At 44.0% G+C, this 144,179-nt stretch overlaps 1 protein-coding gene across 2 annotated transcripts; it reads left to right on the top strand.

The window, feature by feature from the left end:
* The first annotated feature begins 35,384 nt into the window (after positions 1–35,384).
* OPHN1 (oligophrenin 1) lies at positions 35,385–143,226 on the top strand. Of its 2 annotated transcripts, XM_083159123.1 has the most exons (26): positions 35,385–35,688; positions 38,985–39,146; positions 70,909–71,004; positions 73,621–73,682; positions 76,292–76,363; positions 85,810–85,911; positions 89,024–89,134; positions 90,510–90,614; positions 98,797–98,926; positions 99,439–99,465; positions 99,677–99,777; positions 100,257–100,348; positions 101,591–101,669; positions 105,442–105,475; positions 106,400–106,462; positions 108,030–108,104; positions 111,479–111,563; positions 112,260–112,318; positions 112,698–112,803; positions 118,009–118,168; positions 124,556–124,697; positions 133,200–133,469; positions 134,507–134,672; positions 134,814–134,864; positions 136,903–136,954; positions 141,123–143,226. In XM_083159123.1, exons 2-25 carry the CDS (start codon positions 38,993–38,995, stop codon positions 136,943–136,945), a joined length of 2,385 nt encoding a protein of 794 aa, XP_083015249.1. In that variant the 5' UTR covers positions 35,385–35,688; positions 38,985–38,992; the 3' UTR covers positions 136,946–136,954; positions 141,123–143,226. The 2 variants fall into 2 exon arrangements, with proteins under 2 accessions (XP_083015249.1, XP_083015250.1); XM_083159124.1 differs by lacking the exon at positions 99,439–99,465.
* The last annotated feature ends 953 nt before the right edge of the window (positions 143,227–144,179 follow it).

The raw sequence follows: 144,179 nt of genomic DNA, 5'->3' as shown, positions 1-144,179 counted from the left end.
GGGGCGGAGCAAAGCACGGAGATGGACACTTAGGTGACCCAGTATATGCCAGGTCAGTTAAAGTATTATAGATAGACCAAATGTATATAAATAATAATAATAATTATAATATATATATATATATATATATACACATACATACATACATATTAATACATACAGGGGTGTCAACAGCCATGTAGACCCCTGGGCATAGCAATGTATTGGGGCACCTACCGATCCTCCAGCGGTAGGGGTGGGGGAAGCTTTGATGTCCCCCAGGTGGTAGGGGGTATTATATCAACCGCTCAGCAAGTAGGGCCTGGATCAGTAATTTCCACTAATTACCCCTTTACTGATGAAGGGGCCCTGATACATAACTTCCAGGGTGGTAGAGGATGTTTAATATGCAGAGGAGGGGTGTATAGTGGAGTGGGCTTATTATTCAGAATTTTCTGGTGGGAGGACATCTTGCTTGACTGCAGATATCTCCAGTTCCCGGAAATACATTTCTTAGATTGTAATGGAATTAAAAACTAGAGAATCCCACCTACCAAATGGTAATGGGGACTAGGGGATAAGAGTTCAGGAGGCAGAGCAATCTGCCAACAAGAATATAAAACTACATACCAGGTGCGTGGAGCTTGAGCAGTAACCAGCTGCTGGAAGGCTGTTAACTCTGGTTCTGGGAACAGTAGAGACAAGCTTCTAGTGTCCTTCAAAGGGGGAGAGTCCCAGATTTTGGAATATACCCTCAGAAAAACTCTAATGCTGGGTACACACCAGGACGACTAGGGCCCAATCCCCACAATCTAGATCCAATTCCGATCAATTGGATGTAGATTGTGTGCTGATTGGGCCCTTTTCTGACCTGGTGTGGACCGATACCGGTCCGATGCGCGGTCCCGCGGGTCGGTCGGTCGTTATTGAGATCCTACCTGCTGCAGGTACTGTAGGATCTCAATGACGACCATACAGCCGGGTGCGGGTCGCCATCGGATCGGACCCGATCACGGTGCACATCGTGAGCGGGTCGTGCCCCCCCGCGTCACCGTGAGCGGGTCGGACGAGACACTGACGACCCGCTCACGATGTGCATCGTGAGCGGGTCGACCTGGTGTGTACCCTACATTAGTCAGAGAGAACCTGAAATATCTGACTGGGAAGAGCAATTAACAGGCTTAGATGGGGACCACTGCTTTGAAGTCAGATATCTCTGGTTTCCAAGGGCCGATTTTTAAAATTCTTGTACCCATGGAAAGAGGGGACCCTCAGCTTTCAGACTAGGGCCCTTAGACTCCTCAGGGGGGTTTCTGAGTACCCAGAAACCCCCCCTGCATGCGCTACTGGGGTGAGTGCTCGCGCTAAATACCTCTTGTGGCGAGGGGGCTGCTGGGCTGGAGTGGTCCAAACTCCCAGAAATACAGTATGATCGCAGGTGGGTAGCCTAGCGCTCACCTCTTGTGTAACACAATGATGTATGCGGCAGGTATGCAATGAAATTAAAGAAACGTATTGTTCCTTTAAGAGGTTTATTATGATATACAAAAGATTATAAAATGTGCAATAGAACCCTGTCTGGCCAACCAAAAGCTGCTGCAGGGTGGTAATAATTGCAGACTGGATGGCAGGAGGGCTGAGATATTGCCGTGAGGGGGGTGATGGGGGGTATTGCCTCTGTGATAATCTCTCACAGGGAGCAGGGTGGGTGAGGGGTGGGAGGCAGTGGTAGAGCCGTACAAGCACACAAAGTACTGGATGGTATGTCCAATGGTGGGTACGGGCTAGCACTGATGATAGGGGAATGCAGGAGACTGGAGTGTAAGTCACTGATAACGTGTCCGGTGACAGCAAGACAGTCTGTGCGTGAGGTCAAGGTGAGAGGGTGAGTGTCGCCGGGTGTTGGCGTCCCAAACCACCCGGTGATACACTCAACTCTTACCCGATACCTGGTCTCGTTGGTATACGGTCCCACGCCGGAGGTCTGTCAGGGTGATGGTGCGGACTTGTGCAGGCGGCAGCAGTAGCACACTGCTCGACGGCGTCTTCCGTCACTTCCGGGTTCAGCTGGTAAGCGTGCGCCCGGAGTGTCAGAGTCAGCCGGAGCTGTGTGGTCTCAACTCCTGTTGTGGAGGAGACTTGGAGATGGAGTTGTAGAGAGTGTGGCTGTGTCCAACGCGTTTCGGACGCTAACGGCCTTTTCATTGCATACCTGCCGCATACATCATTGTGTTACACAAGAGGTGAGCGCTAGGCTACCCACCTGCGATCACACTAGAGGGAGGTATAGCGCGCAGCCCCTGTCCTTGAAAGTACTGCAAGTAGGCTCATCCCCTCCTCATTGCACACCATGCTGTATATGCTGTCTCCTTACTTTCTGTTCTCCTGACAACCCCCCCCCCCCCCCGCCACTCACAGCCTGCATGATGTGAGAGGAGAGCCCCTGCCTGGCTGGAGAGATGACCTGCCTGCTCTCAGATACCCCCAGGTAACTGACCTGGGCATCTCACCAGGGCCGGTGCTAGGGTGTTTGGCCGCCCCCTAAAAAAATATTTTTTTATATAATATATTTGCGCCTTACCTCCCATTTTTCTAAAAATAACAGCATGTTCCAAAGGGATGTGGTCTCACAAGGAAGGTGTGTGGCCACACAATAGTACCCCTAATCAAATTATGCTACACAGCAATGACCCTTAGTCTCATTACACCACACAGTAGCGACTCTTATTCCTGTTACACCACCTGTTACAGCCCTTTATTTCATTATGCCACACAGTAGTATCTCTTATGCCATGCAATAGTAGTGCTTCTTATACATTATACCACACAGACATGTCCCATTTTATTATTCCACACAGAAATTCCCTTTACACTTATCACTCTTGTGCACCAACCTGGAGATTTTTGTCAGTGGTAAAAAAACCTGGGGGGGGGGGGGGGCAAGGCGGGTGTCACACAGAACACATGGGGAGGGGACAATATTTTGGACAGAAACAGAGCAGGGGTGGCACAGTGGCTAGGACACAATACAGAGAGGAGTGTGGCACAGTAACAGAACACAGCGGGGTAAAACTATGGCTGGGACAGAACACAGAGGGGGGGGTCACACAATGATAAAAAACACATGGAGTGTCTTAGGACACAGGGTGGGTGACAGAGTGACAGAACACAGGGGATGATAGTGACAGAACACAGGGGGGCTGACAGGGACAGAACACAGGGGGGGGGGCTGACAGGGACAGAACACAGGGGTGTAAGTGACAGAACATGGGGGGGGACAGAACACAGTGTTATAAAGTGATAGAACACAGGGGGGGAGGTTTCTCCTGTGCCCCCTCCTGCTGACCAGTGTGACCTGAATTGCATCGCAGCCCTCAGAGCACTTACTTCCCACTGGAGGCACTTTGTTTCTGGCACGGGCGCCCATGGCAGCCACGATGCTGCCTTGTGTAGCTGGGAGACAGGAGAGCATTTCCTCGATGACTGCAGCTGTGGGACTGTGGGGGCTTTATGCCAGTCGCGGAAAGGCACAGCACGGCCGACCGTAGCAGCAACATGAGGCGGACAGAACTTGCTGTAATCTCGCGCGGGTCAAGGGGAGGGGGCGCGCTGTGTTCGCTGAGCTGACTGAAGCCTGGCCGTTCTGCACTATAAGTGCAGCGGTGCCTTGTTTTTTGAACACACCGTATTGTCCATACATCTGTCGGCGCCTCTGTCTGACAGGCGCAGTAGCAGCAACAGTTATGTGGGACAACGCCTCTCCAGCCTGGCGCCTCCCTGCTTTGCAGGCTCTGCTGAGCGGGTAGCGCCGGCCCTGCATCTCACTTTCACATCTCTCCTCTTTCTGTACCTCTCTCTCATTCTAGCTATACCCCTTTCTCTTTCTGTATCCCTCTCTATTGCTGTATCTACAGTATCTCTCCCTTTCTCTCTCTTTCTATGTTTCTCTGTCCATCTCTTACTCTACTCCATCTATCTCCATGCACCCCTCTCCATGTTTCTTCACAGTCCCCCTCTCTCTTCATGTCTCCATCTCTCCCCATATGCTTTTATATATATATATATATATACACACACACACACACACACACACAAGGGTGACCCCAAGTGCGCCTGAAACTATCAAGCAGCTACTCTAAAAATCCCCCCAGTTAGTGGGGGATAAAAAGCAGAAGAAAAATGGGATAAGTAGAGAGCGCTAGTACCATCCACCACCTTGTAGGTTTTCACCATAAGTTTGCACAAGTATGAAAAGATGTACACAATTATTAAACATAGAACTTATATTTATTAAAAATTCATTAAAATATCCAAATCCACATCTGTTGGTTCAAGACGATAGACAATAATTCCAACCCTACGCGTTTCGTCTTATACAGACTTCATCAGGGGTTAAGCTGTGGGTGGTAAAAAATGCCAAAATGTATCATAAATTTCACAGAATTTTAAAAATATATTTTTCACAGAATTAAGAGGTCACAGAATGAGATGGAGGGGAGCATGTACATCGATAAATATAGATTTCACATACCGATAATGAGACTGCATCAGTTTAAAAACTCTTTATGGTTTACGGGTGGCTGCTGCCACAAGGTGATCTACCTCTTAGAGGTTTTAAAATGATAAGCCGCTATTGATAGCAACAATTCGATGCCTAAAGAATGAGCTGTACAACAATTTCCAGTACTTATGTAGTAACTGGGCTGCCGATTTTGAAATCGGGTCCATCGCATCGCATCGCACCCGACCAGATCGCATGCGATGCGATGCGATGCGATGGACCCGATTTTTCCATAGGATTCAATGTTAAAATGGACTGAGTCCATTTCAACATGGAATTCAATGGGAAAAGGGGTCCTTTTCATACCCCTACTATCCAAGTGGGCATGGAGTTGGATATAAACCTGTGGCGAGCGTAGCGAGCCACCGAGCCCGAAGCGTGGCGAGCGTAGCGAGCCCCGCGAGGGGACACAGAATACCGTCCCCTCGCGGGGCTCGCTTCGCTCGCCACGCTTCGGGCTCGGTGGCTCGCTACGCTCGCCACAGGTTTATATCCAACTCCATGCCCACTTGGATAGTAGGGGTATGAAAAGGACCCCTTTTTCCCATTGAATTCCATGTTAAAATGGACTCAGTCCATTTTAACATTGAATCCTATGGAAAAATCGGGTCATCGCATCGCATCGCATCGTATGCGATGCGATGCGATATCGCATCGCATCGCATCTGATTGTATGCCTTAACTTAAGGCATACAATCAAAAAATCGGCAGCCCAGATACTACATAAGTACCCAATTTCCTGACGAAGTATAAAATCGCACATTTGAAAATCTTGTGTTTGCCCCTACCCCAGAGTCCCTCTCTCACCAGCCTTTTATATGCTGCATGTTTTCTTTTCTTTTTTTTTTTTGTCATTTATATTATGTTTAAAAAATAAAAAGCAATAGACCTTAACCTGATGCTGGAGTGCACTGTCGCAAACCATTATAGTGCTGCCTTTGCTATATATATATATATATATATATATATATATATATATATATATATATATATATATATATATATATATTTATATATATTATGTGTTCGGGACAGAAAAACAGTGCAAAACCCCATGTCGACCTTTTGACTGTCGCCCTAGACCAGTGGTAGCCAACCCTAGCCCTCGAGAGCTACCAACAGTTCACACATTTCCAGACAACCTAGCTGCACTCATTAATCACTGACACATTTTAAAATATACACAGATGGAGCTAATTAGCTCACTTGTGATTCTGGAGGTTATTCTGGTTGGTGCGTAACTTTCGGAATTCTTTCTGAGCGGACCGCACACCACGCTGTGCGGACATTGTTAGAGGAAACTCCCACAGGTCCTCCGCATTCTAACGGACTCGCTCTCTAAGAAGAGGGTGTGTTTACGGACAACATCCAAACCGCGCGTGTGCGGTGGCCACACAAAGATTCTGCACGGTCTTAGAACAGACGGGAATGGAAGCGGTACATCTGTCAGAACAGACTTAGGTCTACAGTCATTAGGTCGACCCCGGAAGGTCGACTGTCCCCAAGGTCGACAGGGTTAAAGGTCGACATGGCTCAAGGTCGCCATGACTTAAGGTTGACATGGGCCAAGGTCGACATGGTTTTAGATCGACAGTCATTAGGTCGACATGAGTTTTTCACTGTTTTTTTACCCGAATGTCGACACAGTCCACATGGACAAAGTTGGAGTTGAACCGCAGCCCCTCGCATCGCTTGCTTCGCTCGCAATGCTTCGGGCACGGTGCCTCAATGCGCTCGGCACACTATTTTATTCTCCCACCACGCCCTAGTGGATGGTAGGGCATGAAATACTGCCTGTCGGCACATGTCGGCTCAAAAAACAGTGAAAAACTCATGTCGACCTAATGACTGTCCACCTAAAACCATGTCGACATTGGCCCATGTCGACCTTAAGTTATGTCGACCTCTAACCCTGTTGACCTTGGGGACAGTCGACCTTCCGGGGTCGACCTAATGACTGTCGACCTAAGTCTGGTCTGACAGATGACCGTTTCCACGGGAACCTGGCCGTACGCACCAATGCGGTGTATTTCCGCAAAACTCACGACTATTATCTGAACTCATAAATCTGTCACATGACACACTTAGTGATACCAAGTTCTGTCCATTGCTTGCAGTGTAAATGTGTCTAAAAAATGCAGCCGTGCTTTCAGCATATATTTTTGTGTTTTGTAATGGTCCATTTAGGCTGCAATGGTTCCAATTGAAGCAATGAAAAGAGTGTAATTAATGAGTAATTAATAGAGGAGTGGATTGTATTGTGTTCAGCTGACAGTGGTTCAGGTGCGGCAATACTAATTGGGCGATCCGAATGCCTAGCGCATGACCGAGTGGTGTCCGCAAAGCAATACTTGCTTATGAAGACCGCATATTTCCTGGCTGTTGGTTCGTTTGCAGTCGGTGTTCTGTCCGAATGCACGCCTACCAGAGTTAGTGCACTCCCTCGTGTACGCCCATATTTACGCCCAGTTTAGCCCATTTTGAAACTACGCCCTTGTGTAGTTCCGAATAACGCCCATATTATGCCCATATTTCCCGAGTGAATGCGGTGCACATTTCTGTATGGTATTAGTGAGAACGAGTACAGAGACCGTGCGTGGCACATGCGCATAGCGTTGCCTACGCATGCGCAGACGGCTAAAAAACGCCATCCAAAAGAATTCTGAAAATTACGCATCGACCAGAATAAGGCCCTCTGTGAGGAACCTGCAAAACATGCACTGTTGTTAGCTCTCGAGGGCTAGGGTTGGCTACCACTGCCCTAGACCATGTCGACCTAATGCTTGTTTCAACCTAAGGACCTGTCAACCTTGTCCCATGTCGACCTGACACCTGTCAACCTTGCAGTATGTCGACCTAATAACTGTCGACCATCTTTAGGTCGACCAACCGACCGTATCCCTCATGACATATCCCCACTGTTATCCACTCCCCAGTTACTAAGCACTTTAAGTCCTGTTGGCGAAAGTGTGCTATAAAAAAAATAAACTTACTTACTGCCCACAAACACCCATTGTCACTTACCCACCGGTCGCTCCGCCAGAAACATCAACCTGAGCTGCTCTGGCCGTGACTGGGGTTCACTTTGGACACACTGGTCCCCTCTATAAAAGGTATGCCACCACCAATGCAAGATTTGAAGGGTTGCTTGTATTCACCCCAGGCACACAATACAAGGTAAAAAGGTTGTAGCATAAACCGAACTCTAGCATAAGTCCTAAGAACATAGATACAGAACTAGAAATATGAATTATTTATTTCCAAGAACACTTTAGAGCTTAGTTATAAAAATGGTTACAAAGATGATTACAAAGATTTTAAAAGTACACACAGAAGAATACAACTCAAACAAAATAAAAAGGGATGAAAGTCATAAAACTGTATATTACACACAAGTACTGGTTCCGTAGTGGGGGATTTCACATGGAAACCGGGTCGCTTCCAGCCTGCTTGCTGATCCCCAAGAAGTACCACAGGCTATAGTGAGAAGCATGCAATTATACCGGCAGATTCCTCATCCCTCCCACCTTTGGGATTTTGACCATTTCCCTGCTGCATACTAATGAATGTTCCTACATAATTGATCCTCCTACATGAAAGATGAGTCCACTGCTTTTAAGTGACTTGTACAAATTCCTTACACAGAATGCAATAGACAGGATGCCAAGTCTGATAAGAGATCTGTACTGGAAGGGGGGGTGTGGAGGAGGGCACCATTGGCAGCTCCCTGGACCATGTAGCTCTAACCCCAATCTGGTTTATGAGGGGTCTCAGATATTATCCCACATCCCAACATCAGAGAACACTACAGATTTGTCCTGTATTCCCTCAGTTTGACATCCTCCTAGCCTCCCTGGGTTAAGTCCACAGTGCTTACAATCTGCAGAGGGAAAAATGACAGGCAGCCCCCTTTAGCCCTCTTTGGATCACATTAAGTTCACAAGCACAATACAAGAAATACATTGATAGCACACATACAGTAATAAGATTACACAAAAAACGGAGATGTGCCAGTCGCACTGAAGGTGTATTGATAAAATATGATAGGAAACCCCTCTAATAGGATAATCACTGTAATTAATTATGGGAGGGAGTGCTACCACAGACACAATACAAGGCAATTAAAGAGAAAAAAGGAAAGGGTGTCACTGTGTGGCGCACAGGAGGTGAATTTCACATAAAATGTAACCTTTATTGATTTCTTTATAAAATGTCGCGAAATATTGACATAAAATATACACAAATTGACACGGACAAACGTATTAAAAAGGATACTCGATCCTCACACAGGGGTTCCCCCGCTGCACGATCTCCCTGAAATAAGTTGGTTCTTCTTAAACAGCACACGCTACTCAAAGTCTCTAAAACATATATATATATATATATATATATATTTTGGCTGCAGCCTCCTCATAAACAATAATGTTTTGTGGTTTATCATCAGTGGAGATTTAATGAGGGGTTTGCAGTGACGTGAGCAGGCACAATGGATTGGTACAATATCTGGCGGTGTGTACTGTTTCACAGCCCCAATTTGTGGGCGAGGGATGTGTACCGGCTCAGACTACTTCCCCGAGTCAATCAGGTGCAGCATACGGACTGTGTTTCCGATGCTGATCACCTACCACTCAGTGGGAGATCGTCAGCCGCGACCGCTATGCAGTGTTAAGCAGGGATCGTGGTGTACACGTATAACACCTCCGACACCTTGCCGCTCAGGTACCAGAGATCAGACGGTGATAGGCGCCACACACCGCTGCTCTGTCATCATGGGCCCAGTGTCGACTGGCGTCCGTGGGTAGCGCTGCCGTTTTAAGCTAAACAGAAATCAAAATACATTCATAGGGGGAGGGGAGCAGGGGGGATGCACACACTGTGGGTACAATGGTCTGCATACGCTTCGCAAACAGCAAAGTCCTGATATATATATATGTTTTAGAGACTTTGAGTAGCGTGTGCTGTTTAAGAAGAACCAACTTAATTCATGGAGATCGTGCAGCGGGGGAACCCCTGTGTGAGGATCGAGTATCCTTTTTAATACATTTGTCCGTGTCAATTTGTGTATATTTTATGTCAATATTTCACAACATTTTATAAAGAAATCAATAAAGGTTACATTTTATGTGAAATTCACCTCCTGTGCACCACACAGTGACACACTTTCCTTTTTTCTCTTTAACAGTAATAAGATTAGGAGACATAATTTATTCGATCCATCACTTGATATTATTTTGGTGCCTCCATAAATGAGCCCATTTTTAACTTTATGCAATTTCAACCTGCGTCTCCTGGTGGTTAACATCGCAACACATCCCCAGTGTGTTTTGGGGACTATAGGCAACCAATCAGAATCTACTTATTTATTTAGCACCTTCTAGAAGATAATAGATTAAATCTGATTGGTTGTCTATAGCAACATCCTACTGTGGGGGAAATTTACTAAAAAAAAATTCATGGAAAAAAATCGTATTTTCATTTTTTTTTGGTGTATACGTATTTTTGGCACTATGCCAAAAAAACGTATTTTCGTATTCTTAATGATGGGACATTCGTATTTGTAAACAGGCAGGAAAATACACCTTATTTTCCTGTCGTATTTGCTTTAAGCCTGCATGGATCAGTCAGATCCGTGCAGGCTTTAGTGTAAAAAAAATTGAAAAATAAATAAAAAACAGTGTGGGGTCCCCCCACAGTAGTAACCAGCACCAGGCTGAAAGAGCCAGGGCCGCAGGGGCAGATTTAGGGGTGATGGCACCCCTAGGCACAACAATAACGGGTGCCCCCCCCCCCCCCCCGCCTAATTGTATTATTTTTATTGATTACTTATAAGCCCTCATTTGATAATAGCCAATTTAACTGACTTTTTTAAATTATGTATACATATTTACTAAGTAGGACAGTTTACAGGGGCAGTATCAACATGTCTTATCCATTTACACTCTATTCAAGATGGAATATGGTACAGTACAGTGTATATTTTGCACTTACTGGTACAATTCAGGTTGATAGTACTATCACAAGCATCCAAGTGCCGCCCCCAAACATGTGCCGACCTTAAGCACGTGCCTCGCGTGCCTAATGGAAAATTCGGCACTGCAGGGCCAGTAATTAAAAATCAGGGAACCCGACAAATAGGGGTTCCCCGATTTTTAACAACCAGCCCCAGGCTCGCCTCCTGATTGGCCGCTAGGCGGCCAATAGAATCATTTGGATGAGAGGCGCGGAGGATAAAACATCTCTGCGCCTCTCATTCCAAGCGTGTACCGGCGGCGGAGACGGAGAAGATGGAGAAGATGTCGGGATGTTCGCAAGAGGACCTGGGTGAGTAGGATTTCCTTCCACAGGTCCCCCATGGATTTCTTCAGACCCGGATGGATGCCGATAGACGCCGTCGACATGGAGCCCACCGCCGACATGGAGCAGGACAAGGCACCGGATCAAGACCCTGGGACCTACCTACGGGATCAAGGTAGGTAAGTATCAGTATGTGTGTAATGTATGTATTAAAGTTTTATTTTTCTTATGTGTCAGTGTGTGTTTATTTAACTATTTTTTGTAACTATGGAACTACAAGACCCAGCGGGCCCAAATCCCAGCTTGCAGGGTAGGCTTGCTGGGACTCATAGGTCCACAGTTAAAAACAATAGTTTATTCTATTTTTTACACTAGAATCAGCTCGATGCCCACCGCCCAGGGGCATTGAGGACAGCACCAGGCTTCAGCCTGGTCAGGTAAGTCCTGGAGGGGGGGACCCCTTTATTGGGGGGGGTCCCTACTCCCCCAGGGCCCCTGGCTAGGCTGACCGGTCAGAGGGTTAATGCTTTGGCCGGGTGGATTTGTATAAAAAGTCTCCCCCCCAGCTGTGGCATTACCCTGCTGGCTGGTTGAGCCTGGGGCTGGTTCTTAAAATACGGGGGACCCCTACTCATTTTGTCCCCCGTATTTTGGGAACCAGCCCCGGACCTGGAGCCTAGGGCTGGTTGGTAAAAATCAGGGAACCCCTATTTGTCGGGTTCCCTGATTTTTAATTACAGGCATCGTCTCTGTCAGCCTGGTGCTGGCTTCGGCTGTGGGGGGGACCCCACGCTGTTTTTAAAAAATATATATTTAATTTTTTGGTACTTGTTTCCTAGCACGGCCACAATCGTGTGTCATTTTTAGTGGTCTGCGACGCGACCGACGCGATGCCCCTGATTTTGCCATTGAAATGCATTGAAAACAGTCAAAATCGCGTTGTATGCGGCTAAAAATGCTTAAATGGTCCAGACGCGATGCCCGCGATTTCCCCATAGGGAACAATGTTAAATGCCTAAGTTTAGCTGCGATGCCCCCGATTTCCCAAAGGAAACAATGTTAAATGGCTCAATTTACCAAAATCATCATAGGGAACAATGGTAAATGGGCCAGAAACCCCCAAAAACACGCCGGAACATTGAAATGTCCCCCCAAAAGTAGTTTACGCCACCCCGCGATCAACGTGAACCCGAAGCGTGGCGAACGCAGCGGTATGCGTCCTCCGACCTTTTCATACCCCCACTATCCACGTCGGCGTGGAGTTGAGAATAGAATAGTGTGGCGAGCACAGCGAGCCACCGTGCCCGAAGCGTGGCGAGCGCAGCGGATACCTTCACAGGTAAACGCGTCCCTTCGCGGGCTTCACAGGTATCCGCGTCCCCTCGCGGGGCTCGCCACGCTTCGGGCTCGGTGGCTCGCTGCGCTCGCCACACTATTCTATTCTCAACTCCACGCCGACGTGGATAGTGGGGGTATGAAAAGGTCGGAGGATGCGTACCGCCGCCCCTCGCGGGCTCGCTGAGCTTGCCACGCTTCGGGTTCACGTTGATCGCGGGGTGGCGTAAACTACTTTTGGGGGGACATTTAAATGTTCAGGGGTGTTTTTGGGGGTTTCAGGCCCATTTACCATTGTTCCCTATGATGATTTAGGTAAATTGAGCCATTTAACATTGTTTCCTATGGGAAATCGGGTGCATCGCGGGTAAATTGAGGCATTTAACATTGTTCCCTATGGGGAAATCGCGAGCATCGCGTCTGGCCCATCGCACCCGATTTTTTAGTGCATGCGATGGCCGCGATGCCCCCGATTTTTACACCCGATGACCACGATCATGATCGTTGTGGCCGTGCTAGGAAACAAGTACCAATTTTTTTTTTTTATACACACTGCAGCCTGCACGGATCTGACTGATCCGTGCAGACTGCCTACACTAATTCATATTAGCGGCCGTATATACGGCCTCTAATACGAATTAATACGCCATCGGAGGGTTACAAAGCAGTCGTATTTGACTGCTTTGTAAATCCCCCTCTGGAACACGACAAAGCATAAGTGGTATGCTGTTGTATTACAGATGGGGCAGGTCCCATCCTTGCTGGCGGGTCGCCAGAACGTATGCGCTGGCGACCCGCCAGCAGCCTCGCCAGCGAGGAGACTGAGACGCGCGTGCGTCTCACGCGCACGCGCGTCTCAGTCTCCGTCGCTAGCGTGGCGGAAACCCTGTCCGTCTCCGCCTCAGGGAGATGGACGGGGTTAGGGGGGGGTTAGGGGGGATGCGGGCAGGCAGGGGGGACCCCGGGTTACCGCCGGCAAGCCGGCGGGGACCCGGGGAAACGTTTGGAAGCGCCGTCGGAAGGGGGCGCGCGCACCTCTCGTGCGCGCGCGCCCCCTTCTCACGATCGCCATGGCGCTGGCGGGGGATGGCGGCTGGCGACGCCAGCGCCATCCCCTGCAAAGATGGGAACAGACCCATCTGTAATTTGTATTAGTATACTACAGACTGCACTGAAATGCAGTCTAAATTGTGTGCATTAACTTTACAGGTAATGAGGCAAAGAAGCGTTAAAAGTATGTCAGCTAACACATGTTGAATTGAGCACTGGATTCATTTTCTCCTGTTGCTTACAAATATTGCCTACTGTTGTCTTAGCTGCAGTCCAGTCAGGCTATTAAAGGTTATTTGCAGCTGTTACACAATATTTACTTATCTGCTTCCGGAACTTCATTTAAATATAGGGAAGCTCCAGTCCTGTGTAAATACTGTAATCTCTCAGTGCCTCTGTAATAGTGAGCAAATCCTCAGCTCCACATGGTCATATTCTATCTGTGCCTCTGTAATAGTGAGCCAATTCTCAGCTTCACATGGTCACATTCTATCTGTGCCTCTGTAATAGTGAGCCAATTCTCAGCTTCACATGGTCACATTCTAGCTGTGCCTCTGTAATAGTGAGCCAATTCTCAGCTTCACATGGTCACATTCTATCTGTGCCTCTGTAATAGTGAGCCAATTCTCAGCTTCACATGGTCATGGTCACATTCTATCTGTACCTCTGTAATAGTGAACCAATTCTCCGTTTCACATGGTCACATTCTATCTGTGCTTCTGTAATAGTGAGCCAATTCTCCATTTCACATGGTCACATCCTATCTGTGCCTCCGTAATAGTGAGACAATTCTCAGCTTCACATGGTCACATTTCATCTGTGCCTCCGTAATAGTGAGCCAATTCTCAGCTTCACATGGTCACATTCTATCTGTGCCTCCGTAATAGTGAGCCAATTCTCAGCTTCACCATGGTCACATTCTATCTGTGTTTCTGTAATAGTGAGCCAATTCTCAGCTTCACATGGTCACATTCTATCTGTGCCTCCGTAATAGTGAGCCAATTCTCAGCTTCACATGGTCACATTCTATCTGTGTTTCTGTAATAGTGAGCCAATTCTCAGCTTCACGTGGTCACATTCTATCTGTGCCTCCGTAATAGTGAGCCAATTCTCAGCTTCACATGGTCACATTCTATCTGTGCCTCCGTAATAGTGAGCCAATTCTCAGCTTCACATGGTCACATTCTATCTGTGTTTCTGTAATAGTGAGCCAATTCTCAGCTTCACATGGTCACATTCTATCTGTGTTTCTGTAATAGTGAGCCAATTCTCAGCTTCACATGGTCAAATTCTAGCTGTGCCTCTGTAATAGTGAGCCAATTCTCAGCTTCACATGGTCACATTCTATCTGTGCCTCTGTAATAGTGAGCCAATTCTCAGCTTCACATGGTCATGGTCACATTCTATCTGTACCTCTGTAATAGTGAACCAATTCTCCGTTTCACGTGGTCACATTCTATCTGTGCTTCTGTAATAGTGAGCCAATTCTCCATTTCACATGGTCACATCCTATCTGTGCCTCCGTAATAGTGAGCCAATTCTCAGCTTCACATGGTCACATTTCATCTGTGCCTCCGTAATAGTGAGCCAATTCTCAGCTTCACATGGTCACATTCTATCTGTGCCTCCGTAATAGTGAGCCAATTCTCAGCTTCACCATGGTCACATTCTATCTGTGTTTCTGTAATAGTGAGCCAATTCTCAGCTTCACATGGTCACATTCTATCTGTGCCTCCGTAATAGTGAGCCAATTCTCAGCTTCACATGGTCACATTCTATCTGTGCCTCCGTAATAGTGAGCCAATTCTCAGCTTCACATGGTCACATTCTATCTGTGTTTCTGTAATAGTGAGCCAATTCTCAGCTTCACATGGTCACATTCTATCTGTGTTTCTGTAATAGTGAGCCAATTCTCAGCTTGACATGGTCACATTCTATCTGTGCCTCAATAACAGTGAGCAAATCCTCAGGTTCACATGGTCACAAGCTGTATGCTTTCTGGTGAAACTGAAGGGTGACGGACGGGGTCCCGACAGTCATTAACCCGACGTCGGGATCCCGACTGTTAAAACACCGACGGCCGTCGGCTATTTTCCCTCGTGGGAGTCCACGACCCCCATAGAGGGAGAATAGAATAGGCGGCGAGCGTAGCCACCGTGCCGTCAGTGTGGCGAGCGCAGCGAGCCCGCAAGGGTCTTTGTTGCGCTGGCCATGCTGTCTGACTCCGGCCAGTCGGGGTCCCGACGTCGGGATAATGACTGTCGGGATCCCGACATACCACACCCAAACTGAATTCCTGGACATTCTGTTATTCTTGAGAATACTAGACAAAGATTTATGTTTTCCAAAAAAACATTAAGTTAAACATTAAAAATAAGTCACATAATTTATTTATGTATTTATTTACAGTTTCTAATATACAGTACAAGAGACACTGGTAGAGAAGCTACAATTAAATTAACATAGGCTTCTATCTCTTCATCCATCAGACTTTTGGAACCTTCACTTTTGTCCACAGCAAGAAAAAGTGTACCAGCGATGTACATGTATTTACCAGGACAGTACAGCAAGTGTACATCATATTTCTGTAGTCTAATAAACATTCCTTGAATTCTCATGGGACAGTCATGTAATGATCATAGCTACCAATGGCTTGTGGTCAGTTTCCACTGTAAATGTTTGACCATACACAAATTGATGAAATCGCTCACATGCAAATGTGATTGCTAGAAGTTCTTATCCTATCTGAGCATACCTTGTTTCAGCACTTGTCAGTGCTCTTGATGCATAGATTACTGGTTGCCATGTATCCTCATGTTCTTGTAACAACACTGAGCCTAGGCCAAATTGCAAAGAATCTGCTGAAATTTTTATTCTTTTCGCAGGATCAAAAAAGTTGCTGTCACTTGTTGCTCTGTAATGATCTGTTTCAAGTTTTGACAACTTTCTTCTTGTTCATGTGACCACATCCACTCGTTATCTTTGTACAACAACCATCTAAGAGAGGCTGTTCGTTCAGAGTTGAGAAATAAACTTTCCTAAGTAATCATTCCTAGGAATCTTCTGATGTCGTCTTTGTTGTTAGGACGTTCCATGTTCACTATAGCTGATATTTTCCTTCCATCTGGTTTTACACCTTGATCCGAGACCACGTCGCCCATCAAGGTAAGTGTATTCATGCCAAATTCACATTTGTCCTTGTTTAGCTTTAGGGGGGTATTCAATCTAGGATCACGGCTGTCGATCCCTGTTGACAGCCGTGATCCTGGCACGTTTGCGGTCAGCCCGACAGCTGAACGACAGGTGGGATTCAATGTCCCGCCTGCCGATTGGCGCAAAGGGGGCGTGGCCGCGTAAACGGCCATGGATTGTCGATCTGCGCCCGGGATCGCGACAATCCACGCCCATTATCGGCAGAATGGGCCTGACGGCTTCTAAAGTCGGGCCCACTCTGCCGTGATCCCGCTTCAATGCTGTCGCTAAAGACAGCATTTAATAGGGAGCCGCCGCCATTTCCCCCGTCGGAAATAGATGCAACACATTGAATACCCCCCTTAGATTCACTTTCTTGACATGTTCCATTACTTGTCTCAATCTAGAATCATGCTCATCCTTTGTAGATCCCCAGACCATAATGTCATCATCGTTGTTTCAACACCAGGAATATGTTAAAAAATCATGTGTATCTTTTTGTGATATACTTCTGGAGCAGACAAAATTCCATATGGTAGTCGAAGAAATCTGTATCGACTTTCTGGTGTATTAAATGTACAAAGCTTTGAGCTGGCCTCATCTAGCTTCATTTGGCAGATCCCTGAAGAAGCATCCAATTTACTGAACCATTTTGCTCCCACAAATTGCGACATGATTTCATCTCTAGTTGGTAGTTTGAAATGTTCTCATTTAATAGCTTTGTTTAAATCTCTGAGGTCTAGACATATTCTGAGTTGTCCATTTTTCTTTTCAACAATTACTAAGGAGCTTACCCATTCAGTAGGCTCATCAACTTTCTGTATCACACCCAAGGCTTGTATGTGATTTAACTCTTGTTTCAGTCTTTCTCTCAGTGCAAACGTCACTTTTCTACAGGGGTGTATCACGGAAGAAACTTGCGTGTCTATATTTATTTTATGCTCTCCAGGCAAGCAACCTAGACCTTCAAACAAGTCTCTGTATATATATCTCTGTATATGTATGTAAACATCGATTTGCAGTCATCTTCTACTTGTGATGTCACCGTAAAAACTTTCTTTAGCAAGCTTAGTTTCTCACAGGAACTTAATCCTAGAAACGGTTGCACATTTTTATCCACAATCAGTAGAGATGTTCTAAACTGTTGTCCCTTATATTTCAGTGTCACTAAGCATGTACCTTTCACAGGAATTTCCTCCCCAGTGTGCCCTGTAACTTTCACTTTGGCTGGATGAATTTTAGGTTTTACTCTAAAAATCTTATAGTCTTGAAACAATATTAATTTCACCTGTGTGCCAGTATCAAGCTTAAAGGGAATGACAATCTCATTCACAGTTAAAGGGACAATCCATTCTTTCTTATCTGCACTGCAAAGTTCAATGCAATTCACAGAACTCCTCTGTTTGTTTAACAGCATGCACTTCGGTTGTTATACCTCTCTCTATACATGTTACATGTGCCCCACCTGCAGTGCACATGGTTTTGCCCATTTTCCGAACAAATTTGTCCTGAGCTCAGATCTGAATAAGGCCCATAGTCACTGCCTTGTCTAGTATTAGGTCTTGCTCTCTCAGTAGTCTCTCTCTGAGTCCATTGTCAGGTATTCCACAGACAATACGATCTCTAATCAGCAGGCTTGCCTACCCTTTCGCATTTAGCGGCAGGCTCCCGATTTTTACAGGTGCCTCCCACTGCCCCGCATACCCCCCTTTCCTCCCGGTTTTTGGGACTCCTCCACAGAGTTCCATAGTGCGCATGCGCGCGTCTGGAAATGGTGGGGTCGGGGCCTCGCAGCCGGCCACCGCAGAGTAGCGGTGGCTGAGCTGCTGTAACCTGTAACGCTGCCGCTGACAGGAAGTCACTGTGTGTGACTGGGCATCGGAAGGAGCAGAGAGGAGAGAGCTAACAGCTAGAGCTCTGCTCCTTCCCAGAGGCTGGCCCCGCCTACCACACTGACTGAGCTCCGTGAGGCCAGCTCTCCCTGCTCTTCATGGCTACTTCTGACTCTGAGCATGCGGTGAGCTGCCTCCCCTGTATACTGCCTGGTCCCTGCACCTTCCAGGCTGGAGCAACACAGCCAGGTGAGTGCTGTGTATACTGGGGGAGTGGAGTGTGTATATAATGTGGGGGGGGTGTATAATGGGGGGGGGGGGGAGTGGGGTGTGTGTATATAATGTGGGGTGTGTATATAATGTGGGGGAGTGGGGTGTGTATATAAAGTGGGGGTGTATAAAATGTGGGGGGGGTGGATAATGTGGAAGGTGTATATAATGTGGGGGAGTGGGGGGTGTATATAATGTGGGGGTGTATATAATGTGGGAGGTGTATATAATGTGGGGGAGTGGGGTGTGTACATTGGTGGATTCAGGGGGGGGGGACCCGGGCATGTGTCATTATTTTTATAGCTGAGGACCAGGGCTTTCCAATAAGCCCAGCCCCGTGTCTTTAGCCCCCTGGGAACCAGAGATATTCCCTGGCAAAGCTGTAACGGTTTTCCCCATAGGATAATATGGGACACCTTATTTCTGACCCTCACCCTGTTCCGACGGCTGCCAGTTCCTCCCCTGGCATCACATTATTTATTTATTTATTAACAGTTTCTTATATAGCGCATACAAATTCCGCAGCGCTTTACAGAGCATAGTTATGAGCAAACACATAACAAATTACATTACAAGACAGTTTAGGACAAGTACATGGTTAATACGGATAGTTGCATCAGGGGACAGGACACTGAAGCAATTATCAGGGTGGCAGTGGTTTATATATTCCAAGAAAGGCACATGAGGAGAGAGGGCCCTGCCCGTGAGAGCTTACATTCTAAAGGGGAGGGTTAGACACAGGGGTAACACAGAAGGGGGAGAAGTGGGCATAAACAGTAGGTTAGGATGAGAGATGGTCAGGTTTTATGCAGGAGGGTCGGAAGAGGTCAGCTTAGTGTTTGATATTTTAAGTCTAAAAAAGCGCTGGGTCATCCAAGAGTAGACAGCAGAGAGACAGTTGGAGATATGAGTTAGGATGGAAGGAGAGCGATCAGGAAACGAGGGGTAGATTTTAGTATTATCAGCATAGTGGAAGTCGAGTGAACAAATAAGTTCACCCAGAGAGGACATGTAGAGATAGAGAAGAGGGCCAAGAATAAAATAAGCAGGGACACCTACTCTCAATGGAACAGCAAGAGAGGTAAAGTCATTAGAGGTACAGCTGGGCATTTTCAAAACTGACAGTGCAAGTACAAGTGCAAGCATAAAGAGTGATATTCCAAAAGTTTTAGCAGATGGAGAAATGGTGATATCACAGCTGAATAGGCAGATTAAGCAGCCAGGAGTAGTATGATGTGAGAATGAAGTGAGCTCACTCAAAGCAGTCTCTTGGTTTTCTGGGTTGCTGGTGTCTTTCTGAGTCACTTTGATACGAAGATGTTAAGTTGGTTGGCAGTTTCTGTCCAGTTTAAGTCCAGAATAAGTCCAAGCTTTAATCTATGTAACTGTTTTTGCCCCACATAAGCTTGTGTTTGATCTCATTCAATTCCAAATCGCTGGGCCTTCAATATGATAACTGGTCCATATCAGTCAATTGGTTCCAGAGATATTGCGGATAAACTGATTTTATTATTTTTGAACTGTAATTTCATGGCTGTTCATGTTCTTTGAGGGCAGATTACTCTGGAACCAAACACTCCAGTTTCACTGGACCAAAATCATTCAAAGCCCACTCAAAAGTCCTTCAATATGATACTTGTCTCATGTAAATGTGTCAGTTGGTTCCGAAGATATGAATAATTTATTGAGGAAAGAAAAAAAGATGTGTCTATAGTGCGATGCACCTCAAGAAGATTAATTGCACAATAAGATGTAACTTTTAATGTTATTTGTTAAAAAACTTATCGAAAAAAATAAAAAAAACACATACAAACATAAACAGACAAGTGAGACAATGGTGGAAATTTACTAAAGGAAATTTGTAAAAAAAAATAGGTGTATTTGTATCCAGAAATACACTCATTTTTGACATTTACTATCCCGAAAAAACGGCAATTCATATTCATATTGATGTGCTATCAATACGAATACGAATTTTGTATTTTCGGGATAGTAAATGTCAAAAATGAGTGTATTTCTGGATACAAATATACCTATTTTTTACAAATTTCCTTTAGTAAATTTCCCCCAATGTGCGTGTTAAAACAGCATTTGGGGGAGTATCATGTGTGTTTATAAACGTCTCTGATGGTTTTATTTGTCCAGCAACTGTTGCAGGCTTGCAATGTCTCTATAACCAAGGGGATCATTATTTGTTGAATTGTAATTTTTCTTAATGGTGTGGCATAATGCAGACACAATGTTGCGCCGTTAAGAACACACTCTGATTGTCACTAATATTCTGTATCATACATCAAGCAGGCTATTGCTGCATATATAGACAGTCAGGGAATGCGTTCTTCAGCTACCAACTAATACGCAAACAAATAAATCCCTGGTTATTAAAGAGATTTATATTTATTATCTTTAATACACCAAACAAATATTTTTAGCTAGATTGCCTTCAATACTGGCTGTTATCATAATCGAATCCAATCAGTATATGTGATTAGTATTTTAGTATTTCTGTGGTGCGGCCGCAACCACTTCTCATAAGCATCCGGTATTTAGCAATTGTTCAGAGACAAGCCAAGCGGTGTTAGAAATCAGATGCCCATGTCAGCTGGGATTCTCAGTGTAAGTAGTACACGGCACTCTGATTCTAAACCTGCAGTGTGCATTTAAATAAGTACTGTATCAACTAGACAGTGTCAGGCAGCGCATTCATTTATTCCTAAAAAACTAGAAATACAACAGTGATAAACCACCAACCAATCAGCTCCTAAATGTCATTTTTCAAACACAGCCTGTTTGGTTGGTGGTTTATCACTTTCCATTTTATCACTTCTAAAGCTTAGTACCTCTGGCCCTCAGGATGTGGATATCAGATCTGCATCTATGTTGCAAATGTGTACACAATTGCAGGTGGGCATCTCCATACAAATTCTGGTTACATTACCATATTTTTGCACATCCTCATATTTTTGAGTCAAAAATGGCTTTTACAGAAGCATTAATTATGGATCAGGCCCATCGTATAGTTATGTCAATATCTTATAGTATTTTAAAGCAAAGTGTAAAGGTTCTATTTATCTGTTCACAATATTAGCAACAAAAATCACATTGTAGGATGCAATTAGAAGCCCAGATGAATTAAATAGCACATACGAATACGGGCTCTGAAAGGAGCCTGTCCCCGCAATGTGATCACTGTGGTCCCGGGACTTCTGCGCATGTACGGGCAGCTGACCATGCATGTGCAGCCCCCATTGCTGGGTAGGGTTCTAGAGGATTTCTCTGAACTTTTTTAGTTTCACGGCGGCAGCTTACTCTATCAACGTAGCGTAGTCAGTCAGAAGTAGCGTAGTGTTCCAGCGGCCGCTACGTTATTAGCGTAGGCTGCCGCCGTGAAACTACACAAGTAACTACCATACTGTACCGAAATGCATCTCTGTCCCCGGCCTCCCCGGCAAGCATACAGGCGCTCCATCTGTTTGATACACTGGAGCGTCTCAGAGGCTCCATCAATGGCTCCTGCATCTGAGTGGCTATTACAGCGGTGTGCAGCAACCTTGCCTACAGGGTTAGGGGTTCTGTAGCACCTTTACAAACCCCCACTATCCACGGCAGCCTGAAGCGTGGCAAGCGCAGCGAGCCCCGCAAGGGGATGCGTTACACGTCCTCACGACCTTTTCATACCCCCACTATCCACATCGGCATGGAGTTGATATTATATAGTGTGGCGAGCATAGCGCGGTGAGCGGACGCGGATTACCTTACATGTAATACGCATCCCCTCACGGTGCTCGCTGCACTCGCCACACTATATAAATTCAACTCCACGCCAACGTGGATAGTGGGGGGTATGAAAAGGTCGGGAGGCTCACCACGCTTCGGGCTGCCGTGGATAGTGGGGGTTACAAAACTTGCTACAGAACCCCTAACCCTGTAGGCAGGGTTGCTGTACCCTGCCAAGATAGCCACTCAGGCGCAGGAGCGTGTCATTGATGGAGCGTCTGAGATGCTCCAGCGTATCAAACAGATGGAGTGCCTCTCCCCCGGCACCAGCACGATCCCCTCTCCGCCAACCTCAAATGTAGCGTAAGCTGCCACCGTGAAACTAAACAAGTACTGATTTCTCTTCTGGTGGTTTCTGACAAGTGTAGAACATGAGCTACAGCTGGTTATTGCGGTCTTCAGATAGCATCAGTCAAACTCCAGAAATGCTTCGCATTCCAGAGCTGTGTAAATTTGACGACATTATATCCCCATAGAAACCTATAGTGCTGCAGCTGCTGTCAGACATGGAGCTACCTGCAGCTGATATGGAGATATATTTGTCATACATTTGGTGATACTAAATATGGGCTGCTATCCCCTGAAAACAGGTGTTTTCAGGGAATTTGCCACAGGTATGTTGTAAGAAATGGGCACCTCAGTATAGCACTTAATAATAGAAATGGGAAACTTGAAAACTGGTATGTGTAGTCACTTTTAATCTAAACCTATATTCTATACATAGAGGCCCTTATTCTGGTTCACTTGCAAAAGCAAATTCCTTCTCAAATGGTCAAATGGTCAAAAACGACCCCCATAGAGGGAGAATAGAATAGGTGTCGAGCATAGCGAGCCCCCATGCCCACAAGGGGCTTTGTTGCGCTCGCTATGCTGTCTGTCAAAACCATGTGCACTGCAGTGCACATGGTTTTGTCCATTTGAGAAGGAATTTGCATTATTCTGGTTCACTCGCAAAGGCAAATTTCTTCTTAAGTTTACAAAAAAATAAGTAAAACCCCACCCAAATCCAATTCTCTCTGCACATGTTACATCTGACCCCCCCCCCCCCCGCCTGCAGTACACATGGTTTTGTCCATTTGAGAAGGAATTTGCCTTTGCGAGTGAACCAGGATAAGGGTCAAAGAGTAATTCATGGTTGTATGAATTGTTGATGTTCATGCAACAGAGCGAATATCTGCAGACTGTGCCGCAGGATAGCATAGATGCTTTCTGGGGCATGTTTATACCATCAGCTGTGATAATGTATATAGAGAAATATGGCTGCTAGCCTAGCGGTTGATGTTTCTCTTATTTCATATGGGCTGTGTATCTGTATGCCATTGCAAATTAGTGTGATTATTCCATGGACATTTACTGTCTTTTCTGGGTTGATGCTTCACATTCTAAAATGAGCAGTCCCAAATGTTCCCAAATGTGAATGCGAGCAGGGCGCTCCTCCCTCTATATATCGGTTTGTTACAACCCAGTTTGTTTTATAACTGTTGTTTCCAATTGTAAAACACAGCATAATATGCTGCACTATATAAGAAATTAAATGTCAGTAAATAAGTGGGTACAAACATAAATTAGGCCCATATAACACATTTAGGGGTCGATTTATTATAGCGGCACTAAACGCGCCACTATAACAGTACCTGCTTCACCTCATTAGCGAAGCAAAGCAGGAGGGAAGACCGACAAGATGTATCAACATCTTGTCGGCCAAAGCGGGGGAGCGCTAACTACCACCTCTGGAGATGTCCCCTCCTGGAGACAGCGCATCAGTTAATACTGATGCGCTGTCTCCTTGGGTGTGGTATGACACACCGACAGTCGGGATTCCGACAGTCATTACTCCGACATCGGAATCCCGACTGCACAGCGGGGGGGGGGGGCACAATAAAGCCCCTTGCGGGCTCTCTGCGCTCGCCACGCTGCTGGCACGGTGGTGAGCTGCGCTCGCCAGCTATTTTATTCACCCTCTATGGTGGTCGTGGACCCCCACGAGGGAGCAGTCGGGATTCCGATGTCGGAGTAATGACTTCGGGGAGCCGTCCTGCACCCGTCTCCTTCCGCCCCAGTCGGCTCACTGCGCATGCGCAGGATCTCGCTACCCTTGCGAGATCCCCAGCGCAGCTCAGAGCCACCAGCAGGGACAGCGGTGTCCCTGCTGTGGGCATAAGGCATCGCCACCTGCAGCTGTCGAAGTTGATTGCTGCAGGCGGCGGAACGGTCAGCGATGCTGACCATTCATAAATTAGGCAGGTGCGCAGTACAAAATATCATTGCTGCGCTATGCCTCCTGCCCCACACCGCGGCATGTTAGACACCAACTCAGCAGGTGTCATAGATCAGGGGAAGCGCTATCCCCGGCAATAACACATGGGGATAGCATTGGATGCTGGGGGTTGCATACAATACAATACATCTTACATCCTATGCTCACGGACCGGATATGGTGTATTGTATTTGGTCCAGCCGCCAGGGAGCCCGGAGGCTCTTTGGCTGGCAGTTCCTGAAGTATCGCATTCGAGGCTGAATGTGATATATCTGATAAGTGTATGGGGGCCTAAACACTAACCACTTCCAGGCCTATCACCTGTCCTGTCTCTTGTCTCTGAAAGCATTTTAAAACCAACTGACAGGTGTCTGCAGTCAGGTCTGCTTTAGACTTGTCCACCCCTAATACCTGGCCTTTATTCAATGCAACCACACCCTGCTGTTCTATATCCCTGCCAAATATGTTTATGCTGACCCTGTCACACCATGTAGTAGGATATATAGATTGAAACACTGGAGCAGTTACATTAATTACAAAATATAACAGGAGTGACAATAGGTCAGATGTAGGAACTATAATAATGGCATACACAGACAAGGGTGAGGCTGCCGCACAGGTAAATACTTAGATAATGATAAGGGCCCCCTTTATTTACTATCATACGTGTACATTACAGTTTAACTTTTGGGGTGTGCTACCGCCCATGCAGTGATTAAATACAAACAGACAGGACAGAAAAGACTGCTTGGGTGGCGGTGCACTCTGGAGAAGATGATAAATGTATTTTCTTAAAACATAACTTTTATTCAACTTTATTAAAATATATTTACAGCGAATATAGTTGACACATACACATTAAAAATTAGTTAATAACACACACATAAATGTGTATAATGAAATTTAGGATATTAATGTCTCCTAATTCACCCACGGGGAGGGAGGGGTAATAGTAATGTTTAATATAACGGAATGTCTGTGTTTTGACACACGGTACACGTCCTGTATCCACTGTAAAATAATCCTTTAATAAAATGTGGACACAGTGGACACAGGTTAAGTACTCCAAAAAGAAACTGGTGACTGCTGCTACTTGTTGTGAGCTGCGCTGTATCCAGGCACCCAATCATTCCCAGCATAAGTGGCTGAGTAGACTAGGTGTCAGCGGTGCGATTAATAATCCTGGCATGTTGCCAATCGCTATAACCGGTAATCAGCTCCTACTGTAGTAAAGGACTGAACTGTGTGCCAAGGGGCTAGCTATTCCCCGTAATCTCAAGGTCACCCAGCCCAGGTGGATCAATCACCTCTGCTGGTTTGTGATCACTACAGGAATTGCAAGTGCTGTAATGTAATCTCATTAAGGGCTGGACCGGCCACAGTGGTATCTGGTATAAGTCCTATTGAGCTCTGGACTACCTGACCGTGCCAAAGTCCACTGCACCGCTGTGGTGCACTATCTACACTAGTCCTGTACTTAATACCAGTCTACAGCAGTCACTAGAACAAACAATTTAAATAATTTAAACAATCCCCTTCAAACAAGCCCCCCCGCGGCTAGCTACACGCCAACGCGCGTTTCGCTGATCCGCTTTTTCAAGGCTGAAGGTTCAGCCTTGAAAAAGCGGATCAGCGAAACGCGCGTTGGCGTGTAGCTAGCCGCGGGGGGGCTTGTTTGAAGGGGATTGTTTAAATTATTTAAATTGTTTGTTCTAGTGACTGCTGTAGACTGGTATTAAGTACAGGACTAGTGTAGATAGTGCACCACAGCGGTGCAGTGGACTTTGGCACGGTCAGGTAGTCCAGAGCTCAATAGGACTTATACCAGATACCACTGTGGCCGGTCCAGCCCTTAATGAGATTACATTACAGCACTTGCAATTCCTGTAGTGATCACAAACCAGCAGAGGTGATTGATCCACCTGGGCTGGGTGACCTTGAGATTACGGGGAATAGCTAGCCCCTTGGCACACAGTTCAGTCCTTTACTACAGTAGGAGCTGATTACCGGTTATAGCGATTGGCAACATGCCAGGATTATTAATCGCACCGCTGACACCCAGTCTACTCAGCCACTTATGCTGGGAATGATTGGGTGCCTGGATACAGCGCAGCTCACAACAAGTAGCAGCAGTCACCAGTTTCTTTTTGGAGTACTTAACCTGTGTCCACTGTGTCCACATTTTATTAAAGGATTATTTTACAGTGGATACAGGACGTGTACCGTGTGTCAAAACACAGACATTCCGTTATATTAAACATTACTATTACCCCTCCCTCCCCGTGGGTGAATTAGGAGACATTAATATCCTAAATTTCATTATACACATTTATGTGTGTGTTATTAACTAATTTTTAATGTGTATGTGTCAACTATATTCGCTGTAAATATATTTTAATAAAGTTGAATAAAAGTTATGTTTTAAGAAAATACATTTATCATCTTCTCCAGAGTGCACCGCCACCCAAGCAGTCTTTTCTGTCCTGTCTGTTTATAATAATGGCATACTTGCCTACCTGATCTTCTCCATGAGGGAGAAATTGCTCTGTTCCTGGACTTCCCTGGTAATGTAGGATTGCCAGGTAGGCAAGTATGAGTAATAGAACAATTTGCTGAGAGTTATTTTGAGTCACTTTAGAAAGTGAATGTGATGCGACAGGGTGACCTGCTCTCCCAGCATAGGTGCTATTTGAAAATGTAATAGATGTCCCATCGAGCACTGCTGTTTTTTTTAATTTATATCTTTTTTAAAGATACACTGACGACAGTTACAAACGCAGGTAAATTACAGTGTGGCAAAGGTATAGTAAGTAGAAAATAGCATACTAAAAGTCCAGACACAGACCACCATAAAACACTTTTATTAAAATAAAAAGTAGAAGAGTTAGACAACATTGACATATACAGTAGATAAATGAACAGTTTTATGAATATCCTCTTTAGTAGGAGTGCCGGACGCGGTCCCGACAGTTGGGATCTCGACAATCATTTACCCGACAGATGGGTTCCCGACGGCCACCGTCTATTCTCCCTGGTGGAGGTCCACGAATAGGTGTCGAGCATAGCGAGCCCCCGTGCCCACAAGGGGCTTTGTTGCGCTCGCTAATCTGTCTGAGTCCGGCCAGTCGAGATCCCGACGTCAGGCTACTGACGGTCGGAACCCTATACCACACCCCTTTAGTAGTATTTGGTAATATAATGATATAGGGGAGCCAAATATAAAAAAAAAAAATTCAACTTGATCGATAGAACATTTCATCCAATCCATCTAAACCAGATGCGGGAACATTAACTGAAGAGAAATGGGTTCAGACTGGATTCACTTAGACAAAATAGTTTTTTGGGCTGCAGCGGCCACTCGTGCTAATAATAATTGTGTATCTAAAGTTGGTTTATTATGGTCAGATGAATTCTAATAGCTTGATAAGGCCCAAAGTAGATTAATCTTAAAAGGAATATTAAGGGGTATAAATAGATCTCTAAAAATTGTTGAGATCCGGCCTTGATTTCCACAATCCACGGCCGCTTTCGGCAAAACAGGCCCGTCTGCTTTTAAAGTCGAGTCCGTTCTGACGATATGTGGCTTTAATGGTGTCAGGAAAGACAGCATTGAATAGGTGCCTGCCGCTATTTCCTCCATAGGAAATAGCAGCAGGGATTGAATACCCCGCTTAGAGTTAATATACAGTAAGACTGGGTTTCTAACCAAAATCCTTGAACCACTGAACAGGACCACATACAGTGGACTATGTCTGCTTTAGGTAACGGGCATTTAAAACAATTCAAATTTTCCGACGCTCCTGTAAGGAATCGCAAGCACTGCTGTTTTTAAGTCACATGTATGATACTGGTAAGCGATGAGGAACATCTGGCCTAATCTGATATAAAGGTTACAGGAATGTTAACTTTGGTACCTACTATTCACTTCAGTTGGCATCATTGGCGGCTCCAGAGGAGGGCCTGGAGCATAGTTTGAAATTAATATAGGGGAGCCGGCCCAAACCAGCTGCCAATGAGTCAGGTTGGAATGGCAGTTTCTGTATCTCCCCTATTTGAACTGTGCTGCAGCCCCTCCCCTGGATCCTCCCCTGGTTGGCATGCATATTTTTTTTTTTTAAATGACACTGATTAAAAGATAGTGCTGCAACAATAGGGAGACCGCCACACATACACACTACCAAATCTCTCCAGGGCACAGAGTGCGCACTGCACCCATTATAGATACACTATATGCACAAAGGTATTTAGCCACACCTGTTAATTAATGAATTCAGGGCTTTCAATCAGACCCGTTGCCACAGGTGTATAATAGCAAGGACCTAGCCGTGCAGCGGCCATTTGCAACCATTTGTGATATAAATTGGCCCATTCGGAAGAGTTCAGTGACTTCAAGCAGGAAACTTTCCACGAAGATTTTTGCAAGCCATTTGCATCCGTGCACACTCTGGCAGGGCGAAGGGTCTGATAGCAGGGCTCTGCAATTTCACAGAGCAGCGATCAGGTCTGAATAACCCCCATGGTTTAAGGTGTGTGTTGTGGAAGAACTTGACTAGGCACCAATTCCCAGAAACACGCCAAAAGAGTGGAAGCTGTCATAGCTGCAAAAGGAGGACCAACTCCATATTCAAGTATGTGCATCTAACCACAATATCATTACAGTCAGTGGCGTAACTATCGTCCCGCAGCCCCCGCGGTGGCGGGGAGGCGCTGAGGGTATGTGGGCGCCGGGGGGGCTGCGGGATGATAGTTGCCTTCTGCCGCCGTACCGTGCACCACCGGGTCCCAGCTCTCCCGAGTCCCGGCAGCCGCAGCGCTGTTCTAGTACAAAAAGGTGACACTTGGAAAATGGCTGCCCCCATACCGCAGACAGTTTTTCGTCTGCAGTATGGGGGCAGCCATTTTCCAAGTGTCACTTTTTCATTAGCAGCAGTAACGGGAGAGCCGCCCGGGACCCGGCGCAGACGGATGCGGCCAGCCGGCCAGAGGTAACGCGCACACACACAAACACACACACAAACACGTTACACATACATACAAACACACACACACACAGAAACACAACCCCCCCTCCCGACCGCCGTACCACGGCTCCCCTCCGCTCCGTTTTTTTTTACAGGGGGGAACCTCCTGACTTGTCGGCAGGGGGGCGCCGAAAAACTAGTTACGCCGCTGATTACAGTCCCATATGGTGAAATGGTCAGACACCCTAATACTGTATGACTGTCATTTGGGGGCCCATTTACAATTTAATATTTGTGGCTAATTCCCAGAAAAGGTTAGCCATAAATATTATGTAAGCATCTATAATGGAGGGACCACAGCACACAGCATATGCTGTGCTCACAGGCTCCACATGAGCAACTCACGCTGTAACACACTGTAACACACTGACAGCGTGATACTGTAGCTCATGCTGCTGCCCGGGAGAGAGGGGGGTTGGTGGGACCAGAGCTCCCGCCAGACCACTCCAGCAAGCCCAGGCCTGGGAAATTAGTGCCCCCCCCCCCCCCCCCCCCCCACACACACACACACACCTCGGCAACCCTGCCCCTAACTATCATGTTACAGGCTGGGTTTGAAAAATGACAGGTGAGCTGTTTGTTTATCACTCTCCACTTTATCACTTTTTGAAGCTTGATACATCTGACCCTTTGTCTGTTGTGCTCTGGATCTCTGTATTTCTCTACCCTTCTCTATCAGATTCTCCACCTCCTAAAACTTTAACCAGGCTCTCAAGACCCTCTTCTTCATTTAATCGAACCATCTCTCATCCTAACCTGTTTATGCTCACTTCTATCCCTTCTGTGCCATCCCAGTCTGTCAGCCCCTCCCCTCTAGAATGTAAGCTCTCACGAGCAGGGCTCTCTCTCTCCTGCTGTGCTTTTCTTAGTAAATATATCTGCCGCCCCAATTGCATCAGTGCCCTGCCCCCTGCTGCAACTGACTTTTCTTACTATGGGCAGGATGCAGGGCCAGACTGGGACCAGAAATTGGCCCTGACATTTTGAGCGCACAGGCCCACCTCCAGTAGGTGGGACCCTTGCGCGGCTCCGCTGCATGCCGAAAAACCATTGTGGCACCATATGAATGAATTATAATAATCCCATGCCAATGCTCTTCCCTGAGCGGCTCACTGTTATACCACGCCCTCCTGCCAGATTTCCTGCTACCCACTGTGTCCCACTATGCCCTCCGGAACACCCCCCCCCCCCCCTCCATCTAGTAGCACCCCATGAATCCTGTGACACCTGCTGCTGGTACACATTTCATAAAGGGAGCATCACTGAGGGGGGCATATCTCACCCAAATATCCCCAGGTCATCATCATATCAGTTTCCTGCTTAAATCAGAAGCAACTAAGCCTTTTAGTTTATTATATAAATGACGTTGTGTGTGTTGGGAGCAAGTGGCATAAATGCTGCTTTTATCCTTTTTAATCTGCTGATGCTGGAGTCAGTCTGTGGTATTTCGGTTGTTCACACTGATATTTGTAAAGGGTGGAGACTTACATCATTCCCCACTTTATATTTTGGATGCCTGCTGTTTGAATGATTGCAGCTCCCATAATGCTTTTCAGCAGGGTGATAGGAGGGAGTGGCGATCCAGACTGATCCTGAATTCTTTGCTGCTTTCTGTCCATAGATCAGCGATTCAGTGAGTGTAGCCTTTGTGTGCTGCTGCCTGGCACATTTGAAGGCTAATGCTGGAGTAAATGAATTCCTGCATTCTTTACAGCAAACATTAGTCACATACTTTTATCACTATTATGGTGTTTACAGCACCCTATTGACTAGTGCACTGGGTATACCACATGTCAGTAATAACCCGGATTGCAGATTGGTGTGATAGGGTCCCTGGAAAAAAAACCCACTAAGTATCACCTGATGGTAACATGGAGGCACCGCAGCAGGAATCTACGATGCCGCCTGTCCCACCATCACCCGCATTCCCTATAGGTTTCTATGGGGGATGCATACCTCCCAACTTCTGTGATGATGAAATAGGGACACTTGCGAAGCGAAGGGGACGGGGCATATGCAAATGAGGGTGCGGCTTATGCTAATTAGCCGCAACCTCATTTTCATACGAGAATAGACGCTGTGCGCGTGCGCACAGCGACTATTGTATTAGATTGGGGGGTCTCCCAACTGCCACCCCCCGCAGCGGGACAATGCCTGCCGTGGGAGGGACAGCGGGACAGGACCCGAAAATCGGGACTGTCCCGCTGTAATCGTGACAGTTGGGTGGTATGGGGATGCGATGCTGCGATGTATCAACATTGGGCAACATCACATTGGGTCCCGGGGCTACCGCCATTTTGAGATGGTGGTAGCCCATTGTAGCCTGTGGGATGCAGACCACACTGATGGTGGGGAGGTGCAGTCAGTGGGTTGGCCAGGGGTCAACGCTAACCACGCATACGCAATCCCCCGGCACCCGGTGAAGCGCAGGGACAGGCTCATTTTGGAGCCCCTATCCCTGTATCTGCAAAGACATACATACAGGAGGAAGGATTACATATTGCAACACAATCCTGAGTGGTAAATCCAGCCCAGATCGCATTGCAGATGCTTTCCAGTAGTAAATGGGCCCCTTAAGGAGAAGCCCCAGCAATAACCTGGGTCCAGCCTGCCTTGTAAATGGGTTTCAGGCATTTGTGACAAGGCTTAAAACTTGTGTTCTATTGGCCTGGGCTGGCCCTGGGGTTCTGGTAAGAAATGGGTATGATGCTGCTCCCTGCATCAGCCCCGGGGACCTGATTCAGATTTGTTTGAATTCACAGTCCTGTGCTCACAAGAAGCTCACTGATTGACAGCCGGTGGCCATTTGGGGGCGTGCCGCTGGTGTTTTATGGGTGTTCCCCAGAAAAAATAATAAAAGTTTATGTTTTAATGACCTATTGGTGTGCGTCCAACAAGGTAACTCCTTCCTTCTTTTGTATATATCTAATAATGTACCCTGGTTGCCAGGATAGCACCCCGGCCACACTACCAAAATAAAGGCAGTTTAAAAAGTGCCCTGAAATGAAAGGTGCAGGCGTTCCCCGGCCGTGTGTAAGATGTTTCCGAGGTCCATCCCTAGCCCAGCGATGGACAGCAGGTGACAATTCCTGCTTGTTGTGTTATTAGTTTGTTCTAGTTTGTAATGCTTATTTAGAAGGCCTGCACTTACTGTATCTAACATGGACAGGTTTTCACTGACCATCGTTTTAAAAGAATTGCAGCCTAGCGAACAGGTAAGCACTGCCCCGCTGAACGCCCCCCTCCCCCGAATCCCCTCACTAGCATGTAAGAGGATGTGTACGCGAACACATCCCCCCGCATGCTGCCGCCCGGCTGAAAAATTATTTGATGGTCGCTCACCATTGAATGACTTTTCTGCTTTTGTTAATAAAAAGTCAGTTTAAACTGACTTTTATTATGCCCACAGATCGCCAAAAAGGGGGTGGGCGCACCCAGAATAAAACTACCTCAGTAGAAGCTTATGGTTAATGGTTGCATTTCAAATAGTCACAGTAAATGACGGAGGCACTTTTCTGTATACGATGAATAAAAATAATTCTACCTCAGGCGCTGCAAAACTCAAAGCTGCATACAAGACTATAATATGACAATACAATACAATACAATGTATTGACCCTTATGGGCCATTCACTCCCCAATGTACCGAAGCTCTCATCCTTTTGGGGAGAGCTCTGGTCCCTCGATGGCAACCCGAGCTGCAAGGCGGAGGGAAGTCTACTGCAGGTCTTTCCAAACCTTCGGGTGCGGAGGACCCACCGTCCTAACCCTTCCGGGGGTTGAGGAAAGAGGGTCTCTATAAGCTTCGGCGAAGAGGACCCACCGATCCCTTTTTTCCCCTCTTCCGCCTTATGGCTGAGAGGGGTTAGGGGAGTAACCGGGCCCTTCTCCTTTGGGAGAGAGTCCATTCGAACGCACGACCCCCTAAGCACGATTAAGGTCAGTTTCTTGAAACTCAAACCAAGGTGCTGAAAAACAGATGCTCCACACACCGCTGTATTATGATAAAAAGACACTTAGGGGGTTATTCTGGTTCACTCCTTCCAGTTCACTCTTTCTGACAAATTCCTTCATAGATGGACAAAACCATGTGCACTGCAGGTGGGGCAGGTATAACATGTGCAGAGAGAGTTAAGGCCCCCATACACTAGGGCGACTTGTCCTTAGGACAAGTCGCCCCCTACTTCCCCCTGAGCTTCCCCGGCTGCTCCCCGGGGGAGCTTGATTAGATTGGCACTTGATGTGCCATTTTTTACATGTGATAAATCGTCTCGATTTATCACATGTAAAAAACCCGGGGAGCAGGGGGGGGGGGCTACAGAGCAGGGCTGCTGGTGGGAGCAGAGGGGGCTGCGGGGGACACAGGCGGCATAGAGCCGGGCAGAGGGAGCCGGGAGCTGTCAGTGCTAGAAAAAAAGCCTATACAATAAATGGGCAGCCTGTGATTGGCTGAGCGCTCTCTCAGCCAATTGCTGACTGGCTGAGAGAGCGCTCAGCCAATCACAGACCGCCTGCCCGGCTCTATGCCGCCTGTGTCCCCCGCAGCGTCCCCTGCTCCCTCCACCGCTGCGCCGCCCCACTAGGTCCCAAGTCGGGTGGTCGGACGTGGAGCAGGTCCCACCACCCGACGCAGATCCGATGCGCACGGGACCGCACATCGGATCAGAGGGGACATCAAAACTAGCCGATTTTGATCCGATTTCGGCCAGATCCGACTGATCTGGCCGAAATTGGACCAAAATCGGCTAGTGTATGGGGGCCTTTAGATTTGGGTGGGGTTTTACGTCAAATGGATATCTATATTGCAGTGTAAAAATGAAGCAGTCAGTATTTTCCTTGCACAGAAAGAAAATAACTCACCCAAATCTAATTCTCTCTGCACATGTTACATCTGCCCTCCCTGCAGTGCACATGGTTTTGTCCATTTAAGAAGGAATTTGCCAGAAGGAGTGAACCAGAATAATCCCCTTAGTTTGACACGTTTTGGCAAACCTGAGGGTCTGACAAATGCAGAACCCTCCACGTGCGTTATTAGGTCAGAAAAAAAGGCCTATTGTTTATTCTCCCCTTTCTACACATATTTGAACTTTGGAGTCGGAGAGGAAGTGGGAGACTACGTGAAGGAACATCACTCCATTTGGACATTTCTTTTAGCGCATGTGAGATCATTCCTTTTCTTTTACTTCCCTGTATACATTGGATTTTAATGCATTACCAGGGATACAGTCATTGGTCACCAGCAATTTGGTCAACAGTCATTAGGTCGACATGCATTTAGGTCGACGCGCAGGAAGGTCGTCAGGAGTCTAGGTTGACAGGGCCATTAGGTGCCTGAAGCATGGCGAGTGCAGCGAGCAATGCCAGGGGACGCTGTGCTACATTTCAGTGTCTATGTCGACTGTATCGACATTCGGGTCAAATGTTTTTTTTTTTTTTTTTAAACCCATGTCGACCTTTTGACTGTCAACCTAACCCATGTCGACCTAATGACCCTGTCGACCTAGACTCATGCTGACCTAAATGCATGTCGACCTAGACTCCTGTCGACCTAATGACTGTTGACCAACTTACTGGTGACCAACTGATCCACGCCATTACCATGACATTAAGACATGGCAAAATGTATTTAGTCACATACAATTTGTCTTTTATTCACTTATGACAGGCTGACAGCTTCTGCCTATATCCCTAGTACATTCTCAGCACACACAGGTCTGTGCTATGTACCATATACTATGCAGCAGCACTTCCTGGAGGAAGGAGCTAGGAGAGCACAGGCTGCGGGCCTGCTGCCTGTCACTTTAAGAGGAGAGAAAGGCTGGAGAGGAGGAGGCGGCTTCCCAACCAGGGCTGCTCAGCTCAGGAGGAGGCACAGGGACTAGGGAGATCTTCCTGGTGGCCGCTGCTGTTGGAGACGCTGTCACAGTCTCACCTGCTGCACTTACACGCAGTAGCCCTGGCTGCGGAGAAATGAGAGCGATGTATGAGGATCCCCTTCTCTCCTGCATCCCTGCGCTGGTTTCCTGAAACAAAATAGACCCGAGAGACCGACGAGCCCAGCATCCTCCTCCTCTGCAGCGACCTCCTCACTGCACAGCCCCTGGGAAGCAGCAGCCGCAGGTCTGCGTAGCCTTTGTTCCCCATCAGCTTCTCTGCTGATGGTGTATTCTTATTATTCATTGCTCGCTGCCATACAGCACCAGTGTGTACTGGGCGAGCATCAGCAAGGCGCACCATTCATTGTGCAGGCTCGCAATGCATGGCTGCTGGCAGGATGGGTGTTCTCTGATTGCTGGGATCCTCTAGGAATAGCGACATAAGCGCCAAGAACAGATCCCAGCCTTTGTTATGTGGTGCTGAGGGTTGTGTTGTGTTATCTTCAGTAGGTACATGTTTTCTAGGGTCTGGAGAGGAGAATGTATAGGGGTAGTCTGATGCAGGGGACATCCTGGTTTGGAGTATGCATAGAGAATGATTAATGGGTTTGTCACGTTTGCATAGATTTAAACAATGCATATATGATTTTACATCCTATTGGTACATAAATACATGCTAGTGTATAAATACATGCTAGTGTATACGATGTACATACTGGTGATAATACTCTCATCACTTCATTTATTTTTGCACTTAGTTGAAATACTGCATTTCAGATCCCTACTTTAAAAGATTTACAAATCATCTCTGTGTATAAAAAAGGTGCCCATACACAGTGCAATATGCGCTATGTGCGTATTGTCAAATCGCATGCGATACGCTACAACAGCATGCGATGCCATCTAGTATAAAAGTACTGGCTGCACATACTGTTTTGGCTTGCGATATGAACTACGCGAGAGCGCCCATCACAAGCCAAAATATACACGTGCGATGTGGACTAGACGTGATGCTTTTTGAACGAAAGAGTTTAAAACACATCCCAGAATCACACCGTGTGTGGGCGCCATTAGAAACAATTCTTTACATTGTTACATGTATTCCTGTGGTGGAAAAGTGACTTAATAAGCGAATATTTATTGAAGCTATAATATCAGATGTCTTCCTGTGCACCTGCTCCACAGTAAAATGTTTATTATATATAGTGTTTGTTTAAAAGTCTTCTTTAGCCCTTGGTTGTATCTGTGACAAGTTATCACACTTTGGGGGAAATGTATTTACTAATATGGGAGTTCTATTTCAGATTTGATGTTGCTGTGGGCAACCAATCAGAATCTTCTTATTTATTTAGCACCTTCTATAAGATAATAGACAGTACCATAGCAACATCCCATATGAAATAGAACCCCTATCTAAGTAAATTTCCCCATTTGGAGTTGATGTATCAAGCAGTGAAGAGGACTCGCTAAGATGCTGCCCATAGCAACCAGTCTGCTTCCAGGTAGCATTTCTGTAGTACATGGGTTAGGTCGACAGGGTCATTAGGTCAACATGGGTAAGGTTGACAGTGAAAAGGTCAACGTAGGGTTTTTCACTGAATTTTATTTTTACCGAATGTCGACATGGACACAGGTTAAAGTGCACCACGTCCCCTCTCATGGCTCGCTGCGCTCACTATTTTATTCTCCTACCACACCCTGGTGGATGGCAGGGCATGAAATACTGCCTGTCGGCACATGTCGACTCAAAATAACAGTGAAAAACCCCATGTTGACCTAATGACCCTGTCGACCTAGACTCATGTCGACCTAGACACATGTCAACCTAATGGTGTCAACCTAATGACTGTCTAACAACTAGCTACTCTCATCTCCCAGCGCCGGCCAAGGAACCGCCCCCTGGTGATATCACACCCCCAGCGTTACGCCGGGTTGGGAGGCAAGTCTAAAAGAGGTCACAAGCTGGGTCTCTACTGGCTTTTTGGTGTAAAAGAGATATTACTTATCCTTACCACCTTAGAAGGGTTTATATTAAATATACTTCATTGGTTTTAGTTCTTGTATTGTAGTCATATTCTAAAAGTTAATATTTCACCCCAATCAACTTGCTGAACTCAGAGCATGCTGACATATGTAGTTCAACATGTTACCTAGGGGCCTAGTTTTTTTAATGTAAATATTGCTTTAAATCCTCTGAAAAGTACTATTTCTGAGCATTGCTATATTGTATACTGTCAGGGATAATGAACATGGAGCAATGGAAGTCCATTAATTTATCTGCCAAAATGCCCTATTTAGTGAACATTGAAATTTAGCTTTACAGAGCCTTCAGCCATTGGCTAATGCTGTTTTTAAGGTGGCGATACTTATTCTGTCTATGGAGAAAGCAGACTGGCCACTCTTGCACGTGACTGTCTGGCTGAGCATGTGTTGTATGTGCATCCAGGAAATATAGTGATTGCTATCATTATATGAAATGATTCACCTTTGGCAGCATGTTATCAGATAAACTCTCCTGGATACAGTTTTGTCCCTAAACCAGCGGTTCCCAAACTGTGGGTGTTATATTTGGGTGTTTTATTGTTTCTCTACTGGCTGCTTTATTTTTACGCTGCAATATTGATATCAGTTTAGGTGCCCATACACTAGTAAGATTTATCTTCAGATCTGGCTGGTTGGAACAAAAACCTGGTAATGGATGAGTGACAGTTTGTCAGTTTTCCAGCATTTCCAAGCAAATGGTCAACTGTCATTTGCTCTCATCCATAACCAGGTTTTTGTTCCAACCAGACAGATCTACAGATAAATCTGCGTGTGTATGGCCACCTTTTGAAGTACAAATCCCACCCAAATCTAACTCTCTCTGCACGTTACATCAGCCCCACCTGCAGTGCATAGGGTTTTGTCCATAAGAGAGTGATTGTGCCTTTGTGAGTGAACCAGAATAACCCCCAGTGTGCCTAGGCCTAGGCACCTTGGGGAGCCTCAGGACACCGGCATGGCTTGGGTTGGTGGTTCAAGAACAATTCAAATTATTTATGGTCATTGTGATTTGCAGCCACCAGTACTTCCTATCATAACATATGTGGACACATAGAAACAAATCCTGTCCCTCACCACATAACTAAAGATAACCTACAGGTAAAAAAAGAAAAAAACATATTGGGCCCCCATATAAAAAAAACAATCACACTGGTCCCTACAGGTAACAAGAATAAAATACACTGACCCTTTACATAAAAAGGAGAGACCAGTTAATAACAGATGAACTGCTGGTGGCTGTAAACTGGTTTGGGCATCTCTACATCGGGGGGCACACTTGAAAACAGCTCAAGTCACACTAGTGTGCCATGGAACAGTGGTTGAAAAACACTGCTCTAGGGTGGCATGATTTCAAAAAGCATGGGAACCACTGCCCTAAACCAATATCTTGATTCACTAGAAATAGTAGTCAGGACAGATCTGTCTTTTTATTATTATTATTATTATTATTATTATTATTATTATTATTATATATTTCATGTCTTGTTTTTTTTTTAGGAGACATAATGGCTCACCCTCCCCTGGAATTCAGTGATTGCTACCTGGACAGCCCAGTCTTCAGAGAAAGTTTAAAGGGCTATGAGCAAGAGCTGGAGAAGACCAATAAATTCATTAAGGATGTGATAAAAGATGGAAATGCTCTTATTGGTGCCATAAAGGGTAAGAGGAACATTCTCTTCTGCAGAATATCCCTGAATTTACTTGACTGGTTATTGTACATTATGGCAGGTATTCAATGCTGTTTGCGAGTGGTGACAGCGAGCAGGGCTTCCTGCTCGCTGTCACCACTCACCCTGACAGTATTCAACACACCCTCCGCATACGCCAATTCCCCCTCGCTCCGTTTTTTGAGCGAGGGAGAATTGGCGGATGCGGCTCCTGAACCAGCGAGACTCGCAGCTAAAAACAGCGAGTTTTCTGCAGTAGCCGCGGGTCTCGCTGTTTGGGTGAATCCTCGCCGTCCTGTGACGGCGAGGATTTCCCCAGAACATTGAATAGAGCAAGGTTTTCGCTGGTTTTCTGCAATCCTCGCTGTTTAACCCCCTCGCCGGCCGCTCGCTGCAGCATTGAATACCCCCCTATGAGTGAGAAGAGCTGTCCAGCACTGTCATACCAATACAAAACTAGCATTCAAAATCTAAGATCTGATCTGCGGAGATTAAACTCTTCTTGTTGCTTGGTACAGTAGCAAAGTGCATTGTATTCACTATCCAGTAATTACCGCTTAATTATTAATGGTTAATACATACTAACATTCATACTTTCTGTCTCCTAGTTAATAGTATGATTCTTTGAGATTAAGTGGGATTGTTCTATGCTTTTGTTGATTTATGAATACTATCGTCATTTTAAAAGGAGGACCAATTAATCCACAGTTCAAGGTCAGATATGATCTCCCCTTGTGTACTTCCCTGTAACCAAGGGATTATGCCCTGACAGAGTAAAGACTGTAAGGTGTATGCAGTAAATATATTATACAGTATTTACTATTGAAGACATTTATTTTCAGACAGTTAATGTGCCCATACATGGTCCGATTTGGGCCCGATTCTGACTGATCGGGATGATATATTGGTTAAACAGCCCAAATCCGAGGTGTTTGACATTAGATCAGATTTAATTCGCATTCCCATGTGCATCGGATTGGATCCCAGAGATCTTGTGTGCAGCACATAGGATTCATTGGAATCAGACCATCAGCGGCACATCGCGGGTACTTTTTAGCACCCGAAAAGTATTGCACCCAATTTCTGTTGAACTACCCCAACAGCTCCCCGGGAGTTCTCTTACATGCGATAAATTGCAATCATATCAAGTATCAAGTCGGACGGAGCCCTCCTGGAAAGCTGCCAGGGCAGTTCAAAGGAAAACCGGTCCAACTTGTGCATCAGACAAGGCGGACCTGTGTATGGCCACCTTTAAACCCAAGAAGGAAGAGATTGTTACTATTTGGTTGTCATGTTTATTAACCTATGTATTGATGACTACCATGTCTGCTGCACCATTTCCTACCTCCTTTTGTATTCTGGACCTTTAACTGCCCTCCAGTGTTCTTACTGTAACTCAGGGTGTGCCTGGAAGCCTAGCAGGGGAAAGGTGTGTTGCAATACTAAGAAATGACACATGTCTAGGTAAACTAACCATAATGAACATACTACAATGCAAGCTGTTACCTTTTCACATCACGTGCATGATCGAGAATGACATGGGAAAAGCGTGTCCTTTATCTAGCAATCTATGTGCAATGTCATTTTTTATTTTTTATTTTTACCACCAGTGCAGGAGGATTACCTGCAAAGTTTAAGGATTTGTGCGGTTATTATGGTTCACACTCAAAGGCAATTTCTCTCTCAGATGGACAAAACCATGTGCACTTCAGGTGGGGCTGATGTAACGTGCATAGAGAATTAAATTTGGGTGAGTTATTTTGTTTCTGTGCAGGGTAAATTCTGCCCGCTTTATTTTTACACTGCAATATAGAGATCAGTTTGAAGTACACACCCCACCCAAATCTAACTCTCCCTGCACATGTTACATCTGCCCCACCTGCAGTGCACATGGTTTTGTCCATCTGAGAGTGAATTTGCCTTTGAGAGTGAACCAGAATAACCCCCATGGTTACATTCCACTGCTCTTTCAATTGCTGTCCGCAGCATCCCAGTAAAAATTATATATAGACCATCCATCAAGATTATGATGTGGTACATGTGGGCTTGAATCAAAGCTGCAATATGGTGCTGGCTATAGTTTCAGTATGCAGGGTAGTGTGAAATGCTAATAATGAAGGATTTTGCTGTTGCTTTTCTGTGCGTGGGCTGCTGAACAGGTGGAATGAGACTCATTTTCCCATCTGGCATTTGCAAATATTAACTCCTTGTTCTAAATGATTTAATTATGTAACATGATGGCAACTGCACAGCCAATACAAACACATTATATATGTGACATCTGTTATTTTAGATTTTTTAACTGAGTTTTGTTTTGGTCATTTATATACTGACTTAACAATTTTAGTGAGTTTTGTAGCATCAGTGAGGTTGGTACACATTCATGCATGGTCTGGATTTACATAGCTGGTTGGGAACCAAAATCCAAGAGTGCTTTTCGTATGGTTGAAGTTCATTACTGTACTCCAGTGTACACTATGGAGATCCTCTGTTTGCATGATTCATTCTGGGGCCTACTCAGTCTTGCAGAACCCTCTATGAATCATGAACTGAGTCTGACATAATTGTGCATATGAGTAACAAACAAGAATATTTATTTCAATATAATATCTATCCTCTTGATTTGTCTTTTCCTCTGCTTTGTTGATGGTATTGTTTTATTTGGGGGTATATAGTGTATCAATGGCAAAATGAATTGACTTCTCCTTTTGTATATTGGGAAGTCTTTGTTTAAGGTCAATGAGAAGGATGATAGATTACTATAGTGGTTGGTATAAAGCAAACTTACACCATGCATTGTAGGCTGCATTTATGAAGGTGATCGCTTGTGTATATTCTGCTCCTTAAGTCATGCCATCTTCCCACTGCTCGTATGAAATACCCAACATTTTAATGCCGGGGACTCTCGTTCTTACTGCTAGACAAATTCCCGGTTCTACCTGGTAATTTGCATTTTAACACAGGTTTTTTGCAGTGTGAACAGGTCAACCCGTGTCTGCATAGCCGGGTCTCAAACTGGGGTGTAAAAAGCAGGGTTGGAGAGTAAAGAGCAGGAAAGTTCACACTGCAAAAAAAACTGTGTTAAAAGGCAAATTACTGGGTCAACACGCTAGACCCGGGAATTTGCCTTGCAGTGAGAACGGGGTGTAATTAAATCTGCCAAGGTTATTACAAGGGAAAGCAACTAGATTAGGAAACACTCTTACAATGTGTAATTGGTTATGGTATGGGATATTTAACTTTTGCTGCTTGATTCAAGAATGATGTAGCTATGAATTACAATTGGTAAACTCTTCGAGGGTAAGTAATATCTGCAGTCGACATTCGGGACAAAAAAAGTGAAAAGCTCATGTAGACCTTTTGACTGTCATCCTTCCCATTGTTGACCTAATGTTTGTGTCAACCTTCCAACCTTGTTGACCTTAGCCCTGTCCACCTAATGCATGTCGACCTTAACCCCTTCAGTGGTGGGATTTCTTTTAGGGAGCCCTCCCCAGTGGGCTAATTTTTAAAGGGGAGCGCTCCCTCCACCTTCTATGTGCACCCGCTGCCCGAATCAGTTGAAATCTGGCCCAAATCGCATAGTGTATGGGGCCTTAAGACTCTGGTTCTGTCACCATCCTTACTATATTTTATTATTATGCTACCAGCAATACTGTAAAGCCTGTTAGATGTCAGGGTAACAGGTTCATAGAGAATTTGTGGACAGATGCATTCTGAGCATGTTGTAATACAACATAAACCAGAATGCATACACACAGGAAAGCTATTTATTCAAATAAAACAACATGTTTTATAAACTGTTTGTTTTAACACAGAACTGTGTTAATTATTAATGACGGTTGAATCTGGGACAGCGCCTATCTTATTTGTGGAAATTCTAAGGACTAATTACTCTAGAAAGATAAAGCTATCCAGATTTCTACTCTAGAGGCCACCATACACTATGCGATTTGGATTTGAACCGATTTGGAGGAATCGGGCCGTGAAATCGGGCCAAATCGCATGTGCAGACATCCCATCCGACCTGATGCGCGGTCCCGTGCGCATCGGGTCGGATTCGGGAGGTCGGACGAGCTGCACATAAGATTTGTTCAATCTTATGTGCAGCCCAAGGCGGGCAGGGGACGCAGCGTATAGTACGTGCGGTGTAGGGAGCCGAGTGGGGGACTGTAAGCAGGGAGCCGGGCTAGAGAGGCAGTGGGTGCACTATCCTGGGCGGGGGGGAATGCCGCAAATAGATACTTCCAGGCGGAGAACGCCGCAAGGGGATCAGAGACAGAGACCGGGTAGCGTAGGGGAAGCCGGGCACATAGAAATTAATGGACAGCCAGTAATTGGCTGAGAGCTCTCTGACTGAGAGAGCTCTCAGCCAATCACTGACTGTTAATTCATTTCTATGTCCGCCCGCTGCTGCCCGGCTTCCCCTACGCTACCCGGTCTCTGCTCTCTGGTCCCCTCGCGGAGTTCACCGCCTGGACCAGTGCACCCACTGCCTCCCCTGCCTGGCTCCCTGCTTGCAGTCCCCCGCTCGGCATCTGGCTCCCTCCACCGCAGGTACTACAGGCTGCGTCCGCTGCCTGCTTGCAGCCCCCATGCCCTGCTCAGCTCCCGGCTCCCGCTGACAGCAGCTCCCCGGGGGGACTGCATGTGATAAATCGCATGCGATTTATCACATGCAAAACCTGGCACATCAAGTGCCAAATCGTATGTGACCCCCCCCCAGGGGAGTTGTCAGTAGATTAGGTCCGACTTGTCCTTCGGACAAGTCGGCCTAATGTATGGGGGCCTTAGGAGAGCAGGGAGAATATTACACTAATGGGGCCTTGACACATAGCGATTTTTAGCCATTTTCTAAGTGATCTGACAAGATAGTTTAGAAAATGACCCTACATCGCTGTGTGTGTAGGGGCCAGCGGTAGCTGTGAGCGGCCCTGCACATCGCAGTCGCTGGTAGAATGAAGAATGAACAGTGTCCATCAATATCTGCATCACCAGTGTTCTCTCACTGGAGAACACTGGCGCTGTCAGCTCGCTCAGCACACAGCACTGACCGCTCGCACTGTGTGTGGGCTGTCAGCGCTGTGTGCTGAGCGACCGCGCTGGGTGCTCAGCCGAACTAGCACAGCTAGAAAGCCTACACACATCGGCATGTGTATTGGCCCTATAAGGACTAACCAATGCTTGTTAGCACACTTGTGTAGTGGAGGGACTTTTTTACAGTTGCATTACTCTATGCCTACGCTAATGAATGATTATAGTTTCATCATTTTTACAAAGATAGTGTGAATGGGAACTATATAGCCATAGTTGCATCTTAAATGACTGAGCTAAGATACTTTATACTGTCCAGATCTACCATATAGTTTTTACTTAATGTAGATTTTTGGGGGGAATGTTTAGGTATAACATGAATATATGTTAAATATTTAGGGAGACACCCGCACAAGGGCTGATTATCTATGTCATTTATGAAAACGTATATTTCTAGATTATTTTAAAATTACCTTATCTATTTCTTTTTTTTGGGGGGGGGGGGGGGGGGGGGTGCAGCGTCAGACTGATAAACTGGATATATTGGCAAAAAAAGAGGACATGTTTGTGGCGTACTTTTGGACAGCAATTACGAAAATATAACCTTTGTTAATTACATATAAAAAAAGATGCAATTAACTTTTTGTAATGTAATAAATAAAAGTTATATTTTAGTACTTGCTATCCAAAGTGCGCCACAAACAGGCTCTTGTCAATATGTTTGGAATGTTGTAGGATAAAGAGAAATATTAATTAAAAACTCCAGCTCTTCTCCTCTGTAGGTCATGCTGGCAACCATGACACTTACCCAGGCATATGCGGAACATTGATGCCGAGTTCTCTCACCATCTTTAAGGAAATGGGATTTTCCAAAGGATGTGTGTAAAGTTTGCTAAAAGTAATTAATGTCCAGACTCCTTACTCATTTGCATCACAATTATAGAGTATTTGAAATTAAGTTCTCAATGTTTTGGTATGTGTTGCTTCTAAAGGCTAAAATACGTTTTTGTAAAAATTATATTATTTTAACTGAGAGGGTTTATATTGAATAAGTAACCCCCATACTATAAGTAGATTCTTGTTTGGTAGAAGCAATTACCTGTACTGCAACATCTCCATCATTGGGTGAATGATTATGTAACGTTCTGTATTTGGCTGGTCTATACTAATGTACTAAATCAAACAATGGGGGTCTACTAAATGCAGAAGGTGCATTGTGTTGCAAGCTGGTTTCATGCAGAAAATTTGTGCAAAAAAGGAATTTAGAGATCACTGCGCTGCTTATCCTCTCGTAACATGAAGTTCAATAGTGCTGTCTCAGTCAAATGATTCACTGTGTTCACCAAAGGATGCCACTTCTTAGATGTATACTTAGTCTCCACATATGGAACAAAAAAGAGAAACAGCAAGAAAGACTGTCAGACATAATTCTTCATGTATGAAGTGAATGGAATATTAATTCCAGGAGAAGGGATCCCAAACCCCCAATATTGGATGGCTTACACGTGCTTACAAGGTATAATGTGTGTACAATCCTATCTGGGTATCTTTTATGGGGACCACCAACTTGTGCTCAAGACGGTAATATCTTACATGTGCTTACATGTAGGACACTTGGAAAACACATAAAAATGTATCTTTGCTACTCCAAAAAATAATGCTCACACTGTCTTACGTGGTAGAAAGTGAAGCCAATCGTGCAAAGGTATCTTTTCTTTACTCATAACAGATGAGGTACCATATGAAACAAAAAAGACATCTCCTCATGGTGCAGATCAGATAAAAACATGAGGCTTTATTGACAAAACAAAGATAAAAAATGACAGGCCAAGCCTCGTACCGTGGAGATCAGGGATATACAACAGGAAAATGAATAGAACCCAGGTAGCTCCTGCTGCAGTCTCAACCTGGTCCTTGGTACCGTGGGTGGCCTTCTAAAAACACTCCTCCTGCAGAAAATTGCTTGGTTTCCTATGCGGCAGTGAACACTTTTGTGGGAATTCCTTCCACTGTAAAGTGTTATGATGACTCGCACCGGCAAGATTATTGCTGCTAATTGGATCGACCTCAAGCCAGCTATACATAATACTTGGGGTTCCCTTTTTAGAAGAGTTTAACCGTGCTTTAATCAGCAAATAAAACATTTTGAACAAAACAATTAATCTTGTAGCCCATTGTCAAGGGACCTCTGTATTACTGCAAGTCCCTGCAATAGTATCTACAGCATGTCCAGCACAGCATTCCATTGCAGTTCAATGCAGTTTCCTCCTAGACACAAATGATGAGCTCTGTACAAGATCGGCCTGTGAGCCAAACCCAGCTAGGCATTTATAGTCCTAATTACAAGCTGCCATGATGGCACTGTTTGTTTTTAAACAGAAAAGAAATACGCTGGTTCTTGATATTGCCCATATTGTACATGTTATCAGTGGCACCGAGATGGGATGTACAGTAGCTGGAACTCTTTATCTGGCTCTGGTCAGGCTGGAAGCGCCAAGTGGGGGTGTCATTGCATCTCCCCCCCCCCCCCTAGTCCTCCCCCATGCAGACTTCAGTACTTTGAGCATGGAGAGAGGACTGACTGCTGCTGTGCGCTCTCTTGCGAACACTCTCTCGCTCTCTTTTTTTCTATCGAGGGGGTCTGCCCGCACCCCTACATGGTATCGGCTTTGTAACAATATTAATGCTATATACTTTATACCTATACAACATTTACTAAGATGGGAGTTCTATTTCATATGGGATGTTGCTATGGGTAACCAATCAGAATATTCTTCTTTTTAGCACCTTCTAGAACATAATGGATAGTATGTATCAATCATTAATATTGCCACACAGCTGGATTAATGTGGGTGAACATGAGCAAAGACATAGATGTATTTTCTGTTTAGTTGCAGATGCGGTATTTCCTTCCATTTTAGCCCTTTTCAAAATGGGTTGATTTATGGTGAAGTTCTAGGAATGGAAGTTTTTATCCTTGGTCATGGTACTTGTACATGACAGCATGTTGATAAGACAAAACAAAGGTGGTGCAACCAATCAAATCTCTTATTTATTTCTTGGGGAGAAAAAAATCAAAATCAAGGCAAAGCCAGTTGAGTTTCTTTATCACACCTTTACCTTTTATCCTGTTTATTATTTATGTCTTTATAATTGACTCCCATTTTTCTCATGTGAGCTAATTGGTCACTGTAATCCCATAGGGGTTGGTGATGCAGGTCAGCCAAAGGACATGATGTAGGTTAACCGAACAAAGGCAATATGCAGCATAACTGGCAGGACTGCTCCTATTTGCGCTGCATATGTGATACTTCAGTCTGAATCCTATGCCCCACTGAAATTAAACCCTTCTGATCATTCCTCTGCTTTGTTACCTATGACCAGCTAAGTAACTAACACATAATTACAGGTTATTCTCCTAAGTATTATGAAGATCAAGACACATAAGTAGCCAGAAGAGACTCCACCTGAAGATAAATACACAGTCTGTGGTACAGGAGCTAGCTTTTCCCTCTATATACCTTGCCTGCTAAGTACGGGATTTCTTTATTACCCTCGATTCTGGCAGCTATCAGGGATTTTGGGAGGCCAAGCCTATCTGCCCCGTTTTTTTGGTCCAGGAACTTATCCCGCGTCCCATGTGTTTTCGCAAGAAAACTGAAACCTTTCTGCAGGAAAAGTGTGTAATTGAATAACCCTTAGCGAAACACTGGGCAAAAATTGCGATTATACTGTAACTATTTTTTTTTTCCAGCGAGTACAGTAGAAGGTTATTAATGTTTTGTATTTTAAGTTCGTCATTACTACCAAAAGTAATCATTTAAATATATGAAAATAAAAGTTTTCTTCTATTTTGGCCAACACAGGGAATCCCTTGTTCATACATTCCATCACATATGCTCAAACACAACCAGTGTAGTAATACAAACTTGCTAACACACACGATGTCAGCTAAAATTCTTCTGTCTGCTCCAAAAATAATAATACTACAAAAAAGGGAAAACAAAAAAAGAAACATCTGTCAGTAAAATATTACACTTCCTTCTATGGTGTCTCATCTGCTGGTAGGTCATACTGTACATTCTGCATGTTGTCCTAGCTGTTGCAATAGTCTTTCTAACAATAACAGAGACAATTTGTCAATGAGGATATGTTTCTGCCAAGCTGGTTAGGCCTAATGGCCAGTGTTTTACTTGTGTCGTACAAATCATTCCTTCAGCTTGTAAATGACAGTGCCCATATACAAGCACTGGATAAAGCATGATTAACACTGCAGTAAATGAAACCGTATATTAGGGATCCGTATGGGAGCTTGCTTGAGTATTTGTCTGAAACTTCTAAGACTTTTAATATACTTGTTTTATAAACACATTAAAAAGGGGCATTCACATGTTATTTCTGATGTCACATGACTTGGTTGCAGACATTTATGAGACCGGTGTAAAGGGAAAGGAGCTGTGACTCCTAATAAACAACTATCATGACCGAACACTGGCGGAGATTTATTAACCCCTTACCGCCGCAGCCTGTTTTATCCTTCCTGACAGAGCCCTTTTTTTCAAATCTGACATGTATCACTTTATGTAGGGATAACTTTTTATTGCTTTTACTTATCCCAGTGATTTTGAGATTGTTTTCTCGTGACACATTGAACTTTAAGTTAGGGGTAAATTTTGGTCGATACAGTCTGTTTTTTTTGTGTGAAAAATACCAAAATGTCGTAAAAAAATTGAACATTTTGCAAAATGTTAAATTTTCTGCTTGTGAGACAAATAATCATACCACTCAAAATAGTTAATAACTAACATAGACCATATGTATACTTTATGTTTTAATCATTATTTCAACCTCCTTTTATTTTTTTTGGACACTAGGGGGCAGCAGAGTCAAAATTATACACATAACACAGTAAACGCTGCAATTGGCTGTTCACATTTGAACAGCCAATCGCAGCGATCGCCGATGGGGGGGGGGGGGGGCATCGCTGCCCCCCCTGGGCAATGAGGGAAGATGTCTGCTGTCAGGGACAGCAGACATCGTCCCTCTGTCACCGCGTCTATAGACGCGGTGACAGTTTAAACTCATGACGTACATTTATGCCATGTGTCGGGAAGTACATCCCGACCATGACGTAAATGTACGTCAAATGTCGGGAAGGGGTTAAGATGGGAGTTCTATTTCACATGGGATGTTGCTATGGGCAACCAATCAGTTACTATCTATTATCTACATAGGGGGAGGGGCCCTAACCTGCACATGAGGTGCTACCTGTTGAGACTTGTAGTGCAGCAAGCAGGATGAGGAGATTGCAGGAGCACACTAAATATAAATGCTAAACCTATTAATATCTTTGCTATATTGCATTTCTGAGGTTCTTAGCATAATGATGGCCATTATTATGGGCTTGTCCATTTCTTATGCTGCTTTCCCATTTTGTATGTGTTCTATAGTGGAATGCATAGAAAATATTTGTGTGGTATTATAAACCCATTAACAAATGCCAGAAATGTGTGCCAAATGGAAACCTGATAAGTGTTTTTAAATTGTGTTTTTACTCGAGGTCAGGAGGTCATTGATATTTTCTTGGGCTTCTCCAGTGTGCTTATTGTTAGCAAATGTAAGAGTCAGGGACATGCACTGGTGTCTCTACTCTCCTTATAGGGTATGTGGCCGATGGGTGACAGTCAATATGTCGACCACTAGTGGTCAAGAGGCAATAGGTCGACTTTAAACCATTCTAGGGGCTGCGGTACACTAATATGGTGTCCATGATTAAATAGACACCCCAAAACATTAAAAACTTGTGTCAAACATTTCCATGCCGACCTCTCATGTGTTGCGTTATTGACTGTCAACCTATACACTGTCGACCTAATAATCCACCTACCCTGTTAGTGTTGATAGACCACGGTTTTTAGTGACCCTATCTAGTTTTAGACCCACTAATGTTAAATAAATTAATACTTCACACAGAAATTGACACCAATGGTTATATTGGACACTCAACATGTTATTGCTGGGTTAGGGTGCAGTGTGAAAGTACCAAAGTGAATAAACCGGGCCTGGAAACCCAGCATTTCAACCCAAGTTAAAAGAAGTATTAAACACGGGTTGGACGTGGGAAAGCCTCTGACCCGGGATATTCTGCCGGGTCTCAGAAAAAGATGCTGATTGGTTGTTTATGTGTCTCCCTCCATGATGTCACCAGCCTGAGCCCTGCCAACAAGAGGAAGCACACCAGATTACATCCAGGAGAAATATATATATATCCCCCTCGCCCCCTGCCCGCTCTGCTAGTGGCGACTGGGACGGCAAACAAGCAGTCCCTCACCATCGCTCCCCTGTGTGAAGACGAAGGGAATGTGGTGATTAGAATCACCCCCTTGGTGTGGTTGAGAGACAACTATGTACACTTACCAATTTGCTGGAACTGCAAGAGGCATCTTACCATGATATTAAAGTTAGATCTGCATTGCTATCCTTTAGTTGTTACAAGTAAGATATGTAAAATGGTCCGCATGTATTGTAGGCACAGTGGCACTTTAATAACCCATGAATGACATCAGTAATGACGGGATTTTGCTGTGTGAATCGGCAGCATTGCCCTTGCTGGTGGCAGTGCCGCGAAAGAGAGACCCAACTTTTAGATTCACTCTCAGAAGAGTAAGTTCGTATTGAAGTAGCATAAAAAAGGGACTAAACAAAGAGGATGTTGTATGTAGGACAAGCTGCGTCTGCTACTGCTTTCTCTGAACAAGAAGGCCCTTGTTTACCTTCGCCAAAAAAAGAAGTTTTGAGCAGCCAAGGTTACTGGGGAAGCTGCTGACTCCCCATTCACTGCAGGACCAGATGTGTCCTGACATGAACAGGGTCCATGGTGTCACACAGAGGGTGGCTGCAGACTGTCCTGTGTGTTACCCTTCCATTTTGTGCTCAAATTCACAATTCACTTTGTTTCTGGTGGGCAGACTCTATCATTAGGGATATAAATATAACGTTAAATGTAAAATACTAGATGCATTATTTAAAAAAAAAAAAAAAACAACAAAACCCTAATATGTTTCGAGTTTGGAATCACTGGGGCAATGTGTGAATCTACTTGCGGTGCCAATGTGATTGATTACTGTGGATAAAATCTGTATTACTGTGGGGGCCATTGTGTTAGTATTACTGTGGGGGCCAATGTATGCGTTGTATTTTTTCCATTGGGGCTAATGTGTGTGTGTGTGTGTGTGTGTGTGTGTGTGTGTGTGTATTTTTATCTGATGGTGTGCCTTGACAAAGTCTTGTCCCTTGTGCTGCAAGTTTAAAAAGGTTGAAAATCACTTCTACATAGTTCTAGAAAAACAAGAAGTAGAATCTGGTTGCTATAGGCTATATTCCATCTTCAATAGAACTCCCATCTTGGTAAATAAACCCCAGCACTTCAGTGGGGAGGTGCAGCAAACCATTTCCTAATGCCTGATGTTAAAGGTCCATACACACTGGGCGACTATGTCCAGCGTGTATGGACAGCGATGATCGCGTTCATCGCTGCGGGGAAAATCTCTCTGTGCATACACACTGAGCGGCTTTCTCCCTGACCGGCGCCGACGGTGGGGCGGAGGATGGCGTTGCATAGCGAAGTGCTATGCAAAGCCGTCCTGAAAGCCGCTCATCTGCTGGTATAACTAGCAGATGAACAGCTTTCCCCGCGATGTTGCAGGAGTGCGCAGCAGCGCTCCTCAACGGGGCATACACACTGGATGGCTTTGAGCTGAAAACTGCTGTTTTGAGCAACTTTCAGCTCAGTCGCCCAGTGGGCCTTTTAGTCTCTGTAAATAGCATCTTCCAACTTAAGTAATACAGTTACCACATCACACTATCTTTGTCAGATTTCTCCCTCCCCAGTGGAAGCGATTCAACTAATAGTCATATAAATTCCCCATAGACTGTGGGTGTTAACACATCTGATATACTTGCATTAAAGTTAACAGCAAATGTAAATACTGTGATGGACAGATTGGTTTGTCATTAAAGTTGTTCATGATATCAGTAACTAATGTACACTGGTGTTAAGTTTGTGTGTTTTTGTTTATTCTTTAGCAGAGAAAAATGTAAAATGTGACAACACGCACGTTTAATGTTTGAGGTCTTTTGGATTCCCTGTATGTATCCACTGGTGTACTGCAGAATGCATTCAGATGTTTGTCTTTATAGATCTTGGAATGTAACTTTTTGTTGGCTGCAAACGATAAATAAAATGATATAATATGTTTCTGTTCTCTACTAATAAAGTGAGCTAATATTTGGGGTTTATACAGACAATGGGCTTTGCAGTTGTGCTACCTCTGAGCATGGGGTTTTCCATCTGGGTACAGGCCTATTTTAGTAGGCTGAAGTAACCTCTGAATCTGTGTTGGCTCAGTCACATATAAGTTCCTATGCAATTCACAAATCATCAAATGATTTTTCTAATCTGTGCAAATGTGAGTAAGTCTGGTCCTACCGGTCATCTCCGACAAAGACTGGCTGATTGAGGCTGGTACTGATGTCACAGATCCTCCCTTTAAAACCAGTGGCCGAACTTGTGAGTGGTTGGCCCAGGTGCAAAAATATAATTTGGACCCTCCTCCTCCACTCCAACCCAAGTTCACAATATACCACAAGCAATAAGTTGCAGCAGTGGGCCCCTGAGGACTATGCAATGCACCAGCTGCACAAATGGTAGTTCCACCTCCTGCTTAAAATGCTTGGACACGCCTGCGTTTTCTGACACTCCCAGAAAATGTCTGGTTACCACCCCTGAATGCCGGCTTCCTGTCAGTCAGTCAGTCTAGAAGGCTGAAGTGTGTGTGTGTGTGTGTGTGTGTGTGTGTGGGGGGGGGGGGGGGGGGGGGTGGTTAAATGTGTATTTATGCAAAATTGCTCTACTAATGAGCTGCACCTGGGACCATTTTATAGCTAAATGGAAATCTTGCATCTCTTTATGCAAATACAGAACTTTAAAGGGGGATACACACGGGGCGCTTGCAGCCCTATTTCTAAGCGATATAACTAGATTGCTTAGAAATGGAGCACTGATCGCTCCATATGTATAGCCCTGGGTTACATTATGCGTGGTCCTACGCATTGCTATAGCCCGCAGGGATAGCCAGCACTTGCACTGTTTTTCTTTTCTTGCCATATGGCGGGACTTTGACTATGAACAACATAGCAGTGAGCATCGCTCAGCAAGAGAGCCGGGTCAATCTGTGTGTACGGGGCTTAAGAATACATGCAGCATTAATATTTCTCCTTCAGCAGGGAAACCGTCATTCGTTCAACACCATTAGGGTCGATACAGACAAAAGGTGGACATGCTTAAGGTCAATGGAGTCAAAAGGTTGACCTGCACATTATGTCAACATTGTGAAGGTCGACAGTCAAAATGTCGACATGGGTTTTTCACAAAAAATTTTTTAACCCAAAGTGTGCCGACAGGCGGTATTTAACCCCTTCAGTGGTTTTTATTTTTTATGGGGAGCGCTTCCTTAAAAAAAAAAAAAAAACACCACTGCCTCCCTAGGTCCGGGCAGCGCCGCTGCACTGTCAATCAGCGGCTGCCCGGACCTGCATCGCGTCCCTGTCCCCGGCAGCCGACTTGTTGTCATAAGCCGGAGCCGGGGACTTTAATAAAAAAACCCGGAGGGGATGGGAGAGGAGGGAGCGCCGCAGAGGGGATGGAGCCAGGCAGCGCTGAAGCTGCCTTAGTTCAGTGATTGAACTCAGCAGTGCTGCCCGGCTGTAAACTGTGGCAATCCCGAGAATTTTCCGGCCTTGCAAGACTGGGCACTGAGGCATAGCCTGGAAAATTCTCAGGATTGCCACTGAAGGGGTTAATGCCCTACCATCCACTATGGGATGAAGGGACAACATAATAGGGTAGCGAGGCACCGCGCTCGATGCACGGCGATCACAGTGCACCAGTACGGTATCCATGCCGACTATGCCAGCATTTGCGACAAAAACGTGAAAAACCCATGTCGACCTTTTGACTGTTGATCTTCCCAATGTCGCCCTTTTGACCCTGTGGTCCTTAGGCATATCGTCCTTTAGTGGTTGACCCAATATATGTGGACTTTAACTTGGTTGACTTAATGACCCATATCCCTTTAGCTGTATTTCTCCTTTTAGTGGTTTGTTTATTTATTTTATTATTGAACATATTCTAAATCTGGAAATACCTGTTACAACAGTTTATTGTGAGTTGTCATAGCATTACAATGGAATGCTTTAAGACACTCCTAATAGACTGGAGTTCCTTTGGTATAAGTGTTCAGGTAGCCCAATCAGCAGATTAATCATTTTGATTTAGCCTGTAAGTTGTATAATGTTGTTACAAAATCTAAAGTCACACTCCTCATCTCTCACAGGACAGGATGTGTTTGCGTCATACCTCAGAAAACTGCTGTACCCATAGAATGCTACAGAGCTGCTATGTGCCAATAAGCTACAAAAAGCAGAACCTTATGGAGCAATGCCATTTATAGGTGCATATGCTCCAAGTATTGTGGCATATTTACTATTTTTATTCCTGATTATTCTACTTTTTCTTGATATCTATTTTGTCTGTTCTATTTATCATTTGTTGACATGTAGAGGCTGATGTAGAAAGAGTAGTACAGTACTGCAATCTGTGTAGCAAATCCTGTGTGACGTTTCCTTGCTTGCGCACATCTATGTGACTGTACAGAGCTGCATCCATTGTTCCCATATAAAACTTGGGACTAGAGTGGTGTACCGGCGGTGGAAAGGCACACTCCCACCTAGACAAAGTATGGTAGGGAGGTATTTGCACAAATGTGGCCATTGCAGACCAACAAGTAAGCACATGTACAATACGCCTGTGTTTCCTTTTTACACGCTGACGACTTCTTGTGTTGAACACAGTGCATATGCTGCCATTGTAGAGACATGGGGCCAGATGTACTAAACCTTGAAAAGTGATAAAATGGAGAGTGATAAACCACCAACCAATCAGCTCCTACCTGTAATTTTTTTAAACACTGCCTGTGACATGGAAGTTAGGAGCTGATTGGCTGGTGGTTTATCACTCTCCATTTTATCACTTTTTAAGCTTAGTACATCTGGTTCACGGACACGGCGAGTAGTGACTTTGCATACGTGTGGCAATACAAACTGGTCTGAATCAGCCCTTTAGTAGGGCTGCACCAAATATATTGTTCTGGTTCTGCTCTATGTAGTCCTAGTATAGTGATTTGATTTAAAATTGCAAAAGGAGCAAAACAACCTGGGCTCGTGTACATGTAAGGAATCCGCGTGCCTTCCTTGCTATGCTTAGATATGTTTGACTATTATTGTTGCACTACAAAGTGCTTGAATTACGGATGTAACAGAAGGAACCTGATTTTCCTCCCTGGCCAGTTGCAGACCTCTCACGAGGTGTTGCTGGAAAATCTCAGTATCCTGTGTGTGTGCTGTGTGTGCTGATGGTGACAGATCTGAAGACTGTGATATAGATAGTAACACTAGCTGAGGTGGAAAATGCCACGATGGTTGTGCATTCATTGTAAAACACACAGGACTGCGGAAATCCCCAATATTCCTATCAGAAGTCAGATGAGGGGAAATGACAGCAATTCTTTCCTGACCCATACATTTTGCACTTTCCTGCTACTCCTTTCCCCAGTTTTCACAATGGGGGTTATTCTGGTTGATTCGCTCGGATGCATATTTGCATCCTTGCGAGTCAACCTAACCCCGCCTTGAGAATGGTGATAGATTCCCGTGATGTCAGCTGCCCGCCCCTGGCGCCCACATCTCTGCCTTATTAGCATGAGAACGCCCAGTGTTCTTGTGGGAACAACCATGAAACGCTGGGCAGTCCCTTATGCTAATAGAGGCCACCCACCGCCCCACACCCCTCTCCGCCCCTTCTCACTCTACCGGGTGCATGCACCCAGCGACCCGACTATTCGCATTGGGTGCAGGGGGACATCGGTCCCCGTGTGAACGAACACCCTTTGCGAACAGGCCTGAATAAGGTCCAATGTATATAACCGTGCTCTCACCATCAAGCTGCTTTTGGTTTCTTTCCTTGATGTGAATGGTGTGTACGGAAACTTAGAAAATCATATTTGGGGGAAAAAAAACCTATATACTGTATATAGGGGAGAAAAATAACAAAAGCCCAAAATCTATCCCCTCAGTGATTACTCAGTAAAAGGATAACAGAGGTTTTGGTTTGTGTACCTTCCTTCCCGACATTGCTTAACCCCTTAACCACTGAATCTCTTCTCACCCCAGCTGCAGTCCCTTCCTGTTAGATTATGTAAAACAACTTCTCTAGAAATCTAGAAATGCCTCAGGCACCGTGGTTGGTTTGTGCTGGTGCTTAGCAATCTGATAGGAATTGCTGTGCAAGTTCCAGTAATTAGAATCCGTAGGAGCTAGGCTGACCAGTCTCTGTAACCATTGCTGCTTCCTGAAGATGCGTGCAGGACTAGAAGTATAAAGTATTAATCCTGCCGTTTTCTTCAGTAAAGCTGGCCATACCTCAGAGATGGATTGGGGCAATATGAGCATTGTGTGATGATTGCCTGGCCTAAACCATTGCAGATGTATGGGCTTCCTCAATTGACGATTGCAAAGAAAAAGTGATCACGGTCACCATTGCAGCATGTCCAGCAGGTTGGAGAATCTGCAAAGGATTGGACCTGCAATTGCTAATGTATGGTATCAATCGGTCTTTTGGGCCTTTCAGACCTGTTAGCAAGGCTGCGATTTTTGCAGATGGATAAAACCATGCTGCACTGCAGGTGGGGCAAATGTAACCTGTGCATATATAGAGAGAGAGAGAGTAAAGCTGGCCATACATCTACAGATTGGGCTGGTTGGAACAAAAACCTGATAATGAGTGAGTGACAGTTTTTGGCAATTTTCCAGCATTTCAAAGCAAATGGTCAACTGTCATTTACTCTCATCCATTACAAGGTTTTTGTTCCAACCAGCCCAATCTGACAATTGATCTGTAGATGTATGGCCAGCTTTAGATTTGGGTGAGTTATTTTATTTCTGTGCAGGGTAAATACTGGCTGATTCATTCCTACACTAGCTTTTTAGATTTCAGTTTGAACACACCTCAGCCAAATCTAAAGGTGGCCATACATCTACACGTTGATTGTCAGATTGGGCTGGTTGGAACAAAAAACTGGTAATATCTGAGTGACCATTTTTGGCATTTTTCCAGCATTTCAAATCAAATGGTCAACTGTCATTTGCTCTGTCATTCAGACATTTCCAGGTTTTTGCTCCAACAAGTCAGATTTGACAATCAACCTGTAGATGTATGGCCAGCTTTATGCTGGGTACACAGTGAATTTGTCCAATCTATCTGGTGACTAAAAAAATCTGGAAATGTATTTGATCAAATAATAAGCAGCAGTGACATGCGGTGAGGTCAGTGGTTGGTGAGGCACTGACAGTAGCATGACTTGGTACAGCGAGCAGCGAGTCCTACAATCATCAAGGGTGCCATAGCAGCTGCGTCCCCTGCACCTGTGGTAGTTATGCCACTGCGCTCACAGTCGTACGATTATACACAGTACGCAATAATAATACACCTTATACGCAGAATGCCACACTGTGGTGGTTTTTATTCATGGGTAATTTGTGAGGGAGCAGTAAGAGCAGGTGTAGGGAGTATTGAAAGTGAGTGTAGTGAGGGCAAGTGTAGGGAGTAGTTTGTGGGACTGGTTGAAGGAGTGGAGACAAATGTAGGGAATAGGGAGAGTGAGTGAGTGAGTGTAGGGGTAGGTGTATGAAACAGTGAGTGTAAGGAACAGTAAGGGGATTGGTGTGGAGCACAGATTATGGATACCTTTCCGCACGCTTACGTTACTCACCAGACCACTGCTTTACAGCCACGGTCCTCTATGGCTCCAGCCTTTTCCTGGAAAAGGTCATCCGCTTTGCAGCCAGAGGTTGGGTAGAGGAGTACAGAGAGATGCCCACTCTGCAGCTGGAGAGAGGTGTGCAGAGGTCTGTTCTGGTGAAGAGAGAGGAAAGCGAAGGGTTGCCTGCTCTGTAGCAGGCATCTAAGGATTGGAGCGTGGAGGTCCGCCCGCTCTGCAGTCGGTGTGTTGGTAGAAGGGGGACCCACTGTGTAGCTGCCAGGTATTTGTATGAAGGGGGGGGGGGGGGGGGTTGGTGGTGGTGTTGCGGAGATTCCTCCGTCATGCACCCGCCATGGGAGGGGGAGGTGAATCCCCACTGTCGGCTTCCTGAACATGAGTATCCCAGGGATGGTTAGGGTTAGGTAATAGGAGAGGGAGGGTGGAGAATAGGATTAGGCTGTATAGGGCAGGTAAGGAGGGGTTAGGGTTAGTCACTAAGAAGGGAAGGCCAGGTGGTGTGATTAGCTTGCTGCTTATCATTGTCCACCGCCTGCCCCTTGATTCTGTCCTTCAACATTGTCAGCTGGAGGCACATAACCATTAAAGACAAAAATTACCATATATACTTGAGTATAAGCCTACTTTTTCAGAACATTTTTTATGCTGAAAAAGCCCCCCTCAGCTTATACTCGAATGAGGGTCCCGCTTGAGTCAATACGTTTTCCCAGTTTTTTGTTGTAAAATTAGGTGCCTCGGCTTATATTCGGGTCGACTTATACTCAAGTATATACGGTATGTGGTAAAAATTATTAGACTAATATAAAGCATATACTTATGACTTATAATATGTGTCATAAGTATTTTCTTTGTATTTTTTTTTTTTCATTTAAATTTATTAAATCAAACGGTTGATTGTGATTTGCTCAATTACATTTCCACATTTTTGTTTCTACCAAATAGATTGGACAGATAAATCTTTAGTTTTGCACCCAGCATTAAACTGGCCATACATATACAGATTGATTGTCAGATCTGACTTGTTGGAACAAAAATCTGGAAATGTCTGAATGACAGTTTTTGGCAGTTTTCCAGTTTTTTAAAGCAAATGGTCAACTGTCATTTCATCTCTTCCACACCATGTTTTTTTTTTTAACCAGCCAGATCTGAGAATAAGTCTGTAGATATATGTCCACCTTTACTCTCTATGTACACGTAATTACATTAGCCCCACCTTCAGTGCAGCATGGATTTATCAGTCTGCAAAAATTGTAACCTTTCTAACGGGTATTAATTTGGCCCTTTGTTTGACCGTTTTGGCAATCATTCAATTTTTCAATGCTATAGCGATTACAATTAGGTGGCGTATTGACCTTTTTCAGATTTGAAGATCCAATGTGAATATCAAAAATATTTGGAAATCCCTGGTTGATATCTGTTGTGAATGTGCGCAGATTGAAAGATTGGGAATTGTACCATCATGGAAAAAATGGCTAAATCTTCAAATAGATTGCTGATTTATGTCCAGCTTAATGGGGCCTATATACAGGGCGATGTCGGGGCATTTTCTAAGCAAGCTTTTTTTCTAGATCTTTTAGAAAATGTCCATAGGGGCCATAGCAATAGTGATCCGTAGAACACTGGTTCTGACAGATTGCTCAGCTCTAGCATTGCTCAGAACGCTCAGCAATTCTCCCCATGTGTAGGCCCCATACGTCACAGCTGTATTTAAAATACCTCCAGTTCTGGCTAATTACTGGATGTCCTTTGAATCCACCTAAATGTAATGGGTTTATAAGATTTTGCCTTTAACCCATGATATCTCATGACTTGGAGCATTGTTGAAAGGGTTGGGAAGACCCTGCGTGTTCCCTCTCTTCCTGTGTACCTTGGAAGAGCTTTCCGTACAGACCGTAAATGAGAAACAGCTTTTCTAATATTGTTTTTATGATCCTTCTGGAGCACTGTTCAGGGGATTCTGAAGGGAAATCCTTCCCACTATCTGCTGTGTACAAAGATTAATAATCGGAATGACCAACGTCTCGGTAATCGCCAGTTTCCTGTGTTCCACAATGCCTTGCAGGCACTTCTGTCAGGGAAAGTGTTTCAAAATCATAGCCGACTAAATTCACAGTATGAGCACAGCCTCTAAAAAACCACCCGCACTTCTGCTTAGAGGAGCCTGAGAGCTATACACGTGCCTCTAGATCTATCAAGCCTGCGTCATAGCATGTGTTGCCCATATGTAGAAATCCCCATGGTATTCCAAATTGAATGTATTTTGTGTCTTGGCTTTTATGGTAGCACAGATCTGCTTTACTGTGTTAAGAAATTAAATTTTTTGTTCTTAGAAAATCCTCGTCCTCAGTTAACATTAGGATGAGGTTCTGTTTATGCAGATTGTTTATTGAAGTATGACATTGCAACCTCTCCCAGCTCTGTCTTGTGATGTGAAATAAACAAGGCCTTTGTAAATGGTTTGTTGGATGGTGACATAATGGCATACCACTACACCCATTTAGGTAAAGCATACCATGTGTATGTTTAGCACAGTACTACTGACGTTATTCATGTCAACGGTACAGTCCATTCAACAATGTTAACATAAGACTGTTGACATGGTTCAAACTGTTGACACGTTCACAAAGTCAATATCTGAAATGTCTCCAAACTATACCACACACTCGTGACTTATTGAGCCTAATTTTATATACACTGAATGGTACCTAAACAATCTTGCTGGCTATGATAGATGACAAACAAACAGGATATAAAAGAAATTGAGACCCAAAAAGTAAAAAGGAGAGACTCCAGGGCAGGCATCAGATCCACAGAAAACCCCAATGCCAGGCAATGCTGGGGCTAAAAGCTGTAACACTTTTTTTTGGAGTGGTTGCATATGAAATCCCATCAGTCAGGTTCCTGAAAGTCCAGAGCCTGACAGCAGAATCACACTGGTCAGAATGCTGACAGATTCCGGTAAGTATTTCACCTCTAATCCTAAACCTAACTAGAGATGGCCATTGGTGCAGTCGCCATCGATGGTTACCATTGACGGCGATTCTGCAACCAGCTATCGGCAGTCATAAACTATATGATGGATAACGATCTATATAGTTTTAGCTATCGATGGTTATCTATTATCTTTGACAGAATGGCCCGTGAGAAAATCAGATCGTGGGGGTGGGACTTCTGGGTGTCAGGGGCGGAGCTATGCTCAGTGTCTCGGCACATTTAAAAAAAAAAAAAAAAGAAACCTTGTTTCTCCTTTGCCATTGAAGTATGGAAACCATCTGATTCTCCTACATCGATGGCAAAAGTATTCAACATCAGCCATAAACCATCAATGATTTCAAATCATTGATGGCATCCCTAAACCTAACCCACCCCTCCGGCAGCCTAACCCTAACCTCCTCCCACCACTAGTGCTTAACCCTAATCACATCCATAATACCTAATCCTTTAGGATTCTGGCAATCTTCTGACTGTCGGGATCCCGATAACTGGGACTTTGGTTACATCCCATTTGGAGAACACTGCTGTTGGGGGGGGGGGGGGAAGACACAACATTATTGGTATTTTTAATATGATGTTCAGTTGCTAAAGCAGCCAATAAAGGCAGCGTACTGCTGGCTTCTCCTTTACCGCCATAACTGATTCTTCATGTATAGTTACCAACCATCAAACTGACACAACTACATTTATTTATGGATTTATTTATTAACCGTTTCTTATATAGAGCACACATATTCCGCAGCGCTTAACAGAGAATATTCAAACATTCACATCATTCCCTGCCCCAATACAATCTATATTCCCTACCACATGTACACACACAGACATTCTAGTTTTAATTTTTGTTCTGAGCCAATTAACCTAACAGTATTTTTTTGGACTGTGGGAGGAAACCGCAGTACCCGGAGGAAACCCACGCAAGTACGGGGAGAATATACAAACTCCACACAGTCAGGGCCATAGTGGGAATCGAACCCATGACCTCAGCGCTGTGAGGCAGTAATGACAGGTCCCTAAAAATTTAAAGGGACCTGTTTGGCAGGAAGGAGACTGCACATGTAAGTCTATGGCTGTGTCTACACATCACCCTTTTTAGCAGGATGCAGTCGAACAGGAGCTGTTTAGAAGATGGTTACTCGAGACTTGCATACAAAAGCCTGCTGCATCCTGCTAAACAGGATTGTGTGTAGACGCAAAAAGCTTCATCCCTCTAAACAGGATCGTGTTCATCTGCGTCCTGTCAAAATGCAATGTGTAGACGCAGCCTTATGTCAGCACCAGTGACTGTGCATGCCCAAACGGAGCATCACTTGACTTGCTCCTTCTACTGCAATCCAGTAAATTTTCCCATAGGGGTGAGGAGCAGTGTTGCCCTTTTATTTTATAGAAAGCCTCAGAATCTATTCTCTGCAAGAGAACAAAATCTGAGCATGTGCTTTAAATTATAACTACAGTATGTCAGTATTTACATCACCGCAGTCATGCAACTGGTATATCATATGCGTATGGGACAATTCTGTTTTGGGCTTATTAAATGCTACACCGTCCATATATGTGTTTATATACAGTGGTTGTGCACTTCTGATAACACTAAAGGGGTGCACAAGAGGTAGGCAGGCAAAGTAATTTTGACTAAGCGGATTTGACTAGGCCCACTTGGTCATAGGCCAAATAGACTGTGTGCAGCTCAGTTGAAGTTTCCTTGCCTGCATGGTTTATTCAGCCAGGCGATAGGGATGCCGCAAGGCTGGGCATCGCTATTGCCCACTATACACACACACCCTACGATTCTGCCTAACCTTGCTAGGCAGTTTTGCCTATCCAGGTAAATTTGCCTAGCACCTCGCACCATATGTACACAGCTTAACTCAAACAGATATAAAATCTTGTCTCGTAACAATATTTGCTTTCATGTATTAAAGAAACAGCAGCCCCTGGGCAATTGTGTTTCACGTTTAGGTGTTTAATTTCTGTATGTGATGTGGATATAGCTAACTTTTTTCAAAAGTTGCACTTTGCTCTGTAAATTTGCATACACCAAAAACCAAATCATTCTAATCATTTATATGGTAAAAACTCTGACTAGTGAGGCACTAAATCCCCTGCCTACCTTTCCCGCACATTCCTGATCAAAACTCACCACATTTCCAGCAGTACATATGGCTGCACCTGTGTATAATGCTCACATGTACACTTGGACTCATATATTGAGTGTAAATCTGATACTAGACAGAGCCTCTCTAACCATTTACCTCACCGCACATCACTGTTAAAATCAAACCTGTACCTATTGCCTCCTGCATAGGTGTGTAATCCGCTGCTGTGCACTAGGCCTCCTGCATGCATGTGTGGTCTGCTGCGTCTTTGGTCTCCTGCATGTGTTTGTCATCCGCTGCTGTGTCCGAGGATGCAGCATTGGATCCCTCTGCGGAACCAATATCAGTCTGTGCAACCTTCAGGATACTCTGGTTGGCCACCACAGCTCCATAAACATTGCAAGGAAATCTTCAGAAGATGCAGACCCTGGTCTCGTCATGCCTCTATTTCCGGGAACGCTGGTCTATGCCATTCTCATTCTGCCCCAAAACAGCGGTCAGGGACTTTGACCATGATGACCGGATTCATTCTGCACATGTGCACATTGGGTCCTTTACATACTTAGATGGGATCGATTCAGACCTGCTCGCTGCCCTGTAAGTGTTTGGAGCCCAGGGAGCACGTAAAGGCAAACCCTGCCCTGCTAAACACATGAACCCCGTCCCTGTGCATGGCACAAAGGGAAATCATTCACCATCAAATGATTTTTCCCCTGCCCACAGCACTGACCGAAGTCAAGTCTAGCTTTACTCGGCGCTGCTGAGGGAGTCAGCAGCCCACCCTCCCAACAGCCGGAAAATGCCTGCATTTTCTGTGTATGCCCCCAAAATGCCCACAGATCAGATTCCTGGGAGAGTTCTAGGAAAATCTGAAGAGATTTGTAGCTTCAGATATGTCTGCGAAGAGGATGGGAGCCTTAAGCAGCTTTCCCCATGTGAAATGCTGATGCAGTAAAAACGCACCCAGCTTTTGCAGCCATCCCCGAAGCGGATTTCTGCTCGCGCCTCTGGAGGGTACTAGCAATAATCTGCAATAAATACAGTGCCGCCTCAGGACCAGATGCCCTTCTGTACATTTTGTAACTGTTGAAGCTTAGTGCAGAGTGATAAACAACTAACCAATCAGCTCCTGCCTGACATTTTTCAAACACAGTATGTGACAGGAGCTGATTGGCTGGCTGTTTATCACTCTCCATTTTATCACTTTTGATGCTTAGTGCATCTGGCCCATGGACATTGTTTCATGCATTTGGATATTTTTATTAGCATATTAGCACTTTTTTATATGATGAACCATTACATTGTTCCTTTCCAAATATAATTGTAATTATCCATACATATCTAAAATATAGTGTTGCATATTTGCCAAAAGCCAGGTAACCAGTAGAACTCGTGCTTGATTAGCTCATGCTTCAGTTGTATGCCCGGAAATTTTCCGGGCTATGTTGCGCTGCCGAAGCGTGCTGTCCCAGAAAATTTTCGAGCATACCACCAGCAGGTAGGTGTGCGCAAGTGGTGCTTCCAGCTGTGCACCACTGGCGCACCACCCTCCCGTTGCTCACCCCCTCCTGTTGCTCCCCCCCCTCCCCCGACATCCGCGCTCCGGCATTCATACACCTGCTGCCGTTGCTGTCACCATCAGTGATCAGGTGGGCTGCCCTAGTTGGGGCAGCTTTAGAGTTTGGGTGCCCGAGCCGCCCCATATCTCCAGGAGCAGGGCCACCCATCTGGTCACTGGGGAGCTCTGGCGTAAGATCGCAGGAGGCCGGAGGTCAGGAACAAGGGGGTGGGGGGGAAGCGACAGGAGGGGAGGGGGGGAGTCGGGATTGGCTACTGCCCTTGAGTATTGCTGGGGCTGGACAAACCTGCCCTGGTAGGTTTGTCCTTCCCCATTAAAACCCACCACTCAAGGAGTTAAAACCTATTTAGACTGAACAGTTAATGGGATAATCAAGGAGAAATGGACATGACTGCAGTAGGTTTATTGCTAGATTATATTTGTGTTGGATGATGGAAGAATGCAGAACTATTGGGTATTTTTCTATAGAGCAAAATGTTTGCATTCCTGGCACTGCTGTGTATCTGATATTAGCCCAAATCCTAAGTGGAAAAGATTCCAGGTTCTGTGTTAATACCAGGTCTGTGTAACATGACTGCATGTCTGAGCATTGTGGGTCATACTCTTGAAGTGCCTCAGGGTGGTGAGTGCTGCCTGCTGCCTCTCACGGTCTCGGATGCGGTTCCTTATTTTCATGTGTAAAATTTGTATGAATGTTCCCATTCATCTTACAGTGTTCCTGGACCTCTGCTCAATGAAGCTTTTCATTGCTTGTAAGGAAAGAACTGAGGGGTCTCCAACATGTACGGCTGTTGTTTATCCTCCTTCTCTTGGATCACCCTGCATTGCAGTTAATAACTTTGAGCCCTGAACTGAAAATAAAGCTCAGCTTTTAACCCTTTCTCTGCCAGCAAACATCACTACTGGCTTCACAGCACACCCCCATTCATCCTATACCAGCATATCAGGGGCATCTTATACTAGGGTGCCAGGGGCGTCTTATACCGGCACTTCAGGGGCAATGAAAGCACCGCCAAATATCTGGTGAACTTCACTGAACCGCAGAAAAGTACATGTACTAGCACATGAATCCCTCGAGGGGTCTTTAAGGTTTGGACTTCAAAATGAATGCCCCCTCACCCAGATTCCCTGGCACATTTATCAGGGCAAAAGCCGCTTTCATCCTGTATTACATGTAAATTCTGATATCACACTGTAGTAACCTAGCTAGCCTCTCGCATAGACCACACTTTAACAGATATGCACAGACACACAGTGCTGAAAAGTTGCAGGCAGGGTGTGAGTGGTACAGTGACTGTCTGATCAGAGGCACCATACACCTCCCCCCAATTGAAATTGCAGCAACAGCAGCCACCAGTAACAATCTTGCTTTCCCCAGGCACCTGATTGATGTGTCTCTCCCTGCCCACTCTTATCCTAACTTTTGTGAATGCGGGTTCACCTGCCTTGAGGCAGGTAAAACAAAATCTCTGATTAGCCAGCATGTGCTGCTAATTGGATAGTGGCAGCCCCTGGCTGGGGGCAAACTGGCAAACCCCTAAGAAGCACTTAAGCAAACAAGTGTAAAAATACAGATTGGATTTATTAGACAGGCAAAATGCAGGGTGGTATTGGAAAATATGTAAAAAAAACTTTTTGGATTTGACCCTATTTCTAATGACCGACATCTATTCAAACCAGCTGTGCAGGTGGTGGGGGTAATACTATAGCAGGGAAACCCACAACATAAAGCTTCAGCAGAACAGTTATGCAGAACTGTTACAGGGACCTCACTTCACAGAACTATAATAGACCATATCTAGGTAAATGTGAATGTGGTCAACACGATATGGTTGACATGGTCAAAAGATCAATACAAGCAACAGATCCACAATTCAATATACTCACAGTAGTGACCCTTTCTAACTTTATACCGCATATGGGGTATCCCTTATTTACATTATACCACACAGTAGTACCCCTTTTACACTCTACGTCACACAGTACTTCTCCTTACACATTACGCCTCACCGTAGTACCACTTTTAAATGTTACACCACACATTATAGCACCTTATTCACATTATACTACACTGCATTATTATTATTATTATCATCTTTTATGTGGCAAAGGATCCAGAGTGCCCAATTGCAGAGTACTATATATAAACAAATAAGCGAAACAGTGACTTACAGTTGAATACAATAGAGGACAAGTACAGGTACATACACATAGCTGCATCAGCAGACAACACTGAAATCAGTGTGGCACAAAACTACTTTAGTTTGTGCCACCAAAGACGATTTAAGTAATAGAAGGAAAAGCACACGTAAACGACACTGCTTGTGAGAGCTTACATTCTGAAGAGGAGGGGCAGAAAGACAGGAGTGACACAGATAAGGTAGACAGCTAGCATGGTGCACAGGGTTGGGATGAGATATGGCTGGGTTTTGTGTAGGGTCTTAAAATAGGACTCAAAGAAGGACTTCAATACAAAGTGCCACCTGGCATTGCTGCGATGCCCAGATGTGCACATACTGTATTGAGCATTTATGATGGTAGTCTAGACCTCACAAGATTTCCCGGAAGCAATGGAACGTTTCAGAACAACGCGTTGTTTCCACTACTCAGAATTTAATTTCACCCAGAATGCTTCACATTAAAAAAAAAGTATACAAGAAAGCATTACCATATTACAGAAAAGGGAGCTAGTCATTTGGGGGGTGTATTTCATTAATTACATGCTTGAATAATGAGGTAAGTCTGTTTTTGAATGTTTCTACAGTGAAGGTCTATCCACTTATCCTAAACTAAAAAAATAGGGACTACCAAGGTATTCCTATGCTTTTATTAAATAGTTTTAAAGGATAATAATATCTATGTATTACTGCTAGAAGTCCATCATTGTTGGATATACTGTTTGAAGGAATGAGTACTACTTGCATCAGAGAAGTTGCTAATACCTCTTTTACACCGCCTCAAAAAAACATTTTTTTTCCCCTCTGTCTAAAAAGGGTTAACCCGTGTACCTTTACATAGGACTTCTACCCAGGTCTTGACCAGGGTAGTAGAGGGCAGTGTAAACAGGTACACCCGGTCATCTGACCCGGCTCCCATTTACAGCAATGGGCGAAGCCCAAACTCCAGACCGCATCGTCCTGCGGTCAGTATTTATTTATTATTCTGAAGGTTAGGTGGGGGAAGCACACAGCCTCTGCTGCTGTCTGCTGTACTCTACAGACAGCAGCGGAGGCAGGGAAGAGGTGAATGGGTGCCTGTGTGCAGCATCCATTCACCTTGTGGACGGGGTGGGGGGTGCTTACATTGGTGATGGGCTTTCCCCCAACGTGACGATCGGCGGGGTGATCGGTGATCCTGATGCTTGGAGATGATATCATCTTCAAGCGCAGCCCCCGTTTACACTGTGGGTAGGCACCGCAGTGTAAACTATGCAAATCGTGCATCCGACCTGGCTTGGATCCGTGTTCTAAATTCCGGGTCGGATCCAGGATTTGGGTGTAAAAGGGGTTTAAATCACTGATCTCTCAGTTGGACAGCTGCCACTCCATGATTTATGTTGGGCTGTGGAACACATGTGATATCACAATCTCCTAGCTACTATAGGATTCAGGCATCCATAGACCCAGCAACTTTTTTGCCAATGTAGCAAGTGTTCTAGTCCACTGCATGTTCTCAGTTAATGAATTATTGTCCCGGTTACAGATTACCTGAGATAAACTCTGTAAAGGTGCGTACACACGGGTGCAATGTCAGCACATATCGCTGGGAATATGGTCGCTGAGCGACCATATTGCCAGTGATTTGTGTGTGCTGTCGGCGATGAATCGCCGGGTGCGCGCTCCCGTGTGCAGCCCCTGATGGTCGCTGGTCGCAGGAGCATGCTCCTGCGACCAGCGACTTCCCCCGGCGCTGAGCAGGAGGTCAGCGGAGATCAGCGGCAGAAGGATTCCCTTCTGCTGCTGCTCCCTCCTCCGTTCGGGTCTCTCTCGCCCCCACCCGCCGCGTGATAGCAGCAGCGTCTGCTGCTGCTGCTCCCTCCCTCCCTCCCTCCTCCGTTCGGGTCTCTCTCGCGTGATAGCAGCAGCGTTTGCTGCTGCTGCTGCTGCTGCTCCCTCCCTCCTCCGTTCGGGTCTTCCCCCCCACCCCACTGCGTGATAGCAGCAAGCAGACGCTGCTGCTTCCCCCCCCCCCCACCCCCTGACAGTAGCAGTGTCTCCTTTTCATCGCTGATGAAAAGGAGACACTGAGCAATATGATTGCTGGCAATATATTGCTAGCAATATATCGCTAGCAATCATATTGCACTGTGTGTACACAGCATAATTCGGACTCAATTTGTGATATGCAATGCACCTCATTACTCATATTATCAAGAGTTAGTTAAAGCAGCCAGTTGGATAGATTACAGTATATTGGGTATTATATGATCTCATACTGTAGCTTTTCATGTGTAGTTATCCAAATGTCAGGGCTTAGGGTGGAAACATCCCCTCATTCTATGAGTACACTCTGTTTCCAATGTGATTCATGTATTACAATCAGCAGAAATACTATAGAGTTGAGTTAGTTCTACAGCATTACCAGTGACCTAATTAGTGCAGGTATACTGCATTCAAACAACAATCAATAGAACTGCAGTACTTTCTACCAGAACATCTTGTATTCTAATTAGAAAAGCAGTTTTTGGGCAGGTTATGTACTAGAGTACTTATATCCCTGCCATTTGTGTCAATAGAAGGCAACAGAGCCAGCTGAGGCAATCACTCTGGGTGCCATATTTTCCAATGAAGAGGCTGATGCAGAATTGAAGTAATTTCCCCAGAACATGGGATACGATGAGTGGCCGACGAGGGGGTTGGATGGCGAGGATGACTTTTCCTTTCCAAAAACAGCCATCCTCGCCATACAAACCCCCTTTGCCGCCGTTTAAAATAATTTTGTACACCGTTTAGATCCGGACCAGGGAGGGGACAGACCCTCATGCATTGGAGTCCACCAGTGATTTCCCCTGTACCCCTGTAAGCCAGTCCGATCCTGTATATAACACGTCATCTGTGCTAGCTGAAGCTTTCTCAGACTGGCCATAGGAATTGCTTAGCTGGGTCCATGAAGCCTGCATCCAACCAGAGGTGCTATAGGAGAGGAGGAGGCTCATGTGCAGCCTTCTCCCTTTGGGCCCCCTACTCTCCTGGCTGCCAACACAGCGCTGCACTAGTGGAAAATGGCATCGCGTCCATTTTCTCACCAATTCCGGCAATGCTGCTGTGGGACTATGAATGGATAAGTATTAAAACATGGGTGCAATTGTACCACGCACATTGCACCCAATAATACACCTCTGCATTCACAATGCCGACCCTGGGCTAGGTAGGCCTATCAAATTTGGATGACATGCCCCTGTTTTGTAGGGTCACCCCAGCTGACTCCTAGTTTGCAGCTAGGGAGGGACTTGTTTTGCACATATGCAGAAGGGGTCATGCGCATGCGCAGTTTCTCCCACCATGAAAATTGTACCTATACCAGCACACATACGAATCATTCCATCTGTTACTATAGCGACAGATAAAATTACACTGTGTTGTGTTTCAAAACTGATCACATGCAGTGTTCAACTCTCTGCATTTCTAGTCGAAGCAGCTCACAGTACAATGAGTGGGCTCAGTTCTAATTCTAATGCAACTGGTATATAATACAATGCTATATAATACAATGCAGACATTTATTACTGTTTCTGCAACAAATAATAAGTAATTCAATAAAACTTTAATAATGTAACTCTGCAAGTAACTTTTTGCAGTAGATGATGCAAGATTCCTGGTGTTTATATAGATACACTAGTAAGCCCGCTCAAAGCAAATGCTTCGAAAGCTAGATGTAGTTCCAATTGCTGTCAACAGATGAGTGTTTCAGTGACACACACAGACACTATATATATATATATATATATATATATATAATATTTTTCATGTACATACTGTATGTGTCCACATACATCTATCCTCTGTGCCCTATAAGTCATGTTACACAATGTACATATATCTGAATAAGAAAAGGGGGAAATAGTGTTTTCCAGGAAAGCATTTTGTATAAAATTAATTTTGTAAATAAGAGTTTAAGTCTCTAGAGCATGACTGACACTGTGTCTTCTCTTTACAGGATACTCCAGCGCCATACAGAAATTTGCCCAAACTTTACAAAACTTCCAGTTTGACTTTATTGGTGATACTCTGACTGACGATGAAATGAATATTGGTAAGAAAAAGGGTTTACTACTTCTAAGTGATCTACAGTGTATATGTATGTGTGTGTGTGTGTGTATATATATATATATATATATATATATATATATATATATATATATATATATATATATATATATATATATATATGTGTGTGTATGTATGTATGTATGTATGTATGTATGTATGTATGTATGTATGTGTTTGTGTGTGTGTGTATATGTATATATATATATATATATATATATATATATATATATATATATATATATATGAAAGCAGCAGTCCAGCTTAATTAAATCCAAACTTTTAGTGAACCAGTGAAGCAACGTTTCAACAATCTAATGTTTTCATCAGGCTGACGAAAACATTAGATTGTTGAAACGTTGCTTCACTGGTTCTTCACTAAAAATTTGGATTTAATTAAGCTGGACTGCTGCTTTCCTTCTTGTGTATTGTGCGCACCCGCTGAGTAACAGTTTGGAGTGTGGCTGTGCTGGATCCTTGTGAGATATATATATATGTGCCCCGGGATTTGTATTTTCTATGACTTCATGGCAAATACTCAATAACTTTCTATTTAGAGTAACTTAAATATTGTGTTTATCAAGAAAAACACAAGTGGCACTATATAGCCCCCCCCCCCCCCCCACTCCCCACCCCCTGTACACACCCAAAAAAGGGGTATAGCCTTGTGGGAAGGGGTTCTATTTGCATTACTATTGGGGTGTGACCGCCTAGGCATTACTAGAGATGCTGTCTGCCCCTGGAGACTCTGTCTGCACTGCAGGCTCCTCCACAGTGACAGAAGACCGTCACTGCAGAGGATCTGCCATTCTGGTGTCCCTCTCTGGAAGGGTGACACCAAGATGTGATCCGTAACTCCCTTGTGTCGAATAATAGTGTTTGCTTTTTAGAAAAACATAATTAAATTATGTTTTGTCTCTTATTTGTAATTAATGGCTCTATTTAGCAATTCGACATAGAGGGGTGTTCTTGTCAAAGGGGTTATATTATCCTTTTAGTATTTAAAAAAAAACAGCTTTCCGCAGTTTGTCACTGTACCACAATTACACCATCTATAGAAGGCAATAGTGATATGGTACCCAACAGCTAATGCGGCTTCAGTAAAGCCTTCCAGGCATTATCACATCTCTGCTGGTTATGCATTGTGCAGACTGGGCATCATGCATGCACAGAGACACAACAGTATGTCACCAAGAGGGGCATTGCTAGACTTCATCTGATAGGTAAGTCATCTTAAATATGCATTAACATCTGGTGCCCTCATACCCCCCCCCCCCCCCCCCCCCCCTTTCACTGCTGCCATCCCCTATCCCTCACATCACCTTCTCCTAGTCAGGGGATATCCCCCAAGCACCAAGTGTCTGTGGCCACATCAGCTGACACACCGCTGTAGGCCTGTCATACCAGCCCCCAATACAAGTGTCTCTCAAAAAGGAGATTTTGGGAGGGACATTTTGAATGGGGGCAGGAACAACAGAATCTGCAGGGGACGGGTGTAGCAATACCTAGCCCCAGCAAGCCATTGTAGGAGTCATTTCTACACCACTATCTAGGACACCTGGTGCTATTATTGGCTCAGCAGTTGCTGGAACCCACTCCACCCTCTTGTAATATGCCATAATGTTGGCTGTGCGTTTATTCCCACTTTGCAGCATCGAATACGACACTTGTATACATCGCAGTCCGAAAAACGTTGCGAGATCTGCAAGTCTCAGCATTGTGTCCTTCTCTGAATAAGGCCCATTGGTTGTAGGTTCAGTCTAATACAGTATTCCTTCATATTTCATCTGCGGCCAGAGTGGGCTGCACACTTTGTGTAACCTTAAGCAACAGCAGGGTTAATAACAGATGTGGCTGATCTTCTGAGCCAAGCAGTGACTCACACTCACACAGGGCTCAGCCTGCTGCTCTCATACACATATAACAAGGGGCCCTGCCTGGTGCACAAAGTGTGTGGGGGGGTCCAACTAGGACATGTGTGACAAATACATATTTATAATATATGTGATTGATTGGCATATGAAATTGTAATGTGAACAAAGAGTTAGAGACACACTTTGGCGTAGGTAAAGAGTTGAACACCGTGATTACACCAGCATTGTGGGGACAGAATGGATTTTTTGCATCCATATAATTGTATGTTTGCTTCGGAGAATGTGCAGTGTAAAAATACACAAAATACCTTTGCAAAACAGACTTGTGTTCTCCTTGGCCACTTTAGGTGCAGCATTTTACGAAAGTTTTTTTTGTGTCTCCTAGAACTAGCAAGTTAATCACAATTGTGCAATGTGGTTAGTGCATGTTTACCATCACACCTGCACTTATAAATAGTAAGATATTTTGTTTTTGGGAGTGAACAGGTTTTCCTGGAAGCCACTAGATTGCAGCACACTGAGCAAAATATTTTTTCCCCAAGATTTTTTTTCCCATGTGGACACCACTGTCACACACACATTGGCCAACACAGAAAAAAAAGCTTTTATTTTTGCCCAGGTCCCACACACAAAAAATTCCTGACCTGTTGGTACGAGACCATACAGTAACATTTGTAGGTTCTTTGTAAAAAAAAAAAAAAAGTTTTTTCTTTTCTCTATATCTTCAGCGGAGTCCTTTAAAGAGTTTTCTGACCTGTTGCAGGAAGTGGAGCTTGAGAGGATGATGATGGTAAGAGTCTATTGCTCCTAGACTGTGTAAAAGTGTACATGTTAAAGGCGTTAAACAACCCTCTTTTTAGGAAAAGTTTTATTTTATTTTTTTATTTTATGTATGTAAACGGTCTCAAATGTCTCCTCCACTCCGGTGAATTGCAAACACTGGAAGGAATTTCCCAAACCAAGATATATACTTGCTCATTGTGCGCTGTACAGTAGTGCTCCTTATTTCAGCTGCGCAGTCCCAGTGTGCAGCTTGCTGACTCTGCCTGTTCCAGAGGAACTTTTAAGATAACAAAACAAAAATCATAATATCCTTCTCAGACTAAAATGCTTTCACAGCGGGAAGGCTGCTTGTTTCTGCATTTACAACTGCTTCTAGTTCACATGTATTATTTAGGGGGCCCATACCTTAGCAATCACAAAAACATAATTCACAGTTTCTGTGATACCCCCCCCCCCCCATACAAAGATTCCCCAATCCACCAAGCTGCACCCACACATTAGATATTTTCAGTGATCTACCGATCATTTTCAGCAAATACATTTCTGCCAATCTTTAAAGACTCCTCATTTGACTGGTAATGGTCTGCAGATCTACAGCCCTAATTGATCTGTAAAATTCAATGTGTTGATAAACCTGATTTGGTCAATATTTGTGATCTGTGAACCCCCATACATAGCAGATTTATTTAAACAATCCTCTGCAAAATGACAAATTGCCCCAATTGATTACTGATACACCGTTATTCACTGCATTTTAAGAGTGAAGTCCAAGTAGAGAGGATTTAGTTCCTCCTAGAATGGGCCATGTTGGGAGGTATTGGTTTTCTTGTATATTATATTTAAACCACTGCAGCCAAATGCAATAGCCCCCGAGTTTGGGCGCTGTGCAGGATGCTGTCCACATTAAGAGCTTTATCTTAAAGGATCAATCATTTACAAGGCAAATCCATGCCCTGTAAGTGATTGCCCCTTTAAATAATATCAGAGTACAGCCGGCATCCCGCACAGTCCTCAAACTCGGAGGCTTTTGGCCGATTTTAATATATTTAATAATGTCTGGGTACTGTTTACAGCTCCACCTACAGATGGAGCCACCCTCAGCATTGCCAAGCACTCGCCAGATCACCCTAGCTGGCGAGCACTGGCGGAGGGTGGTTATGTGCATCCCCGTCAGCAAGGCAGCGGGGACAGGGTGCTTTCCTGCCTGTCTCGCTTCTGGGAGACAGACGGGACTTTCAACAATGGGGCGTGCAAGCATCTAATGCGCGCATGCCACATTCTGTTGGACGCTGGGGGACGGCGCATGGGGATAGAATCACCCTAATAAAAGCGGCTCCATCTGCAAATAAGAGACAAATATTTGTTTCTAGTAGTGGAACAATTAAAATGTACTGTATACACTATCTTGTCACATGCAAGAATAGCCGCAGCCTCTGTACTACTTACATACTGGGGCAGGAATTAGGAGAGCTAGTGATGTCACTGTGCTCTGGTTGGAGGAGCCCTAACAGAGGTTGGTCTGAGGCACATTATCTCCTGCGTCCCCCGCCCCCCCCCCCCCCCCCCTAATCTGGCTATGCCTGCATACTGTCATCAGGGGGGGGGGGTGTAACTCAGACCTGCGAGTTTGGCCCCTCTGTCCATGTTGATGGTCTGTACACGCGTATAGGCATATTTTCAATATCTGCTGCCTGATTGACAGGCAGGGGGTGTTCTGGGGAGGATACCCAGCATTTCATGGGCGTGCCCACAAAAAGAATGGACACCTAAAGAAAAGCTGGCCAGGCCCCAGGGGACACAGGCGTTCCCCTGCCTGCTTGGTGCGGGTGGCTGATGTCACATGGTCACATGAAGTTAGCGCCCGATCCATGTTAGATGTACTTGCTCCTGTGTTGCGTACATGGAGGTAATGTATATAGTAACCTTTAGCCAAGTGGCACTTATCCCTGTAATGCATATATTCGGTATGTCTAGTGTGATAGTTGGCATGATCATCATGGCGCACTTGCACCAGCCTGTGCTAGGGGCAAATGTAATGCCTCAAAGCAGGCATATTTAGACTTCCTTGCCACCCTGTATAGCCTGCAGCTTTGCCTGTGTGCGAGTATTCCTTTATAGCCCAGCTATGCTCCCTCAGTCCGAGTGGGGTGTGATTAATTACCTTCATCTCTACACCCCCTGTACTTGGCTGTATGGTTTTCTAATTAAATACGTCACAGTATTCAACTTGATTGTTTTATGTTGATGATCATTTTTACTTCCACTCTGTTTAAACAATCAAATGCTTGTGGCTATCTGTGGGTGTTAGGGTGATTTTTATAATGTTGTGTAATACTGTATGTGAATGTCCATGGGGGAAGATGTATCAAAGCTTGAAGTAGGGAAAGAGAAAGTACTATCCAATCAGCTTCTATCTGCCATGTTAAAGGCTTTGATAGAAAAATGACATGAGCTTACTGGTTATTACTTTTATCTCTGTCCAATATTTGATAACTCTCCCCCATAGATATAGAATTCAGAAGTGTTAACTAAAAATACAAATGTTTAAACAATTAACTTTTTTGCATGAAACATTTTTCATTCTACTGCCTAATCCTGTACTTCCCTCCCGCGCAGCTTCAAAACGCAGACAATATGCTTATCAAACCCCTGGAGACATTCCGCAAGGATCAAATTGGACTGACAAAGGTACTTCCACATCCTGTCTGTGGGCTGCATGAAGCAGTTCCTACTGAGAAGGCCAGAATTGTGTTTTATTTCCTTTGAATCTAGAACCACATCATATACATCATCACTTTTTCAAAACAGAGTTTGGAAGAATAACCATGACCTGTTATTTTAAGAGAGCATACTGGTCATGTTGACAAAGAAATCAGATACAGTAGCGATAAAGAGCCAAATTAAAAAACAAAAGTACTCAGCATGACAGATGATTATAGACTATGCACATGGGTGCTGAAATGGGGAGCCCACACACATAAAAAAGCAGGCCGTCAAGTGTGAAACTCACCAAAACCATTTGTTCCTGGTGTATGCACATAACCTCAACCAAACTTGAAATCTGCCCGCCATGAATGGGACTTAATTGTCCCTTTAATATGGTCAGTGTCAGGGCCAAGATAATACCCTTCCTTTCTGGCTGCTTCACCTGCTTCCTCCTTACAGCTCTACTCTGCCTGCCTCCAGGCCTTCATCCCCCTGCACCCATCTCCAACCCCTACAGTGCGTGGCTAGTTACTGTGTCAACACCATCCCTTGTGGCACCGTCTGACCCCCCCATTTACCACAAGGTACAGCTGGACTGTACCCTGTAAAGTGTTCTTACCTTACATGCACAGCCTCAGCCAGGGTGTAAGCTAGAAGTAGATCCTGTCTCTTCGGCTTCTTCATAAGTCACTGACATTTTTTGGCCATATTTATCATAAACATTTTAAGGGAAATCATCCCAAAATCTATCTGCTGCGCTGTCCATGTTTTGCATCAGGGATAACCACTGTAGTCTATGGGCTAGATATCTATGATCATAGAGAAGTTTCTTAATAAATAAATCAGGTAGGTGGTGTGGCAGGTAAGTCCAGCTGCCAATGGGATGGGGCATCATTGTAAGGGGTCCCATCCACCAACCAAAAAGGTTGTGGTGGCCCTGACTATGCATAACAATAATATGGAGGTTAAAGTAATATTTGGAAGCTTCATTGAGCTGAGAGCCAAGTGTCTGATGCATGGCCAAGGAGAAAAACCGTGTACAGCGACAGCATTTTAAACATTGTCCCCTTGAATATGTGTTTCCCCTCTGAATTTACACTGGCATCACTCTCATTTGTTTATTCTAAAATGGAGTGTTCTGGTTTATACTGCTCTACACATAGACTCTTATGTGCCAAATCTGGTTTCATGACTGGAAATATGAATCTGTTATTAACTGGTTCTTGGGGAACTTCCCTGCTGCTTTTGCATAGACACTCTTGGATTCTTTGGCTGTCAGAAAATGCTGAATGGTGTACATTGGCGTAACAATGGCAGGTACTTATATGTTAGCTGGGCGCCCGGCTATGCTACGCTGACAACGTAGTTTTGGCGGCCGGCTAATCTCGGGCGTCGGGTGGGGATTGTGAGGCAGGGGGGGCCGGGCAGACTGGGGGGGGGGGTGTTTACTTACATCATCCTATTGAAGGGCGGCAGGGATTCAGCGGCGGCCGGGCGGGGGCAAAACCTCTAGGCAGCAGTGAGCAATGGCGGCGATTTAGCATCACATGGTTTCCCAGCTCCCCCAGCGGCATGCTGGACTGTCATGGCAGGCGGGACTGCGGGGAGCCGAGTGCTGGAGCCGCCGGGGACATCGTGGATGGTAAGTATCATGCACACTACACACACTAACCAAACTACGTAACGAGCGCCCAACTAACATATAAGTACCCAATGGCACTGCAGCCCAAGTGGTAGCTTGGGGGAGCCGGCACTGTGGGGGCGCATGGTCTCTGCAGAGATTCCAATGGGTCTGGCCATCTGTATGGAATCTGCTGAAAAAATCCCTCCAAATATGACTACTGGCATATGAATAAGAAACCCCTGGAAATGAGCATGAAACCCCTGACAATGAGCATTTAGGAAAAAAAATAATAGTACATTCATGTGGGGGCACCAGTTTTGTTATTGGCAGGGGGTCCCAAAATTTCCAGTTAAGCAACTGGTGTTGTGACAGAGCATCTGCTAAGAAAATGGGAGGATGTCGGTTGTATTGGAGCTGATGGAGGCTTTTTAACATCAGTTCATTGCAATTTGTTTTGCAGCAGTATGCTTAAGGTGCTGGCTGCAGAGCATTCAGTTCTATCTGCCCCATAGAGTTCAAATGCTAGTCACAAATCTGCCATTGTCTTGTGAACATTATTTTTTGTGTTTTAACACAGATTGTGTTATTGGAACAAGAGTTTATTCTCCACAAGTGGTCCTGATCCACTTCTGCCCAATACCTCCAATGACATGGAGCAACTTTTTCATCCTTCATTATTGAAACAAGATTGCCACATTAGTTGAAGTACCTGTTTAGGATTAAACAAAAATGAAAGCATAAAATAGGTGCCTGATATCCAGAACAACAAGAAGAAACCAGTTTATAATCTACCTGGTTTATAATTTTATAATATCCCCACATCATTATTGGGCAGTAGAAGAAACTGAATACAAATATATGTGTGTGTGTGTGTGTGTCTAGTGCAGACATGTCCAAACTCCGGCCCGGGGGCCAATTGCGGCCCGTGCCATAATTTCAAGTGGCCCTCAGCCTCCAGCCAGAAGCGGGCGGAGCATCAGATGCAGGATGCACAGCACAGGACACTAAAGGTGGGGTCCCGGCGAGCGTGCCTTTACCTTGCTGTCTGCAGCAGTGAGGAGGTGCCGGTCGCCACAGTGAGATATGTTTAGTGGCTTTCAGGTGAGTGTGCATCCAACCCCTGGCATTCAGAGAAGGGGGGGCAAGCTAAGGGATAGAGTGAGTGGGTGCAAAGTGGGGAACATACAGTGAATGGGGGCATACAGTGAAGGAGGGGCAGGCTGGGGGACATACAGAGAAGGATGGTCAGGCAGAGGAATATAATGCGATGGGGGCAGAGTGGAGGACATACAGCGAATGGGGACAGGCAGGGGAATATACAGTGAAGGGGCAGGGTGGGGGACATAAAGTGAATGGGGGCACGCTGGGGGACATAAAGTGAATGGGGGCAAAGTGGGGGACCATTCTGATGTGATTAATGATTCAAAGAATGTCAGGCTGAATGGTCGGCCCCCACACATTTTCACCTCCCCAAATCTGGCCCTCATCACAAAAAGTTTGGACACCCCTGGTCTAGTGTCTGTGTGTCACTGAAACACTGCCATCTGTTGGCAGGGTTACTACTCTCCCACATTCACTACCTTACTAGCATTCGAAGCATTTGCTAATGTATAATACTGAGAAAATAATTTTTTTTCTTAAACAAGAAGGAACTGGCACAGCTTGTGCAAAACTGTGTTTATTTTCCAAACTCATGCATTTTTAATACATTTCAAAATAGATCATGATAAGATTGGAATTATATGTTAACATTTTTAACATATAGTTCCAATCTTATCGTGATAAACAGATTTTTAATTTTTAATACATTTCAAAATATGAGTTTGGAAAATTCACAAAATATTCCTTTACACAATTTATTAACACTGTAATGTATATTATTCAAATTACTATTTGGCCTTACATAAAGAAAAGGGGCCCCAAGTCTTCTACTTTATTAGATATGTGGAAAAAAAACCTGTTCGCATATTGAAATTAAATTCCTGCTGGTACATTTAGGGGGGTATTCAATGTGAGGGTCACGGCAGTCGAGCTTGCTCAACCGCCATGACCCAGTCCCATTCTCGGTCAGCTCGACCGAGAACATGCAGGCGGGATTCAATGTCCCGTCTGCCGAGGAGCGAGAAGGGGGCGTGGCCGCAAGTTGCGGCCGGGAAGAGGCGAGCTGCAGCCGGCAGGTCGTTACTTCCCAGCTGTTCTCGGCAGAACGAGCCCGACAGCTTGTGCTGTCAGGCTCGTTTTGCCGAGATACCCTGCTCAATGCTGTCGGGAAAGACATTGAATAGGGCCCGGCGGGCATCTCCCCCCGGTGGGCATCTCCTCGACGGGAGATGCTTGCCGGTGATTGAATAATCCCCTTGAACTTCACACAACCTTCGCCAATATGATACAATGGGGGTTATGTCTTATAAAAGCTTCCTGCTTCTATGGTTCACACTGCTGGCTGTTGGAGCCTGGCACTAGTTGCAAGAATACAGGGGACTCTACTCCCTCCCCAGTATTTTTGGACCGCTCCAAGAGCCCGGTGAGAGTATTGCCATTTTTGCCCCACAAAAAAAACTGTAATCGGGTGCAATTTTGGAAGGCGTGCATTTAGCCCCTAGTGTTTTAATAATATGATTAATCTAAATATTGTTTTTATTTACAAAAAAGAACAACCATGTTTCCAGTGGGTGAAGGAAAGGGACATAGGGACATCCAGTGTGTCAGAATTTGAAAGGGACATGTACATTAGTTGTTCCTCTACGCGCTATATACAAAATTCTAAAACAACTGTACGTATAGGCCGCTCAGCCACAAAGGTTCCCTGAGGGTTAAGAGAACAATGAACCACAATATTTTCACCAATCGTGGTAAGACGCCAATATGTAGATATACAGTCCTTATGAAATCATCCAATTACAATAAAATAGCAAAGATTTTCTCCAAATAGTTGTTTTCATTTGATCCTTCGATGAGTAGTCACAAAACAAGATTATGACAGATGTCCCCTATCTGTCATCTGTATGACCTCTGTCATATTCTTGTTTTGTGACTACTCATCGAAGGATCAAATGAAAACAACTATTTGGAGAAAATCTTTGCTATTTTATTGTAATTGGATGATTTCATAAGGACTGTTTATCTACATATTTCGGCGTCTCACCACTAAATATATGTGTGCGTGATAAACAGTGGACATTTAGTTCATACGTTGATCAATGCCTTTAATCCTGGTCTAATGCTCACAGCAACAAATGTGATGGCTGAGTTTATCGTAATTAGTTTGAGCAGTAGAGTAGGACCTGCAGACAAGTTGGGTCCCAATGCTGGGGGCTGCAGGCTTAATGCATTAATCAATACATGAACCAAATCTCCACGGTTTATTATTGTTAGTTAATTTAGTGAGTGCAGAGCCCCTGTTATATATTAGTAGCCATAAAGTATGTGTGCAAGCCATGTATATTATTATTGAGTCCTATAAACCTTTTAAACTTCGTTATGAAGTCCTGCTGTGCACGTGCCTTTGTTTCCATTAGTAGCTAGCTGTATTCGGATTAGCATTACAGAAATACTGGTGTTGCCACAGATCTCTTCACCAGTATAGGAAATATGTTTTTACGGCAAGTTTACTAAATTTCAAATGTAATAATATCAGTTTAGGTTCAGTTTTAATGCAATGGCTTCAAACTTCATTCATCCTATAGTACTGGGTTACACCCTATGCAGAGCATATATTTGGACTTGCTGGAGATCACGATTGAGGTAGATTCACCATGGAATTGTAGCAGGCTGTGTTTACTACTGTCTCCCAGCAAGTAAGAGTTAATCTAAAATAGGTTTTCTTTATTCCATTGACTTGAAATGTTTCTTTCATGAGGACTATTATAGCTGCCATTGGTGCCTAAGATTAATGTATCTACAGATTGATTATCCCATATCCATTGTCCTAAAAGGTTTACTGTATATTTTGAGCTGACATGTCACATGACACTGACGTTCTAAGATGATGGAGTTCCCAAGACTGCCCCTCGCACGTATTACCCTGCCTCCCTGCAGGCTGACAGATCCTCATCCAGCACGTCAGCACTTGTCACTCTGCAATCTCCGTGCAGCACTCACCGATATATATCTATATACAGTACTGTATATATCCTATTTTTCGCTCTATAGGACGGCACCTGACCATAAGACGCACCTAGTTTTATAGGGATCTGCTGCAGAGATGCTGGTGCAGCAGCAGCATTCAGGAGGTTTTTTTTTACTTTTTTATGCAGTGTTCGCTCCATAAGATGCACATCGTATGGAGACCGATTATCACCTATTCTGGAATGAATAGCGTGTACAACAGTTTAGTACCTGAACAAGGCCACTTGGAAGCTTGCAGGGCTGGCATGTACTTGTTTCTGCAGGTTGTGAATAAGGTGGGTGTCTCACTAATTGGACTATAGCCAGGGGCGAATTTAGGGGTCAGGCCGCCCCTAGGCACAAAATTTTTGGCCGCCCCTTAGATACCACACACTGCACCATTACACATTGTGCTATACACCGTAATGCCCATTACACATTGTGTTACACAATTATGTATTATATATTATAACGCATAAGTGTGATTGGATTAAGGCTCTGGGAGTACAAGTGTACTAAAACCAAGGGGGCACTGTCGGGGGGGGGGGTTATAGGTTTAGGCTGGGGGGTAGGTTTAAGTATCTAGAAGGGCGGTTTAGATTTAGAATGTGGGGCAGGGGGGTTAGGTTTAGGTGGTAGGGTGTTGTGGTGTTAGTGGGGATGGTTAGGCTGTAGATGGAGGAGAATTGGGGTGCGCATCTTTTGGTATGCTGGCATCGGCATGCTGCCTGCCGGTGGACCGTATACATGTATGCATCAGATATATATGTACAAACACAAAATACATGTATATCCGATGCATACATGTGTGTACATAAACACCCTGTGTGTGTGTGTGTATGTATATTTATATATGTTTTGAATAAAGGGGCTATACGTTAACGTTTAAGACTGCAATGTCATGATATATATTCCTGCGTGCCCTATATATATATATATATATATATATATATATATATATATATATATATATATATATATATATATATATATATATATATATATATATATATATATATATATATATATATATATATATATATATATATATATATACACATATACACACTGTATATATAGAGGATGGACAGCACTCAGAAATTAAATTTCACAGCATCAGTCATAAATGCTAATGTATCACCCCTTTATCAAGACATACATAAATATACATACAAACACATATAAATATACATACATACATATATATATATATATATATATATATATATATATATATATATATATATAATATATATATATAAATAAAACCCAAAGCCTGCCTAAAAAAATAAAATTATAATAGCTGTAAGAGCTGACTGCCTTACTCATCTTGAAGTTGCAGTCAGCCCAGCAGAAGAACCAGAGTCGACTTCTCCACACACTGTCCACAGCAGCAGACGCTGCCTGCCCAGATCCCGCCTCTTTGAACAGCCTTCTTCCGCGCCCAGTGACAGAGGCGCAGGCTGCTTACATTAACTGACAGCTGAGCCGTCGCTCAGCTGCCCTGTACTGCTATAGGGCGCCGGCGGCTCAGCTGTCAATCAGCGCGGCGGGGAGGGAGCAGAGCGCGGTGCTGCAGATCGGAAGAAAGATCCGATCTGTGCTGGGGAGGGGGTGGGAGTGCGGACCTGCTCTGAGGCTCACTGCCCGGCTGTCATTCTGACTGCCTGGCTGGCGGCGGCTGATGGTCTCAGCCTGCCGCCCATGACAGGTGCCGCCCCAAGGCCCGTGCCTCACGGGCCTAGTGATAAATCCGTCCCTGACTATAGCTATAGATCAGAGGCAAAGGGGGAGGGAGCCACAAGTTATGGAGAAGGGTTAGATCCTCTCAGGCCATCTGGAGGCTGCTAAAATGAGTGACTTGGGAATATAGTGCAGCCAAAAATTGCTGGAATCTGTACAGGATCTGTTCCCACCTCCTGCTGCATAACCCATTCACTTCCAGGAACACAGTGATTTGTCAGTGTGAGCTAAAGGTCATCTTCCACCCAAATGATTGGTTTGGTAGAATAAATTATCACTTGACATTAATAATTTTATTGTATTTTAGACTGACATGCAGGTAATGTAAAAAGAGATTTAATAATGGTAATATTCTATCTATTGTAAAACATTTTTACACAAATTCCATTACTAAAGCATATAAACAGGTACAGTAATACCCCTTTCAGAAATGCAGAGACCAACACAGGAATTTAAATTCCGGGGACATGCAGGGACATTCCTGGGTTCGGCCCCGTTTACACATGCTTTTGAATCAGGGACATCCCGGGTTGGCACCTTTTCATACTGAATGACAAGAGATGGGAAATACTGGAAATGGCCATCAGTCAAAGATGAAATTTGTTACAAAAAAAAAATAAAATGAGCTGAGAATTTCAGCACCAACAATTGCTATAGCTGTGAAAAAGTAGTTATAACTTGTAAAATATGTATATTTTCATTTGTTTAATAAATATATTTATATCAATATACGCAAAGTGTAATGCGAGTTACCATCGTTTTTGGTTTGCTGTAGATTATTTTTATTATTTTTTTTTGGGATATTTTTCATATTCCATGCCTTGCAATATCATCTGTCATATTTTAAATTTAGTTACAAAAAACATATAGGTATGCTACATAGGAGAGCAGAGATGTCAGTATTGTTAATGTGTGCTAAAACCATGGACAAAACACATAACATGAGTTACCAGTAGAAAATCAGTCATTTCTTGAAAACTACTGGAAGGTTTAAAAATATTTTATGCTACATTGGAGTGTGCCTTAATGGTTATTATAATACAATAAATAAAAAGAAAATATTTCATTGTACTTTTTCTGTAACATCCAAATGAGCATACACTTCAGAGTCAATTTGTAACGCGAGTTACTGTGGAATGTGCCGCTTTTTACCTGTACTCTATTTTTGCTATTTATTTAATGTAATGTTAAGTTTTGTCTCCCTGTACTGTTCCTTTGTACGGTGCTGCAAAACACTTGTGGCGTCTTATAATTAAAATTATAATAATATAACACATGGACTAGTGGCTGGGGATGGCAGCTGGCTGTCTCCGGCGGCTACATCTCAATTTTGACTTCGCTAAATCACTTAAAATCTCCCAGCCCATGTGTACTAGCTTTTTGTTCTTTGATTTCTGCAGGATTTGGTTACAGCGGAGTTCTCCAAATACATCAATACAGTCTAGATATCCATGCTTGAACACAGGTGACTTAGGGCCTTATTCTAGTTCACTCTTTCTGACAATATCCTTCTTAGATGGACAAAACCATGTGCACTGCAGATGTTACTTGTGCAAAGAGAATTAGATTTGGGTGGGGTTTTACTTCAAATTGAGATCTATATTGCAGTGTAAAAATAAAGCAGTCAGTATTTTCCCTGCACAGAAACAAAATAACTCACCCAAATCTAATTCTCTCTGCACACTTTACATCTGCCCCCCTGCAGTTCACATGGGTTTTGTCCATCTAAGAAGGATTCTGTCAGAAAGAGTGAACTAGAATAAGGCCCTTAATTACTACCTCAGTCAATTTGATTTAACCATCTGGATTCAAGCATGGATAGCCTTAAAACTTGGACTATAATATCTATCTATCTAAATGTTGTTTACTCTGTGCTTTTTCATGAAGTAAGAACGGACATGGTGCATGTGGTTGTTAACCATTATACATGTTTCCTTTGCTGCCACCATTTTAGGAACGCAAGAAGAAGTTTGACAGGGATAGTGAGAAGTTTTACTCCATGCTGGACAAACATTTGCATCTGTCTTCCAAAAAAAAAGAGGCACAACTCCAGGAGGTAAGATAACAGAACTGCAATGGAGATTTCACTATAAAGTACCATCTTTCACCACACAGCTAATTGTGTCATAGAGCACATCCAGTGCATGTGCAGGATAAATACTACAGAAATGTTTCCTGTGGGCCTATTTATTACATTGACGGTAATACTCCGGTTACGCTGGATGGCTGGGAAATTCACACTACTAAAGCTGTGTCCATCCCTAGATCTGCAAATGCGCAGTGCGGCTTCTCAAATGCACAGAATGGAAAACATCGGAGGTGTAAGTGTCTCTTTGCATTGTTGCCATGATGCATACGAATGGGCACATGCATCGCTGGCAATGCTATGCCCCGCTAGACTGTGTGCGCTCACATCCGTGGCTTTCCATTTCCGTGTGTATGGATAACGGGTGCAAGCATATGTATGCCTCCGGAATCTTGTGAAACACGGAAAACACAGTGGGCACATCTGTATATGTATAAACATTATGTTCTGATGTGATTTCATTAGGAAATAATTAAAAAATGAACTTCACATGTATGCAGCTATATACTATACAACTCCTGATCTAATATGACCCCAGTGAACAGCCTTATACTTAAAAGTAAACATGTATCTTTAGCTAAGCTACAGAAAATTATTAGATAGCAAAATATATTTTAAAAATTTGGGTACAACCTTTTAAAGAATATTTTTTAGTGGTAAAATAATTGTTTGTTATTATTATTATTATTATTATTATTATTATTATTATTATTATTATTATTATTATTATAGAAAGGCTTTGGCTCTAAACATAGCATTATGCTGCTTTCCCACTGCAGACCCGTTTTAAGTACTGGTATTTTTAAACGGTATTTAAAACGGTATTAGCATTCCCACTGCAGCAGATTACCGTTTTAAATACCGTTTAAGTGCTATTCCCATCGCAGTGAACCGTTTAAAAAAGAGTGCCTGTCTTTCATAACCCCCCTCCCCTGGTACCTTACCTGGAGCCACCCTCCCTCCCCTGGTACTTGCCCTGCACCCCCCCCCCCCCCTCCCTCCCCTGTTACCCACCCTGCACCCCCCTCCCTCCCCTGGTACCTACCCTGTGCATATGTAATGAGCGGCTCATTTATATGCACGGCGCTCAATACACATGTGCATAGTGGGAACTACTAGTTACCATCAGCCCCAGGGACTGCCCGGATCCCAAATGGACCCCACCCCGCTGCCTCCCCACTGCCCTGCATCCATCACCAGCCACAGGGAGGGACCTGAAGTGCTGTGCCCATGCCATGATGCCGGATCCCGCTGCCCGGATCCCCCACGCAGGTAAGTGCTAGGGGAGGGGGTGGGTGCAGTGCAGGTACCCTTCCAGGAAAGGTACCAGGGGAGGGCGAATTAGTGTGGGATTTTTAAATACCGTTTAAGAGGCATTCCCACTGCCTTAAAAACGGTATTTAAACGTGTAGGACTCTGCTTTTAAACTTTAACCGGTATTTCAACTCTGGTGCTTTCCCACTGCAGCCTTAAACGGTAAATTGTGGGGAAAAAACGGCAATATACTGTTTAAGAGCTGCAGTGGGAAAGGGGCATTAGGTGGACTTGTTCAACCAACACATAGCTAAATCAAATGCCTGGTTATTGAGTTATGTTACCCCAGTCATTAAGGGTTTAATTAAAACAACAACCACAAACATACTTTGTTCCTGGCTGGAAAAAAAAACAAAAAAATCTCTTTGTATGATCTGTAGAACCACTCCCTAAATTGTTGCTTAATTGATGTCAGTCTGTTATTTAATCATATAAATATCCACTATGTATTATTTAAATTTCCTCATTATTTTGCAAACATTCTTAGTATTTTTTTCTTTGGTAATTGTTTCTCCAAAATAAAAGCAGCCGAGTCTCCCTGGCAAATCTTACTTTAGTGAATAAAACCATTGTTGTTTTACATTTGCTGGATATAGAGATCTGCTTAAATCTCCAGCTCACTAGTTGCTTGTTTTGTAGCAAAAATGAATAACCGAATTACTGTACTCTCAAAACACATAATTTCAAGGACGTCCACATGTTTGGGGGTTATTCTGGTTGATTTGCAAGGCTGCGAATTCACAGCCTTGCAAGTCCACCAAACCCCACCTTGTAAATGCGCCCCCCCCCCCCCTTTCGCAGCGTGGGTTCGTCCGCACTGGCTGCGAATGGTTGTTTAACATAAACATCCATTCACAGGGGAGGGGGAACCATCCCCATCATTCAATGGTCACCGACCATCGAATGATGGCGAAGGTGCACACATATCGAAGTAATTCTCATGTCACAGATATGCGTGTACCCTCGGGAGTAAGTCGGTGGACAGCTGAAATCCGGTGATGTTAGCTCCCCCCCCCCCCCACCCACCCACCCACATCACTGGGCGATTTGCATGGGAATGGGCAGCGTTCTCATGGGAACACCCATGAAATGCTAGGATTTCTCATGGGGAAATTGGCCTGCCTGCCGCTCCACGCCTCCACCCGCAATTCTGGGTGCGTGTGCCCGGCGAACACCCTGTTACCCGTGGCTGCACGCACCCTGCACATGCGCGGACTCAAAACATCGCTCCCCTGTGTGGATGAATAAGGTCCTTGATCTCAGATCTGAGTTGAAAGAAGGCTGCAGATGTCCGTACATTTTTCTTCCTGTAACAAGTAAGGGAAGCCATCCCATATAATTAAAAACATATAATAATAGCAAGCTAAGGGTCTCTAAAAGAATTATCTGATTTCTCAGCCATCCTCACCAGATCATTATTTTTTGTCTTTTCAATAACTAATAACAGTTCCATCTCATACAAAATCACACGTATTTGATTAGTAAAATGAAAAATGTGCTTTAAAAAAATTACTTCCATGCACAACAGTGATATATACAGAATGGTAGCAGAGGTAGGGAGGGGTTATTCATTCCCTCCAGCACACCATATTGGACCAGCAAAAGACTCATACCTGGTGGTGGTGGTGGTGGTGGTGGTGATGATATAATATATGATCTAGGCTACATATATTTGTAAACATATGGTGAGCCACCAGAAATTTTTTAGGTGGAAAATGCTGTTTAATGTCATTTGTAAGTAAATACCTTCTGATGTTGCTTCCCATAGGCAGATGTGCAAGTAGACAAAGAGAAGCAGAACTTCTATCAATCTTCACTGGAATATGTCTACCAGATCCAGGAGGTGCAGGAGAGCAAGAAGTTTAGCATTGTGGAACCGGTAAAGATGTTTGTCCTGGTTAATTATTAGGGCCGGAGGGTATGGGTGTCTGTGGTGCATGCCATCATTGCGTATTTCCAAATGTCCTTAATTAAATAAAATTAGTTTGGGGTTTAGGGTACAACCTCAGACACAGAAATCCAGTTGTCAAAATCTAGATTAAAACAGTAGTGGTATAGTTCCTAATGGCAGTCCTGGTTTTATGTTAAGTGTTTGAATGATGATCTGTACAGTATGTAGAAAATCATTGGGTAGCAAACGTGGGATACGGTCATTAGGTCTACACCAACTAGGTCAAGCATTGGGTCGACATGGGTCTAGGTCGACAGGTCATTAGGTCGACATGGGCTAGGTCGACAGTCAAAAGGTCGACATGGGTTTTTTCACTGTTTTTTGAGCCGACATCCACTAGGGCCCTACCATCCACTAGGGCAGGGGTGGCCAAACCTGTCCTCAAGATCTACCAACGGTGCATGTTTTCCAGGCAACCTGTGGATCTATAGTAGGAATGAATGCAGTATGTTTGAAAATGTGACAGTTAGAAATGACTACAGCTGTGCACCAGCTAGATGATCTGGAAAACCTGGACCGTTGGTAGATCTCGAGGACCGTTTTGGCCACGCCTGCACTAGGGCGTGGTGGGAGAATAAAATAGTGTGCCGAGCAAAGTGAGGCACCCTTCCCAAAGCATGGCAACCGAAGCGGTGCACTGCAAACTGTGTCCATGTCGACTGTGTCGTCATTCGGGTAAAAAAAGTGAAAAACCACATGTCAACCTTTTGACTGTCGACCTTGCCCATGTCGACATAATGCTTGTGTCGACCTAGACCCATGTCGACCTTGCTGCCTGTCGACCTAACAACCCACACCCGCATTAGTAGGCATAGGTAGTGTGATGTATAGCTGATGTAAGTATATACTGCCAGCTCTGCAGAACACCATATTACGGATTAGGGATGGCAGTAATCATTCGGCAGGGGCTGGAGAAGATATTACAGTTACACAAAACATATTGTGATCTGGATTCTGGCAGTTAATGAATGGAAAAGTCTATTAGTTGCAAAGCTGTACGTGTACCTGCAGTTGGACTACTCCATGTTAGAGTGTGATAGCTGCTGGTTAGTCTCGCTGCCCTGTCAAAAAGTCTGATAGGGCCTCAAAGCATTTTGAATTACCAATATGCTGTGTACAGTTTATATTGTGTCATGGCTACAACGCATATATCAGTGATATTGGAAACCTCCCAGTAACGATATCTTCATGCCACGATGAAAGCCCGGTAAAGCCATCAATCCACTGGCTCGCCATTTATCCCTGCTTTATTCTTCATAATCCAATAATTCCTCTAAAATGTCCATATTTGTTTCACGCTCAGGTTCTGGCCTTCTTGCATTGTCTGTTCACTTCTAACAGCCTCACGTTTGAATTGACTCAGGACTTTCTGCCCTACAAGCAGCAACTACAGCTCAGCCTACAGAATGTAAGTGCAGTCATAAATGTGTGATAAACCTCCAACCTTATCCATAGTGCCGATAACACAAATTAGAGATGGATAAACAAACACACACCCTCAGCTGATATGGGAGCCCAGACAGATTGTCATGCAAGAAGACATGTCATGCATGTATGTATGTCTCATTAAAAATAGCCTATTACACATGGGGTGATGAGCATTCTAGATCGCTCAGCAAACCGTGTTGCATATCGATGTGCCGCTGAGCGATCTGTCAGGGCCAGTGTTCTCTGTGAGAACACTGGCCCTTACACCGGTGACTATAGATTTATCCAGCGTGCTGGATATTAATCATCTAGTGAGATCACTTAGAAAATGCCCAGGGATCACTACGTGTTTAGGCCCCATAAGGTAGGCAAAGTGAAGACATCAGTATTTTTGGAAATTAGAATAATAATTGTAATTAGAAGTTTATTTATATAGGGCTTTTCTCCATTAGGACGGAGTCTCTTTACAAGCTTGAAAAACATTAGAGGTTTATTTAGTATTACAGTATGGAGAAAACAGTGAACATACAGAAATCAATATAACAGGCAGAATGAGCTGAGTGTGTGGTTGATGTCTGCATTTTCATGTGCCCGCACCTTGAGCTGTCTATCACCGGCATTACCCGCCACGGGCGGTCGACAAATCGCCCATACACACAGAACAATGGGCGGTATTCAATGAGCCTGATTCGCCAGGTTTTTATGGTGAATTTGTGCTGTTTGGCGAATTTCTGACTAAAACGGTGAATCACCCTATTCAATGACCAGTTGGCGAATACATTTGAAGGTTTTGGTCACCATGATTCACCGAGCAGCAATCGCTATCTTTTTATGGTGAAGTGGAATGTGAACTTTTAAAATAAAGTGTTCTGTTTTTTACATTTGGTGTCAAAAAATCAGGAATTTTCTTCTGAGGAGGGGCATGCTATTTTTATTCATGTGCTGTAAGCACATGAATATATATTTAATTTTAAAAATAATATTTTTTTTTTTTTTTTTTTTTTTACACAGCAGCCAGCAGGTGGCGCCAGAGCGGAGCCGCTCATTACATATTCATATATTCACTGCACGATCATTACGATCCTGTGTAGTGAATATACGCTTGCCTGCTGGGACCCCCGGGGGGGCAGCCTGTGCTGCCTGGCACCCGGGGAGCACACCTAACCCCCCACAAAGGTCTGGGCTAGGCAGAGAGACTACCATCTCTCTGCCTGGCACCGTCCTGAGGCTCCCTGCGGCAATCGCCGCAGGAGCTCATATTCGCCTGTCAGGGGCAGCGAGCCCCTGACACGTTGAATACCGGAGCCCGCTGGCTCCGGAACGTGGCGAATGTGCAGCGAATCCTAAAAAGGATTCGCTGCACCTCGCAGGGTATTCACATTGAATACCGCCCAATGAGTTGCACAGCAAACGCAATATATCTTTGAACGAAACCGATTGTACACACTGGCCGTTGGTGCATCGATGTATCGGCCAGCATGTACACACCTTAAGTATGTATGCAGTTAATTGCTAGAGGTTAAAAGAAAAGGTTTAGTTTACCAAAAAGTGAAAGCTAACATCAATATTACAGTTATTGTCATAAAGCAAAGGGTTTCAGCTGTTTTGCAGCAATGAAAAAATATGAGTGCCAGCATTTCTGAGATATATGCAAAAAATGCCAGCATCGCTCACATTTGTTATATAAATTTTAAATACAAAATATGGGGCGAAATGTAATAGGGTGCGATTTTTTAGACCTGTGCGATTTTTGGTCAAAAACGGCCAAAATCGCACATTTTCCGAAAATCGCACATTTAATAGGTTGAAAATCGCGGTAAAAAATCAGAAGTGCGATTTTTAGTCACATTTCAAATCGCATCCAGATGTTTTCCCATTATAAAGTATACAACTCGCAAATGTAATAGGGTGCGATTTTTGGTAAATGTTACCAAAAATCGCAAAAAAAATAGACCAGGGGCGAAATGTAATAGGTTGCGATTTTTGGACGAGTTCCAAACTCGCCAGAAATCGCACCTTTAAAAATCGCGTTTTTTGCCACGAATTCGCATATGTAATGAGATGTGAATTAGCGGCAAAAAATGCGATTTGCCGCGATTTCGGGCGATTTTCAGTCATGAAAATGTGCGCATTTTCAGTCATGAAAATGTGCGCATTTTCAGTCATGAAAATGTGCGCATTTTCAGTCATGAAAATGTGCGCATTTTCATATATGCGATTTTGGGTAAAAAAATAAAATAAAATAAAAAACGGCGTGGGGTCCCCCCTCCAGAGCATAACCAGCCCCGGGCTGAAAGAGCCGGTCCTGCTTTCATAAAATCACAGGAACAAACAAGTTGGGGTTCCGTGCATTTTATAAAACCAGCACCAGGCTCAAGGGCCGGTCCTGGTTCCCAAAATACGGGGGACAAAATGACTAGGGGTCCCCCGTATTTCAAGAACCAGCACCGGGCCCAACCAGCCAGCAGGGTAATGCCACAGCCGGGGGGAGACTTTTTATACAAGTCCCCCCGGCCAAAGCATTCAGCCCTCTGACCGGTCAGCATGGGCAGGGGTCCTTGGGGAGTGGGGACCCCCCCAAAGAAGGGGTCCCCCCCCTCCAGAACTTACCAGCCCATGCTGAAGCCCGGGGCTGTCCTCGATGCCCCAGGGCTGTGGGCATCGAGCTGATTAATTGTGTAAAAAAATAGAGAAAATCCTATTGTGTATTGCTGTGGAACTATGTTGACACGAAGCTTCGGTCCCCTTGTCCAGTAGAATCCAGAGGGGAGGCTGTGGAGAGAAATCATACTCACCACAGACGTCTTCAGCGCTTCTCCGGGTGCCCAGCAGCATTCTTCCCACGGTCCGGTGTTCTGTTGACATCTGAGGCTCCGCCCCCCGACCTGGACTTAGGCCCGCCCATCAGCCAATCGTGGTCCTGGAAAACCGGCATGCCGGTTCTCCAAGTCCCTGCATGTGGTGCAGGCTTGCTGGGACTCATAGTTCCACAGCAATACACAATAGGATTTTCTCTATTTTTTTACACAATTAATCAGCTCGATGCCCACAGCCCTGGGGCATCGAGGACAGCCCCGGGCTTCAGCATGGGCTGGTAAGTTCTGGAGGGGGGGGGACCCCTTCTTTGGGGGGGTCCCCACTCCCCCAGGACCCCTGCCCATGCTGACCGGTCAGAGGGCTGAATGCTTTGGCCGGGGGGACTTGTATAAAAAGTCTCCCCCCGGCTGTGGCATTACCCTGCTGGCTGGTTGGGCCCGGTGCTGGTTCTTGAAATACAGGGGACCCCTAGTCATTTTGTCCCCCGTATTTTGGGAACCAGGACCGGCCCTTGAGCCTGGTGCTGGTTTTATAAAATGCACGGAACCCCAACTTGTTTGTTCCTGTGATTTTATGAAACCAGGACCGGCTCTTTCAGCCCGGGGCTGGTTATGTTTTTTTTTTTTACTTTAACTTTTAGCCTTTTTTTGGACAGAACCATGCACAGATCACACAGATTTGTGCATGGTTCTGTAAAAATCGCCAGCAAGAAGCTGGTCTATTTTTTTTAGCGTTTTTTGGTAAGGTCCCATATGCGACTTTAGAACTCGCATACTATTACATATGCGAGTTCTATAGTTTACAATGGGAAAACATCTGGATGCGATTTTCAGTGTGACTGAAAATCGCATCTTTAAAATGTGCGATTTCGCGGTAAAAAGTGCGCTTTTTTACCGCGATTTTTAACCTATTAAATGTGCGATTTTCGGAAAATGTGCGATTTCGGCCGTTTTTGACCAAAAATCGCACATGTCCAAAAATCACACACCTCACTTTTACACCAGCATACTTACCATTCCTAGATCCAGCGCTGGTCTGGCTGCTTCACAGCCGGCTCCCCCCGCACTGACAGGCAGCGGGGAGAACCGGCTTTCTCCGTTGCCTCTAACAGCTTCTGTAGCGCTGTTCCAGCGCTACAGAGTCTGAGAGCGCAATTGGCCGATACGTCTCCATGGAGACGCATAGCTCAGTCCTGATTGGCTGAGCTATGCGTCTCCATGGAGACGCATAGCTCAGCCAATCGCGCTCTCAGCCTCTGTAGCACTGGGACAGCACTACAGAAGCTGTTAGAGGCAACGGAGAAAGCCGGTTCTCCCCGCTGCCTGTCAGTGCGGGGGGAGCCGGCTGTGAAGCAGCCAGACCAGCGCTGGATCTAGGAATGGTAAGTATGCTGGTGTAAAAGTGAGGTGTGTGTGTAATAAACTTTTACTTCTCTGTGTACTTCTTTCTACAGGTGGACTACAAGTCCCAGCGGGCCCATTAATGCCCCGCATGCTGGGACTTGTGGTTCTTCAAGTCCCAGCATGCGGGGGAGGTCTGCTGGCACTTGTAGTTCTCCGGTATAAAGCAATGTAACGTATGATCGATTTAACCCTAACAGGCCGGCGTCCACTGGCCACGGACGCCGGTGACAGCCCCGGGCTTCAGCCCTGGACGGGTGAAGCCTGGGGGGGGGACCCCTTTATTGGGGGGGTCCCCACTCCTCCATGTACCCCGTCCAAGGCTGACCAGCCACGGTGCTCATGTTTTGGCCGGGGGACCTTGTATAAAAAGTGTCCCCCGGCTGTGGCATGACACCGCGGGCTGTTGGAGCCCGGTGCTGGTTTCAAAATACGGGGGACCCCCAGATTTTTTGTCCCCCGTATTTTTGGAACCAGGACCGGTCCAAGAGTCCGGGGCTGGTTTCAGAAATACGGGGGACCCCTATGCTTTTTGTCCCCCGTATTTTTGGAACCAGATCCGGCTCAATGAGCCCGGGGCTGGTAATGCTTAGGAGGGGGGACCCCACGCCGTTTTTAAAAAAACATTTTTTTTTTTGCACAAAATCGCATTTATGAAAATGCGCACATTTTCATGACTAAAAATCGCCCGAAATCGCGGCAAATCGCATTTTTTTGCCGCAAATTCGCATCTCATTACATATGCGAATTTGCGGCAAAAAATGCGATTTTTAAAGGTGCGATTTGGTGCGATTTTTTTTTAGTCTAAAAAATCGCACCCTATTACATTTCGCCCATTGTGTAAAAAAAGATTATATTTCCTATATAAGGTAAACATTACAGGTCATTATGATGAATAAAAATGTTTGCTTGTCAATTTTCACATCTGATTTCACTAATTCACTTGGCACTCAAAGGGCAGTATTCAATGCTCCCGATTCACCGTTTTTTTTCGGCGAATCAGGCTGTTTTCACTCCTTGCAGTGAATCTTTTTCACTGATAGGGTTAAAGCGAAAATGTAAAAGGGCAAAACAAACTTTATTTGGTATTAAAAGAAATTACTTTTTATACTTTGGGCTTAAAATGCCATAAAGTGAATTGATGAAAAGAATAAGAGGGTAGGATTCGAATCACGATATCGCCAGCATAGACTACAAACGCATACCTCACTGAGCTGATTTGGGATGAGCTGGACAGAAGGGTGAAAGCAGAGCAACCTGTAACACATTTTTAGAAAGTTCTGCTACAGCAATGGGAAGACGTCCCTGTATAATGTTCGATTTCCATTGTAGAGAGAATGTATAACTACAAAATGTGGCTACTTTAAAGGAGTCTAAAGCTGGATACACATTAGGGCCCTTATTCTGGTTGGTGCGGCCGGAGCCGCACACGGTGCTCCGGCCGCACAAACCAATCCCCGCCCACGAGACGGATCGCCACGGCCGTCCGTACACGGACGGCTGGCGATCCGCATAAAAATGGTGGGGCGTACGCCTCCACCATGGTGGGAGCTGCCCCCTGCATTCGATGGTCGTCGACCATCGAAGGCAGGGCCGCACGCCACAGCAGCTCCCGCAAGCTGAGACCACACGGACAATCGTCCGTGTGATAGCTTGTATGGGGGCTGAGAGCTGACATCCGGCGACGTCAGCTTTCCGCCCCCATCACTGGCGTCATACCCTTATTAGCATGCATACGCCCCGCGTTTGCATGGGAACGCCCATGAAACGCGGGGCGTATGCATAGGGAAATGAGGGTATGAAGCCCCTCACGCCCCTATACGCCCCCTTTGCGGCGTATATTTTTTGTGTGCGGCGATTTCACCTGCACATGCGCAGAGTGACCTCTGCGCATGTGCAGTGTGAAAACATCGGCGGTACGGCCGCACGCGGGGCGTACCGCACAGATTAGAATAAGGGCCTAGGTGACAATGGGGGTTATTCCAGTTCACTCTTTCTGACAAAATTCCTTCTTAGATGGACAAAACCATGTGCACTGCAGGTGGAGCAGATGTAACTTGCGCAGAGAGAATTAGATTTGGGTGGGGTTTTACCTCAAAGTGAGATCTATATTGCAGTGTAAAAATAAAGCAGCCAGTATTTACCCTGCACAGAAACAAAATAACTCACCCAGATCAAATTCTCTCTGCACATTTTACATCTGCCCCCCTGCAGTGCACATGGTTTTGTCTATCTAAGAAAAGAGTCAGAAAGAGTGAACTAGAATAAGGCCCTATGTCCCTTGAACTGTCTGGATCCTTTGGACAAACAATATCATTCATAGGCATACATATTAATAGACATTGTTAATGATATTTATTTATTAACAGTTTCTTATATAGCGCACACAGATTCCGCAGCGCTTTACAGAGAATATTTGAACATTCACATCAGTCCCTGCCCCAGTGGAGTTTACAATCTATATTCCCTACCACATATACATGCACACACAGACATTCTAGGGTTAATTTTGTTGGGCACCAATCAGGAATCGAACCCATGGCCTCAGTGCTGTGAGGCAGCAATGCTAACCATTACACCATCCGTGCTGCCCATCCTCGTATCATGCATATTTTACCTTAAAAGTGAGATTACACTTTGTTGCACAAAAGGATTTAATTATTTATTTGTCATCTCATTATTGATTTGTCCTTTGCATTAATACAATGGAGGAAATCAGTGGGAGCTTTCCCATTAGACATGTGCTTTGGGCTGATGCTTGGGAGGTACGGTATGCTTACTTGCATGACAGCCCTGCTAGGCCGATGACCAGGTGATTTGTTTTTTTTTTTGGTGATAGATGTAATAGCTGTGGATCATCGGGTTGATGTCTAAGTGGATAGTCGACCATTCATGGTCGACATGTAATAGGTTGACCTAGACAAAAGGTCAACTCAATCAATAGGTCGGTATGGAAAAGGTTGACACATGAAAAGGACAACATGAATTTGTCACTTGTTTGTGTGTCGACCCATTATCCGGATGCCATTGTAATGATTTGTCTGAGCAGGTGCAGTTTCTGCCATATAGTCATTAGATTAAATGTGTCACTTAGTTTGAAATAAAAAACAACAACCAGGTTTTTAAACTAAATTCTGCTCCTTCATATCATATGAGATTACACATGACCCAGAGTGTGGGAGGGCATGTCCTGTAGATGGGATACAGAGCAGAAGAACGGGTGCTCACTGGCAGAGTGGACTATATGGGTCAGTGGATGTAAGGAAATTCATTTGGAGATAGAGGGGAGAAAAGCGGCCATGTAGGCAGACCCTGATTAAAGGTTCCAGGTGCCCTAGGCTAATACACATGTCACTCCCCTTGTAATGCTGCTAACACACGTGTATGGGTACTCAGGGACTCTCAGTCATACTACCCATGTGCATGTAACAACGGCTATACAACTGGCATGTAGGATCTAATGCTTGTGGCGTGTGAAAGAGACTTTTGGCTTTAGGATGCCCAGCTGGCGCTACATCATGTAATGGTGCCATCAGTAAGTTACATTGGCTCAGCCATCTTTCAGGCACTTTAAGAACTTGACTTCTCACGTTACTTTAGGACGGGTGATCGCTAACAAGCATGGAATAAATTAGGCCTTAATGTTATTCCTCGGCTGTCACCTGCAAGGTGCCTCCCCCAGTCCTCGCCCCCTCGGCTGCAGCCTAATCAGCCTGTTGGTTAATCAGGCACTGAGGAGAGGGGTGAGGCAGGATGTAGGCTACAGTGATCAAGGTGACGGATTATAATAACATGAATAATATATTTAGTGGATCTTGGTTATGCATAAAGTTCTCTTTTTTTTCCCCTGTGTTTTGTGAGAGAATCACTTAAAGAATCCAGCCTTAGCTATCAATATATAATATATTGTACAATCTTTTTTTTTTTTTCACCCTATCCCCACAGACTCGTAACCACTTTTGTAGTACCCGTGAAGAGATGGAGGATCTAAAAAAGCGGATGACTGATGCCCCTATGATCTGCAAACTGAGGGGGCAAAGCACCATAGAGGGATACCTGTACACCCAGGAGAAAAGTAATGTGGATTTCTGCCGTAGAGTTAGGGGGGTATTCAATCCTCGTTCACAACTGTAGATCCGTCCCGACAGCCGTGACCCTGGCCCCTTGTCTTTTTGCTTGACCGCAGTTCGCTAGGTGGGATTCAATGTCCTGCCTGCCGATTGGCGAAAAGGGGGCGTGTTCATGTAAACGGCCGTGGATTGTCGAGATTCGTCAGTGATCGCGACAATTCATGACCGTTAATGACAAAACGGGCCGACCGCTTTTAAAGTCGGGCCCATTCTGTCGCTCTACCTCTTCAATGCTGTCGGGAAAGACGGCACTGAATATGCACCTGCCGCAATTTCCCAGATTGCAAATAGTAACTGGGATTGAATACCACCCTGTATTTTCTGCTCGACATTGGTGACACTCCGCTTTCCCTGGCATGCCACTAAGTATGGGGAGAATGTTGGAGCTCATTTTCTTACCGATTTTATGTCTAATGTCACTATACCTTCTCTTCTTTTCTCCAATTTGCCTACTAAGGGAGGGATATTGTATCACTTTGCACAGGTTTAAACATATATTTACTTTTCATTACACCACTAAGCACTTTGTGACATTTACTGTGCCGGTTTTGGCGTACATGGCATACATTGTTTGCTTTTCCATTGTTATCTCATTCTGTCACAGAACAAACCACAGAAGCCGCATTATTCCATTGAATAGCGAAGCATTACTGAGGGTATTGAGTAACATTCATTTCTTTCTTTATGGATTCTAGGGGCTCTTGGTCTTACGTGGGTCAAATATTATTGCCGATACGAGAAGGAGGGCAAGAGTTTAATCATGATGTCCTTAGAGCAGAAGCCGGGTTCCCGGCAGGTGAGTTTGAGGCACTTAAGAGAATTATAAATCATTCAAAAGTTATTGTAAACACCAATATTTTGACCAAACCAATTTGGCTCGATACACAGATCTTTGGCTGGGTTCTGGAAATGGGAGATCTTCAGCAATGGCAATAAGCCCTGCTTTCATGGATAATATTACATTTTTTTCTGGTAGTTAAATGTAGTTACTTGAAGTATTTGTGTACAAAAACAGAATATATGTTGTGTAATGATGTCTTTGTTTAGTGGCGCTGTAATCCTGTTTGTAAGGAAAGCCTGTGTTATAATCCTCCTCTCACCATCTGCTCATTGTAGTCTCTTCATACCACTTCTCTCTGCACACTGCTCTTTTCCACAACATATCTTGCCAACACCTCTCTGGTCATTGCTGCTTTCTCCCTATTCCCATGATTCCTGATGTCACATCTTTGTTACAGTTGAAAGCCACAACCTGTTTGTAATGTTACTGTTTAGGTGAGCCAGGAACTGACCCTTAAATCCTGCATAAGAAGAAAGAGCGAGTCTATTGACAAGAGATTTTGCTTTGATGTAGAGACCAATGAGAGGTGAGTAGAATGGCTATTGTGTGAATTGTTCATAGGCTACCTGTGTGCAGGCAGGCTCATGGGCTATCTGTTTGCATGGTAAATTGTCTTTTGTGTAGTTTACATATTTCACAGAAAAGATTGTAAAAATATGTTCAGCCAGAATATTGTTGAACCACACAGTCCCCACTTGCAATGCAGACAAATGACTACAAAGACTGAACACCAGAATTACAAGTTTACCCAAAAATGATAGTTACATTAGCATGGTGATAGTTATGTACACATAGGTCTAATGGCCTAATTCAGACCTGATTGTAGGGCAAATTTGTTCTCAAAATGGGAAAAACCATGTGCACTGCAGGTGGGGCTGATCTTTTTCAGGTTTCAAGAGATATTTAACTTTTGAAATGAATGTTTTGCTGAGAAAAGAGTCAGACAGGGGTATTCAATCAAGAGTCCGACTGTCAGTACCTTCCCGACAGTCGGCTTCAGACCTTTTTCAACCTGTTCTGATTGTAACTCGACAGTCTGTATTCAATTTTCCAACTGCCAAGTGTTGGAACGGCTGTGTTTTGTAGGAAAAGGCTGCTAAATTGGCGGAATCAGCCACAAATTCGACAAAAGGCAGCACTGAATAGGCAAGTACCACTATTTCCACCAGCATAAATAGCGGCACCGATTGAATACCGCCAAGAACATATTGTACATTAATATGTAGAAATATCTGCAAGAAACTATTATATGTTGATGTCAGATTACATGGTCATGTGCAGGTCGTCACCGCGGTCGCCCTCGGAGACTTGCATAGTCTCCGAGGCATTCACAGCAGGGGGGAAGGGGTGTTCACATGTGTACTCACAAAAATGCGGGCACAGGGCGCATTTGCACAGGTAGCATTACATGGCTTGCAAAGCAGCAAACTAATGTTACTTTGCAAGCCAACCAGAATCAGGACCAGTGTGTAAGAATACATAATTTGTCTGTTACAGAAATGGCAACAGTTTAGTTCAGAACATTAAGAGTTTTGCACTGAATTTTACAGTGGGGGCGCTGTGCCCCTCTTGTCTCTCTAGGCCGTGCACCTTACGTGACAATTACCCCCCGCCGCAGCTCAGTATAGTTTTTCTCATTCCGGTATTGTCCCCTCAACCTGTATTTGTGCATAGCTGTTGTACAGACCCACACTGTTTGTTCCCTTTGATAATTCAACTATTAAGAAAACATTTTTTTCAGCATCTATTCTTCTGTTCTGTATTTCAGACAGGGAACCATCACCTTTCAGGCTCTGTCAGAGACCAACCGACGCCTGTGGCTAGAAGCAATGGATGGGAAAGAGCCAGTGAGTATTGCAGGCTGAGATTTCAGCACGCCCATCCATTACACAGCATATCTTCATGTACTGTTCTCTACAGTAAATATAAATAATAGTGAATAACTTGACATTTTCGCAATTCTATGTTGCAAGTCACTATGAAATAGAAATATCCTTATATCTTTGGTATTGTTGCTCCTTTGTCTAATGTTCTCCTCAAGCAAATCAGATGAAAGGAGCGTAGCATGCATTTATGTGGCATCTATCCACACCACAGGGTAAATAAATGACAGATAATCTTCTCCCAGTCTACTCACTCTCCCTTTTGAATTACCTCACAATATACCTCACAATATACCTCACAGGAGGTTAAATCATACATCTTGTCCTTCACAAGGGTTCCTTATTCCATATTAATTTCTGATTCCACATTCTATTCACATATAAGGAAATAACGTGAATAGCCTGATACTGATTAAGCAAACTTATTACCAATAAACATAGCTCTGCAGATACTATTTCCCCAACCAGGTAAAACATTAAAGCTACATAGAAAATAATTTACACAGTCCCACTGTTCATGTATGTCTACCAGGTAGAAGGTCCCTCCCAAAACTCCACACCAATAGGCTCACTGTGGGACTAACCCTATTTCCTCCTACCCCCATTCCAATCCTTTTTATGATGTATTAGCATACTAGTATTAAGGCCTGTAAGATGGACGGGCGAAAGTTTATAATTGTTATGGACCCTGGGCGCTTAGTTTTTATTTAACATGCAGTAACAAAATACATATATATTTAAATATATAAATGAGGAATGACATCCTACCCCAAGAGGACAATTGGAGCCTGCAGGATGTTGAAGGTGGCAGGGTAACAGTTTGGATGTGCTACCCGCCATGCTCCAATTGCCCCTTTGGGGTAAGATGCCATCCCTCATTTATATATTTTAATACATGTCTTTTGTTAAATAAAAACTTTGATTTTATCTAAGCGCCTGGAGTCCATCACAATTATCTCACCTTTAGAATTCACCTATATGTTCAAGGGAAACCATACTGTGTTTGGACTAAGAGGCAGCTATAGATATTCTACAGGTACGAATATCCAAATCCACCAACAACAGGGTGAATGTTTTCTGCTGATGCAATTCTCAAAAGTTTTGAAAATGTTTTTCATTTAATGGACCTTTATAGGCATTTAGCCCCTTCGGTGGTATGGCCGGAAAGTTCTCGGGCTGAGCTGGGCTGCAGGAGCAGGCTCTCCCGAGAAATATCTGGTCATGTCACTGTAAAGAAAGAGTGCGCCAGTGGTGCCTCCAGCGGTGATCAACCATACGCTTTCCAATGACCTATCACAATACATGAAAACAACAGAAATTGCAAGAACCCTTATGACAGCACCCTTAGATTGGACGATTAGTTAAAATGTTCTAGCGTTTTCGTGGTACATCCATACACACACACAAACATAATTTAATTATACTTATGTAGATAACCTTTGCAGATTCCCTGTCAAAACATGTAAATACTGTACAGTTTACAATTAGTAAACATATTTAAATTGAATAACCAACTCTGTTTTGCTTTATGGTGTAAATGTCATGTATATTATGGTTATCCAAAACTGTGCTGTTAGAGAAATGTTATTCACATATAATGTTCTAGGCTACATAATTCTGTATAGGTATCGCACATGGCATATTGGCAACCATTATATCATAATTTCCAGCTTGTCACTGGATATAGCTTCTTCTTTTTTGTGCTAATTGTCCAAATGTACATTGTAACCTGTTCTACTCTCTAAATGATGCAATTCTCTGCTCTGCTGGGATCTGAAAATTATTAAAAAAAATAATTATTTCAAAATGTAACAAAGTTATATTTCAGGGCTATGTCTTGATGGTGTACCAGGGCCCGTCTGCACTGCACCCTGCATATCATACTTTAAATTCACCGCTCTTTACAGGATTTTTCCCCAAAAAAGTTTATTGAAAGTAGAAAAGGAAACCTCTGTATGAAAAAAATGATCGTATTTTTTATATTTTAGGCGAGTGGAAGCATTGTATAAATAGCAGTTTGGCCGTGCTTTGGTTGAACTTGATGGGTACAAGTCATTTTTCCAACCTCAACTACTATGTTACTATGAACCAAGCCCAGAATGCGATCGATTCTGGGCTTGGATGTGGTGGGCATCTCCATCTTCTGATCAGCATTGCCCTATAGAAGCCTTGTGGGCTTCTATTGCACCTTCCTGCTGTGAGATAGCCAACCAGATCCATCACTGTATCCAACGCCACACTTCACGCATGAGCAGATAGGTAGCCGGGTCCTAAACCACAAAGTCCTATCATCACAAAGGAAATTGCTTACCACAAGAGCCGTCCTTTGCTAAAATCTTCATGCAAACAGCATTCATAAACACCGATGTGTATGCAGGGAGTGGCTAGATGCATTGCAAGCAAATTTCAGTGCTTGCTGCATCCCACCCTTTGGCTACTATGCTAGAAGAAATCCTGAAAACATACTCCGTGTTTCTTAGGTACACCTGTATATGTCAATATTGGAGGATTGTATTGATTTGTTTTGTGAACCATGGTAGTAGAACTACTGGAAGGAGGGGGCTGGTCTCCCTGGACATCTATCTATCTATCTCAACAACATTTCTGCAGCACTCCAATGTGAAATAAGGCTTACAGTTGCATTGTGTGAATCCACATTTCACATCCATTTTATCATGAATTGCTCTATCCCTGTAAAAGCTCTTGCCAAAAAAAACTTGTGCTGCAGAAATGTTGTATGTATTTGGCTCTCGGCACTTCTCTCACGGCTCTCGGCTGCTAGCTGGGAAGGACACCTGGGAAATTAACTTTGACCAGATTCAAGAGTGCAGGATATTTGCTGTGTATATGTAATATAGATATATAATATACTCATGTCACTTCAGAGATGTGTGCCCCCCCTAGATAAATAAATATACGTACTATATATCATGTATGCATGGTGGCACTAACAGGTCTTCTAATAAAGATTTTATGTGACAAACTATTTCTACTGTTTTGTCCAACATATAAGACTCTAGGACTTTTATCAAAAACACGTGTGTGCTGTTGCAGCAACAGTAGATGGCACCTGCACTGCACCTCATGACCCAGTACATAGACTTGTGCCTTTCAAATGTTTGGGAGGGTGATGCGCCCCTTGTCCTCCTTCCCCTTTCCGGAACCTATGATTGCCATTTTTTGTGAACAGGTCAAATAAAGTAGACAACACCTACGCAGGACCTATTTACTGGTCTGCCAACTAGAACGCTAGCATTTGTATTACTGCTCAGCTTATTTATTCATTCTTTTTTTAATAATTGGGTTTTAATGTTTACTTTAATGATAATCTACAATTGAAAAACAAACATTTTACAATCTTTATTTGCCACATTCTTACTGCCCAAACCTGAAAGGCTGCCAATTGTTTTTACATACAGTACCGGTGTTAATGGCCTATGGAAAATAACACCAAAGTTCACCATGTTGAAATTTGCTTCTGTTCAGTGAGCAAGTTGCAACATTCGCTATTTCTGGACAAATAAGATTAATACTTCTGAAACCACAGCGCTTAAGTGGTAAATATAAATATACATATATATAAATATACATCATTTTATAAAATGTGACATAATTTATAAAATTTTACTCTTAACCATTTATAAAATGTATTCAGAAAGATTTTTCCAATGGGTTGGAATGTGATTTTGTGTTTATAAAAACTGCATTTCTTATGTCTGTCTGCCTTTCTCAACAGATATATCACAATCCCATAACTAAGCGTGATGAAAGTGAGTATAAAATACATTGGATGTAGTTTGTAACAACATAATATAGGTTTTGTTAAAGTAATCTATTTGTCGGTTCAACCTTCTTTGTTACAGTACAGCCCTATGAGGAGAACGGACTTAATTGGGGGATACCCTTAAGTGCAACTTCCCCATTTTTTTCCATCCCCAAGACTTGATATATCTACCCTAGAATGCTGTATCTTTTGCAATGCCGATTCTTTTACAGACAAGGTTTTTAAGCTAGTAAACAACTGCTAATTTCCACACACTATAGCGCTTCCCTCTAAATTGTTTCCATATGTGGGTGGTACTCACAGTGGACAAGAAGATCATGTTTAATTTCTTAGCACATATCTATTTTCTCCTGCTATACACATTTCCCCTATAGTTTGTTCTCTTTACTAGATAAGATTGGGTAGTTTTTCTAAATTTAGCGCATAGGTTCACAAACTCTGTTGTCTGGACCACAAATGTTCATGTTTCCAGGTCTCCTCACAGAATCACATATGAAATAATTAGCACCACCTGTGGATGTTTTGAAATAGGGGTTGGCACTAAGCGGCCCACCAGCTCTGGTAAAACTACGCATCCCAACATGACATGCCATCATTTTATTTGGCCATACTACAACTGGTGCAGGGCATGCTGGGAAATATAGTTCTACAGCAGCTGGAGGACAGCTTATTGCCCACCCCTAGAATGAGTACACATGTGCTCATGAGGAGTGCGTTTGAGAACCACTGGTTTAGTGGACTTTCTATGAAGAATTGCAGTGTGTGCAAGGCCATAAAGGTCACACAGATTACTGATTTTCAGGTTTGGCCCTTTCAGCATAACCTCTCATCCATAACGTTACACTTATCCTTATCAGCACAGTGAGTACATTAATAATGTGTTTAACATCTGACCAACTTTCCTTTGTAGTGGAACTAAATGAAGTTGGATTCCGGTTTGTTCGGAAATGTATCAATGCTGTGGAGGTCACAGGTATGAAGAGCTAGCACTGCACGCCTTTTACCCTTTATCACTGCTATGATTATCTATGTTCTACCTATATAGAAGACAAGACAAAAGTGAACGTAAAAGACGCCATGGAACTGGCGCTTCCGTCAAGCGTATTTATCGCTTAAATATGCATCTTAGCAATGAACCTGTATATGAAGTACTTTGTGGGTTTTTTTTTTTCTTACTCCAAATTTCGTTTGGAGCTGCTCCGAACATCCCCGAGCTTGCAGCCTGGTTATCGCTGTGAAATCGCCAGAGCGGAGGGGTGGGGGTGCAACAGGAGGAAAGGGAAGGGGTCTACCCTGTCTGTGGTGTGTATTTCTGTGGCAGGAAAAACCTGCCCTGATAGGTATGTCCTGCCCCAGAAAAACCCACCACTCAAGGGGTTAAGTCTAGGTGTATGAGGACACATTTTCTTTTTTCTGTATAGCTTTATGGAAATCTGTGGTACAGTCAAAGGTAGGCTTAGACCTCATGGGGCCCAAAGCAAGATACTGGTTTGGGGCCCGAAGCAAGATACTGGTTTGGGGCCCTCCACCCTCAAACAATCAATAGCACCATTTCTTTGCTGGATTGATAGAGTACCTTGGCACGTGTACAGTCTACCAATTAAATGCTCAGCTGCTGATCATCGGCATTGCATACAAATCTGATTCAGGCTCTAGATCATGGGTCTTCAACCTGTGGCCCTCCAGATGTTGTGAAACTATATGTTCCAACATGCATTGCCACATTTTTTTCTATAAGAGCATGCCAAAAAACCTCGGGGCATGCTGGGACATGTAGTTCCACAACATCTGGAGGGCCACAGGTTGAAGACCTGTGCTCTAGATCTTTTGGAAGTAGGATTATTAACTGTGTCACATTTAAAGTAAAATGGCTACCCACATACAGTGGCTGAAACTAGAGAAAGAGACTTTGGAAGTGTGGCAGGTCCATGTGATGTCATGACATCATGCGGCAGGCGTGCAATGCTCCTCTGGAAACATTTCAGATGGTAATGATATCATTATGGGGCCTCTTGTGACCTGCAGGGCCCTAGGCAGGCATATAGGTTGGTACAGGCATATCCACCTCTGGGTACAGTTATGGTGCAGATATGCAGATATTCTAAATTGTACAAGTCTGTACACACCATTACAGATGTAGCACCTCTCTATCAGCCAGGGGCTGGCCTAAGAACCTCCAGTCTCCGCCGGAAGGGGGCACGTGCACAAGACCCTCACGCGCCGCTTTCCAATGGAGTTCTCCGTCGCCTCCCCGTCACTGCCCGCCAGTCCCCGCCACCTCCCCACCCCTCCTCAACCCTGCCAGTCTCCCTGAAGCGGAGACAGGCAGGGTTTCTGCTCCACACCTCCAAGTGACTGGGATGTGCCTGTGTGTGAGATGCACGTGCGTCCCAGTCAGTTAGAACGCCTCTCCGCCAGCTCGTGCCAGCAGAGGGGATATGGTGAGCACTGGCGCTGAATGAGAGGCACTCCATCTGTATAAGTAATACAAGTAATTTTCTAAATCCTTAACATCTCAACCATGTGATTTTGTTTGGCAGGTATCACTTCAGAAGGAGTGTACAGAACCGTGGGAAGTAACATCCAGGTGCAGAAACTTCTTAACTCTTTTTTTGGTAAGAATGTTTTTAAACCCTGACCGATATTGTCTATTCCAACAGGAAACCATCAGTAGTGAGAATAGCACATTCATTTAACATAAATAAGCCCCATTATTAGACTTGCAGTTACTTCATGGCTACATGTTACAGTTACATGGCTGCATAATATAGTAAGTAGCAAACAGTACAATTTGGTGGGAAGTATTCACAATAAAAACCTAACTGTACTTCCAATTATGGGCCTGATTCATATGTAACTGCTGCTGTGCCAATCTGCAGAGCTTTGTGATCATATAGCCACTGCCCAGACAGAGTGAAATCCCACACGGTGCACGGATTGCTGATCTGCAAATCCATTCGCAACTGACGCATGGTGATCTGCTTCATTGGGGCAATGCCCCGGCGTGAGCAATACAGTCTGTTCCATCACATGGTGAAGCTTAATAAAATTTATTTCAAATCCTGTTATTAAGCAATGTGGGGAACTTGGCCCAATTCAGGAGATTGGTTTATTGTTTAAGAGTCCAAGGAAACGCGCCAAAATGTGTGAGTCTCCCGGGCATTCTGACAGAGCTTTTAAGTAAAAATGGAAGACTCACATTTCCGAATATAAGTTTAATGCACAAGCATGTCTATAGTTGCCCTGTATAAGGGGTGTTTATGTTCAATAATTAGGTGATAGAAATATAATAAATTAAATATTGATTCACTTTTGTAGTAATCCTAAGGGAGGATACATACTAACAAAGACACTGTATATTGGTCTGAACAGCATCCAAAGGTAATATGAGGCAAATAGAGAAGGTTCCAATAGCACCAAATCAGATTCTAATTCGCACCTTATATTTTATTTTTTGCCAGAACGCCAACCTTCTATGTATAACCAAACCTCTTTTTTCAGATTTTTTTTCACAGATTTTTTAGAGCGCTGCAAATGTAAACACAGTATATAATAGAACGGCACCCTATAGTATCAGAATCCTATCCACGGCACCCCTAGGCCAAAAGTTTCTTATTTGGATATTAAGACAAAAATATTCATTACCTAAATTCTGTTTAAATGTCATCTTTAGGTTTATTTATGTAGTGAGAAACCAGATTAGCTACTATTTATCCACATCTCTTATAACTGGCAACCACAAGCACTGGTTACATTCAGTGGTGCAAGTAGAATTTTTTTCTTGGTGGTACTGATAGCCTCCACCAAAAATGGGCGTGGCTATGTGTCATGAGGGGGTGTGGTCACACAAAGCTAGAGGAGTGACTAAATGACAATAGTAGCATGGCATTAGGAGACAGGGAATGAGAAACAGGGAATGACTGGGGGTGGGTTGGCTCTTGCTTGGGGGAGAGATGGGCAGCTTGTGCTTACAATTGTGGAGCCTGCTCTTCATGCTGTCAGCGCCGCTGATGCCTGTCAGTGTGACAGGCTAAATCAGCAGTAGCCGGTAGCTGCATACAGCACCAATCATAACGCTGGGTTGGCTGTGGATGCATTATATTTAGACTTAAAATAAAAATAGAATTGACAGTGGGTCAGGGGGTAAGTGGTACTGCGTACCTGTAACATATTTCTTACAGGTACTCCGTACCACGCCGTACCCCCTTACTTGCAACACTGGTTACATTGATCATAAATATCTAGAATTGGTCCTGCACTACCAAATCCAGGCACCCCCGCAAGGGTCCCAAGGAACCCCAGGGTGCCACGGCACACAGTTGTGGAACCACTGTAATAGAAATTGAAGAAGAATTGTTCAAATACAATGTATACAATACAAGTAAAGTCAGGGGTTGAAGTGAGGGGGAACGGGGTGGAACTGAGTTCCACCACCTCTAATGGTGAGGTGGAACATTTTAACCTCCACATTGGCCCTGCACAGTAATTCTCACAGAAAAGCATTCTAGTTTGCAGGGGGATACCAAAAACCCTTCCACTGGCCCTGTCTCTGCCTAATGAGGGGGGGGGGGAGGGGAGTGGGTGTAATTAGTTGGCATAAAAAAATTAGTTCCGCCACCTCTGCATGACCACTTTAAGCCCTGAGTAAAGTACAAGCAATAATAAAATAATTGTTTTTTAAATAACGATCTTGTTGGTTTAGTGTAGTTGTTAATTATCAGAAAACACACAATATTGTCAAAAAATAATCAAGACAATAACCTTTTAGGGAAAAAAACCACAATCACAGAGAATTGGATATAATTAGAAGAACCAGTCATAAGGACTTCAGGATTATACCATGTAGTTAGTGACACAGCAGCCCTCAAATCATTTTTTTATTGAGGGTGACAGAGATTTAACATAAGGCAACCATATATTTGTGGCCTGCTTGTCTTTATCAAGAGACATTTCAAGCCAGTCTATCTGAAATCGGTAAGAAACTCTAGGTAGGAACAAAGATATTGGGCCAGATTCTCTAAGCTTCAAAATTGATAAAATGGAGAGTGATAAACAGCCAGCCAATCAACTCCTACCTGCCATGTCACAGACTGTGTTTGAAAAATGTCAGACAGGAGCTGATTGATAAAATGGAGAGTGATAAACAGCCAGCCAATCAGCTCCTGTCTGACATTTTTCAAACACAGTCTGTGACATGGCAGGTAGGAGCTGATTGGCTGGCTGTTTATCACTCTCCATTTTATCAGTTTTGAAGCTTAGAGAATCTGGCCCATTGTGAGGTATCAGATTAAATGCATTGCAACACAATGCTCTGTCATACAGCTCTCGCCAACTTTGATAGAAACAGCTTCTGTCCCAATGCAGGTCTACTCTATTTTTTTTTTTTATTGGAAGTAATAGGTGCATCTCATTAGGATGTCAGCATCCATGTGACAGTGAACCCTTTTAGGTGATTTTGTGTAAGATGCTTTAATGTGGTCAAAACCTGTATCAGTGTTCAGACCGTCAGCTTTAAGGTTTGAAAAAAGTGTATACAGTATGCTTGCAATACCTTGTCATGCTCCGATGGTACAATATGCAATGATAGAAAAACCACCAACATATGTGTGGAATGTACCATTGCATGAAATCAGAATCCGCTTTATTGGCCAGGTATACTTGCGTATACTAGGATTTGATTTGGATTGCTGTGCAACAGCTGTTTAGGTAACAGTAAAACAGTGACAGTACAGATATACATAACACATACAGGTATACGCTCGATGTGCCCTGGGGATTGTTGACGCAGGGAACACCTATCTGCCAAGCTGCACAGTGCCTAGGCAGCCAGTAGTGGCACCCATGGTCATTGCAACAGCCAGGTAGGTAGCAGTTAAGCAGGGACAGTACAGTTTTAGGTCGTTATGCAGTGTTCGGAGACAGGGGAGACACAGGGGTACGTATGGCTGAGTGGCACAAATAAGTTCATACTACTGATGTTTCATTGCAGATCCCAAATGCCCAGGAAATGTGGATTTACAGAGCAGTGATTGGGACATTAAAACCATTACCAGCGCATTAAAGTTCTACCTCAGGTATGTTTGCTAGAAATCCAGTATTTGTGTTTCACTAGAGACATGACATGAACTGGTTGTAGACATAGGCTGTGTGCAGATTACATGACTGTTTTCTTGTAGCTGTTCCTCATTATACAATGACCAGTCGGCTCAAGGCTCTCCCTTTTTATAGTGGTGACTTATCTCTGGAAGGTATACGGTCATTGGGTCGACACCATTAGCTTGACATGGGTTTTGGTCTACAGGTCATTATGTCGACACAAGCAGTAGGTCGACATGGGCAGGATCGACAGTCAAAAGGTCGACATGGGGTTTTTCACTGTTTTTTTAGCCAACAGGCGGTATTTAATGCCCTACCATCCACTAGGGCGTGGTAGGAGAATAAAATAGTGTGCCGAGCATACCGAGGCACCTTGCCCGAAGCATGGTGAGCGCAGCGCTACGTTTCAGCATCCATGTCGACTGTAAAACAGTGAAAAACCCCATGTCGACCTTGCTTAATGCTTGTGTCGACCTAATGACATGTGGACTTAGACCCTTGTCAACCTTTCTACATGTCGACCTAATGGTGTCGACCCAATGCATGTTGATCTAATGCTTGGAGACCTAATGATCCATACCCCTCTGGAATAGGCCAAGCATTGTGCTGTTTTATGTTTGTACTTGTTTACTGTGTGAGTTTGTGTTATGATCACTGTGTTCTATTCCATCCAGGAACCTCTCTGAGCCTGTGATGACCTATAATCTGCATCGGGAACTGGTTTCTGCTGCAAGTAAGTTCTCACGTTATAATCATTGCTCCTGAATTAGATGCACAATTTCATTCTGTAGTTATGGTTAATTAGACAACCTTTTATCCAAATCTTCATGTCCCATTAGCTCATTTATTGCAGTAATCCCTGGAAGTTGTGTTTTTTTTTATTTTTTTTATTTTTTATACACCGTAATTTCACACTAGTAATGAACAGAGAGCATTTTGCTCAGACTATAATATCCTTCCTCGGCTATATGCAGCAGGGATGGTCTTTAATTGTTTTAGAATTGTCACATTTTGCTTCTCTTGACTAGTGTGAACTATAATGTGCATCATCGTTCCTGTATGTTACTGAAAACAAATATATTTTGCTTGGCATTCATTGTTTGCCTTTGCAGAGTCTGAGAACCTTGATTACCGCTTGGGAGCCATTCACTGTCTGGTGTACAAACTGCCAGACAATCATCGGGAAATGCTGGAGCTCATTATCAATCACCTTTCCAGGTAAGCAGAGAACATTCTAGTAAACATGCGCTACTCCCTATTTAAAAAGGGCTGGAGCTACTGGGTAGCTATATGGGCGCTAGCAAGGGATGTCTTGTAAAGCAGCTACCACTGGGACTGAGTAGGTCCCAAAAAACAGAGAGGAAAAAGGTAGCGCTGGAACCAATGAGGATTTTATAAATAAAATAACATTTATTGGTACACATACATAATGAATTCATATAAAATAAAAATGTTAAAAACACATGCTCACTGTCCACAGGGCCACTTTGTAGATGTTTTTGAAGGGGGGATCCGCTCCTATTTATGCCGCCAGAGGGTAAAGCGGAGGACCAGTCAATATGGCCAGGGATTGTATGATTCTTCTTCCACCTTCCTCTGAGCCCCCCCCATCTCCCTGTGTCTCACAACCTCTTCCTCCGCATTTCTCTGAGCCTCCCCTATCTCCCTGTGTCTCACAGCCTCTTCTTCCACCTTCCTCTGAGCCTCCCCCATCTCCCTGTGTCTCACAACCTCTTCCTCCACCTTCCTCTGATGCTCCCCACCTCCCTGTGTCTCCCAGCCTCTTCCTCCACCTTTTCTCTGAGTCTCCCTTTTCTCCCTGTGTCTCACAGCTTTTTCTTCCACCTTCCTCTCAGCCTTCTCCAACTCCGTGTCTCACAGCCTCTTCCTCCACCTTCTTCTCAGCCTCTTCCTTCGCCTTCTCTGTCTCCCCCATCTCTCTGTGTATCACAGCCTCTTCCTCCACCTCTCAACTTCCTCTCAGCCTCACCCCATCTCCTTGTATCGCTCAGCTTCCTCCTGTAATGCTTTCCCATCCCCTGTGGCTCAGTCTGCCCATATGTTTCTCACTTACCTCCTGCTGCATGCTGACGCTGGTTCAATTGTTCTCTGTCTTTGCAGGCAGCTTAGCTGTGTCTCCTGCTGGTCAACATTATGTAATGGCATCACACATGCAATGTCGCTACAAAAAACTTTGTTGTGCCACCTGCTGGCAACCAACCAAACTCCAGCATGGCACAGGCAAGGGGGACACAGGAACTGCATATAAATGTATCCCACAGTATCCATGACCAGAGCATTACAACAGTAAAATCATTTGCCTCTGTTCCAGTTCAGTGGAGCTTACAATTAAATTCGCAAAAAAGCCATGCTAAACTGACATCGCAGTAATTCAGTAACCCTCCAGGATACCGGCAGACCCCCGCATTTCCCCGGTGGCAGAATATTAAATTGCCATGTGTTGCGGCTTTTCGGCAGAGGGGGCTGGGTTAAATATGCAAAGTGCATCTATTTAGCCCCTCCCGGAGAACCTCAAATTGTGGGATATGCATTAATGGGGACAGGGACTAATGATGTCTCCATCAGCTCCACCCCCAGAAGTCCTGCTGACGTCAGATGTCTAGCGGTATGCCTTCCTACACCTACACCAGCCTATGGACCAGATACACTAAGCTTCAAAAGTGATAAAATGGAGAGTGATAAACAGCCAGCCAATCAGCTCCCACCTTCCATATCACAGACTGTGTTTGAAAAATGTCAGGCAGAAGCTGATTGGTTGGTTGTTCATCACTCTCCATTTTATCACTTTTGAAGCTTAGTTCATCTGGCCCTATGTTTTTTTGCCTCCATGATGTGTTAACAACAATTAAGTGTAAAGGGCCATACACACTGGGTGATTATGCCCAGCTTGTATGGACAACGATGACCACGGTCATCGCTGGGGGAAAGCCGCTCCATGCATACACACTGAGCTGCTTTCCCCTCCCCAGCGGGAGGGGGGGGGGGGGGCGGACGGCTTTGTATAGTGCAGCACTATGCAAATCCGTCCACAAAGCCGCACTTCTACTGATAATACCAGCAGATGAACGGCTTTCCCTGCGAGCAGTGCTCGTCGCCGGGCAATACACACTAGGCGACTTTAAACTGAAAGAACTCAAACCTGCTGTTTTGAGCAGCTTTCAGCTCAAAATCGACCAGTGTGTATGGGCCTTTAGTTAAGTCTAAAGAGGGGATTTCAGGAGCTCCTAAAGGAAAACACACAAAATGCAAGTGACATGCCTTTGACTTGAGGTATGAATAATTAGGTCAACATGCATTAGTTTGACCACTGAAGATCGACAGGCCTTAGGTCGACACACTGAAAAGGTTGACATGGTCTTAGGTCAACAGGATCATTAGGTCGACACAAGAATTAGGCCAACTTTGGAAAGGTTGACAGTCAAAAGGTCGACATGGGTTTTTCACTTTTTTTGTCCCGAATGTGGACATAGACAACATATCGGTGCACCGCAGCCCCTCGCATGGCTCACTGTGCTAGTCATACTTCAGGCACGCCGCCACGCTACACTATCGTCACACAAGCCTTTTCTTCCTCCACACCCTAGTGCATGGTAGGGCATGAAATACCGACCTAATGCTTGTGTGGACCTAATGTAGGGGATTGACACTCCCTTCTCTGGCTGCTGCTGACTAAGGCAACACATACAGGCGCCCCATCTAGTACATAAGTATCTGTTTCCCCATTATGCTAATTTACTATGTTAGTAGGCCGCAAAGGGGTTGGAGGCGTACAGGGGAGATAACTGAGGGGTAGATGAATGAAGCAGTGATAAGGGAAGAGAAGTCTCCGGACTGTTAACTTACAGGCTGGGTTTAAACAGGGACCATTAGGGGCTGATTGGCCGATGATAAAGTACCAGAAACTACTAAAATCATGAGGATGTTCCGTGGCTAGTGGAATATCTCTACCATTCAGCCTTCACTAAATGTACCCTTATTTAGGGCCTTATTCGAGTTCACTCTTTCTGACAAAATCCTTCTTAGATGGACAAAACCATGTGCACTGCAGGGGGGCAGATGTAACATGTGCAGATAGAAATAGATTTGGTGATTTTTTGGTGATTTTTTGGTGATTCTTTGCAGGGTAAATACTGGCTGCTGTATTTTTACACTGCAATATAGATCTCACTTTGAAGTAAAACCCCACCCAAATCTAATTCTCTCTGCACAAGTTACATCTGCCCCCCCTGCAGTGCACATGGTTTTGTCCATCTAAGAAGGATTTTGTCTGAAAGAGTGAACTCGAATAAGGCCCTTAGGGAGAGTCACCTCTTACAAATGATGTGGTTCCTTAGTGGTTATTTTTCTTGTAATCACTAGGCAGATATATAGATTGACATGGCTGGGAGGGGAGGGTACGTAATGTGTAACTTTACCCCATCCTGGCACCTAAACCTGGTCATCCGCATACATCACCTTATGCCGGGTACACATTAGACAATATTTTAAACAATTTGCAGATAACCTTTTGGTACAACATGTAACAGGACATCGCTAGCGAGGACCGTGCTGTGGAATGCATCATGGCCTCCGTTCAGTAGCTATCAGCATTGGCAAGTGTGTATGCCGTAAATCCCGTTTCAAGGTTGTTGGGTACAAACATAATAAGCATAACAAAATATGCAATATTCAATTGCAGATTTTATTAAGAAAAGCTGCTTGTAGAATCCAGAATTTAGCTATTTTGGTCAGGTGCCATAATGCTGAAGGAAGAACCACAAAGTATTTCTTGGTGGAAGCTTAAAGAAAAAATAAAACACATTTTCTTTTACTGTTCACTTTCCTGCAATTTCAAGTACAATCATTTCTTTTCCTACCATTTTGATAAGGGGTATGGATTATTAGGTCACCAGCAAGTAGGTCGACATGCAGGAAGGTCGACATTGAAAAAAGTCGACATGGTTTTTCCCCACTTTTTTTCCCGCGGAATGTCGACACAGTCAACATAAACACTAAAACCTAGCACCGCGTCCCCACGCATGGCTCAATATGGTCACCATGCTTCGCTTGGCACACTATTTTATCCACCCACCACGCCCTGGAGGATGGTAGGGCATGAAATACCGCCTGTTAGCACGTCAGCTCAACAAAAAAAAAAAACAGTAAAAAAACCCATGTTGACCTTTTGACTGTCAACCTAATGCTCGTTGACCTACTTGCTGGTGACCCAATGACCGTAAGATTGTCTTTCCCTTGTAACGATAAAAAAGCCTACTTATGCTACAGTCAGGAAATAAAAAAAACACCATCATTTATGTGGGTGCTTCTTAAATAATTATGAATAATTGATAATTATGTGCCCAAAAAGTTCAAAGGCTCCATGCGAAGGGTTAAGCGAAGGGGTCATTTGTTTCTACTCTCTATGCTATGGAGTGCCGTGTGTTTTGAATCATTGTGTACCCAACTTGGTATGCAACTAGAGACTGAAGGTGTGACCATATATTATAGCAGCCACTGCCTCTGAATGAGGGACGATTAGGAGGTATGACGTACCGCTCATGTTTTACTAATGGTAGTATAATACTCAGACACTGGTCTGCCATGGAACGTCACTATTTTCCTCATCCTCAGTGCTAGTTTTTTTTTGCGGGGAAGACTGGTGGGGAGCTCTGTCAGGAGACACGCGGTCGCGTCCCCTTCCGGCGCCTGGCGTTTGGAGATCTGACCGTCAGAACCCCGCTGAATGGGCCTGGCTCTATCTGTATCTCTCAGCAATCTATTGCTCAGAAAACAGATTGCTCAAGCCCTGTACAGATTGGGTAATTCTAGCCTATATCGCCGGGAATAAGGTCACTTAGCGTCCATATCCCCGTGTGTATTGTCACTGGGAGTGACAGCTGCTTCCCCCAGCAGAGTGTCTAGTTTTTATCAGAGACCATCTCTGGTCTCTGATGAAAACAAGACACTGAGCAATATATTGCTCTGTGTGTATGGAGCTGTGTACCGTTTTCATCAGAGACCAGCAATTTTGTCTTATTTTGTTTCTACTTCATTGTGACTAGAAATCTCTGGTCTGGTTAAGGGCTGGCTGATGGAGCCCACTCCTAGCGATTTTTCACCCACAGCACAATAAAACACTGGTGATATGGTCGCTTAATGACAGTTTAGCCAGCGATAATGGTTTAAATCTCCCTGTGTATACAGTGCTTAATATTTGTGAAGCTGCATTCAGCTGGTTGGAGGTTTACATTGGCACTCAGTCAATGTAAAGCTGACTGCAAGCGCTGTTTTAAACTTTCACCTCTAAACCACCAGACAGCAGCTGTAACAAAACTCACTGCTTCATAAATAAAGCCCCTAATCTATTTTCTTGTGTCACACGTGATTAGTTTTGTATTAGAGCCTGTTATCTTTTTATTTCAGGGTATGTGAATACAGCAAAGAGAACCTCATGTCTCCCTCCAATATGGGGGTGATTTTTGGTCCAACTTTGATGAGGGCCCAAGAGGATACAGTGGCCGCCATGATGAACATCAAATTCCAAAATATTGTGGTGGAACTGCTTATAGAACACTGTGATAAGGTAAGTAACCTTTCCTATCTGCACAGCATGCTGACCATTGCGGTTCCCAAGTCATTTAAAAAAGGAATATACAAAAAAAAATCCTGTTCGTTTGGCTTTTGTAAACTTTTTTAATTTATGCATTTTATACAACTTTTTTATTTTCAATTATTTGTATGTTCTATATATCAGCCTCTATTTTCTGTACTACCTTTCCACGCTTGCCTGGAAAACACTAGAATCACAGAAGGTCCTTTGTTACACTAATATAAGTTAAGTTCCCAGGAACATTGCACATTTCTACACTGCATGATGATCAGCCTTTCTTGTTTAATGTTTAGTATTTGCAGCTGGCAGATATGCTGGAGATCACCATGACCAGATCAAAAGATTGCCAACTAGTTTTGTAATTCCCAGAAAAGGCAAGGAAAAAATGTTTCTTTTTCGCCAAAATGTGTATGAAACAAATAGAAGGCGAGTTTAGAGCCAAGCCACACACTATAAAAGTTCCCAGCCCAGTGTAGTGAAAAATACAGTACGACACACTGTGATGGCTACAAAGCATTTTAACAAGTTGTTTATTGATGTGACCCACAAACTAGGTGTGTTATTAACTCCATAACATTGTTTGTTGTTTTGTTTTTAACTGGACGATGTCATGCTTCAGTGTGCATGGATTTTATTATAGAAGCAAAATCGAATGGGCATCGAGTGGTTTTTCCACATTCGATGTAGATTTGATCCTGATGCGCGTTCACAATTAGTGAAAATCAAAAAGAAAAATAGGCAAGACTATATACAAATCGCATCGTCATTGAAATAACGCCAGATCAAATCAAACGGCATATCGAATAGAAATCCACATCTAACCATGTGTACCCACTACAACAGGTCGAGTATCCCGTATCCGAATATCCGTTATCCGAATTATTCCGAAAACCAGACATTCCAGAAAGTGAAAAAAAAATATTTTTTTGCTAAAAACTCACTGGGGACATTTGTAACAGCATCACTGGGGACATGATATGTAACTGGCACTATATATGTGCAAGATAATGATTGCTTGGCATTCAAATTCAGTGCAGAGATAGTGCACACATTTTGTTTCACGTTTTTAAACCTTGTTTTTTGAACAAATAAATGTGTGTATTTTATGTGGTAATAAAATATATTTGTGTGTATATTATGTGTTTATACAGCATAAATGCAAGATACTTCAAAATACATCATTGAAATATTAAAATATTCCGAAATACGGAATAATCCGTTATCCAAAATTCTCCTGGTCCCGAGCATTTTGGATAAGGGATACTCAACCTGTACTACTACAACTAATGGACAGCTCCGTTACATACCCAGTGGTTTGTAAGTTCCCACCCCTGCCCAATACCTGCAACAGATGTTTCTCCAGACATAGTAGTGTAGAAAATAACAAGCATCTGTTTAGAGTTTAGTTCTAGTCTATCTAGGGCATTTATACAAAGACATTTTTAGGGCATAATTTACTATTCATGATTAAAAGGAAAATGTACTTTCTTTCCTGGATTGCTTAGTTTCCATTATATAAAAAAAAATGCAGGCAGCTTATCCAAGCGATCTAGGTATTGCTGGATTTTGCAATATAATTTGTGGGAATATTTTAAATAGAAAACTGACAAATCAGCTCTTAACTTCTGTGTGTTTGTAAAATGATAGGAGCTGATTGGTTGGTATTTTTTCTCTTTCCAATGCTTAGTACATCTACCCCTATGTATGCTAAAAGAGCTTGAAACATTTGGAAACCTACTGTATGTAAATTACACATTTTCAGTTATTAATTGAAAATTTGTATTATTACCCATTATAAATATTACACCTCAAGCTGTTTAACCTGCCCTGTACTGTTACTACACGAAGAACCATAGGCAAATGCAGGGGGGGTCTCTGGTTGCCTGGAAACCCCCCTCCTCTTGGCAAGTGCCTTTAAATTATGACAACAATAGCAGTGGTATATAATATGATCAATAGAACTTCCACCACATCATGCAGTGTAAGGGACAGAGCAGAGCTGCTGCACATGCCCAGTGTACCAACTTCTTATACGACATTTACTGCCCTCAAACATTGCAATGGACCAGAGAGCAGCTGGCAGGAGGAAGAAACCAGAGCCTTACCATGAGGTGGGAGATTGTGCGCTTAGAAAGTGCAGTACTGGTTCTATTATGTTTGTGTATTTATATATTAAGATATGTTTAAACATTTCCTGGCCATTATCTTATTTAAATGTTTGAAACAGCCTATACCATACCTCCCAACTGTCACGATTTTAGAGGGACAGTCCCGATTTTCGGGTCCTGTCCCGCTGTCCCACCCGCGGCAGGCATTGTCCCGCTGCGGGGGGTGGCAGTTGGGAGACCCCCCAATCTAGTAGAATAGACGCTGTGCGCATGCGCACAGCGTCTATTCTCGTATGAAAATGAGGTCGCCGCTAATTAGCATAAGCCGTGCCCTCATTTGCATACGCCACGCCCCCTTTTCGGGCGATCACGCGGCTTCGCCGCGCGAGTGTCCCTATTTCTTCAGGTGAAAAGTTGGGAGGTATGCTATACTATAGACCGTCTGTGCTGTTAACGCTCCCCCAGACTCCCGTACTTGCTCCAATGCGCTGCAGAGTGGGAGATTTTGGATTACATTTGGAAACCCCCCTCTAAAAATCCTGCCACTGAGAACATATAAACTTCATACCAATATTTACCTGGATGGATTATCACTAGAACCCACAGCCCCAGCTCTGAGGCACCAGTGCTAACCATTAATCTGCACACTTCATTCCTTCATGGTTACAGCAGATGAGCCTCTGTACAGTAGCTGTGTGATAGAATGGACCTTTTATTAACAGGAGGATGCTCCCTCTTCCACATGTCACTGTGCATTAAGTATGGCGGTGGTATAATATTGTGTAGAAAATTCCACCATCAGAATTGCCAAATATTGTGTCACACTGGTTACATAGAAAAGCATATGGTACCTTATTGTATGCAAAATTGTAATTTGAGTCTTACCAGAACCAGAGTGACCTTTCCCCTGAACATGAGAATGTGCCCAGCACCGGAATGAGCCATTGTCACTCTGTAAGTGGTAGTTCTGTTATTGCTTATCGTAAGCATAATCTCATTGCTGTGCTGAAAGCCGTGTACATTTCTGTGTGAAGAAAATAGTTTTTCATTTTCATACTTCATATGTTTAACATCACTTATTTTTGTCTTATACTTGGAACCAATAATGAATGTTCTGTTAAAGACAACATTATGCATATGGTTCTGATTAATCTCTGATTTCAATGGTGGTCATTTACATTACACTATAATTGTACGGTTAATGGAACTGCATGAAGTGAGTTTTCTGGGATGGATTCCTAAGGTATGCAGTCATTAGATCTACAGTGTCTAGTTCGACAGTCAAAAGGTCGACAACTGACAGTCAAAATGGCCAACAGTCAAAATGTTGATATGGTACACTATGCGATTTTTGGCCGATTTCACCCGATTTTGTCACTTGGGGCCAATAACCGGATGAAATCGGCCCAAAATTGCAGGTGTGTGACATCTGATCCGATGTGCGGTCCTGTGCGCATCGGACCGGATCAGGGAGGTCAGACGGTTAGCACATAAGATCACGTCCGACCTTCCTGTATATAAGCCTGACCGGGGGAGCAGTGGGGCGGGCGGTAATCATCATCTCTGGGACAGCAGTGCGTGCAGTGGTCGGCGAGTCCTGACCTGGGCGGGCGGTGAACGCAGATATCATCAGCGTGACGGGCAGTGCAGTGGCAGGCATTAGATTTTTTAAATAACCTGTCAAATGAGTGTTCATTCTCTGATTGGCTGAGCGAGCTCTATTGGCCCACTGCTATGATTGGCCCACAGCCCAGTGAATAGTAAAGCAGGGATGGCCATTGGTGGGTGAAACAGTCAATGGTTCCCTGGCAGATGGTTTTATACCATCGAGGTTAGCCCACAAAGTTTAAAACTTGTGTTTTTGTTATCCCAACTTCCTGTAGTTTTCATTTTGGCCACTGGAGGGAATACCAGTGCCGAGAATGAAGGGATGTTTTTTTTACAACGGACCTTTTAACAAGCTGATAAGTATTTTAATTATGTAATGCTCAATGCATACTGTAGGTCTTTTAATTAAATCTTAAATACAAGTTGGCTAATACAAGCGCTTTTTAAATGGCATGTACAAATATATACAAAAGGGTTTACCACAACTGAGCATATTTGAGGTACAGTTGTAATCATGGGGGTTAGGCATTTTTCAACAGATGGCAATCTTTCTACTACAATACTGTTGACAGACAATGCAATTAGCATTTTTTGGATACATTTATTCAAAATTATGCATCAGATTTCAGTAGATAAAGTATAGGGGACCAGATGTACTAAGCTTGAAAAGTATTCAAATAGAGAGCCAGCCATTCAGTGCCTAACTGCCATGTCAAAAGATGTGTTTGAAATAAATGGCAGTTATGAGCTGAAAATTACTCTCCGTTTTATCACTTTTCAAGGCTTAGTGACTTACAGAATGATTGGTATGCAGTAATTAGGTTGACAGCACTAAGACCAACATCCATTGGGTCAACCACTAAAGGTCAACATGAGTCATGGTAGACACATGGGAAGGTCGACGTGGGCTTAGGTCGACACAATAATTAGGTCGACATGGGCTAGGTCGAGAGTCAAAAGGTACTGTAGACATTAGTTTTTAGCTTTTTGTTTTGAGCTGACATCTGCCGACAGGTGGTATTTCATGGCCTACCATCCACTAGGGCATGGTGGGAGAATGAAATAGTGTACTGAGCGTAGCGAGGCACCGAGCCTGAAGCATGGCCAGTGCACTTTTTTTAATGTCCACTGTGTCCACATTCAAGACAAAAGTGCAAAAACCCATGTCACCCTTTTAGCTTTTGACCTAGCCCATGTCGACCTATTGCTTGTGTCAACCTAATGACATGGCGACCTTCCCATGTGTCGACATTGGCTTGTCGACCTTCAGTGGTTGACCCAACGCATGTCAACCTTTGTGCTGTCGACCCTATGACCCATACCCAAATGATTTAATAGATCTCCTGCGTAAGGCAATGTGTATTTTGATGTTCCTGTTTTGGGTGTGGAGCACTAGGTTGACCGGGTCTAGGTCAGTGGTAGCCAGCTCCAGTCCTGGAGAGCTACCAACAGTTCACATTTTCCAGACAACCTAGCTGCTGCAAAAGGTTCATTGCTGACTGATACATTTTGAAAGATCCACAGATGGAGCTAATTACTTCGCTTGTAATTCTGTGAGGAGACCTGGAAAAAATGCACTGTTGGTAGCTCTCGAGGACTGGCGTTGGCTACCCAAGGTCTAGGTCGATGATCAAAAGGTTGAACGCTATTGGTTGACAGTCAAAAGGTCGACACATGAAAAGTCAACATGGGCTTTTCACTTTTTTTGGTCCCGAAAGTCAACATGGACACCATGCACCTAAGTGTACAGAGTCCCCTCGCTATGCTCGGCACACTATTCTATTCTCCCTCCACACCCTAGTGGATGGTAGGGCATGAAATCCCATCCCATGAGCCCAGCTAACATCTGCAATGGAGGACAGGATCGCACACACCTGGTACCACTCCACCTGTGTTGCGGCAAGCGACGGTGCACCTGCAACTGCTGCTGGACTATGAGATGAGATGCATCGGTGTACACTTACAGTATTATTAATGTTCTTATGTCCGAACCAACGGCCATTCTCACACAGCCAAGCTGGAGCCCTTTATTTTAAAGGGGGGTACCATGGTTCAACTTGCCTCCTGGCGATTTGGATGAACTTGTGCCTCTGCCAAGAGGAGCAGTTTGGCGTGTTTGCAGTAAAGATGAATCTGTTCGAATTCGCAGCCTTGCAAGTCCACCAAACCACCCTCTTGCAGCATGTGTTCACACGCACTGGCTGTGAATGGATGTTTTACATAAACATCCGTTCACAGCCTGTGTGGGAACACTCACATTATTCAATGGTCGCCGAAGGTTGGGTGCGTGCATGCGCATCGAGAAAACATCGGCCCCGTTCGAACAAATGGGCCACTGCGAATGGACCTGAATAAGGTCCTTGATCTCTGACAGAAGGTTCTCTGTTTTTTATTAAACCGTGCGTTTTTAAGACTTCCCATTGTGTATATTTGTTTTCTTTTAATGGTAGCATTTCATGTGGATAAAGTTATGTAACAAGGTTTCCTCATTCATTGGGATGATGTGTTCCAGACCTGTTTGTAATTGAATTTTCTTTACTATTTTTGTTCTAGACATTTTCAGCAGCTTAGCAGGTGGCCAGAGAGTGCTGTTTGTGTATGCTTGTGATGTGCTGTGTACTGAAGTCTTTCCTCTCTGCTGTAGATATTCTCTGGCCCTCCTGAAGACAATACAGCTCCTCCAATCCCTCCACCCAGAATAACCCCACGGACCCACAAAGCCATCACCATCTCTAAACGCCAGGTCAGAGGCCGAATCTGCCTGAATCTTGGGCAGAGCGAAGAAGGTGATCTATTTTTACTGTTTTATATGTTACACTGCTATAGCAGAATAGACTTTGTCCAGATACATTTATGGAAGAGAATCACAGACTACTGTAATATTACATTATAGAACATTAAAACATGATGATCAAGGTTTCCAATACAGGATACTTTTTCCAACCTTGGCTGTCCGATAAAATCGCTCCAAAATGTATTTTATCTTACCAGAAGTGCTTCCATTTCTAGGGCCTGCAATGTTAATAAATGATTACTTTTTACAGCTTATTATTCCGATCACATCTGAATAGATGTAGAGAGGCTGCACTTTAATACAGACAAAGTTCACTCAGAGATGTATGAATCTGAAAAGAAGAACATCAAGTTTATATTAAGCATTACTCCTATTAATTACTTAATATAATTAAATAAATCTGAATAGTAATACAAAATGGAAATGCAAAAGCACTTTTAAGCGAAACACGCACAAAAATGAGAAGTTAAGTATTAGCACTGGCATTAAACATTTTGAATAAAACTAGTTTTTTAGTATAATAGTTTTTTTTTTTTTTATGAAGTCACAGCATAATTTCTGTGCAGGGTAAATACTGGCTGCATTATTTTTACACTGCAATTTAGATTTCAGTTTCAACACACCCTACCCAATTTTAACTCTCTGCACATGTTACATCTGCCGCACCTGCAGTGCACATGGTTTTGTCCATTTTGAGAACAAATTGGTACTGCGATCAGATCTGAATAAGGGCCTCTGTGTTTCAGGGAATATATGGGAAATGTCAGTTAATTGCAGCAGTGCATACACTGTAACTTTAAAATATTGCAGCAGACAGACACGCTATAATATCCGGAATGTCCGACCAGTTAATATTGCGCCTACACTGTACAATTATCGGAATAATCTGCCGATATTGGGTGGATTAGCCAGATAAGTGTATTGTCTTTGGCCAGCATTAGGAAATAAGCGAGGAGAATCTGACATCTACTTTGAAATATTGTACCAGATATATTTCACATGTATTTAGACTAAAGCCATTTTCCCTAAACAGATATGTGCTATTGCCACAACAGACAGCTGATCAAACACAACAAGGTACCCTAAGCACAAAAATAGGTTATCGGTCTTATTGGATCAGACAGTCTGTAACACCCCTAGTGCCATGCTTCTGACAGCCACAAAGTTAATTCAGAGATTGATTTTTGTCTTTTAAAAGTACAGAATGTTATAAAAATAAAAAAAGAGGTTAATTCATGGCAAATTCATTTTATTGTACTTTAATATACAGTAAGGTTATGCACTATGAACAAAATACATACTATACTACTTACACATTACATTTAATACAGGTATGGTAATTAGGTCAACAGTGTCTAGGTCGAAATGCATTAGTTGAACATGGAAAAGGTTTTATTTATTTTTTTTGGTGTCTGTCGACATGGCCATTATATAAGTGTATCACAGCCCATCGCATGGCTTGCGCTTTGGGTGCTATAGTACTCACCTCCATTGCACACTGATACCTTCCTCCACGGCACCCTATGATACTCCCTTCCACGGCACCCTATGATACTCCCCTTCACGGCACCCTATGATACTCCCTTCCACGGCACCCTATGATACTCCCCTCCACGTCATCCTATGATACTCCCCTTCACGGCACCCTATGATACTCCCTTCCACGGCACCCTATGATACTCCCCTCCACGTCACCCTATGCTACTCCCCTCCACGTCCCCCTATGATAGTCCCCTCCACGGCACCCTATGATACTCCCCTCCACGGCACCCTATGATACTCCCCTCCACGGCACACTATGATACTCCCCTCCACGTCACCCTATGATACTCCCTTCCACGGCACCCAATGATATTCCCTTCCACGGCACCCTATGATATTCCCTTCCACGTCACCCTATGATATTCCCTTCCACGTCACCCTATGATACCCCCTCCACGGCACACTATGATACTGCCATCCACGGCACCCTATGATACTCCCCGCCACGGCACCCTATGATACTCCCCTCCACGGCACACTATGATACTCCCCTCCACGTCACCCTATGATATTCCCTTCCACATCACCCTATGATATTCCCTTCCACGTCATCCTATGATATTCCCTTCCACGTCATCCTATGATATTCCCTTCCACGTCACCCTATGATATTCCCTTCCACGTCACCCTATGATACCCCCTCCACGTCACCCTATGATACTCCCCTCCACGGCACCCTATGATACTCCCCTCCACGGCACCCTATGATACTCCCCTCCACGGCACCCTATGATACTCCCCTCCACGGCACCCTATGATACTCCCCTCCACGGCACCCTATGATATTCCCTTCCACGGCACCCTATGATACTCCCCTCCACGGCACCCTATGATACTCCCCTCCACGGCACCCTATGATACTCCCCTCCACGGCACCCTATGATACTCCCCTCCACGGCACCCTATGATACTCCCCTCCACGGCACCCTATGATATTCCCCTCCACGGCACCCTATGATATTCCCTTCCACGTCACCCTATGATATTCCCTTCCACGTCACCCTATGATACTCCCCTCCACGGCACCCTATGATACTCCCCTCCACGGCACCCTATGATACTCCCCTCCACGGCACCCTATGATACTCCCCTCCACGGCACACTATGATACTCCCCTCCACGTCACCCTATGATACTCCCCTCCACGTCACCCTATGATACTCCCTTCCACGGCACCCTATGATATTCCCTTCCACGGCACACTATGATACTCCCTTCCACGGCACCCTATGATACTCCCCTCCACGGCACCCTATGATACTCCCCTCCACGGCTCCCTATGATACTCCCCTCCACGGCACCCTATGATACTCCCCTCCACGGCACCCTATGATACTCCCCTCCACGGCACCCTATGATACTCCCCTCCACGGCACCCTATGCTACTCCCCTCCACGGCACCCTATGCTACTCCCCTCCACGGCACCCTATGCTACTCCCCTCCACGGCACCCTATGCTACTCCCCTCCACGGCACCCTATGCTACTCCCCTCCACGTCCCCCTATGCTACTCCCCTCCACGTCCCCCTATGCTACTCCCCTCCACGTCCCCCTATGCTACTCCCCTCCACGTCCCCCTATGCTACTCCCCTCCACGTCCCCCTATGCTACTCCCCTCCACGTCCCCCTGTTATACTCCCCTCCACGTCACCCTGTGATACTCCCCTCCACGTCCCCCTATGCTACTCCCCTCCACGTCCCCCTATGCTACTCCCCTCCACGTCCCCCTATGCTACTCCCCTCCACGTCCCCCTATGCTACTCCCCTCCACGTCCCCCTATGCTACTCCCCTCCACGTCCCCCTGTTATACTCCCCTCCACGTCACCCTGTGATACTCCCCTCCACGTCACCCTGTGATACTCCCCTCCACGTCACACTAGGATACTCCCCTCCACGTCACACTAGGATACTCCCCTCCACGTCACACTAGGATACTCCCCTCCACGGCACCCTATGATACTCCCCTCCACGGCACCCTATGCTACTCCCCTCCACGGCACCCTATGCTACTCCCCTCCACGGCACCCTATGCTACTCCCCTCCACGTCCCCCTATGCTACTCCCCTCCACGTCACCCTGTGATACTCCCCTCCACGTCACCCTGTGATACTCCCCTCCACGGCACCCTATGCTACTCCCCTCCACGTCACCCTGTGATACTCCACTCCACGTCACCCTGTGATACTCCCCTCCACGTCCCCCTATGCTACTCCCCTCCACGTCCCCCTATGCTACTCCCCTCCACGTCCCCCTATGCTACTCCCCTCCACGTCCCCCTATGCTACTCCCCTCCACGTCCCCCTGTTATACTCCCCTCCACGTCACCCTGTGATACTCCCCTCCACGTCACCCTGTGATACTCCCCTCCACGTCACACTAGGATACTCCCCTCCACGTCACACTAGGATACTCCCCTCCACGTCACACTAGGATACTCCCCTCCACGGCACCCTATGATACTCCCCTCCACGGCACCCTATGCTACTCCCCTCCACGGCACCCTATGCTACTCCCCTCCACGGCACCCTATGCTACTCCCCTCCACGTCCCCCTATGCTACTCCCCTCCACGTCACCCTGTGATACTCCCCTCCACGTCACCCTGTGATACTCCCCTCCACGTCACACTAGGATACTCCCCTCCACGTCACACTAGGATACTCCCCTCCACGTCACACTGTGATACTCCCCTCCACGTCACACTGTGATACTCCCCTCCACGTCACACTGTGATACTCCCCTCCACGTCACACTGTGATACTCCCCTCCACGTCACACTGTGATACTCCCCTCCAGGTCACACTGTGATACTCCCCTCCACGTCACACTAGGATACTCCCCTCCACGTCACACTAGGATACTCCCCTCCACGTCACACTAGGATACTCCCCTCCACGGCACACTAGGATACTCCCCTCCAGATCCACTGGGATAGTAAAGTATGAGCAAGTCCTTTTTTTATTAATTTTTTTTTTGAAAAACACATGTCAACCTTGTGAGAGCAGACAGTGTTACATCCAACCTGGGAAACCTGTAAGACTTCTTTATCCTGGCACAAGCCGCCGTCTCACTCAATGGCCCTTCAGCGGAAGCAAGAGGGGCATTTTGGGGAAAACTGCCAGCCCTTAGTAGTGCAAGACAGGTATGGACTACCAAAGGGGGAATAGCCTAAAGCTGAATTTACTATTTCAAAGTGCACCATTAAATAGAATAAACCTCAAATTTACCTGGTTCTAGTTATATCAAGACTAACTGTAGTAGTGTATTTGCATTGCCAGATATTTGCTGTGACGGAACTTTATGCAGTGGCAGCGAGTTCTGTCCTGTCAGTAACTAGTACCCTTCCCTTGATCACTGTATGCACTGCGGGACATTCTGCCTGTGTAAATAAAGCTAATTACCAACCTCTACATTTTTTTTATTTTTATTGCTGGCGCCTTTCGGTTGGAATGTTTGAATGTGACTGTGCCTGCCAGGAAGGAGAGCGAGGGGTCTCATATTAGATCTAGGTAGCAAGTCTCTGCGCTCATGGCAGTTCAGTCCTGCTCATGGAGATGCATAACAAATAGATCAGGGGGAGCACAGTTATCAGAAGGAAAAAGTCATGTAAATGAGTGAAAATGAATGCTGATTCTCATATGCGATGGAATTCTAAATGTTGGCAAACTGTGAACTCGCTGCAACTGTATCAGAATAAGTTGGCAACATGTAGTGCTCAAGCTTGGCAACAAAAAAAGATCTCTGGCAGGAATGTTAAGATCATCAAATGGTACAGAGATGTATAGTTGTGGAGCTGTCAAACAAGCTAGATGTCTGAAGTACAAGGGCTGGGACGCGGTGAAGGACAGGGCCTCCCTCTACACAGCCACCACCGCACGTCACTGACGGTGCATGTTTTACAGCTTTCCTAGCAGGTGCATAGATGTAGTCATTACTGACTAACACATTGTAATGTACTATCCACAGGTGATCATTTTCATTTAGTTACTGAGGAGATCTGTGAAACATGTACTGTCAGATGTGCCTGAGGACTGAAGTTGGGAAACACTGCTGAATGCAGACCACTTTAAAGAAAAAGAACAGTTCCGCCCAGATCTATTTTAATATTAATGAAGATATTTAATAGTAGTTATTAATACTCCCCCCCCCCCCCCCCCCCCCCCCCCCCCTTATTTTCCTAGGTCTGGGAGATTAGTCTTTTGACCTAGTTTTATGGCTTCTCTTATGCATTCTACAGGGAGATGGTTTTACCTACAGGGAGATACTACCTACTTCATAATTATATGCAGAGTGCACTAAAGAGCGCTAGTTCACACAAACTTTCACTTTGAATGCGACTCGAGCACAGCCGCTTCACCCGTAAGCTGTAAAAATGCTGCAGGAAAGGTCATCAAAATTATGGCCCTTATTCAGATCTGATCACAGTACAAATTTGTTCTCAAAATGGGCAAAACCATCTGCACTGCAGGTGGGGCAGATGTAACATGTGCAGAGAGAGTTTCATTTGGCTGGGGTGTGTTGAAACTGAAATCTAAATTGCAGTGTAAAAAAAATGCAGCCAGTATTTACCCTGCACAGAAACAAAATAACTCACACAATTCTAACTCTCTTTGCACATGTTACATCTGCCCCACCTGCAGTGCACATGGTTTTGCCCATTTTGAGAACAAATTTGTATTGCGATCAGATCTGAATAAGGGCCTACATTTTCAAGACTTATTCAGAGTATCGTGAAACAATACAACCAAATTGGAATTTGATTAACGTGGGAAGACCATTTTCTTATTCCCCTTTTTGGCCAATAATTGCACTCACTGTAGTGTATACAGTATGTGAAGGATGCAATTAAGGTGACCATTCTGTTCTAGTTTGTGATGCTCTCTGTCACCAATTGTCTTATGTTGGAATATGCCTATGACCGCTATGCACATATATTTGTGTCCATAGGAACAGGTAGAAATTGTTCTACCACCATAATGTATGCCACTAACGAGGGTTAAGAGGAGAGGAGGATGAAGAGGGAGCAGGTGGTGGAGAAGGGTAATAAGGGCAATGATGCTGCCGAGGGTGGGTGTGAAGGTTTGAGTAGTAAGATAATATAGAGAATGGCCTTGAGAGGGGATAGAGAAGATACTGTATGAGATGAGGAATGAGGAGAGAAGGACAAAGAGAATAATGATAACGGGCCAGATTCTCTAAGCTTCAAAAGTGATAAAATGTAGAATGATAAACAGCCAACCAATCAGCTCCTACCTGCCATGTCACAGACTGTGTTTGAAAAATGTCAGGCAGGAGCTGATTGGCTGGCTGTTTATCACTCTCCATTTTATCACTTTTGAAGCTTAGAGAATCTGGCCCGTTATCATTAAACAGCCAGCCAATCCGCTCCTGCCTGACATTTTTCAAACACAGTCTGTGACATGGCAGGTAGGAGCTGATTGGTTGGCTGTTTATCATTCTACGTTTTATCACTTTTGAAGCTTAGTGCATCCGGCCCAATGTCTGTGACAGACATTCGCTGTGTATAGGAGATGGTTGCTGTGTCTATGGCATGTGCTGGTGAGTAGAAATATGCAGACATATGATAATAGTGACCCGTTTTGTGCCCCAATGGTTCTTTTCATGTCACGGCCATCGTTTTTGTCTGAGAACTGCATTGAGCCTTTTGCCAATATATACCAGACCAAGGACATCATCTTAGGACCTTGCTACATAAATGTGCGGCAACTTAACACGCTTGGACTCCACCTGTATAACATTATTCCTAAAGCACTACAGGACTGGACCGAGTGGATAATAATCAGTAATTAGGAAAATGAATAGCTGCCGAGCCCTATCGGAAAAGGCCCTAGTCCTGGGATATGTTATGCTTGTCCACAGTGGCCCTAATCAGCACCCTGAAGTATTGATTTTATTATATGCTTATATTTTTTTTTATTTGATCAATTTTATTGTATAATAAAGTGTATTCACTGAGAAACTGTCTTTATTGAAGCAACCCTTATGTCTGTTTCTGCATTTCAAAACCCAAGGCGTATAGAGTTAATATGCAATTGCATTGGGACATGTACAGAAAACGTGTGCTTCATAATTATTCATCTTAGCTCTGTATACAAGGCATTGCAGTCCTGATCATTTGGCATTTGCGTACATTCTAGCAATGGTTTCCCACATTGGGTGTGGATCATTAGGTCTACAGCAAGAAGGTTGACAAGCATTGGGTCAAACCATTAGGTCAACAGGTCATTTGGTCGGCATGGGTAAGGTCAATAGTCAAAAGGTCAACATGGGGTTTTTCACTGTTTTTTGACCAAATGTCGACATGGGCTACGCTCGGCACAGTATTTTATTCTCCCACCATGCCCTAATAGCCCTCCAGCTGTTGAAGAACTATGTCCCAGCATGCCCTGCCACAACTTTAACAGTCCGTTATACAAAATCTGTGGCAGGTAATGCCGGGACATGTAGTTCCTCAACAGCTGGAGTGCCATGCATTTGACACCACTGCCCTAGTGGATGGTAGGGCATGAAATACCGCCTGTCGGCACATGACTGCTCAGAAAAACGTGAAAAACCCCATGTCGACCTTTTAACTGTCGACCTGACGACCTAGATCCATGTCGACATAATGGTGTTGACCCAATGCTTGTCGACCATCTTGCTGTAGACCTAATGACCGTATCCCCCCACATTAGTGACTTCTCTGTCTCAGAATTTGTGTGTTTGTCATCTAGTTCTATACTACTTCAAGTACACCTTGTTACTTCTGGAATACAGTTGTAAAATGTTAAGTGGTTGTGATTATTAGCTTTAGTTAAAAACCTTGACAAAATAAGGTACTTGTCATATTTAGCATTCCCTGGAGCCTACTATCCTCTTCAATTCAAAGTGCGTATTGACTTTGAGAAAAAAAATTGCAATTAATCAAATTTAGATTTTTTTTCTGTTTCAGATGATAGTTTTGTACAGAATGGAAACGGCTTAATCACAAATACAGATAACCCGCTTCCTTTACAACGGAAGAAGCCGGTTCCCCGGATGGATTTGCAGAGTCCCACTGAGAACTGTTCTGAGGTGGATGTTTCTAAGATGGTCTCCTTAATGCAGGACAAAGGGGGGAAGACAAATGCAAACCACCTAAATGGGGATCTTCCGTTATACTCTGTGCCCACCAAAGCCTCGCCTGTGTATGCCAAGCGACCTATAGTCCGTCCTAGAGAAGGTGAACTTACTGCCACAGTTTTTGGGCTTTTCAGTGAACGTATATGTTATAGCCAATGTTCCCTCTAATTTTACGAAGGCTGTGTGCGGCAAAAGATTTTGGCTGTGCAAATTTGGAAGGATATTTAAATTTTTGTGCGTCACCTATATATAACTGGAAAATGACGTTCAGCATTTGTGTTAACTTTACTTCAAAATGATATTAAACATTTAAACATTCAAAACACAGAACACAATGTAGTTAATGGGTGAAACACACATTAATTGAGTCCACAACTGCAAAAAGGGACCACTGCTGCTTTGTGCGCTCTGTTGTAATATCTGTGCGCATGCTCGTCGAGTTGTGTGCGCACGCACAGCTTAGAGGGAACACTGGTTATAGCTATAAAACATATTGATCTATAACTGAATTGATGTGCACATACTGTCTATGATATTTGTGTGTATATATATTTCAGCATTGGACCAACATGTGTGACCCCACCCTCTTACATAGGCCCTTATTCAGATCTGATTGCAGTATAAATTTGTTCTCAAAATGGGCAAAACCATGTGCTCTGCAGGTGGGGCAGATGTAACATGTAAAGAGAGAGTTAGAGTTGTGTGAGTTATTTTTGTTTCTGTGCAGGGTAAATACTGGCTGTATAATTTTTACACTGCAATTTAGATTTCAGTTTCAACATACCCCACCCAAATGTAACTCTCTCTGCACATGTAACATCTGCCCCACCTGCAGTGCACATGGTTTTGCCCATTTGGGAACAAATTTGTACTGTGATCAGATCTCAGGGTTTCAATAATACTCTGGAAGAGTGGGGCATGGTGTGCTTATGAGGTGGTTGAATTTGCTGCATGTAACTCTGCAGTTACCACAAACACAGACAAACCTGTACATATTTCACTGGTACATCTTTCATACAATTGAAAGCATTTGTCTTTGTGAATATTAATCTGTGTTTTCTTTAAATAAGTTCAGTTTCCATTTAAAGGCATAAACTGTGAACTTGTTATTAAATTGCTCAAATTGTTTACATGCAGGCGACTATGACAACATCAGTAAAGTCCGATCACCAGGAGAAAGGCCGGTTATTTCCCGCCCACCGGTGAGACCACCTGACCCACCTTGCAGAGCAGCCATAGCTTCTAAAACCGAGCCCAGGATTGACGTCAATGTTAGCAGTAAAGAGGAAATCCCAGCATCTGTGTGAGTGACAGCCGCATAATGATAATTGTTTGTTGTAATGGGTTTATATTTTAGTCATTGGTTTTTGTATTGAAATGATTTACTGAAAATGTATTTGTATATAAGTAAAGCAGTATTTATGCTCATTTTTATATTTTACAGAGTTGCTTCTAGAACTAAATTCTTCGAGAAAGCATCCAGACCAAGAGGAAGGTGAGTAATACCGGTTTACCCTTCATTGCTGACCTAGTGCTTCGGGTTATATTAAAAAAAGTAGTGGCCACTTCTGGTGATCAAAATCATATGCAGCATGCCTATATTCTATGTGTGACTCCGCCTGTATCTGCATATGATGTTATGTTGCACTGTTTTCCAGGAAAACTATAATCTAGCAAAGGGGTTCTCAAACACAGTCCTCAGGACCCCACACAGTTCACGTTTTCCAGGTCACCTGGCAGGTACACAGGTGCATTCATTATTCACTGACACGTTTCAAAAGATCCACAGTTGGAGCTAATTATGTCACCTGTGAGTCTGTGAGGAGACCTGCAAAACATGCACTCTGTGGGGTCCTGAGTACCGAGTTTGAGAACCTGTGATTTAGCATTTCATATGCAGATACAGCCACAGTCGCACCCAGAATATAGACATGCAGCATCAAATTTTATTCTGCTGAAGGGATGAATTGTCATGGGTGTGGCATGACTAGAAGGGCTATTTTAACGTCAATGGATGCTAGATGTATGTGGACTCCCATGTATGGGTTCTAGATGTGGGCCATTGGCAGCACACACCCTGCACACATTCTAGATACACCCATGTCTACAATGAGATCCAGCAATGCTCATGAAGTCTGCTTTTATACCGCATTCATCTGTGCTGGAAGAAAATGCAGTGGAAGATCAACTATATACAAATCCTTCTGTGCCATCATTAAAGTGACTCACCATACTAGTGTTGTAATAAGATAAAATAGAGGATTAACTTGTGAGCGAATGTCTAAAGTGGGTAATAAGTTCCAGATCTTTTGTCCTGTGACTTCCTGCTTATTAATTAAATGTATCTCTGCCACTTACTGTCCGCTTTTAATTTTTACCATTCGTTGGCAAAAGCCCTGTTTACACTATTTTTCTTTAACTGGAAACACTTACATCACTAGTCAAGTGACTTCTATGTCCTGTGCTTACGTGAATGCATTTATGTGTAGTTCTGTTTATGTGGCTTGGCATTGATTAGTGTAGACTTTGTATTGCTTTATAGCCGCCACATTTGTGTATGTATTAATTAGGAAGATTAACAGGTTTCAGTCTCCAGGATGGTCCTTAATGCTAGTACTAGCGAATGTGTAATGCTCAAAATTATATAACCGTTTGTAAGTACCTCTGAATAATATCAGGGATATTTTGAATATTTTTTTTGTATTATCTATTGCTTTGGTTTGATAATGAAGTTCATAATGAAAATAGTTATTATAATGACCCTCCGTGGTCTGTTGTTACTTAAAATATAAGTTATATGCAACCTGACATATAGTCTAATGCAGGGGTGGCCAAACCTGTCCTCAAGGTCTACCAACAGTTCATGCTTTTCAGGCCACCTGTTGATCTATCGTAGGAATGAATGCAGCAGGTTTGAAAATGTGACCGTTGGTAAGGACTACAGCTGGGCACCAACTAGATTATTTGGAAAATACAGACAGTTGGTACATCTCAAGGAGCCATTTTGCCACCCCTGGTCTAATGTAACCAGATCTCCTAATTGGTTACATAAGACTATTAGGTTTCTGCCTGTGCCAAATGATATGTAGTTAATATGCTGACAGTGAGGATCCCAGCGGTCACAATATTGACACCGAAATCCCGACTGCTGACATTACCACCAGCCGGAATCCCGGCGCACAAAGTCTATTCTCCTTTGTGGGGGTACTGGTGGCAATCGTAGTGAGCCACCCTGCCCGGCAGTGGCCAGGATCCTGGCTGCTAGCAAATCATACTACTGAACCTGCATTCATTATGAACGTCCTACTCATTTCTATCTTTATTCTTGAACAAATAAACCTTTTTTTTCTAGTGTTGTTATGACTGTAGTCATTTAGCTGTACTAGTGTGCTTGTTTAAATTTTTTTCTGTTAAAACAAATGGTTAAACTTGGTGATCTCTAAATTTCAAGTAAATTCAAATACGCATGAGGCCTTATAGATTAAAGTGATCCCTTTATTGACATTGTTTTTTTCCCCCCATTTCCTACACAGTCCTCCGTCGCCTCCCCAAAGAATGATTTCAGAAGAAAGCTGAGTCTATAAGGTACTGTATACACCTTTTACATTTGTCACTTTTGTCTAGTACCACCAGATACTGGGTTATAATTAAGATGAATACATTGATGCGCTATAACAGGGGAATGGCTGTATTACGCAAATCTGAATGGGACGCCCATAGAATATTTTCACCCAGTTAACCTCCCTACAATTAGGTAAAGTTTGCTGAGTAAATCATTTATATCTGCCAGTGAGTCCTCAGCTTTTGAATATTAGCCATTCATGCACAGGGCCAATATATTGGAAGCATGTCGGCTGGTATATATCACGATATGTCTGTGAATGAAGTTGTTCATACATAGCGTGTCGGCTGTGTTATCTACAGGTATGTCAGCACACCTGGCTGTGTGTACGGGTGGTCCGCCAACTGTCTGGGCACTTACTGTAGTGACTACTGAGGCACATTTAAATGTCTGTCCAGTTGTGATGTCAGATATGACACATTGAGCAGATATTTTGTAAGTGTGGATGCACTTTCCAGCAGTTAGTTTGGCCAGGTGTATACCATGCTTTAGAAACCGTAATACTGATATAAATGTCATACTATATATATATATATATATATATATATATATATATATATATAGTGTGACTGTGTGTGTCTCTCTCTCTCTATCTATCTATCTATCTATCTATCTATCTATCTATATATATATATATATATATATATATATATATATATATATATATATATATATATATATATATAGTATATAATTTTTTTTTTTTTTAAATCACATTTTAGATGGTCTATTGCTATATTAATGAGATGGAGTTGTGGCTTTTTGACAACTGTGTACCAAATGAATTTGTTAAAAACTAGTGTCCCCAATTTATAACATGCCTCAGAGCAGTGCCACATATTCATAATATGCCTCAGAGCACTGCTTCTAATGCATTATATACCACCGAGTAGTGCCACCAATTCATAATATACCACAGAGCAGTGCTACCAATTCATAATATGCCTCAGAGCAGTGCCATCAATTCATAATATGCCTCAGATCACTGCTAGCAATGCATAATATACCACAGAGTAGTGCCACCAATTCATAATCTACCACAGAGCAGTGCTACCAATTCATAATATGCCTCAGAGCAGTGCCACCAATTCATAATATAGTACAGATCAGTGCTACCAATTCATAATATACCACAGAGCAGTGTTGCCAATTCATAATATACCACAGAGCAGTGCTGCCAATTCATAATATACCACAGAGCACTGCTGCCAATTCATAATATGCAATATGCATAACAGATGCCTGCTAGAACATGAGGGCTACGCTGAAGCAGATGTTTGTCTGCACTTGCCCCGCAGTCTGTAGTTTGGATGCCCCTGGGCTATAGCAACTTCTCTGCGCTCATTTTTTTTTATTTTACGTGGATCTACCTCCACAGACTCTTTTGGCACTCACTCCCATTCTGACAGCTATTGGCGGTCATCCCTGGAGAGGCCTGAATGCATAACTTGGAAAGATTATTTTTCTAGAGTGTAAGAAACCTGATGCACATTAATAGAAATAGAAAGAATAGCCTCTTACAGTTGCTGTACTGTATTTTACAAAAGAGAATTACTCCTGTTGTTAGCTGTAACAATAATATACTGCAAACCAGTGTATACTGTAAGTACTGTAGCAAATAATATACTGGGGAGTTTGTCATATATTGAGCAAAACATAGATGTTTGCCGACTCAGGCCACAGTACCACAGTTTTCTGCAATTTACTTCACTAGAATATATGCTTATCATACCATTACATTACAGGCACATGTACTCACCTCCCAGACCCAGAGGGAAGCCTCTATACAGTCCTGCTTTGTGAGCCACACCCAGCTAGGCTTTATAGCCTTATGTAACTCTGCCATGATAGCACTACTAGGGAAAAGAGTTTGAAACAAAACAGAAAAACATGCTTATGCTCTGGTCTACCTATATTGTACATAGAGCAGCTGTGTGTCATTTGTAATGTATAAAAAATGCATTTCATCCCTAAATGAATGCAAGAGAGAACTGTAAATGCAGTGCATAAACGACAGGCCCCATATGCACTTACAGTATTTGGCACCACACTGCTTCCAGCTCTATGAACAATGAGGGAGAATTGTGGCATCATGGAAGGTTTGATTGATTTTGGGTTTATAGCAAACACAAAGCCATTATTGTAAAGTGGACACTTCAGGTAATGATAGATAGATATATAGGTTATTAAAATATAGCAGACAATATCATAGGACTGCATGCATAGCCTGTGCAGCACATTTTTATTAAGTGGTGCACCGTCAAAGGGGTGTGCCTAGCACCACCTATTGGGCATGATAAATGCTGCCCATTGGGTGTGTCTAACACAGCCAATCAGGCGTGTCTACCATCATCTATTGGTAATCGCTACAATATAAAACGTCTCTCAGTCACCCCATAGTATACCTTCCTATTTCAGTATTAATCTTCTAATTACTCTGTATAACAGTACATTCAAATAAAATCAAAAACATGTATGGATGACGCAGGTATGTAGTGATATGCCAATGGTCTAGTACAGGTAACAATGCAAAACACACATAATTGATTGATGGGAACTTCTTTAAATGGAATACTTTTCTAAAAAGCAAAATCTTTGGTAAAAGGTATTGCTAGCGGCAGGGAGGTGTTCATCATGGTGGGCACAGCATTAGGGGGTGCCTGATCACCCCTAACACTCAATGTCCACACGCCTATGACGGCATGATCTATGTCTGTCTTCAGGCTGGACTAAACCCATGGGATAGCGTTCTAAGACTTGTGAGGGTGATAACAGTATAGACCACAGGAGGATGGTAAGGCTAGTGCATATTGTATATTGCAGCATAAGATCTACACAGTATTTGCCAGAATATTACATTCTCTGGTACAATAACATTGTGCTTCAATATATACCTTATAATAAAGACAAATATGCCTTACTGGAGCACACAAGCAAAAACGTTTCTTCTTTTTATTCTCTTTATAAAATTTTCCAAAAAAACTAATGAGAGCATATGACACACCTATTCAGTTTGCAGTTAGGATATACAATGTTAGGAATATAATTATGCTCATCATATAGTATCAAAGCTCTATGCTTCGTATACTGTATATAGCTATATGTCAAGCTATTACAATATAGTCCGTTTCCAATATAACTACCGGTAGTAGCTCTCAAAGATTCAAACACATAAGAAATAATAAAAGTAATAAAATGAAAAGGAACGAAGGATTAAAGGAAACAATAAAATAAAAGATAAAAATCATCTGGGGTAGAGGGGTTGTTGGGGGATCTGTGATGTCTGCTCATTTATCTTCACAAGTACAAACATCACTGAACATTTCCACAGAACCAGTGTGTAATAGGAATGGTTGCTTCGTCACTTCCACTACCTAATTGCCTGTGTAAATACCATGTGGTAATTTGTGCAACAAAATGTTATGCAAATGTTTCAACCATATCTAATGACTAAATAAATGTTCCCCACTTGGAGTAAAACTTTCCCATTCCAAAGTTTTTAATCAATAATTTCAGTTTATAGAATATACCTCAATTTTTAACAGACGTTTTTCACTGTAACGTAACTTTCTGCAAAACGAGTATTTGCCCAGGAAATTAGTAGGTGGTACCTGTACTTTGAAGCCTTTCCCACCCAGCGCCTATCACTGCAACACTATTTCCAGGATTACCTGTACTATTTTCTCAATATTAAATCTGGAAACTTATTTTTACACTAAGGGCCTGATTCTGGTTCACTTGCAAAAGCAAATTCTCTCTCTAATGGACAAAACCATGTGCACTGCAGGTGGGGCAGATGCAGCATGTGCAGAGAGAGTTAGATTTGGGTGGGGTTTGCACTTCAAACTAATACAAAAAAATGAGATATATATATATATATATATATATATATATATATATCAATATCAATGTAAAAGTAAAGCAGCCAGTATTTACCCTGCACAGAAACAAAATGACTCTCTCTATACACGTTACATTTGCCCCTCTGTAGTGCACATGGTTTTGTCCATTAGAGAGAGAACCCTAAATGCAGAATTCGCAAAGCAGAACAGTTTATGATGTGTACAAGTTAGCATGGTCTGCATTGCTTATACCAAGAGTGATCTGAACATTTTATATTTGTTTTCCCAGAACAATCAATTTCCTTGGCTGGTCCCAGGAAGGATCATCATCATCATCATCGTCATTCATGTTTATTTATGAGAGGGCTGAAGGATGTCCACCACTTTGCCAAAGTGGTTTATGGTGACAGTCAGAAAAGGAGCGTGTTTGGCAATGGGCATACATGAACAGGCTCTTTATTGAGCAAGTGCTGTACTGATATTCTAAGACATTCTCCTTGCTGGACACCCGTTGGAAGCCTAGAAAGTGAAAGACTGATTGAGTCATTGTTCCTCTCACCTGTGTGTCTTCAGTAGTGAGGCATGGAGCCTGCATCAACATGACCATTATGGTTTTTAGTTACATGGTTGTTTACTTATGTTGCATATGTATCTACACACAGGCCAGTTTTCACTTTATCCATGCTCTGAATATGGAATCAGGTGTCACACTTGAAATAAGCTGAAAGTGGTCCGAAGTGCGACATTGTTTGTGGTTTACTGAGAGGATTCATATTTATTGTTCTATTGAAAACAAGATACTATAAAATGAGTGGAAGAATGGATTCAGAAACAACCGAACAGATTCTGCACTGCGTTTATTTATTCATTGGTTTAGGAACTTTGGTTACTTCCGTTCAAACCATTAACCAGTGTTTTTATGTAGACTGTATACAAGTATAAAGACTTATTTCACCTTTTTAGAAAAGGTGCCTTTTAAATATCTTTTTTTTTTGCAAACATGTCTTAGAGCATGGAAAGATACAGCAAACAATGACAAATGAATGCATATGCTGAGTGCCTTGTTCACAAGAGCTTACAATCTACGGAGTGTGTTATCGCGACTCAGAAAGTTTCAGGCCCAGGTATTACGTGATAGTTAGTGTGAAGGACCAAGAGCTTTAGCATTTAGATTACCATAGATCTCTGTAATGCCTTTTGGATAAATATAATATTATGGGCACTTTTGTCACTAGTTCTAGAGATCACCATACCTACAGATGTCCCATAGTGCAGCTGCTGAAACTAGTTGTGGTCCCCATGTAAATTGCTAGAGAATAGTTGCACAATTTCCACATTCCTTCCTTGCACTGGCTGCCTACTACAGGACCAAATATATATAGCTTTTGTTAAGTATTGCTTATCAAGCTATTGACTTCTGTAATCCTAATCGAGGGCGAAAAGCGATATACCAATGAAATGATCCATATATGTTCTGTTTTACCTTAAATTCCATGATCACAAATGAAAGATAGGTTGGTATTACTACAGGACTGTGGTTCATGGTCCACTTATTGGTGTTTGGCTGATTTACAATATGTGGTTAATGTATTTGATTACACATTTTGAGCTGTTTGGTCTGGGGGCTGCTAGAACATCAGTGAATTTGTAGAGCTTTTCTGAACCTTTGTTAAAATCTTTGCTTTCATACATTCCGTTGGAAATATTGACATAATTTTTCCCTCCAAAATACCTAGGCAGCCAGTCCACACTGAGGGTTTTGTAGCTCTATCCTCTGTGACTATCATGCAAGTGTATATGAAAGCTTTTACACACTATTCCCTGTTGAAAATGACTGAAGGATTTAACTGAAGCTGTGAAAGATCTCCATCTGCCCCCCTTCATTGTTACAGCTACACTCTGATGAAAGTGGTTATATTGTGGGAGCAAGTGTAGATGGACAATAATTTCCTACCCTGAAAGCCACAAATCACCTCTGTACCTGTGCTTGGCTCTTTCTAGTGTGTGACTTTGTACAGAAATAACTAGACCGGGCATTACAGGACTTAGAAGTCCTTTTAGAAGAAGAAAATGGTTCATTATTCCCCACAATGTTGTCACCTAGCCGAGTTCTAAGCAGAGGAAATATATCAGGGTGGTTTTGTGCCCCATAAACTGCTGACAATTCAATGACGTCACCGTTGGTGCACTTTTAATGGTGTTGTAGCTTTGTTTGTGAATAGTTCTGTAAAACTGCTCTGTAAATATTTTAATGTCATTCGTTTTATGAAGGGTTGCATTTCCAAAGTGTTTGATGGTATGAGTGAAGGAATTAGAAAATAAATATTATGTTGCAGTTGTGTATGTTATTCATAGATGCTGAGTGTTGTATTAAAAAACTATGTATCAATTTATCTTTGGTCTCAAATAGTGTTTCTCTCTAGTTTATTTATGATTATAAACGGTTATTAATAACTAGGTGATTCATCGCGCCCTACGGGCGCTCTTCACACCGTCGTAAGGGGCTGCGCCCCCTTAATTTGTGAACGTTTGTATATGAGAAATATGGTTAGAATTGTATGAAAAATGCCCTGTATTGCAACTTAGGTGTCCGCGAATCGCGGGAGGGGGGGTCGCGGGGGGTGCCGCGAATTGCAGGAGGGGGGGTTGTGGGGGGGTGGATGCTGCGAATCGCGGGAGGGGAGGGATTGCAGAGAATCGCGGGAGGGGGGTCGCGGGGTGGGTTGCCGCAAATCGCGGGAGGGGGGTTACGGGGGCGGGGGTTGCGGCGAATCATGGTAGGGGGGGTCGCGGGGGGTGTGCCGTGAATCACGGGAGGGGGGGTCACGGGGTGGGGTGCCGAGAATCGTGGGGGGGTGTGTGTGTGCCGTGAATCGCGGGAGTGGGGGTTGCGGTGGGGGGGGTGTGACGCGAATCGCCACAAGAAAAAATCAACACAGAAAGGTCAACACATGTAAATGTTGACATAAGTGTGGCACTTCATTGGTGTCCATGTCGACACATGAGAATGAATATGAAAACATTAAAAAAATGAAAAAAAAAAACTTCAAAAACTCATGTCAACCTTTTTCATTGTCGACCATAGCCATGTCAGTGTTTTCCATGTGCAATTTAATTCTGGAGCTGCCGCGAATCGCGGGGGGGGGGTGCCGCGAATTGCGGGAGGGGGTGTCGCGGGGGTGGGTGCCGCGAATCGCGGGAGGGGGGGTTACGGGGCGGGGGTTGCGGCGAATCATGGGAGGGGGGGTCGCGGGGTTGTGCCGTGAATCACGGGAGGGGGGGTCACGGGGTGGGGTGCCGAGAATCGCGGGGGAGGTGTGTGTGTGTGTGTGTGTGCCGTGAATCG

The sequence above is a fragment of the Crinia signifera genome, chromosome 9, assembly GCF_055691185.1.
Source record: "Crinia signifera chromosome 9, ASM5569118v1, whole genome shotgun sequence".
Classification (NCBI taxonomy): Eukaryota; Metazoa; Chordata; class Amphibia; order Anura; family Myobatrachidae; genus Crinia; species Crinia signifera.
The sequence above is the reverse complement of the archived record's forward strand: the minus strand, read 5'-3'. Positions and strand labels throughout refer to the sequence as shown.

Coding starts and splice junctions, on each gene's coding strand:
- OPHN1 (XM_083159123.1), top strand. CDS start 38,993: ATGGCTCACCCTCCCCTGGAATTCAGTGATTGCTACCTGGACAGCCCA. Junction 76,364..85,809: donor ATCAAATTGGACTGACAAAG/GTACTTCCACAT, acceptor CCACCATTTTAG/GAACGCAAGAAGAAGTTTGA. Junction 98,927..99,438: donor CCTGTACACCCAGGAGAAAA/GTAATGTGGATT, acceptor TTGCCTACTAAG/GGAGGGATATTGTATCACTT.